Source organism: Chenopodium quinoa, unplaced genomic scaffold (genome assembly GCF_001683475.1).
Source record: "Chenopodium quinoa cultivar QQ74 unplaced genomic scaffold, ASM168347v1, whole genome shotgun sequence".
Taxonomy (NCBI): domain Eukaryota; kingdom Viridiplantae; phylum Streptophyta; class Magnoliopsida; order Caryophyllales; family Amaranthaceae; genus Chenopodium; species Chenopodium quinoa.
The window spans coordinates 5,515,548-5,656,355 of record NW_018742914.1 but is presented as its reverse complement, the minus strand read 5'-3'; the positions used below and the strand labels follow the sequence as shown (position 1 = coordinate 5,656,355).

The 140,808-nt window shown below is 35.6% G+C and overlaps 17 protein-coding genes and 1 pseudogene across 25 annotated transcripts in view; 9 read left to right on the top strand and 9 right to left on the bottom strand.

Moving 5' to 3' along the window:
* Positions 1-4,877, top strand: part of LOC110728002 (pentatricopeptide repeat-containing protein DOT4, chloroplastic-like) — a 6,028-nt gene extending 1,151 nt beyond the window's left edge. Inside the window, exons 2-3 of the mRNA XM_021907604.1 lie at positions 138-2,365; positions 3,266-4,877. Coding sequence (XP_021763296.1) covers positions 253-2,241 — 1,989 coding nt within the window. The 5' untranslated portion in view covers positions 138-252 and the 3' untranslated portion in view covers positions 2,242-2,365; positions 3,266-4,877. The remainder of the gene's footprint in view (positions 1-137; positions 2,366-3,265) is intronic.
* A 17,229-nt stretch (positions 4,878-22,106) lies between these two features.
* LOC110728001 lies at positions 22,107-27,547 on the top strand (annotated as a pseudogene).
* A 539-nt stretch (positions 27,548-28,086) lies between these two features.
* LOC110727677 (MDIS1-interacting receptor like kinase 2-like) lies at positions 28,087-31,979 on the bottom strand. Its single transcript, XM_021907258.1, has 2 exons — positions 28,748-31,979; positions 28,087-28,636 (listed from the first exon to the last, which is right to left on the bottom strand). Exons 1-2 carry the CDS (start codon positions 31,977-31,979, stop codon positions 28,272-28,274), a joined length of 3,597 nt encoding a protein of 1,198 aa, XP_021762950.1. The 3' UTR covers positions 28,087-28,271.
* Positions 31,980-38,324: 6,345 nt separating this feature from the next.
* On the bottom strand, positions 38,325-44,236 carry LOC110727676 (MDIS1-interacting receptor like kinase 2-like). The gene is made up of 5 exons (XM_021907257.1): positions 43,972-44,236; positions 42,839-42,873; positions 39,118-42,046; positions 38,845-38,925; positions 38,325-38,689 (listed from the first exon to the last, which is right to left on the bottom strand). Exons 1-5 carry the CDS (start codon positions 44,234-44,236, stop codon positions 38,325-38,327), a joined length of 3,675 nt encoding a protein of 1,224 aa, XP_021762949.1.
* Positions 43,551-45,942, bottom strand: LOC110728000 (MDIS1-interacting receptor like kinase 2-like). Its single transcript, XM_021907603.1, has 2 exons — positions 44,697-45,942; positions 43,551-44,309 (listed from the first exon to the last, which is right to left on the bottom strand). Exons 1-2 carry the CDS (start codon positions 45,607-45,609, stop codon positions 44,254-44,256), a joined length of 969 nt encoding a protein of 322 aa, XP_021763295.1. The 5' UTR covers positions 45,610-45,942; the 3' UTR covers positions 43,551-44,253.
* Positions 45,942-49,180, bottom strand: LOC110727999 (LRR receptor-like serine/threonine-protein kinase RCH1). 2 transcript variants are annotated; one of them, XM_021907601.1, is made up of 3 exons: positions 48,885-49,180; positions 47,837-47,879; positions 45,942-47,443 (listed from the first exon to the last, which is right to left on the bottom strand). In XM_021907601.1, the coding sequence occupies exons 1-3, from the start codon at positions 48,903-48,905 to the stop codon at positions 46,302-46,304; spliced, it is 1,206 nt and encodes a 401-aa protein (XP_021763293.1). In that variant the 5' UTR covers positions 48,906-49,180; the 3' UTR covers positions 45,942-46,301. The 2 variants fall into 2 exon arrangements, with proteins under 2 accessions (XP_021763293.1, XP_021763294.1); XM_021907602.1 differs by having other exon boundaries at positions 45,942-47,440.
* A 4,038-nt stretch (positions 49,181-53,218) lies between these two features.
* LOC110727998 (MDIS1-interacting receptor like kinase 2-like) lies at positions 53,219-57,612 on the bottom strand. The gene is made up of 2 exons (XM_021907600.1): positions 54,290-57,612; positions 53,219-53,879 (listed from the first exon to the last, which is right to left on the bottom strand). Exons 1-2 carry the CDS (start codon positions 57,555-57,557, stop codon positions 53,515-53,517), a joined length of 3,633 nt encoding a protein of 1,210 aa, XP_021763292.1. The 5' UTR covers positions 57,558-57,612; the 3' UTR covers positions 53,219-53,514.
* A 1,008-nt stretch (positions 57,613-58,620) lies between these two features.
* Positions 58,621-62,445, bottom strand: LOC110727997. 2 transcript variants are annotated; one of them, XM_021907598.1, is made up of 5 exons: positions 61,610-62,445; positions 61,406-61,506; positions 61,030-61,071; positions 59,474-60,899; positions 58,622-59,392 (listed from the first exon to the last, which is right to left on the bottom strand). In XM_021907598.1, the coding sequence occupies exons 1-5, from the start codon at positions 61,703-61,705 to the stop codon at positions 59,288-59,290; spliced, it is 1,770 nt and encodes a 589-aa protein (XP_021763290.1). In that variant the 5' UTR covers positions 61,706-62,445; the 3' UTR covers positions 58,622-59,287. The 2 variants fall into 2 exon arrangements, with proteins under 2 accessions (XP_021763291.1, XP_021763290.1); XM_021907599.1 differs by lacking the exon at positions 61,030-61,071 and having other exon boundaries at positions 58,621-59,392.
* Positions 62,446-64,871: 2,426 nt separating this feature from the next.
* On the top strand, positions 64,872-70,964 carry LOC110727996 (BRCA1-associated RING domain protein 1-like). Its single transcript, XM_021907597.1, has 13 exons — positions 64,872-65,550; positions 65,658-65,711; positions 65,845-65,915; positions 66,161-66,247; positions 66,365-66,585; positions 67,383-67,679; positions 67,818-67,918; positions 68,536-68,725; positions 68,820-68,917; positions 69,270-69,375; positions 69,593-69,758; positions 70,080-70,198; positions 70,461-70,964. The coding sequence occupies exons 1-13, from the start codon at positions 65,459-65,461 to the stop codon at positions 70,782-70,784; spliced, it is 1,926 nt and encodes a 641-aa protein (XP_021763289.1). The 5' UTR covers positions 64,872-65,458; the 3' UTR covers positions 70,785-70,964.
* Positions 70,965-71,783: 819 nt separating this feature from the next.
* Positions 71,784-76,659, top strand: LOC110727995 (mitochondrial amidoxime-reducing component 1-like). Of its 2 annotated transcripts, none has more exons than XM_021907596.1 (8): positions 71,784-72,012; positions 73,686-73,835; positions 74,053-74,196; positions 74,563-74,651; positions 74,734-74,798; positions 75,162-75,264; positions 75,964-76,074; positions 76,266-76,659. In XM_021907596.1, the coding sequence occupies exons 1-8, from the start codon at positions 71,916-71,918 to the stop codon at positions 76,389-76,391; spliced, it is 885 nt and encodes a 294-aa protein (XP_021763288.1). In that variant the 5' UTR covers positions 71,784-71,915; the 3' UTR covers positions 76,392-76,659. The 2 variants fall into 2 exon arrangements, with proteins under 2 accessions (XP_021763288.1, XP_021763287.1); XM_021907595.1 differs by having other exon boundaries at positions 71,786-72,012; positions 74,053-74,229.
* A 3,789-nt stretch (positions 76,660-80,448) lies between these two features.
* LOC110727675 lies at positions 80,449-82,311 on the top strand. The gene is made up of 5 exons (XM_021907256.1): positions 80,449-80,572; positions 80,852-80,988; positions 81,075-81,348; positions 81,425-81,555; positions 81,781-82,311. Exons 1-5 carry the CDS (start codon positions 80,449-80,451, stop codon positions 82,309-82,311), a joined length of 1,197 nt encoding a protein of 398 aa, XP_021762948.1.
* Positions 82,312-97,204: 14,893 nt separating this feature from the next.
* LOC110727775 lies at positions 97,205-98,398 on the top strand. The gene is made up of 3 exons (XM_021907350.1): positions 97,205-97,794; positions 97,958-98,023; positions 98,126-98,398. The coding sequence occupies exons 1-3, from the start codon at positions 97,483-97,485 to the stop codon at positions 98,261-98,263; spliced, it is 516 nt and encodes a 171-aa protein (XP_021763042.1). The 5' UTR covers positions 97,205-97,482; the 3' UTR covers positions 98,264-98,398.
* Positions 98,399-101,798: 3,400 nt separating this feature from the next.
* Positions 101,799-107,654, bottom strand: LOC110727994 (pentatricopeptide repeat-containing protein At4g20090-like). Of its 6 annotated transcripts, none has more exons than XR_002512618.1 (4): positions 105,367-107,654; positions 103,552-104,124; positions 103,022-103,090; positions 101,799-102,518 (listed from the first exon to the last, which is right to left on the bottom strand). XR_002512618.1 is itself a non-coding variant. In XM_021907594.1 (2 exons), the coding sequence occupies exon 1, from the start codon at positions 107,346-107,348 to the stop codon at positions 105,375-105,377; it is 1,974 nt and encodes a 657-aa protein (XP_021763286.1). In that variant the 5' UTR covers positions 107,349-107,654; the 3' UTR covers positions 101,799-104,124; positions 105,367-105,374. The 6 variants fall into 6 exon arrangements, 1 of the variants encoding a protein (XP_021763286.1); XR_002512617.1 differs by having other exon boundaries at positions 101,799-103,090; positions 103,552-103,605; positions 103,909-104,124; XR_002512615.1 differs by having other exon boundaries at positions 103,022-104,124.
* A 1,933-nt stretch (positions 107,655-109,587) lies between these two features.
* On the bottom strand, positions 109,588-112,240 carry LOC110727993 (L-type lectin-domain containing receptor kinase IV.2-like). Its single transcript, XM_021907593.1, has one exon. The coding sequence runs from the start codon at positions 111,776-111,778 to the stop codon at positions 109,781-109,783; it is 1,998 nt and encodes a 665-aa protein (XP_021763285.1). The 5' UTR covers positions 111,779-112,240; the 3' UTR covers positions 109,588-109,780.
* A 665-nt stretch (positions 112,241-112,905) lies between these two features.
* LOC110727992 (DDB1- and CUL4-associated factor 13-like) lies at positions 112,906-123,872 on the bottom strand. The gene is made up of 17 exons (XM_021907592.1): positions 123,643-123,872; positions 123,445-123,534; positions 123,223-123,334; positions 123,071-123,098; positions 119,206-119,304; positions 119,036-119,105; positions 118,908-118,942; positions 118,725-118,799; positions 118,550-118,645; positions 117,457-117,520; positions 115,209-115,262; positions 114,640-114,725; positions 114,484-114,544; positions 114,304-114,368; positions 114,054-114,159; positions 113,716-113,804; positions 112,906-113,375 (listed from the first exon to the last, which is right to left on the bottom strand). Exons 1-17 carry the CDS (start codon positions 123,706-123,708, stop codon positions 113,213-113,215), a joined length of 1,359 nt encoding a protein of 452 aa, XP_021763284.1. The 5' UTR covers positions 123,709-123,872; the 3' UTR covers positions 112,906-113,212.
* A 2,361-nt stretch (positions 123,873-126,233) lies between these two features.
* On the top strand, positions 126,234-128,559 carry LOC110727991 (protein ROOT PRIMORDIUM DEFECTIVE 1-like). The gene has a single exon (XM_021907591.1). The coding sequence runs from the start codon at positions 127,240-127,242 to the stop codon at positions 128,467-128,469; it is 1,230 nt and encodes a 409-aa protein (XP_021763283.1). The 5' UTR covers positions 126,234-127,239; the 3' UTR covers positions 128,470-128,559.
* A 698-nt stretch (positions 128,560-129,257) lies between these two features.
* LOC110727990 (probable N-succinyldiaminopimelate aminotransferase DapC) lies at positions 129,258-134,678 on the top strand. Its single transcript, XM_021907590.1, has 9 exons — positions 129,258-129,905; positions 131,330-131,460; positions 131,627-131,712; positions 131,835-131,929; positions 132,197-132,293; positions 132,504-132,618; positions 132,931-133,085; positions 133,372-133,497; positions 134,194-134,678. Exons 1-9 carry the CDS (start codon positions 129,724-129,726, stop codon positions 134,425-134,427), a joined length of 1,221 nt encoding a protein of 406 aa, XP_021763282.1. The 5' UTR covers positions 129,258-129,723; the 3' UTR covers positions 134,428-134,678.
* A 3,120-nt stretch (positions 134,679-137,798) lies between these two features.
* Positions 137,799-138,815, top strand: LOC110727674. The gene is made up of 2 exons (XM_021907255.1): positions 137,799-138,510; positions 138,613-138,815. The coding sequence occupies exons 1-2, from the start codon at positions 137,799-137,801 to the stop codon at positions 138,813-138,815; spliced, it is 915 nt and encodes a 304-aa protein (XP_021762947.1).
* The last annotated feature ends 1,993 nt before the right edge of the window (positions 138,816-140,808 follow it).

Sequence of the window (140,808 nt, the reverse complement as noted above, 5' to 3'; positions counted from 1 at the left end):
TAAGCTATATACATTTGACCTTCCCCTATAGTGGATTCCACATTCTTGTTGACTTGTTGTTATTGTCAAGAAGATTAGATGTTTCATATTCTATTAGACTTTCAATAATCATATTTTGACTCGTTAGTTTTATCCAGGATTAGAATACAAAAGTCAGCAAGTGCTACTTGCCTCTGAAAGACCATTCTTTCAGATGCAAGTGCCAACAATTATTCAAGTCTTTGATAGATAACTTCCATAGTGCCTCGAGATATGGAAGCACTTGCATCTTCACAGCTACTACCATACTTGAATTCCAAGAGATACTTGCCTCTGAAAGACCATTCTTTGTGTAATTTTCGCCCAAAATTGCATGCTCAAGTAGCCTCAAGATCAGAGGATTTATCACTGAGCCATCATGTGCTTGATAAGATGCCTAGGACGGATACTTTTGCTTGGAACCAGATGATCCGAACCCATCTTGCTACTGGAGAGATAGACAATGTCATGTACATATATCAGCAAATGTTAATACGAGGTGTTTGCCCTGATAAGCACACAATTCCTCGAATTTTGGCTGCTTCTCGTCTTTCAAATTCCTTGTTTCTTGGCAGACAAGTTCATGCACATGCTGTTAAACTAGGTATTTCTTATGAAGACTATGTCATTACTGCATTGATGAAAATGTATGGCCATTTAGATGGTGCCAAAACAGTGAAACAGGTCTTCAATACGTCGAGTGTGGGGAAAAGCTCTGTCTTTGGAACCTTGTTAATCTCCATGTATTTAAAGGAAAATAAACCCAGATTTGCTATAGACCTGTTTTACCAAATGGTGACTCTGGGTGCTGACATTGATGCAGTGGCAATAATGACTGCAGTTGGTGCTTGTGGCATGCTGCAATCCTTGCACGAAGGAAGAAGAGTACATGAGATAGCCAAGTCTTGTGGATTGGAAACTCATGTCTTGGTATGTAATTCCTTGCTGAAAATGTATGTGGATTGTGGAAGCATTGAAAGTGCTCGTGAAATTTTTGATGTAATGTCATCTAGAGACCCCATTTCTTGGACAGAATTGATCCGCGGTTATGTGAAGAATGGGGGATTTAATGAAGCGCTGAAATTATTCAAAAAGATGATGTCTGAGGGCATTCAACCTGATCTACATGCAGTATCAAGCATTTTACCTGCATGTGCAAGAATGACTGCCCATAAGCAGGGCAAAGAAATTCATGGTTACTTGATCAGGAATGGTCTTGAAATGAATGTTACTGTGGAGAATGCTCTTATAGACATGTATGTCAAATCAGGATCCATCGGTTCTGCTTCTAAGATCTTCAGTGGAATGACAACTAAAGATGCCATTTCGTGGACAATAATGATCTATGGCTACAGCCTTCATGGACAAGGAGCACGTGGGGTTAAATTGTTCCATGAAATGAAAAAAACCAATCTTGAAATTGATGAAGTTGCATATTCTTCTGTTCTCTATGCTTGTGTGGTAGCTAAATTAGTTCAGGAAGGGAAGACACTCTTCAATTTTATTAAGAGACCTAATGTCAGGCATTATGCTTTTATGGTTTTGCTTCTGGCCCGTGCTGGATATTTCTATGAGGCAAAGATCTTTATTGAGAAAAATCAACTCGGACAACATACAGAGGTTTTAAGAGCTTTATTAGATGGGTGCAGGAATCATCGAAATGTTAAAACAGGGAAGAAAATTATTGAACAGCTTTGTGATTTGGAACCACTTAATGCTGATAATTACGTTCTATTGTCAAATTGGTATGCTAGCTATTCAAAATGGGACTCGGTGAATAAAATGAGGGAAACAATCAGAGACATGGGCTTGGTACCTAAGAGAGCATATAGTTGGATAGAATTCTGCAATAAAATACATGTATTTGGGACTGGTGATGTATCCCACCCAAGATCTGAAAAATTGTACTGGGAACTCCGATGTTTGATGATGAAGATAAAGGAAAAGGAGTACGCTTTTGACGCAGATTTTAGTCTCCATGATGTTGATGAGGAGAGAGAATGCATTCCAATGGGGCATAGTGAAATGCTTGCCATTTCCTTTGGTTTAGTTAGCACCCAAAGGAGTACAATTCGGATAACTAAAAACAGTCATGTTTGTCACAACTGTCATGAAATGGCAAAAGTCATATCTAGAATAGAAGCTCAAGAAATAATATTGAAGGATCCCAATTGCTTTCACCATTTTAAGGATGGACAATGCTCTTGTGGAGACTCGTGGTGATGTTGCATTGTGAAGGTATATATGTTTACTGTTATGAACCTCAGGCGCATTACTTGAGAAAAAGATGGGGATTTGCACCTTCTTCTGATGATTGCAGCCTGATTTATCAATCTCAGCCTCTCAGGTAAGAGAAATAGAGTTAACTAGGATATTGCGTCTAATTATTTTTCTTAAAATCTGCTTTTATTTAACTGAGTTGCAAACCGAAGAAAGGATGTATGGGTCAGTGTGTGTGACATGCGAAGTATATGCTATAGAAACTGTGATTTTTAATATCATGACATAGAAAAATGACTCATGTTGTCATGTTCATTCCAATTTCAAATTTTAAGCTAACTTCTTGGTGAGCATTGCCACTTTTTACTACAGAGAGTAACATGCACTTATTTTGGTACCTTGGCATATTGAAATTGGTGTGAATGATATCCATGTCATAACCTATGTTACTTGGACTCGGATAAAGTGTCAAATTAGACACGGGTGTCCAAGCATCGGACTCGCTCATTTTCTAGAAAAAAAGTTGTGTTTTTAGTTAAAAATGAAGTGTCCAAGCGTCAGTGTCGGTGTCGGTGTCCGACACGTGTCGTGTCGACACGGACACGTGAGGTTAATGAAAGAGTCCGAGTAACATAGGTCATAACTCATAAGTTTGCGTATGTAGTTACATTCCTTCAGAGCGCCCCTGACATTGGTGGACACTTCTCAGATTGCTAATTTATTGTTTAAAGGCAATGTTAGATTATTGTACCAAAAATGAGATCATTTTTTTTTTTTTGAGGAAAAAAAAAAAAAAGGAGAGATCATTTAAACCTCTAGTTTGGTCTTATTAATGCTCGCACTATCTTTGATGGAGATTTTGCTATCCAATATCAATTTTAAGGGTAGACATCATCAGTAGGTGGTTTTGAATTATGTAAAATTCTGGGATAGTTTCCAGAATTCCCTTAACTCCTGTATTTTAGATGAGTTGCACTGACATCATGTTATAATATCATTTAAACCAAGTCGATTGTATTATGTGCAGGATTGGGAGGATGGCTAAACTGCATAATTAAGTGAGAGTGATTGATGAATCCTAGACTTTTGATTCTTTAATTATCGTGAGTCTCCTTTGTCATGAAGCAGTCACTGTCTCCGAGAACTGAACATCACCAACACACTTGTGATTTTGTGAAGGACTAGTCAAGCCCTGCAGGCTTAGACTTGAATTTCCAAAATCTGTGATTGGTTAAGGTGGTCCATGTGAAATGACGGGGTTGCTTGGTGTGCAAAGCTTCCGATTCAATCTTTTGTCAGAGGGTTATGTTGAACGATTGCAATGCTTAAAGTTTTGGGTCTTGTAGTCAAGGACTCAAGGTCATTGGGAGGCCAGAAGCCGCAGACTACAGTAATGAAGATGTGATTTTCTTTGTTACCGTATCTAATAGTAATTGCCGCTTCAAAAACAATTATTTTGCTAAAGAAGTGAAATTTAAGAGCAGGATGCCAATGAATCTCGAAATTTGGCTCATAAGGTCTGATTCAAGCAACTAAGAACTCTGGCTGAAATCAGATATCCTAAGCTCCAATTTTTCTACAAGGACAACATAATCTGTTATTTCAAAAAGGTATGGTGTTATACTGCCATAAGATTGTTTTGCTACAAATCCTATTCCCAGTGTTTGCTTTTTATTCTTCAGATTACATTTTAGTGCTCAGACTGCTCACGTTACTCACCTCACAGAGTCGATAAATAAACAATGCATTATAGCTAATGACCTTTAAACTCTCATGGTATCAGTACATTTTACTGCTTATATACTGCTTGTAATTGGTATGGGATTCAACGTATTCAAAGGTATGGGATTCAACTTATTCGACTATTAAAATCCTGATCTGTATCTTGTTCAGTTTAACCAATTGTGGACTTTCCAAACTTCTGGTTACATCAGAGTTCATACCTGAAGTAGAGTTGGCAGTTTGCTGTGCAAGCATGCCGTTTGCTTGAATTCTTCCACCACAAGTTAAACTCAATTAGTAATTACATTGCCACCAAAGTCCCCATTTTCTTTTGGAATGCCCACAAATCCTCTACCATGGGATAAAAGTATATTTGAGCAACGCGCAAGACTTGTGTATATATGCTCAAAAGTTATATTGTTTCCTACTTCGTTGTCTGCTTTATGGAACTTTCTGATATATTTCGTACGACTTAAAAAGCTATGTGAAGAGAAGAAGTTGGTAATTCGTTAAGAGGGTCGAATATTGCTTTGTCGAATTGACAAGATTTACAGATATTTGCTTCCTTCAACTTTTTTCGACAACTGAAATGTTCAACACGCCTACAAGAAGCAAATCCAGCAGCATATTGGACAACTAATGTCGATAACAATTGGTATCTACTACCTCTGATAATTTTCAATTGCAACTTTGGGCTATTACTTGTGAGGTATAAAATATTTCAAAGTTGTAACTAAAAGTTAACAGAGGTAGTATATATTCTTCCATGTAATAGTTCTTACGGTATTTATTTTCAATTATTGTTTTTGATGCATTAGTGTTCCCTTTATCAGAAGGATGGTCTCCTAATACTTCTTTCTCCGTATTTATTATTCTTGTAATAAAATTTACAATAAATGAGCTATCAATTTTATCATGTGGTGAATAAAAAAAATGTAAAATTAGCATATTCCAATTCCAAGCCTAATTTTGATATCTTGCAGATCGGTATTTAGTGACTTTAATATGTATAAAAAATAAAGCACGAAATTGGAAGAACATTGGAACAAACAATGATATTAATTTCCACATGTCAACTGGAGTTTATGTCTTTTTATCCAGGTGCAGGAAATCAGAATAATTTCACCAAATTGAATGTGAAAATGACACTAATTCTTGTCTTCTTTTTTACATAATTTATTAATATGTACGTATTTCAAAAATAAAAATAATCTAAAATGGTCGGTATGAAATCCAAGAATTTAAGAGTAAAAAATTTTCACCTTTGTTTGTCGTTGATGATCTTTTCATTGACATCAACCTTTATGTGGAATAGAAGCAAAATTAGACACAATTATGGCTTATAAAACCAATCAATTGTACTAATGGGGCCTCTTTGCATAGTCTACTAGTGTTGACTGATGTTACTGCACTAACACAACACATGGAATCATCTCTCATTTTCCATTCCTTTGAAATAATCATGTCCATCCAATGCACCTCATGTATTGTTCCTACAAGCATTGATTATACTCCCTCCATTCGGAAATAATCGCCGATTGTCAAATGATTCTCAAATTTTATGTTGTATTCAGTTTAGTAAGAATAACCGACCCTCTCCGTTTAGGTTAAACGATGCAATTTGACTGACACATTTGATAATACAAATCTGTAATCATCCGTATTTTTCATTAACTTTGTAAGCTTGATAAATTAAAAATGTAGATTGAGATCAGTCTAAAAACATTTTATAATAACACATTTGTTTTTATATGTTGGTGAAATTGAAGGTTAAATAAATGAAAACAAATTATTGATAGTGAAAAAATTGGCTTATTGCATATATAACTTGAAACAAAAGGGATACATCATAGGGATATCACATAGTATAGTGCACCCGGGTGCACCATACGCATGGTGCACCCGGAAAGAACATTAGACATATTTTAAAGAACATGGGAAAAAAAAAAGAACATGCTAGTGTTAGAAAAAGAACATGTTTGTGTTTGACAAGAATATGACATTACAAAGAACATAAAATCTTTACAAAAAGAACATGTTATTTTTCATGGTTATTTAGGTGTTGAACGTGTTTGAAAAAAGAACATTATATTTGACAAAAAAGAACATGTTCGTGCTTGACAAAGATGTAGGTGATCATTGGGTGGGCCGGGCCAAGGTTAAAAAATCAGCTCACTTCTCGGGTTGGGCCAAATTTTGGGCCGAAGTTTTTGTGCCCAAAATTGTCCGGCCATGCGGGCATTTCGGGTCGAGTAAAAAAATCAACTAAAATGCATAAAACGCATTCCCAAACCCGCCCAATAAATTAAATTTATATAATGTTCTTTTTTTGCCCATATTCTTTTAAATATACCTCATGTTCTTTTCGGATGCACCATGCGCATGGTGCACCCGGGTGCACCAACTATTGCTACCATAGGGATATATGATTGTTATTTTTGACAAATGGTTGATTATGAATTTATAATACCCCTCATCACCAGTGGTTCATTTTGAAGAACTTTAGTAGGAAAATATCCGCAACAAACTTCCCTCTTCAATTACATCAATGTCATATCAATGTAATTTGATTTAGAGTTTTATAACCAAGACCACAACTTAGGTCATGATACAAATTATTTAAGGTATGTTCACGTCCAAATTTAACCATTAATAATTTTAATTATCAATTAATATAGACAATTTAAGTTTGAATAGATTCGATTGAAGATAGACAACAAACAGAGTCGAACAATCTTCTATAATATACTTCCTCCGTTTTCTTTTACTTGCAGCACTTCCCTAAAAAGGAAATGTCACAATACTTGCAACACACTGTAAAAGGAAAGTTACTTTAGGAAAATACTATAATATATCCCTTATTTAAAGCACATGGCCCACTAAATTACACTCATAACAACTTTTCATCCTATTTTAAAGTTTATTATATCATGTAAACCCCACCTTTCTTAATTACCGCGCTAAAGGGTGTGTTGCATCTGAAAGAAAACGGAGGAAGTACTTGTACAAAGTATTATAAAATGGAAGTCAAACTATCATATGGACATTAGAAAAAGTCAAAATAGTGCATTTATTTTTGAAACAGATTTATTAAATTAAAAAGTCGCTTATAATTGTAGAATAGTTGAATATATATATCTGTATGTAGAGGTGTCAAAACCACATCCGACCCGACTCGACTTGACTATATTAGCCCCAATTTAAACATCTGAATTGACATATACGGAGTATACTCGTATGTGACATAATATTTAGTGACAAAGCGAGTATTGGTTAAATATGCCCCCTTATCCTACACTTGAGAAAGCGATGTCCAACAAGAATAATGCTGATGGTCTTATGATATTATAACACATCATGTAAAGTTCCCCGCAACTTGGTTTATTTACAAAGTATATGTAGTACTACAAACACTTCCTAGTGAAAAACAAGCATCTCAAACTCACATAGTACATTACATACCAAAGTTCAAGGTGATCAATCAATTAAGCTATGAAGATATTAGGATGGGATCCAATGGCAAGCATGAAGAAGCGAATCGCGTGTAGTGGTGGAGCTTCATCTGCAACGTCTTACATGAAAATACATAGAAGAGCAACACCACAAGAATGTTGTGAAGGAGGTTCGTTTTTGTTGGTCAAGCAGTTGTTTTGGAAAATTCGCGCTAAATGGAAGCAATATTGCTTGAAACGACAAAGAGGTAACGCGATCAACTATAGCTACGATGCAAAGAGCTACAATCAAAATTTCGATAGTGGTCATCCTCTTGATCGACCTTCACCCTTGGCACCTTGAAATCTTTTAAGAACTCTTTTTCGACTTTTTTTTTTTTTTTTTTTTTTTGGTTTGGCCAAGTTGGTGATGATTTTGGTACTGCTAAATGCCTAAATCTTGTATAGTTAATACTACTTTGCATTTTTCGTGCTTTGAATTTTGGTAATTAAACTCCTTGATTTTGTAGATTCCGTCAAACTTCTTTCTACCAATAATTTGGTAGTTAAACCAAACAGCTTTTTCTTTCTTTCTATCTCTCTTGAACGGCAAATGTATATATGTACTTTCAATTATTAATTTTGAGGTTTTAACAAATTTTTTAATTCCCGTAAAAAACCCTAAATAGGCTCTTAATAAAACGATGGAGGGAGTATAATTTGTTACTTCAAACTGGTAGCGTTATCTACGTGGATCTTTCTAGCTAATATTAATTGTTATGTTTAGTATTAATTAAAACTCAAAAATTGTAGAAAATTAAAAGTGTGAAACGAAAATTAATTTTTTTTTGTTTGCTTTTTTACATTGCGTGTGATGATGTTAGGAAATTACAAGGAAAGAATGAACTGAAAGTTCATCCAAAAAAAAAAAAAAAAACAGCTGGACTTTTGATGAAAAAAATTAGGTTAGCAAGATAAAAATGGGGGATGCCCACTGGGTTTAATTTGGCCCCCTCCACTAAGAATTGTCATCTACTTTATGACAACAAGAATTAACACCGAATCATGTCACATAAATAGCACTTTCTATTAGCTTGATGGAATTTGGGGTATAAACACCATTCATTAATATAATAATATTACCTTCATTTTTTGCACAAAAAAATAAATTAAATATTACCTTCATTTTAAATTATTTGCAACGATTAGACATAAAATATAAATAAAAAAATATTTAATTATTGTAAATAATTTATAATGGAGGTAGTATAAATATATAATACCCTTAAACTATAAAATAATATTTCAATCTGTATTTTTAGTGTATCGGTTTATTTACTCCCTCTGTTTTTTACAAGGTAGAGATAGTTTGCGCGGAGTTTTGGTTTAATAAAATAAGATATTAGCGATGTGGATAAGTTTACTCCCTCCGTCCCTTAATTAAATTTCCAATTCTCTCTAATTAAGGGATAGAGGGAGTACTATTTTATTGCAAAGTAAAGTGGTGTGAAAAAGAGTGAAGACCCTTGGAGATGTGAGAAATGATAAAATAAGAAAGAGTGGGGACATGAGTAGGTAAAAATATAAAGTAGTAGTAAATTGTAAGAGAATTCTAAAAATGAAACTCTAACTTATAAATAAACGGACTAATATATTAAATCTAACTTATAAAAAATAGAGGGAGTATATGGTGATCACACCTAGGATCTCATTATGATATGTGAACTTCTTTAGTTGAGTCGTCAACTCTGTCTCGTGCCACAACCTTCCTAGCCGCGTTGTTTAGTCTAAGAATGTTATTGGGTGACTAATTTGATGGCACATACAAAATGGACTATTTTCGGAAAATTCGAGACTCAATGTTGAAAACTCGTGTAATGGTGGGCCGGGGATATATGTTTAAGCCATATAAGGCTGTTTACAATGTGCCTACTAGCTAGTTGGTCACATAAAACTATAAAAGTCTATAATAGATGACCTTGATTCAATGATAGGAGCATGTTTTTAACTTGCTAAATTAGTGCTTAGAGGCAAAGTGGATGGGTCTAACTAGAGGTAATGAAAAATCGGGCCAGTCTGTACAGTCAGATGTCCAAACCCACAAAATAGTGTTAGTGTATTAGATTAACCTTAGGAAGGGCAACTTTAGAAAATTAGAAGTCTAATAATTTTAGGTTAGTAGTCCTTACTCCTCAGTCTTAATATAAATAGGGGATAGTATATTTAGTAGGATTATGTGAATTGTGAGGAGAAATGTTGACAGCTGTAACCTCAAGTTACTAGGAGTGTGATGATCTAAAGTTATTAAGAGAGTAATAGCCTTAATCTAATATCCTATCACTTTTGTACCCAATTTATGCCATTTTAATCAAAGTCTCTAGCTTTATCTTTATGTATTAACCTTATTAAATAAGACATTCAAGTCAGATTATCAGTCTATAACTAACAGTTAGGCTTATCGGGTCAAATAGGACTTTTTTTAGTCAGACTCGAGTTATAAACTAAAAATATTTTTTTCACATTGTCCAAATGTGTAATTTTTAGGGCTAGCCCGATCAAGCAAATGAGCAATCGAGTCGGCCGTTGTTGATCACCTCTAAGTCTAACCATGTGACACCCCAGTCGAGTAGCAACCCAAATTATTCTCCAATAATAATTATTATAAAATAGGATTTAGAAATTAATTTAGGGATATTACCGCCACGTGATTACGTAAGGCCTTTCAAAATAAAAACTTGCAGCGGAAGAAATACATACGTACTTAACCACTTTTTATTTTTTTGTATTTATAATATGAATAATAATATCCAAAATAATAACTAGTGGAGTATTTCAACAAAATACTACAAAAGTGAAAAGCCTAATCTAGTTGATTACTTCCCGAAGGTCCCCAATGCAGTAACTAGCATCCACACTTGAAAATACCTAACTACTCATCAATGAATGATAAGTAGGGCAAAGCCAAAATAAAAAAGAAGTACGGGTTAGCAAAAATGCTTAAGTACATACCAATGCTAGATATATAAAATCAATTTAGTAGTTAGTTAAACATGTTTTTGTAAGATTAACATTTATACATAATATTTATTCAAAACATTCAATAAATAGAAATTTTACATTTAGAAACGTTTAGAATTATTCCAAAACTTGTCTAACATTTCAAAGTCAACGACTTTCCAAATACAGGTTCCAATAGAAATGGAAAATCAATGTATTCGTAAACCATTTTTCTAACCTAAGTGTGCACACCCCCAAACAAGTGACTCCTTACATAGTGCTATATTTGGGAAAAAGACTAGATCATACATAGTTCATAGCCTTATCATTTATCTCTGCACAGTAGGAGTCATAAAAATTCGATCAATATATGTGATAAATTAACCTTTTAATTCCCGTGTATGGGATGACTAAAATGATAACATTTATTTCCTTGTTAAACAATTTGGTAAACAAAGTAAGTTTACAACACAAGCTTATAATGCGTTGAAATATTTAAGGAGATCCTCAATGGTACTCATAAGGTTTATTTTTTCTCAATGGTAAACACTAAAATATCAAATTATCTTTGGTAATCTATAATTTGTAAAACTAATTCAGTGATAACATTAGTTAAGTATTTTAAGGAAATATTAACCATGGTTAATATTTTAAAATGGGGGAAAAGAGAAATACCTAAAATACCCCTATTAAAAAACCCGCCACCCACTTTTCCTGTAACACCCTAAAAATTCCTTCTTTTTAAAATACTTGCTTTTCCTTGTTTAAAACTTTAAATAGGAATATCTAACATATTACCACCACTGTGAAAACGGCTAAGGCAACTATCAAAGACCACACAGCGGAAGACTAATTTCAAAACCTTTTAAAACAAGTTAACTTGAAAAAAGTCAATCAACAAAAGTAAAGTCAAACGAAGTAAATAAAATCAACCTACAACTTGGAACCATTATGACCCTTATTAAAACCAAACCGAACTCAAAACCTTTTCGTTAGTCATGCATAATAAAAAAATATCATAATAAAATAAAGCAATAAACACATCATATACACATGAAACTAGCACGATTCGCTCTTCACTCATGCCCATTCATGATATGCTTAATCACCTGAAAAACTTCTCTCTACTTGTTCCCACTACTCTCCATTAAAAATGGGTCATCATAGGTCCAAGGTAAAGACAAGGCCAACAAACACACAAAAACACAATCAGCAAAGCTGAGTACATAAGCGTAAATAACACACTAGCATACAATTCCCTATCATTACACAACTTACCTCATTGCACCTGTTTTTCAAGCATACAATACTCAATAAAACTTCTCACTAGACCACTACATAATTTATTTAATGTTGACTATGCATCAAACGGGTTTCCCACTCAACCTCCCCCAAATAAATTGAGGTTACTGACACGGGAGCTAACCGTACGTGCCAGCATCAATAACCACACATAGGTGGCGGAATTCCTGCGCATAATAATAATAAAAGGAATGTACAACGTCCTGTACTTCAGTAAGTTATGATCAAATATAAAGTCACATAACTCCCCCCCATATGTTCATACTCAAGGTATATACGTTGCAAGAGTTTTGGTGCTTAATCTATTTCATTTTACCTTATTTACAGATTATTAAACTCGGTGATGACTCTTAAACCATAATCATTACATTAACAATAATTATTCAAACATAGTAATTTTACATTAAACCATAATCATTACGTCAACAATAATTATTCAAACATAGTAATTTTACATAGTAATTTCTAGTCAACAATTTTCTTCGATTGCTTCTAAATGTTAATGGAGGTTTCGCCGCATATAACATTAATTTGGGGTTCAAGGTTTTCCAACGCCGCTATTGTTGGTGGGCTCCTTCTTGTAATTGAAGAAATTTGGGTGAATTGAGTGAAATGGATTCAATGATCGGCGCTTGATTGGGGATGGTTAGGGTTTTTCAAAGGTTGGGGATGGTTTTTAAAGGGTTTAGAGTTTCTTGGGGGTAGTGAGGAGGGTTGGTGGTTCGTTCGGCGTCGGCGCCGGAGGGTCTGGGCGCGATCGTCATCGGGGGGAGAAGGATCAGCGGGCATGGGTGGTGATTGTCGATAAGCTAATTGTGGTGAATGTAAAGTGTGGTGTCTGGTGGTTGGTGTAAGGAATATTTCAAGCATCCCACACTTGAGCCCCACTGTGATCATACACTTAAGTATGGTGGCGTCCAAAGGGAAGGAAGCTAGAGCAAAAGAATCGCCAACAAGTTTTAGGAGCTTGTAAACCGTTCACATGGTGAAGGTTACACCCCTTCATGATCCATGAGATCGCTAACTCCATAGTAGTCTGGAACCATGACTGGATATTCGGGGATGAAGATACAAGTCCAACCTAAAAGAGATTGAACCTGCCTTAAAATAGGTCTTTACTTTATTCTTCTCATATTCATGTGCTCTTTCTGACTAACATACAATCAATATATTAACCCTAAACCTGTTTATCTATGTTGGTTGAATATTAATGCACAAACAAATCTATTATTGACGATCACTTGAATTATAATCATATTAGCCTAAACAAGATTATTAATTATCTTATTAAGCGTGATTACAAGTACAAATTTCCTTTAAACATGCATAAAAGGCGTGATCAAGCAATAACAATAATAATACATATTAAGCAACATAACAACAATCATCATCATAATAATATTCTCAAAGCATTATAATATTAGCAAGATCCTAGGCATGATACTAACAAGATTAATAACAAATCCTAGCATGTCACTAAACAATAAAGATTAAAGATTTATCCCTAACATGATACTAACATGATATTAGAAAGAATAGAAAGCAACCTAAACATGATACTAACATGATATTAGAAAGAATAGAAAGCAACCTAAACATGATACTAGATAGTAATAAAAGCATCCTAACGTGATACTAGGAATTAAAATAATTAAAGCATGGTTTCTATATCAAAAGAATAACAAAATAATCAAATTACTTACTTGGATGCCTCGTATCTCTTTCTAATAACAAAATACACAGGTCAGTAACTTCAAGGAAAATATTAAATCAAACAATTAAATTAAATAATTGAAATAGAGATTTAGGACCAAACCCTCAGAAATTATCAACCTTTCACGTCTAGGACGAAGGCAACTTCGAGCTTGGCTAGGTGTGTCTAGAACTCGTGAATGCGGAATTTTGTAAGAGGGAAGGTTTAGAAAAAGAATAGAGAGAGAATAAGCTTTAGCTTAGAGAGAGAAGAGAGATGGTGATTGTTGATGATTGTGAATGATTGTTGATGAATAAAAAGAGGGAAATACGACCCTATTTATATAGAAAATAGTCCGAAAATGATAGAAAAGAATTAGAATTCGAATCGAAATAAAATTGGTTAATTCTATCGCAGAGGTGTCGCAAAACGACAGAAATCACGCATGGCGATAGACTCTGTCGTTTGGCGACAAGGCTGTCGTTTCGCGCTGAGACGGTTTTTTGCGGATTTTATTTTTATCATATCTTTTGATCCAGAAATAAGTCATACAATATGTCGTTGGAAATCTCTTGAAGTCTACTTTTCAACTCAATTAGAATAAGATTAAAATCTTTTGTAGAATAAAATATATGGCCAAAATAGTGGGAGGGTGTCAGTTTTGGATAGAGTTTCGTATTCCTTTCATATCTTTTTCGTTATAGCTCGAAATTAATGTTATAATATATCATTGGAAAGATAATTTTAAGATCTATACAAACATATAATATATGGATAAAGATTATGAGGTACGAAAATAATATCTGAACATATTCCATTTCACAACGAACAAGGACTCTCAAAAAGAGAAGTTTTATTCAATTTCAAATTCTTTTATCTTATCTTTTCAAAAAAGGATAATTAATATATTTTAGAAACTTATAGAAGCTTCTAATCAATCCTAATTAGTTTAGGAATGGGATTAAACCTTTGGACCCTCCACATGATCATTGGGTCGTACGTAAAATCCGGTTTGGGCCCAGTTTAGTAATTTGGCCATAACTTCCTCATTATTCGTCATCGGAATTGGGCTTATAATATATCGTTGGAAAGGTCTTTTCAAGCCCCATCCAACTACACTATTATTAAACCCTTATCATGGACCAGACTAAACTGGTATGAACGTTTTTCATAAATAGAGTAAGAAAAGAAATGAAATGTTTTCGAAAACAAAAAGAAGTATTTTATTAAAATGACTGCATCACAAGACTTTTCACACTTTCTCCTCATTCGATAATCAAGCGACGTGAAAAGTATTCATCACTAGGTTTGGTTTTTTGGAAGACACAATCAGGTGTCTACAATTGGTTTTTTTTTTAATAATTTAATTGTTAAAAAATAAAAAATTTCAAGGATATTATAGTCATTTCACCTTTAGTTAACTATAGTTAGACTTATATTTATAGATTGATCTCATGAATGTCACCACTGAATTTATTACACAAAAGTTGATTACCAAATATAATACAAGTATGATTTTATGATATTTACCATTGAGAAAAATAAAAAAGTCAAAAGCACCATTGAAAATTTCCCAAATATTAAAAATTTAACAATCGTGTTTTATTGAAACACATTTATAGAATTTAGTTTATAAAAAAAATTTAAATCCTTGTTCAACATTCTAACATAGTTCATCACCCAAAATACAAAACACTTTTATGTAAAATCACATGTTTAAAGATCTAGTCACGATTACGTACCTTGATCTTTACAACTATTCCACCTATATTTACAACCACGAACTATATCCAGAATAAACATTATATGGATTATTTTAAATAAACATCAAATATGAAACCTTATAAAATCATAAAATGAAAATAGATATTAGTTTTAGAATACTAACCGCAAAATAACCTAAAATAGCAAAGCTCACGGAAAGGTTCACGTTGTGATACGTCTATTTTATATAGTATTTTACCCCCGTCTCTTTTTCATAATTAGTAGTGTTTTTGGCTCTTTAGAGCCACTTTTATTACTGTAGACACCCATTTGTGTCCCCCCAAAACCAAACCGGTGATGAGTACCTTTCACGTCGAATCATAATCGAATGAAGCGAAAGTGTAGAAAGTTTAGTGTTGCGGACAATTTTTAATTTCTTTTCTCTTCTCTCTGTTTTTGAAAAATTATTTTAAGAAAACAGCCAATCCACTTTGGTTGGTCCATGATATGGGTCCAATAGTAGTGTAGTTGGATGGGGCTTGACAAGAGCTTTCCAACGATATATTATAAGCCCAATTCCGATGAATATTGAGGAAGTTATGGCCAATTTACTAAACTGGGCCCGGTTTGAACCTTATATGCGGCCCAATGATCTAGAGGAGGGCCTAATATGATTTATCATTCCTAATGAAATTAGGAATGGTTTTAGTCTTCTAGATTCTTCTAGAAGGTTCTTTTCATTCCTAATTCAATTAGCATTGATAAATTGACTTTTGTTGATTTTTCAAAGTTTTAATTAAAATCAAAGAGCATTTTTGAGGAAAATATACGATTTTATCCTCCTGTACGGTAGAATTTATCTAATTTGAGAAAGCGTGTCAAAAACAGTGCTAGCGCCTGACGCCAGGCATTGGCGCCTGGTGCTAAGGCTGGCGCCTGGCGCCAATAGCCTAATGTTGGCGCCAGCTCTGTTTCACGTGCGCCAATACTCTATTTTGTAAATTTATCTTTTTGGCTGATTTTCTCTATAAATAACGACGTAAAAACTCCGTTTTCAATCACCTACAATCAATTTTCAATTCTCATTCTCTTCTAATTCATTCATCTCTCTCTCTCTTTCTCTTTCTTTTTCAAACCTTGCTTTTCAAATACAAAATTCCGCATTCACAAGATCTAGAAACACCTAGCCATATTCGAAGTTGCCTTCGTCCTAGACGTGAAAGGTTTAATTTCTGAGGGTTTAGTCCCAAATATATCTTTCAATTATTTAATTTAATTGTTTATTTATTATTTTCCTTGAAGTTACTAACGTATGTATTTTGTTATTAGAAAGAGGTACGAGACATCAAAGTAAGTACTTTAATGGTTTTATTGATATTATGATGTAGAAATCATGTTTATATTGTTATTATGATATTCCTAGTATCATGTCTAGGGTAATTTTAATATTAAATATGATTGTTACGATGCCTTTTATTTTCTTCCTAATATTTATGATTGTTAGTATCATGTTAGGGCTAAAGCTTTGATTTTTATTGCTTAGTGACATGCTAGGGTTTGTTATTAATCTTGTTAGTGTCATGCCTAGGATCTTGTTATTTTTATTATTCTTTAACATGATTTATGATTATAATTTTATTATTGCTATAATTATTATTATTATGAACATGATTATTATTATGATTAATATGATTGTTATTATGATGACTATTGTTATGATTATGATTATAATCATTATTATGATTATTGTTATTTTGATTATTTATTATGTTGCTTGATGCTTATTTATTTTTATTGCTTGATCACACCTTTTATGCATGTTTAAAGGGAATCTATACTTGTAATCACGCTTAATAAGATAATTAATAATCTTGTTAGGGTTAATTTGATTATAATTTCAAGTGATCGCCAATAATAGTTTTATTTGTGCATTAAATTCAACCAACTTAGATAAACAGGTTTAGGGTTAATCTTATTGCTTGCATGTTAGTCAGAAAGCGCACATGAATACGATCAGAATAAAGTAGAGGCCTATTATTAGGGCAGGTTCAATCTCTTTTAGATTTGATTTGTACCTTCATCCCCGAACCCTTATTTGGTTCTAGACCTTATGGAGTTGACGATATCTTGATCGTTAAGGGGTGTAACCTTCACCCTGTGAATGGTTTACAAGTTCCTATAACTTGTTGGCGACTCTTTTGCTCTATCTTCTTCCATATTGGACGCCACCGTACTTTAGTGTATGATCACAGTGGGGTTCAAGCTAGGGGTTAACGCTTGAAATTATTCCCTACAATTACTAATTGGTGTTTTCTAGTGTTTTCGTAGATTTGGTTGACTTTTGCAGGGATTTACACTTTTGGAGTATTTTCCCGAGATATTTTGGAGCAATCATGAACATTGGAGAAGCACAACCAGATTTTATAGCCCAGGACCGGTTAGAGCCATCGAACTGGTGATCAAGGGCTCAGTATAGGTGATACCGGGGCATTTGGACCGAGTAATCAAGACCCGAGGAGGAAACCCAGATTGGCCCGAAGAATTGGAGCCCAATCGTAGTCCAATTAGTGGCCCAAGAGAGCCGCTCGGCCAAAAAGGCTGGCGCCCAGAGGCGCGCCCGACCGGGCGGGAGAAGCTAAGGTCGGCGCCTGGTGACGCGCCCGACCGGGCGCGAGATTCAACCTAAAGAGAAAAAAGGTGCGCCCGATCGGGCGCGTGTAATTGTTAGGAGACGATAAGCGTCATTTTAGTTTGTTTTAGTTTAGGATTTGTACGGAGTATAAATACTCCACCATAATACGATTTTAGGATATTTTTCTCTCTATCTCTTTTACTCTCTTTTACTCTTTCTTTACTCCTTAATTGTTTTCTTAGATTCTCTCTCTCTTAAACCTTTGTTCTTAATCCATTCTTAATTCCAAATTTATTTTGGTAATGATTTCTCTTCTCTTAATCTTAGTTGTTTATTTTATTTCTCTAATCATGTCTTGCTTTATTGCTTTGATTAGTTTAGTTCCTATTATGTGTGAGTAGTTCTATTTCTAGGGTTTATGGGGATCCATAAATAATATGAAGGGGTAATTTATTGTTGTTAATTATCAATGCTAGATTAATTTCCTATTGATTGATTTAATGCTCTGTGACTAGATTAGGCCCGATCTTTTATGCATGAGTTTGACAATATTGATTCGAGATTCGACAGATGAGAATTAATGTTTAGGTCTAGTTTCAATAGGCAGGTTAATTTATAAATGGTTAAGTCGAGATTCGAAAGATGAGATTTAATACCGGTAAATTAATTGTGTGATTATAATACGTAGCGAAAGCCCTTTATAATCTGATTAATATATGCATTGATGAATGTTTATTATATTCTACCCTGGAATATTATTTATTGGTGAACCTATGCCCTAGATCCTTTTATATATTATTTTCTCCTTGTTCTTAACCTTCGTAGTTTAGTTTTATATTCAACTTATATATTGGTTACCTAATAATCTAGATTATATTAATTAATTAGGAATAGAAAGACTCGTTTCTCTGTGGATTCGACCCTACTTCCCTATCTACATTAGTTAGAGGATTTAGATATTACTTTTGATTTGGAGATACTACTTTACCCTATCACATTGAAAAGTAAGAATTAGATTTTGCAAAGGTCATATCTCATAGTATATAACTCTAAATTGGGTGATTTTTGAGCCTAACCTTTAGAACTTTTTGAGAGGAACAAATTTGCCTCAAATAGCCAAAGGCTAAAAATGATCAGAAGTGATTAAAAAATAGCTTGAAATATATACGGGCTGAACTAGTACGAAAATGAGAGGCATAAGAAGAAAGAAAGAAGAAAAAAAGGATGGAGCTTTGAAAGCAAGAGAATTTTGGCTTAAAATGGCTGAACTTTGGGCTCTATTTATAGAGTTTGAGAACTCTATTGACATCATGTATGATGTCAACAACTTGAAGGTCAGGTATTCAAGCTTGTAGAGGAAGTTTATGACTTTGGTCATGCTTTAGGAGTAGAGCACCAATGACAATTTGGAAAAATTTCCTCATGGTGGGAGGAAACAAAAGAATGAACAGTACCAAGTGGGCCCCACCACCACTTGCTACCTATTTAATTACTTTTTACTTTGTTGCACCTCCAAATGATGTGATTTAGTGGGTTTTACCTCAAAACACATTGTTAAAGCAAACAAAAATGATAAAGGTAATGATAAAGCAAAATATATATATATATATATATATATATATATATATATATATATATATATATATATATATATATATATATATAATTTGATTTTTTTATGTTTCATAATGGTAATTTATACTAGTAATTTTTAATAAAACATAAGTTAATACAATTTGGTGATTTATACATATTCTCATGCTACAAAATTCTATTGTAGAGCAAGTAAACATCCATGCATCCTGTGATCGTTTATGACAGCAATTGCTGATCACAATCCAACATTAGATTATACAAGAAGATATTGAGCTGTTTTACTGAAATCAACCTAGCCAATAAACAATGCTTGTGAAATTGCAATTAAAAGATGAAATACAGGGATGCTGGGAGAGAGGGAGCAATGGCCGCATTTTATCTATTTGAACTTTTGGTCTCTGAGGAAGACATTGAGGAGAATAAAACAAAAGAATAAGAAATCTATTAAAAAGTTTTTAAAAAATCTTGTGGGGTGTTATAATTTCTTGCTTTATTGTTCTCCGTGCATTGCAGTTGTTGCTAGTATGTAGACCTGTTAAGATGTTACAGTGCAATTTCTCTACAGATTCAAAGAAATTTACAGCTGCGAATAGAAGAGCAAGGAAGATACCTCCAGAAGATGCTTGAAAAGCAGTCCAAGTCTGGGGCTGAAAATCTCAAGATTGATTCTTTGACAGTTGAAGAGCCTTCTTCCCAGGAATTACCAATAACTGGGAAGGATGTAGGTCTTGAGGGTGCATCTGCTCGAGATGAAAATGACACAGGAAAGCCAACTGATGCTCCCTCAACACCTGGGGAGACGTCAGGAAGGAGAGAAGGAAAGGCACCCAGAACTGAAATTGCCGAGCGTCAAAACCCTTGTGATAAAGATTTGTCGGATCTGCAACCATGTAAACGCAGTAAAAAAACTGAGCCAAACTTACCTGCAACTTCAAAACCTCCTGAAGATTGAATGAACCATATCATGAAACCGTTGCTGCTTCCGTTCTTATCTAGTGTGGTAGATGTAGCCAAGGCCGTGTTTCAAACACGAGATATAGTAGTAACTCTTATGGACTTCAGTATTGCTTATAAAGAGTAAGCTTGATATATGTAGATGTTCCTTTCCCTCACCCCCTCTAAATTTCCATCTAGATAAAAGGAAACCTGGGCAGTATTAGTTGATCATGGTACCCAATGGCTCATTTGTTTTTCTTAGCCTGTAATTTATACTGTCCTAGTACATTCTGAGTAATGCAGTTCAGGTCTCACCTAGCTGTATTCTTTCGGTTTGCTAGAGAGATTATAGTAATAAAGCCGTAGCATGATGTCAGCGAATTCTATCCCCTGTACAGTGATGATCCTCCCCATGGAAATGAATGAGATGACTTTTTGATTAGCTTCAGTCTTTAGTATTTTCCTCTCGGATTCGACTTTCTGCCATAACATCATCATCAACAACTAGCTTATTGATGCAGTGATATTTTTCTGGGTATTTGTTTTACTGACACCAGAAAAGGAAACTGATATTTCTTGGGGCAAAGGTCATTTATATCTGTTATAACGTTCATTCAGAGTCTTAACTTTCTATGCTGTTTGCTGTCAACAGTATGGAGTTTTGTTGTATGGTCAATGTCATGAAAGGCACCCCTCAGCCAAGTAATTTCTTCTTTTGTTAAAATTTCTTTTACATCTAAAATTTTAATTTATGGTTAAAAAAATGGTCTAGATCTGTGGATTCTCAAAAGGTAATTCTTGTCTGCTTAGATCAAGTGTTAACTTTAACCCTTGAGCTTAGTGTGGATGACTTGCTTTTGATATGGCATCAGTTTTGGCTTTGAACTGCGTCTGTGAATTGTCAGGCTAGCTCGTTAGCTCTTTAGAAAGATGCAGGGCTTTTAGGGAGCTGGTAAATACCGCCCACAGTTACTTTACATCGTCTGGCCCTCATGTTTCCCAACTCTATCTTTACCTCACTCCGCGGCTCCACCCCCCTAGAGGTGTTAATTTAAGTGTCTGCGCGGCTGTGCCAGGACCGTTGATGTCGGGTCGGGTTAGGTTTATATAAAATGTGAGGCATGCTAAATTATTTGTGTTCGTACAAGTCGAAATCTGAATTTAGTTTTTTCGAATCAGTTTCATATCAGATCGGTCGAGTCAGTTTTTGACACCTCTATCTTTCCCCTTGTATTTCTCTCATTAATCACCACCACTAGAACGCCACTTCCACCACCCCAACCCCAACCACTAGACTCAACACCACCACCACCACATCACTACTCGCTCACCACTACAACCCCATATTGTTAGAAAGTGGTAAGACAACAACACTAGTAGTGGACCAACTAGCTACATCAAACATCTACATAAAGGTACTTTGCTAATAATTTGTACATAAACAAAGATTTCATACACACAAAACTCTACTCTATATATTTGGTGAAAAAGAAAAAGAAATGCCAACAAACCAAGTGTAGAGTTAGAAAATGGCGCCAACCTTGGACATACTTTGAGCCTAAGTTATGAACAGCAACCTTCTTTCTCTCACTAAACTTAAGTTATTTCTCTCTCTTACTGTCCTACCATCCTTTAAGATCACATCTAACGTCTCTTTGAATCAAACCAATGACTTCCCAACTATCAGTTTGGTAGAAAACTACACCACACTCCCCTATCTTATTCTTTTATTGTTCAAATTAATTTCATTAGATATGATCCTTCTCTTCTTTATATCTCACTCCCTCCTCTTCCTTTCCTCCCTCACTACCTCCTCTCCACCCCCTCCTTCGCCTTTGCCGTGGTATACTTTGCCATGGCTGGCCTTATTCCTGGTCCTTTCCCTATTACTGATGAGGTAAACCTCCCTTGTCTCTTTTTTGTTCTTTGAGATGTTCATGTGTTGGAACTTAGATAGTTTCTTTATTTGTCATATATGCTACATCATTTATACTTCTATCTATATGAATATTTAAAAGAAGAATAATTTTGGCCTAGTTTACTAAAATTTGTACTATCTACCTTTGTGGGTCTGTACTTTTTTTGTTGGTTACACTTTTTATTTTTCTTCTGTTCCTTTTTGTTGGTTACACTTTTGTTTTATTTTTCGCTAAATTTTTTCTAACACAAGCCTCACCTATAACACCATTTTGTTACATTTTCTTGTAGATCTTTACTTACAACAGTCTTCATCATACTTTTCATACACATAACCCTCTTTGTGCACTCTTTCTCCAAATGCATTGGTCTATGGATCTATAATAAATGTAACCAACTTTAAGGAACGGAGGAAGTACATACGTTCTTACAATAGTTATATTGTGTTTGTTTTTTTTATTGCAGAATCGTTCACCAACCAGGCAATCAGGAGGAAAGATATGCAGGGTTTGTGGTGATGGTATAGAAGTAAAAGAAGACGGGGAGCCTTTCGCAGCATGTCACGCATGTAGGTTTCCTGTCTGCAGGCCTTGTTATGAGTATGAAAGGAATGAAGGCACTCAGTGCTGTCCTCAGTGCAACACTCGCTATAAGCGTCACAGAGGTTTATTAACCTGTTTTATTAGCATAAACCATTCTTTTGCTTAGCTCATATTTTCTGATTATACTGTTTTTATACTTAGCTTGATCATAAGAAGATTATGTTAAATCGGAATTTGGTTTATTTATATGTATCAGGCTCCCCAGGAGTCGAGGGTGATGAGGAAGAAGCATTTGATGCTAATGACTTAGATGATGAGTTTGAGATTAAGATCAATCAACAACATCCTACCAATCAATCTGTGAGTTGAATCGTGTAACAAATATAGTATCGAGTTCTTTTATGTACGTTATTGATGTTTGTACTAATCATATGAAGTTAATTTTGTAGGAAAATGGGGATTATAATCAACAGCAATGGCATGCTAATGGAAATCAACTATCTTCTTTTGCTGGAAGTGGTAAAGAACTTCAATTCTTTCTGCTTAGTTTAGAACAGAATTCTGATCTGCCAATTTTGTGCTGTTCTGATAATGTGTTATGTTTTCCGTGCTATTTAACAGTTGCTGGTAAGGATTTTGATGGAGAAAAGGAGGTGAACGGAAAGGAATTTGAAGACGAAGGATATATATGGTAACAATGATCAATGGAAAGAAAGAGTAGAGAAATGGAAAAGCAGGCAAGAGAAGAAAGGCTTAGTTAAAACCTATGATAGCGAAAATGACAAGGGTGAAGAAGATGATTTCCTGTAAGCAGTTATTTTAGTACTCTTGGAACTTTTTTTCTTCTGATTTTCCGCTTTATTCATACACATATTCAGCTTAGAAACTCGATGCTGAGTAGAAACCTTTTTCATTATGTTTGACAATGAGCAGCACATTAATATTTAGTAGTATGATAAGGGTGTTAAAGAAAACTTATCATAAGAATACTTTAATAAATTGCTATGATATGGATCAGATAGATTTTTATCAGGGACCATGGTAATTAACTTAGCAATCAGATTTAATATACCGAGAAGTTGTGAATTGGTTTGCAGTAGCTAGAGCTTTTGCCACTTATTTGATCAGAAGAAACAAGCATTTGTCAATTTGCACATCTAAACTTGGCAATTTATCCAAACTTCAAGAGGAACAAAATTCTCTAAATCAATTCTGAAATTGAACCTCTGTATTGATCAGTGTGATGTGTAACATATTACATTCCTAAATCTATAATTTATGACAGTAAATGAGAAACTCGAAAATCTCATCTCTAACTTGCAGTGTTATTATATCTTTACTATCTGTATAACAAGTTTTCATTCCCCAGGATTGCTGAAGCAAGACAACCACTGTGGAGAAAAGTCCCTATATCATCAAGCAAATTCAACCCATACCGGATTATAATTATCTTGCGGCTTGTTGTCCTTGCCTTCTTCCTCAGGTTTCGAATATTAACCCCAGCAGAAGATGCCTATCCATTATGGCTCACCTCTGTTATTTGTGAGACTTGGTTTGCATTTTCTTGGATACTTGATCAGTTCCCCAAATGGTTTCCTATCAACCGAGAAACTTACTTGGACCGCCTTACATTGAGATTTGAACGTGAGGGAGAGCCTAACCGTCTAGCCCCAGTTGACTTCTTTGTCAGTACTGTGGATCCATTAAAAGAGCCACCCATCATTACTGCAAACACTGTGTTATCCATCTTGTCTGTTGATTATCCAGTTGAAAAGGTCAGCTGCTATGTATCAGATGATGGTGCTTCAATGCTTCTGTTTGACACACTGTCTGAAACTTCTGAGTTTGCGAGGAGGTGGGTTCCGTTTTGTAAGAAGTATAACATTGAGCCTAGAGCCCCTGAGTTTTACTTCTCTCAGAAAATGGATTATTTGAAGGATAAGGTCCAAGCTACATTTGTCAAAGATCGACGAGCCATGAAAGTAAGCAAGCAACACTGTTTTTTGTAATTTGCTGCTGTCTAAGCTACTTTTGGTCTTTTGGAAGTGTCCTGACAAACTTAAATTTTTAATTTTGCTGATTATTAGAGAGAATATGAAGAGTTCAAGATCAGAATTAATGCATTGGTGGCGAAAGCAGTGAAGAAACCTGAAGAAGGTTGGGTTATGCAAGATGGAAATCCATGGCCAGGGAATAACACCCGAGATCATCCTGGCATGATTCAGGTTAATTAATATGCTAGTATTTCTGATCGATATTTGAGGAAAACTAAATGAACTCTAATTAAGAATGTTTTGTTGGACAAACGTGTACTAATAATCATATATGTTTCCAGGTTTATCTAGGAAGTGAGGGAGCACTAGATGTGGAAGGTAAGGAGTTGCCAAAGCTAGTTTATGTCTCACGTGAGAAACGACCTGGATACAATCATCACAAGAAAGCCGGTGCCATGAATGCAATGGTAAGAGGCTTCAATTTTCAATTTACTTTGTTTTGCATTTTTATTACAATTTCACAGTAAGTTGCAATCAACTAACTAATTAACATGCTTGCAATATTATCTGCTGGTTGTTTTCAGGTTCGCGTTTCAGCAGTACTTACAAATGCACCATTCATATTGAATCTTGATTGTGATCACTATGTCAACAATAGTAAGGCTGTTAGAGAAGCTATGTGCTTCTTAATGGATCCTCAATTTGGGAAGAAGCTATGCTATGTCCAGTTTCCTCAGAGATTTGATGGTATTGACAGGCATGATAGATATGCTAATCGCAATATTGTCTTTTTCGATGTAAGTTCAACCTCTTTTTTTTTGTTAGCACTGGAAATACAGCCACTATATCCTTAATGCTAGTAAAAGACTTATTCTTTTTCTCGTCTTTTTTCTGGTGTAGATCAACATGAGAGGCTTAGATGGGATTCAAGGGCCAGTTTATGTAGGAACAGGATGTGTATTTAACCGACAGGCTTTATATGGATATGATCCTCCAGCATCAGAAAAGAAGCCGAAGATGACATGTGACTGTTTCCTTCATGGTGCTGCTGTTGCTGTGGTGGTAGGAGGAAAAAGGCCAAGTCAAAGAATAATAATAAGAAAGGAATTAAGAGCTTGATCAGCAAGCTATACAGCAAGAAGAAGAAGACGATTATGGGGAAGAAGTACTCAAGAAAGGCTTCCACACCTGTCTTTGATCTTGAGGACATTGAAGAAGGACTTGAAGGGTATGAAGAGTTAGAGAAGTCATCCCTCATGTCTCAAAAGAACTTTGAGAAAAGGTTTGGTCAGTCACCGGTTTTCATTACTTCTACGCTTATGGAAGATGGAGGTCTTCCTGAGGGGACAAGCCCTACTGCATTAATCAAGGAGGCCATTCATGTTATTAGCTGTGGGTATGAAGAAAAGACTGATTGGGGAAAAGAGGTAAACACAAAGTGGCATCAATTACGAGTATCATTTACTGCATATAGGATGATTTATTTCTAGAATAATTGTTATGTTATCTTCAACTCTGAAATTTCTTGTGAATTATATTCTGTTTGCAGATTGGATGGATATATGGGTCGATTACAGAAGATATTTTGACAGGCTTTAAAATGCACTGCAGAGGATGGAAATCAGTGTACTGCATGCCTAAGAGACCAGCCTTTAAGGGATCTGCCCCGATCAATCTGTCAGATCGGTTGCACCAAGTTCTTAGGTGGGCTCTTGGATCAGTTGAAATATTCCTTAGCCGACATTGTCCTTTATGGTATGCTTGGGGAGGGAAGCTCAAGTTGCTAGAGAGGCTTGCTTATATTAACACCATTGTCTATCCTTTCACCTCTATTCCTCTGCTTGCCTATTGTACTATCCCAGCTGTCTGTCTTCTCACCGGGAAATTCATCATTCCAACTGTAAGTACTCTTGCTACTCATTATTCCACTTGAACTTTCATATATTTGGTTAAATGAGCCTTAGAAGAGGTCCGTTATTCAGCAATGTTTTAACACTTTTGTTCTTCTGATGATTTTCCTGCAGCTGACAAACTTGGCCAGTGTATGGTTCTTGGCTCTATTTCTGTCCATCATAATAACGGGAGTGCTCGAGCTAAGGTGGAGTGAAGTGAGCATTGAGGACTGGTGGAGGAATGAGCAATTTTGGGTCATTGGTGGTGTCTCAGCTCACTTGTTTGCAGTCTTCCAAGGCCTGCTAAAGGTACTTGCAGGGGTGGACACCAACTTTACAGTGACTACAAAAGCAGCTGAAGACGCCGAATTTGGAGAGCTCTACCTCTTCAAATGGACTACCCTTTTAATCCCACCCACCACCTTGATCATACTCAACATGGTTGGAGTTGTAGCTGGAATATCTGATGCCATTAACAACGGGTACAACTCGTGGGGCCCACTGTTGGGAAGCTCTTCTTCGCCTTCTGGGTGATTGTTCACCTGTATCCATTCCTTAAGGGTCTGATGGGAAAACAGAACAGAACACCAACTATTGTTGTGCTATGGTCAGTTCTTCTAGCATCAATCTTCTCTCTCTTGTGGGTTCGGATCGATCCTTTCTTACCTAAGCAAACTGGCCCTGTACTCAAACAATGTGGGGTGGAGTGCTAGTTTGATCATGTACACTCCTTTGCTACCTCTTTATTATACAGCAAGCACATCTGGTTTTTGTATCAAAGTAATAATCTTTGTTTTTTTTTTTATAAAAGAGCTAAGCTAGAAAAATTATCTCCACCTTAATTTACTTTGTATGAAAAAATTAGACAGACAATTAGGTGTATACTGCAAGGATTTGACAACAAATATTGTGGCTTTCATTGTAACAAGAATATTTTCGAAAGTTGTTGCACACAGTGATACCTTTAACAAAAGTAAATTCACTCATCATTCTTTTTGTGCTCTAATTTGAGGATCTAATATGGCTCTAATATCATGTGAAAAACGAAAGATATGTGAGAGAGAGTGAAGAGAATAAATAAGCTGTTATACATCCAAGCTTTGATATTAAACCCAAAAAAAACTAACAAACCTTAGAAAGTACAACATGATCCCACTATATCTTCCACTAATCTACTATCCTAAAGTTATTCTGAATGACTAGATATAACATTGTCTTGAACAAATTTTAGGATTCTAAGAGTTGACCTACTGCTACATTCTAATTATTAGGTAAACAATTGAAACTGACAGTTTGCTTCACTGTTCTTAAAGGAACTCTTAGCAGTTTTATGTTCATTTTGGACTGAACTGTTTCCTTTAATATGTTCTTAGCTACCTTCTGCAGCACTTGGGTGCTGGTAGTAATCACGTACATCCATGTTCCATGCATTATTCACATAGCAGCAAGCATATTGTCCTGTTATGTATATATGAGCGCGGAATAGTATTAGACCAAATACATAGAGCATGAAATTGTGGTATATACATGGGAACATCTTTTAGGAACGGAGGTAGTACTTCACATGCTTTTTTTTTTTTTTTTAATCAAATTATTGCATACTATGGTATTAATTTACACAGTAAATGCATCTACTAAGTTGCAACTTGTACTAGAATATTAATTATGCCAACAATCATGGATTTCTGTATTTTCCTTGATTTTTCGACCTAGAAGGGTCTGAAAATGGAGCTTCTTGAATTTGAGTAAGTTTCTGAGCTACACTGAGCATGGTTGGTCTTGACTCCGGCGAGTGACTGGTGCACACCAATGCTGCAGCAACTACTTCCATCACTATAGCTTCCAATGTAGGAGATGGTGGTTGAAGTCTTTGATCCAACATATCCCTCAGGCTCAAATCCTGGATATTGAAGGATATAGTTCCTGAGAAGTGTGAGGATAATACCTCGCTTGGGCGTTGTCCCATCATAACTTCTAAGGCTACAACTCCAAAGCTATATACATCAGATTTCTGAGTCACCTTCATAGTGAATGCTAGCTCTGCACATTAATGAATTCAGCATGTCAGACACTTGGAAACAACAGAGAAAATCTTGTAATAGATTTAGTATGGAAAAAAAATACGAAGTATAAGGAATTAAGGAGATTCACCTGGAGCCATGTAGCCATAAGACCCGGCAATGTTAGTCCAATTGGATGAACCAGTGAGCAACAGCTTAGCAGTGCCAAAATCTGATAGCCTAGGCTCAAAATCTGCATCAAGCAGAACATTGTTGATTGATATGTCACGGTGCACAATTGGGGGAGAGCAGTCATGGTGCAAGTAAGAAAGCGCATTTGCTAGTCCTTGCACTATTTTCAGTCTTAAACCCCAGTCTAAAAGGGTTCCTTCATCACCATATAGCACTTCTCCTAGGCTACCTTTCTCTGCATAATCGTAAATCAGATACAAGTTTCCACTCTTGGAGCAAGAACCATGTAACTTAATGATGTTCCGGTGCCTGATTTGAGTTAGTGCTGTGATCTCATTGTCAAAGCTCTTGTAATCAGACGATTGGGTGTCGCTGAATTCAGTCTTGTTAAGCCTTTTCACTGCAAGAATCTGTCCTGTTGGCAAGACAGCTTTGTATACAACCCCGAAACCTCCTCTTCCTATACAGTATTTGTCATGGAAGTTCTCGGTTGCTCTAACTATATCTTCGAATTTGAATCTTCTTTTTCCTGATCCCCAAAGCAGCAGCTCAAAGTTGTCATAAATGGAAGGAAATTCCCTGTTCTTGTCCAGTGTTGCTTCCTTTTCTTTCATCCTTCTTCTTCTTTTGTGCCAATTTAGATATAGAATTCCGCCAAGAACACTTGCAAGAATAACGAGGCAACAAAGAACAATGGCTTCAATCAGTAACTTTCTCCTATGCTTAGCTGAATTCTTATTTATACACCTAGGAAATCCTTGTTTTACTCCACACAAACCCGGGTTCCCAATAAATGCTGTTGAAGGTGCTTCCTGGAAGACATTAATATTGGGAATTGGACCGTTCAGTTTGTTGTAGGAGAAATCTACTGACTCTAAGCTGATCATGCCAGAAAAACTGCCAGGAATACCTCCTGAGAGATTATTGTGAGAGAAATTCAGATATTGCAAAGAAGTAAGTGAGCTGAGACTTTCAGGTATGGTTCCTGAAAATGCATTGCCACTTATGTCTAAAAAGTACCGTAACTCTGCTAACTCGCTGAGCTCAAATGGAATCTGCTCTGATAAATGATTGTGACTCAGATTCAAGCTTGACAGGACCTTGCAATTTGCAAGCTCAACAGGAAGTTTTCCTGTTAATCTGTTCTCTGACAAATCAAGATCTTTCAGATTAGCCAAGCTCCCTAAACTTCTTGGAACATTTCCTGTCAAATTATTTTTCCTTAAGCTAAGTTGCTCCAGCTGCTGCAGATTTCCAATATCTGTAGGAATTTTGCCACTCAGGTAATTTGAGTTCAGTTTCAGAACAACCAGTTTAACCAAATTTCCCAGTGAAGCCGGTATTTTCCCAGAAATATTATTTCCTGTCAGCTCTAATCGAGTAAGATTACTGCAGTCTCCCCATTGAGAAGAGAGTGATCCAAAAAACTGATTGTTCGCCAGGTTCAGAAAATCAAGACTTGGGTGAACCCCAAATGTCCGAGAAATATTACCAATAAATCGGTTCCCCTCGAGCCAAACTCTATTTAGTCCCTTGCATTTCCTAAGGCAATCTGGAAGTGATCCTGTGAACTTGTTGAAATGTGCTGTAAACTCTACAAGAGCAAAGCCACTGCATAGATTCCGCGGCAACACTCCTGAGAAGTTGTTGAATGCAATTCGGATAGTAGTCAAGGAAAGGCTTAATTTACCAAAATTCTTTGGAAATTCCTCAGAAAATGTATTGTTGAACAATGAAAGAGTTTGTAGGTTAACAAGATTGGCTAAGGTATCAGGCAACTTTCCTTGCAGATGGTTTGTGTTAAGATCAAGAAGCTGCAACGACTTCATGCTGCCGATATCAGAAGGTAAATTTCCACTGAGACTGTTATTAAAAAGCTGTAAGATTGTAAGGTTTGTTAGATTACCAATAGATGAGGGAATAGGACCTGAAAGCTGATTACTAGAAAAGTCTGTCTGATTCAAAACTTTAAAATTTCCGATTTCTGAAGGAATTGAACCAGAGAAATTGTTGTTATACAAGAAAAATGTGTTGAGTTTTGCTAATAAACCGATCTCAGGAGGTATAATACCACTGAACTGATTGTACTGAAGTTCCAACATGACCAACTCAGTCCAATTGGTGAAGAAACAGGAAGACAGATTTCCTGAAAGTGAATTTTCAGAGACATCTATTTCAGTTAACTGCCTAAGATTGGTCAAGGACAAAGGCAGTTCCCCGGTTAACAAATTCGAAGCTAAGCCCAAGTATGTTAAGTTAGTGCACAGGCCTAACTCAGGAGGAACCTTAGAGTTCAGTTTGTTCCATCGAAGATCGAGTCTTTGAAGCATTTTAAGGTTCCCTAAAGAAGAAGGTACACTCCCTTCAAATGAGTTATTATACAATTCCAACATTTCGAGGCCTAAAACATTACCAACTTCTTCAGGGATCAACCCACTAAACTGGTTATTTCCTACGCGAATATCCTTAAGCAAAGTAAGATTAAAAATACTTAAAGGTAAAGCATCATGGAAATTATTATCTGTAAGATTGAGAAACTCAAGTTTAGTAAGACTACTAAACAATGAACTAGGCAAAGAACCTGTCAAATAATTTTCTGATAAATCAAGGTAAGTGAGATTAGTACAAGTATGTATAAAACTTGGAAACTCAAACTCAAGATTATTATAATCAAGGCTAAGATGGGTGATCATTGGCATAGGAGCAAACCTCGACCAGTCAGGTGACTCTAAGTAATTCGCGCCAAGGTCCAAGTACCTTAACTCCTGAAGATAGCAGAGTTGGTAAGGTACATTCCCTGTAAGGTAATTGTCACTTAAGTCTAAGGAAGTTAACCTCGAAAGGTTGCTAATCGAGGATGGTATCGAGCCATTTAAGGTGTTTTGGCTAAGATTAAGGATGTTTAGAGTAGGAAAACAAGTGAAGTTAAAATGATCAAGTGTTCCAACAATGTTGGAGTTTACAAGATTTACTGCTAAAACAGTATTCTGTTTCTCATCACAGATGATTCCTTCCCATTTGCATAAGTTATGGGCATTTGAGAGGGTCCATGATGAGAGATTTTGTGAAAGAAGGGTGTTTTTCCAAGACAAAAGAGCTTGAATTTCTGGATTTAGTGACAAAATGGTGTTGTTTAGAAGCAAGAAAAAGGTGAAGATAAAGGTTGAAGATTTTGTAAGAAAAAGCTTCATGATTTTGGGTTGACATAAAAGATAAGCAAAGTGGATCATATATACACAATATAATATCTTGTACAGTTACAAAATCTACAATGGAGGTCCTTTCTTTCTACTAGCAATTTAAGTTGAGCAAAGACAATTTTTTTTTTCTTAGAAAATACTTAGTAGATTAATCTTTTGTTTTGTAAATGTTGTCTCATTAGAAAATACTTCGTAGATTAAATTAAGTTAAAATTTTTTGGTCCATGATCCGTCAAAGGTGCACCGTGAGCACTACTATGCACCCAAAGAATACAAAAACTAAAGTCAAAGAATTTGAATAAGAGTTGTTGAACATCAAGGTAAAAACAAAATAACATGAATCATCTTAACATAACTAAAGTGGTAAAACAAAATAACATGCATGACTCCAAATAGAAGCAAATATAATATAGTTTAAACCCAAAAAACATGTACAATATCTGTGCATAAAAAACATGGTCGATAAATTTAAAAAATACAAATTAAGGGTCTGTTCTCATACGATTATTTTCAGTTCAATTAAGCTCTAATAAGTTCAGTTCAGTTCAATTCAACTCCTAATTTCCTTCTCTTATAAAATATTCATTTCAATTCAATTGAGCTCTAATAAGTTTTATTCAGTCAGCTGAGTTCAGTCAATAAAAACAGGCCTTAAGTGAACATAAAATTGCACCTAGTACATATCCAAAATGATGTTTAATTTTTATACAAAAAGTAAAAAAGAATATACAAGTAAGTCGTAGTGAAAACATCACAATCATATACTCCATAGCATAATCTTCAATTCTTCAGCCTTACAAAAAAATATATAAATGAATATACTAGTGTAAATAAATTAATAGTCCCCTTACCCTTACCCTTACATATACTTTGGAGGAAGTATGTCTTTGAGATTTGAATTGGTACAAGTATTTATTTAACGTTGCATAGGACAAGGATAAAAGGCCCAGGTGTTGCTTTTATTCGTATGTTTTTCTAATATGATAAAAGGCAAAAGCGTAATTATTACCTGCATTTGAGAGTATTGAAAATAATATAGATTCTTTTCTTTTTTTTTTTTCTTATTTGTACAACATTTTAAGTAATGAAGTTATTAAAAAAAAGAACAAGTAAAAGATCATTAAACAACCTTGACTAAATTTGATAGGGTATTTTACAAAGATTAGGAAAAACTAAAAAAAAAAAAAAAGCCCTAAGTTATCATCAAAATTCGAAGCTTCTTTAATAAATTAAAAACGCGAGAATTTCAAATTAATTTTCACAAAATAAAGTGTGATTGACTTTAAAAATAATTTTCAAAAGCCTAATAATGAGTTGAGTGATGTGAAGATTATTTAGAAAATGGGTTACTCTGTAACCATTATTGTTTTTGTGGAGCTTATTAATAGACATTACATTTATGAAATCTATAGTGGCTTCCACTAGTATTATCCTTTAACATGATTGGTAATGTTTAACATGGTTGGTAATGTTTAACATGGTTGGTAATGTTTAATAAAGAAACTAGGAGAGAAGATTACTGATACATTGATACTCTCTTCGTCTCACTTTACTTGTCTCATAACCATTTGCACAAAATTTTAAACACGTGAAATGAGTTAATTATAAGTGTGTGGCTTAAGCGGTCAACTCAAGTGAAAAATAAATAGTAAAAAAAAAAACGTATTTTGAAATGAAACATCTATCTCAAATAGAAAAGTGACGCAAGTATATTAAGAAAATAGTAAGCTTATCTAAAAACGGTGAAAGGAAATGGAACGTCAATTATAGACAATATAAGTAGAACTTGTAGAAGATATCATGTTGATTTGTCGTTCTTGTTATTGCTTAGAATTAGTCCCTCAAAAATTAATGACAATTGAAAAGGATTTTAGGCTTTATGCTTTTAATAATGAACATTTTATGTGGTTACATTAATATTAGACTATTATGTACTATCTCCGTTCCTAAAAGTATATTACACTCACTATTTTAACGAACTTTAATGAGATTCTATAACCATTAATATCTCTATAGAGTCTGTCAAGAAAAAAAAAAAAAAAATCTCTATAGAGATATTATTGCATTTGTCACCAGTTCCATATTAGCCATGGAAAGCTCAAATTTCTCACTAAATGCACTTGATATTTTTATTTGTATGCTTGGCCTTATTTATTGTAACTCATCATTGCTATGAGACTATGAGAGTCTTTGCTAATTTTCTATATGATGCTTATTTTACAAAATCTGACCTATTTATATAATTTCAGTTTACTGATAATGCCTTTTAATTTCTGCAGCATGATAGATCAGGAAAATAAAAAAATTAAAAGTAAAGCTCGAATGACTTGAGCTTACTGCCCTTCTTTCCTGCTGCTGCCGACAGTGCAGCCCTGTTGCTGCTATTTTGCTATGCTGGAGCTGCTGCTACTTTTGCTTTACTCGAGCTGCTGCTTGTGCTTTGCTGAGATTAGGGGCAGGTGTGGCTTCAAGCTGGTATAGCTCAATAATGTGGTGTTCAGATGTTGCAGATTGTATTAAAATTGGTGGTGTTTAGAATATAGCCCCTGTTGCATGATGCTCTATGCTACTGCTGTTCTCTACTGCTCTCGCTGCTGCTAATTTGCTCTACACTACTACGTACAATATTAAACTATGTTCTGTAATTTTTTTCTTTTTTGAACTAAAATTGTAATATTATAGCTTTGTATTAATGAAAATTATAAGTTTATATATATTTTAGTGTTTATATATCAATTTAAGCAAAAAAATGCAAAAAAAAATAAAAAAAATTGGGCCATTTTTGGCACCGGTTTTGAACTTGAACCGGTGCCAAAAACCCTTTTTTTGCCACCGGTTCTGAACCGGTGCCAAAAATCCCACTTTTTGGCACCCCCCAAATACTCAACGGTTCAAAATCGGTGCCATAGGGGGGTTTTGAACCGGTGTCATTGTACATTTTTCTACTAGTGCTAATTTTGTTTTACCCAAAAAAAAAACATTGATATAGAAAATAAATTTGGTCGAGATGAACAATAAGTGGTGTGTACACGTTGATTAAAGCGGAATGAACATCGTATATAGTTATAAAGAACATCATGAATTTATAAAATAACATATCACTAAAATATAAAGAACATATTAATTTCTGATAAATGGTATTTAAAAAAGGTAAAAGATATTTACTAATTGAGTTTTACCAAAAAAAAAATTATATATATATAAAGGGGAGTTTTTTTCCCGAGTTTTTAGCGAGTCATATAGGTTTAATTTTCTTAACGCGCCACGTAGGATTATAAATTTTAATTGTAGTCAATAAAATAAGATATTATTAATTTCTGCTCTGCTCGGCTCTGCTATCCTGAAATCTGCTCTGCTGAAATTTAATCTACTCTGCTCTGCCCAGAAACTCAAAAGAACAGGGCCTAAGTAACTCCTATAACCCTAATCAAGTAACATGATTATATGTAATCTCACGTACAAAGTACAAATATGATTCAAGTGGTGTTTGTAAAATAGTGCAATTATCAAAATCAAGGGAGGTTAATCTTAAATGGTAAAGCAATAATTAAACGCTGAATATAACAATCGATTGTAGCTTAGGAATTCCAAGTTAATCTTAAGCGAACAAGGCCCCGTTCTTTAGAGCTGCTCTGCTCTGCTCTGCTTCAATCTGCTCTACTCTGCCCTGCTCTACTTAAAATTAATACCTAATATTGAATTATTATAATAATAATAATTAATATTTAATAATGATACTAAATAATTAATATTTAATAATAATAATTAATATTTAATAAGAATAATAACAAATAATAAATATTTAATAACTATTAATATTTAATAATAATTAATACTCAATAATAATAACAATAATTAATTATTGATATTTAATAAAAATAATAATAATTATTATTATTAATTATTAATATTTAATAATAATAATAATAAATTATTAATAATTATTAATAATAATAATTAATATTTAATAAAAATAATAGTAATAATGATAGTAATTATACTAATAGTAATAATAATACTTATAACAAATAATATTAATTATAATATTAATAATTGATTTTTATAATAACAATTAATATTAAGATAATAACTAATATTTAAAGATAATACTAATTATTAATTTTTAATAATAATAATAATTATAATTAATATTTAACTTTAGAAATTTAATTATTATAATAATAATGCGATAATATTAGTAGTAGTAACAATAATAATAATAATAATAATAATAATAATAATAATAATAAATATTTAATAATAATAATAATAATAATAATAAATATAATGATAATAATAGTACTAGTAGTAGTAGTAGTAGTAGTAGCAGCAGCAGCAGCAGTAGCAGTAGTAGTAGTAATAATGAAATCTGCTCTGCTCTGCTCGGCTCGGCTCTGCGCTGCTGAAATCTGCTCTGCTCTACTTTGATTTGCTGAAATCTGCTCTGCTCTGCCCAGAAGCTCAAAAGAACAGGTAAGTGTTGTTACAATTTTAATGGAGCACATTAAACCTAGTAAAACATAAGATAATCAACCTTAAAAAAAATCATAGTGCCAAATTGTCTATAATTCCAAAGTAGGCATCATATGCTAAGTAATGATACTCCACAAATGAAGCCTACTTTTTCTTTTTATCTAACTATAAAAGAAGAAAACTACTTTCATAGTCTTTATTTATTATTGGAAATCTACCCTACCATATTTCTATACTCCAATAGGCTAATTTGCCTCTATATTAATCAAGACTAAATGTTAATTACATTAGGAAGAACCTTGGACAGTTGAATGGAACTGTCCAACTTATACTCCTAATTAAGTGGGCATAAGAAGTCTAATTGTCTTTTCATCTACCAAGTGAGGGACACATGCGTAATTTGTTACATAAAGTCAAAGGCAAGTTGCATAAAGTCATTGGACAGCCGTAAAAAGTACAAAATTATTGGTCAAGCTTTTGCACATATTTACATAATATGCCACCGGATTAACAAAATTCCGTTAATCTAGCAGATTAACTTGTATTTGCCGGCAGAATACTACACTCCCCCCTCCCCCTCGGCCCCTCCGGTATTCTGGCTGCTACCCTAGCCGAATATCCATAGAATAGTTAATAAAAGAGGCATAACATGAAGTAACTGAAATTGCAAAGTTTTTTTTAAAGTGTCACTTTATAAAACATTATCATCAGCATCAATATACTCAAGTAGAAAATCAATTGCTATAGAGCCAATACTCTGCAGCAAATACTAATATTATATGAAACACTCATACTCAAATAATATAACAGCTCAATTTAAAACCATGATTTTCAGTCGTTGATAAAATGACAGTCCAGTTGCAGGGTCTGGGGCACCGAAAATAACTCCCAAGACTCGAACTTTGTAGACTCAGATGAGTATTTCCATCTGTTACACTTCTGTTATGGTTGCTGCTGATATAAAAGTGATCACAGTTAAAATCTGATGGCAGAACAGAATATGGTGAAGCAGTAGAAATCGGTTTTCCTGCTTTTTCAAGGCTGGGCATCCCAACATTTTTAAGAATTTCCGGCTTTAAGATTCTTCCTCATTCATTTGACTGTTTCTCACATATGATTCAGTCACAGCCACATCAAATAATAGATAGTGGTCTCAAAAATAATAGATTAACATAGTTATGGTCTCAAAACTCCAACAGTTAGTGGTAAAACATAATGTTAATAACATATTCACGTTAAATAATTTGATACCAATTCAATATATAGAAGGGTCATTGCACCAATTAACACAAAGAGTCACCGGTTAATGTCAAATTGGCTATTCAACAAGTTTAAGGTTGAAATTATATATTGTGGAGAGGTAGCAGAATCCCAGGCTACGAAGTTAGCACTTAGCAGAGCCTGAACCAATTTAAACATCAGCAATTTATGGGAACTGGAGAATCGACAGAAGGGTTAAAAAGACAGATAAACAGCAAACAAGTCTCTGCAACTTTTGCCTTTGGCATATTGATAAAACTATAAAAGTGAACAATCAAGGACACTCCAGAAGCATATTTACTAAATCTTGCAAAAGTATCTAGGCAAAACTGTTGAATTCACACAGTAGACAATGCTGCATTGCTGCATCATTGCATAGTTTATGTTCTTTCAGCAGAACACCCTTTAATTCCTAACACTACAAAAGTAAAGCAATTAACATTCATTAATCAGATAGTAAAAACACTGAAACAATAATCCAAATTAATCTATTAACATGATATTTCCAAAGCTATCAGGAAAATCAGCTTAATTGGACCAGGTGTTAATTTTTCTGAGCTACATCAGCAAAGACCAAAGGCCAATTTGTTCATTTCTTTTCAGTCAGTAACTCGGAGGAGAATTCATCTTGCTGAGGGATATTTTTTCAAAAGGCTTGGAGAGGTAATTGTGTTTTTGAGCTGATAGTTCTTGAGCAACATAACGCATAGTAGGCCGTGAGTCTGGTTCTGAACTCGCGCATAACAGAGCTAATGTGAATACAATCACCACTTCCTCTGCTAAACGCGTTGTAGGTGGTGATAGGCGTTGGTCCAAAATGTCTTTAAGTAGCATATCAGGCCTGCTATCTGAAGATGATAAAGAAGACAGCAAGTCTCCTGGATGCTTCCCCATCAAAACTTCCAATGCCACAACTCCATAGCTATAAACATCACACTTTTCAGTCACCCTCATTGTCAGAGCCAGCTCTGCCAATTATGAACAAATAAAAGAAAAATTACATTATTTTGAGTACTGGGAGAGAAAAATTCAAACAAAACACTAATTATGAAGACAGAAAGCATGATGATCTACAACAAATCATGTCTACAACTAGGATTATAAAGACGAGGATCAGACGTACCAGGGGCCATATAGCCATAAGCTCCAGCAATTGCAGTCCAGTAAGATGTATCTGATTTAAGAAGCTTTGCGGTACCAAAATCTGATAGCCGAGGCTCAAATTCATTATCAATTAAGACATTATTTAAGGATATGTCACGGTGAACAATGGAGGGGGTACAATCATGGTGCAAGTAAGCAACTGCATGTGCCAACCCTCGCACAATATTCACTCTTCTTTCTCAGCCTAATTCCATTTTGTCTTGTGCATCATACAACACTTCCCTCAAATTACCCCTTTCAATGTAGTCATATACCAAGTACATGGATCGTCCTTTGGAGCAATACCCGTACAATTTGATGATATTCCGATGCCTGACCTGTGTCAATGCCTTGACCTCGTTCATGAAACTATGTCGACTTGTTGAGGAGATGTCACTACATTCTTCCATGTGGAGCTTCTTAACAGCAACTATGTGACCTGATGGCAAAGATGCCTTATACACATTACCAAAACCTCCTTTCCCAATGCAGCAAAACTCACTGAAATCATCAGTCGCCTTTTGAATATCTGTACATGTAAATCTTTCTTCAGTCTCCCATATCAATGATTCGGATTCATCAACCTCCAAAACTCCACTCTCTGCACCATGCTTGTTATTATTCTGGCAACGCAGTAAATAAGCAATACCTACCCCAAGAAACAAAAGAGAAACAGCTGGTACGACAACTGCAATTATAATCTTTATGTGAGTATCAAGATTACCACAAGGGGATAGTCCTGTTGCATTTCCGCAAAGACCAGGATTTCCCACGTATATTCCTTTTTGAAAAAATTCATCCCTAGGAACTGAACCTGATAAACTGTTGTAGGAAAGATCAAAGGACTTAAGACTATACATGTTTGATAATGAGAGTGGGATACCCCCAGTGAGATAATTGTGAGAGAGATTAAACATTGTCAAAGTTTTGAGCTTGCCGAGGTTTTGAGGAATTTGACCTGAGAAAGAATTACTACTAAGATCCAGAAGGTACTGAAGTTCATTCAAGTTGCCGAGTTCAATTGGTATATTTCCATGCAAGTCATTGTAACTCAGGTTTAAGCTCAGTAACCGTACACAATTTCCAAGCTCAATAGGAAATTCTCCAGAGATATTGTTTGCTGATAAATCAAGATACTGAAGAGACTCCAATTTTCCTAAGGTTCGTGGAATATGCCCTATCAAGTGATTATTGCTCAAGTTAAGGTTATACAGCTTGCTTAAATTACCAAGTTCATCTGGAATTTTCCCACTCAAATGATTTGAGCCAAGAGTTAGAACACCCAAACGTGATAGTTTCCCAAGTTCAGTTGGTATTCCCCCTGAAAGTTTGTTTTCCCCCAACCGAAGATCTGTCAGATTCTTACATTCTCCCCACTTGGGAGAGATCTTGCCAACAAACTGGTTGTCATTCATGCTGATATAATAGAGCTTGGGATGGATACCGAATGCATCAGATATACTACCGTTGAACTCATTTTCTTCCAACCGGACTCTAGTTAATCTTGAGCAGTTCCTCAAGCAATCCGGAATGGCACCAGTAAAACTATTATTATTAGCTGTCAAGTACTCCAGCTTAAAACCATTACATAAGCCAGGAGGAAGACTACCTGAGAAATTATTATTTGTAAAGCTAACAGCAGTAAGGGAAAGAAAATCCTCACCAAATTTTGGAGGGATTTTCCCAACCAAATTATTTTGGGCGACAGAGAAGTCTTTTAGGTTCCGAAGATTAGAGAGGGTATCTGGCAATTCCCCTTTCAGATGATTGTTATTGAGATTAAGAATAGTTAATGAGGTTAGGTTTCCAATTTCTGGTGGGATTGTTCCAGTAAGTTGGTTTTTGAAAAGGCTGAGGGCAGAAAGATTGCCTAAGTTCCCAATGGTTGGAGGGATTGGACCTGAAAGTTTGTTTGTTGAAAAGTCCAGCTTCAGCAAGTCTTTCAGGTTTCCTATCTCTGACGGTATGGAACCGCTAAAACTGTTTTGGTAGAGAAGAAGATACTTAAGCTTTGTCAGTTGGCCTATTTCTGAAGGGATAATCCCACTAAAATTATTTCTATAAAGTTGCAAGGAAGTTAACTTTGTCCAGTTGGTCAAAAAATATGGGGGGACTTCACCATACATGTTATTTACAAATAACTCAATTTTAGATATGTTTTTGAGATTTGTCAAGGACAATGGTATCTCCCCACTAAGTGAATTATTAGAAAGAAGCAGCTCGGTAAGATTAGTACATGACCCAAGTTTGGAAGGAATTGTAGAATTCAATCTATTTGAATTAAGATAAAGGGTTTCAAGGTTATCAAGGTTTCCTATAGAAGATGGAATTCCCCCAGTGAGTAAGTTTTGGTTTAGGTGCAGAACTTTGAGCCTAGCAATGGACCCAATGCTATCAGGAATTGAACCATTAAGCCGGTTAATGCTCAGTTCAATGTGATACAGATTGGAGAGCTCGGAAATCTTAGGTGATATTGGTCCTGTGAATAAGTTATTACTAAGGTTAATGTATTTAAGTTTAGGAAGACTGCTGTAAAACAATGCTGGTATCGATCCACTGAATTTATTATTTGCCAGAGAAAGTTCGGTCAAGTTCCTGCACCTTAAAATAAAGCTTGGGAACTCTCCATCTAATTCATTCAACAACAACTGTAAGGTTGATAACATAGGCATGGTATTGAACATAGACCAATCAGGGCTTGTAAGCTTATTTCTACCCAAGTATAGGAGCCTTAGCTTCCCCGACTTACTGAGTTGGACAGGAATTTTATTTCCTATACTGTTATTATACAGGACAAGAGAGTCAAGTTGAGACAACTGACCTATTTCTGGAGGAATAAACCCATCAAACATGTTGTTTCCCAGGTCCAACTTAGTGAGCTTGGAGAGCTTACCAATGCTTGGTGGGATTTGACCTTTCAGATTGTTTTTCACGAGAACAAATCTTGTAATATTGGGAAATGCACTGAAATTGAAGCTGGTGAGGGTGCCGGCAAGGCCTCTGTTGGATAAGACAATACGGGTGATGGATGTAAGATTGTTGCAAAAAATGCCAGTCCAATTGCATGGGTTTGGATTTTCGGAAACATTCCATGATGTGAGATTAGACGACTCAGACAAGGAATTTTTCCAGCTGAGAAGTGCTTGTGCCTCTGTAAGAGTTGCTGCTGATATCGAAGTGATCTGCATTAAAAGCAGAAGACAGGTGAGAATCCAGCGAAACATAAGAATAAGATAACGCGGAGCAGGAGATTTATCAGAATTTTCCATTGCTGGGTATTAGAACTTTCAGAGGATTTCCTGCCCTAAAATACAGAACTTTGTGCAGCTTTCTTAGAATTCAATCAATTCACTCATACTCATTTGAATGGTTAATACATCTGATTCAGTGGCGGGCACATTAGAAATACTAATTACGCGTTGTCATTTATATTCATGGAATCATGGTAGCCTCAAATGTGCTAGTAAAACATGTAAAATAACAGTAAAATAAACCAACTGCCACAACTTGATCAACTAGTAGCACAAACAATTTGCAATAAATTTGTTATTATAACCCTTTTCTGTTCATATTAGATGAGAACAACTACTTAAAATGTTCTTAAATTTAATCTAGAATAATACAGAATTTATTTGAGATGCATAATGCTAAGAACAATTCAACTTAGAAACATTCTGCACTGATACTGATTCAAGTTCCAAACACTTAAATAATACAAAACTTCAGCATTCCAAGTACTTAAATTACGTCGAAAACGATACCAAGATGTTTAAATGGATGCCAATACATGAAAATCAATACTTGGTACTTAGTTCCATGAACAAGAAGCAAATTCAACCACTACGACGACATCGTGCAATTGCAGTGTAGTCTTGTAAATTTGTGCAATTGTACAAAGCAGTTTATATTATTTCTTGCACATTTATAAAAGACCAAGTAAGGGGAAGATTATTATACATCCATTTGAGGCTTACCTGAGCATTGTTCTGTAGGGCATTTTGACAAGCACCTTATGAGCATGAAGTATTGTTGACTTCAACAGCCCAAATAAAAGGGTGAAGCAGTTTAGTGACTGATTGACTTGTATACTATAATCTAAAGATTTGTATGGTAGTTAAGTTAGTTAATTTATGAGATGACATATGAGATTTGTTATCGCAGTGAGCTAGTGACGTAGTCACCATTTTTACTTGAACACTCATGAGATTTGATTTTAGGTTTTTAGTACCAACCACTAAGACTTATCCAGAGGGTTGATTGGTGTAAATGCCCTCGTGTCACAACGGACAATGGCGGCACAGGTGGAAATACCCCCTTCTTACCCAGTTAACCAATAGTGAAATCTCTTTATTTAAAGTGTGACTTTACGGTAGATCCAAGTTGATCTATTAGATTAATGAATTTCGTTATTCTGGTGGCAAACTTGTAAATATGAAATGCTATTGTTCATTATTTTAATATTATTTTTACCAACTGTTGGTGTTATTATTTTTAAGTTGATCGAAAGCGACATGTTTCTATCGTTTTCTACTATTTGGTTGCATGTAACGTGAAAGCGGGCTTCAGTTTTCATGTTCTCTCTCTTCCTCAATCTTCTCCCCTCCTACCGATTAATAACACCAACAAAGCAACAAATTACGCTTGAAGATGAGTGGGAGGAAGAAGAAGACGAAGGTGGGGTGTGAGGAAGGAGAAAGAAGAAAATGAAGGTGATTGTTTAAAAAAATTTATGAACAACTGTTTAATATATAATCGTTATACTTATTCTTGCTCTTAAAAATAAGCTAACAAATAAAATGAGGACACTTATCCTTATTTTACTGTTGTCTTTCTAATACTCCCCAAATATTGTTGATAATTGAGCTACTTTGATATCAAAATGTTAGTTGAATTGCACACAAGTTGAGTGGTTCTTTCCTTTTGCTCTAAGGATACTTTTAGCTTTCTCAGAGCATTCAAGTTTATGTTAGTTTATTATGCATTGAGTACTTATATCTCTCATGATTCTCCCATTGTATGAACTTTTTATTAATTTGTGGGATATAATTTTATACACCAACTCCTTTTGTAAGATGTATGATTCTTCAACTTTGATGACTTAACATACAATTAAGTGTAATGGCTCCAAAAGGCTCTGACATCTGATTGTTTGTTCGAGCTGACAATTGTTGAGCCACATAGCACATTGTAGGCCTTGAAGCTGGTTCAATACTAACACATAACAAAGCTAATCTGACTGCTGTCACCACTTCCTTTGCTACTCGGCCTGTAGGTGGTGACATACGTTGGTCTAAAATGTCTTTTAACAAAACTTCGTGTTTTGTAGCTGAAAACGATAATGAAGATAGAAGTTCTCCTGGATGTTTTCCCATCATAACTTCTAAAGCCACTATTCATAGCTATAAACATCACACTTCTCTGTCACTTTTATTGTCAGAGCAAGTTCTGCAACCACCAAAAAAATGGAATAAAATGATAGCAGATTAGCAGCATATACCAAATGATCTTCCAACTGTTATGTCTGCAAGAGTATAATCCTTATGCAGATGCATACTGATATCTTATACAGGACAATGACTGAACACTAATGCGGTAAAAGATTTGAGTCTAGTTTGTAAATACCTAGTTACAAGGAGATACTGTAAACAGAACATTGAAATAGTTACTGTAGTTCAGAGAACCAGATTTCATAAACTAATGAAAAGTGATCATATACACAAATGACCAATTTTTACAAGTGTATAATCTTAGCAGCTTGTGTCATATCATTAAGATAAGAATCATGACAGTTTTTGAATAGTCAAGTAATTTCGAGACAGGAATGAGATTTACCTGGGGCCATATATCCATATGTACCAGCTATTGAGGTCCAGTTGGATGCATCTGAGCTGAGAAGTTTTGCAGTGCCAAAATCTGATAGCCAAGGCTCAAAATCATAATCAAGCAAGACATTATTTATGGATATGTCACGATGAACAATGGGAGGAGTACGATCATGGTGCAAGTAAGCAACTGCATGAGCTAACCCTCTTACAATAGCCACTATTTTATCCCACTCTAGTTCCACTGAGCTCATTTCACTGTACAGCACTTTCCCCAAGCTTCCCCTTTCAGCATAATCATAGACCAAGTACATTGAGCCCTTTGTGAAGCAATAACCACATAATTTGACTACATTCCGGTGCCTTATCTCTGTCAATGCTTTTATCTCTTGCTCAAAGCCATGTCTATTTGTCAAGAGAAAGTTGCTAGATCCTGATATATTAAGCTTCTTAACAGCAAAAGTATGACCTGATGACAAAGATGCTCGATATACACTTCCAAACCGGCCTCTCCCAATACAATACGTGTCTTTAAAATCCTCGGTAGCTGTAATGACATCTTCAAATCTGAATCTTCCTTCCATCTTAAATATAAGAGACTCCAGATTACCCATATATGTGCTTCCTGTGTGAGCGTTGTTCTGCTTTTTCATTGGGCAACATAACAGCAGTATCACTACACATGCTGCAATAAGCAAAAGGGAAACAACTGGTACTAAGATTGCAATTAGCACATCCTTGTGCTTTTTGTGAGACCTGTGATCACAGGAGGTTAATCCTAATGCAATTCCACAGAGATCAGGATTTCCTATGAACAACCCACGTTGGAAAAATTTGTCACTAGGGACTGAACTCGAAAGGCTATTATAGGAAATATCGAGGAACTGTAGGCCAATCATCTTAGATAATGAATGTGGGATCATCCCTGTGAGATGATTATGGGAAAGATTCAAGAATAGCAAGGATACAAGCTTGTCAAGCTGTGGAATCGGACCAGAGAAGGAGTTGCTACTAAGGTCCAACAATAACCGAAGCTCTTCCAAGTCTCTGAGTTGTGATGGTATCTTGCCTGATAAAGCATTGTGACTCAAGTTCAAGCTTATTAAATCGTAACAATTTCCAAGCAATTCAGGAATTCCTCCTGACAGATTGTTTGCTGACAGGTCAAGATACTCGAGATCTTGCAGATTGCCTATGCTTTGGGGAATATCCCCAACTAAGTAATTACTGCTCAGATTAAGTGTTTTCAAGGAGCTTTAGTCCCCTAGTTCATCAGGGATTTTCCCACTTAACTCATTTGAGGCAAGATTTAGATCCTGCATATACTGCAACTTCCCAAGCTCGGCTAATATTTTCCCTGAAAGTTTGTTTGAGAAGACTGAGAATGTAGATAGGTTTTTAAGACGAACCAAGGAATCAGGCAACTCCCCATGGAGATGGTTGGAATACAGAACAAGGTCAGTCAAGAATGTGAGATCTCCAATCTCTGACGGTATTGTTCCATTGAGCCTGTTGGAGAAAAGATTAAGGACAGAAAGATTGCCAAGTTTTCCAATACTAGGAGGGATTGGACCGGACAGTTGGTTTGTTGAGAGGTCAAGCTTTTCCAAAGCTTTCATATTCTCAATCTCTTGGGGTATAATCCCACTGAACTTATTGTCTTGAAGTGACAGTAAGTCAATTTAGTCCAATTAGTGAAGAAATATGGGGAGAGCTTCCCAGACAGATGATTTTGAGACACGACAAGCTCTGATAGATTTCCAAGATTCGACAAGGTCAAAGGTAATTCTCCAATGAGAGAATTCCCAGCAAGAGACAGATAAGTAAGGTTCATACACAAACCAAGCTCAGAAGGAATCATAGAATTCAATCCATTCCAACGAAGATCAAGACTATTGAGGTTCTTAAGCTGGCCTATCGAAGAAGGAATCCTCCCAGTTAGTGCATTAGTGAACAACTCGACAACTTTGAGGCTAGAAATTGAGCCAATGCTCTCAGGGATGGAACCATTAATATGATTTGAGCTGAGATGAAGTTTAGTTAGGCTAGAAAGCTTGAATATATTAGCTGAGATATGCCCCCAAAACGAATTATAACTAAGATCAAGGAACTCAAGCTTAGGAAGACTAGTATAAAATGATTCTGGGATCACCCCACTAAATTTATTATTTGAGAGATTGAGGTAAGTCAGGTTCCTACAGCTAGATATGAAACTTGGAAACTCTCCATTAAAATTATTGTATCCAAAATTCAAGTGGGTCAACGAATGCAACGTAGCAAACTTTGACCAATCAGGACTGCTAAACTTATTTGATCCAATATCTAAGTAACTTAACCTCAACAATTTACTAAGTTCAACAGGAACTGCATCAGCTATATCATTATTATACAGGTCAAGATACTCGAGCTGTAATAAGTGACCGATTTCAGCAGGTATAACACCTACAAACAAGTTACTGTTGAGGTCTAAGTGAGTAAGTTGAGAAAGATTACCAATGCTTGGTGGGATTTGACCCTGCAGCTGGTTGATATTCAGGGATAAGCTTGAAAGACTAGGAAATGCACTGAAGTCAAGGCTGCTGAGTGTGCCGCTGAGGCTTTGATCGTTGAGGTCAATGTTGGTGACAGAGTTAAGGTTGTCACAGACAATGCCAGTCCAGTTGCTGCAAAGACTTTGGGCATCGGAAAGTCTCCATGATTTGAGCGAGTAAGGATCAGACAAGGAGTTTTTCCAATAGACTAGTGCCTGCACTTCTGCTATTGTTTTTGCTGATGTTAGAGTTAAAAAATGTGTAAGAAAAAAGAAGCAAAGAAAGAAAAGCTGATGTTTTCGATGTTTTGCCATGACTCGACTTCACAGGAAGTAGAGCTTACTTTCCTTTATGGTGCAGCAACAAAGAGGGTTGAATTCCAAAAGATTATGAGCTTGGTTTTTAAGAACTTGGATTTCTATAACTCCTTATATGGCTAATATACTAGTACAAAAAGTATACTGCTTTCGTTTCTTTATATCTCACAAATAATACCTTTGTTACACATAATAAGTTTAGTAGGCAAGATGTAGCTTTCATAAATTATACTGGGGCATTGTTATTGGTAGGTTTGGAATTATAATGAAAATTGAAAACTAGAAAGTGATATTTCATGTACCTGTACCACCCCTCTTTCCTTGCAATTGTGATTTTGAAATCAGCTGAAATTTCAAAAGGAATTGAATGTCAATTTTTATGAAAAAAACTAAGAACCCCTCTATAACTTTTGGGTAATATCTATGTTATCGTTATTGCCAATTTGCTGTACTGTACTATGTGCTTGGGCATGTTATCTGTGTCGTGTTTAGTTTTCATCTAAGACTCCATTCATTCAGTTTGAAAGACCTTTCAATGAATAAAGATTTTTATGAAAAAATATTCTCAAGGAAAAACACAGTTATAATCTAGTTTTTTACTTGTCTAGCTTTGATCAACTCTTATCCATTCTAATGTATTAATGCTCTTTCAATGTACACTTCTAATCACAGGAAAAGTCTCTAAGCTGTATCAGATCTAAGCATGTCATGGTCTAAAATATTATACTCAAAAGTCTTGTTTTTACATTAAAGATTAGGATAGGCTGATGCGGTGATGCCAAATTAGGGCATGTTCTCATACGTTTATTTTTAGTTCAGTTCAGCTCCTAATTTCCTTCTCTTATAAAATATTCAGTTTAGTTCATCTTAGTTCAATTCAGCTGAGTTCAGCCTATGAGAACATGTCCTAGTCTTCGTTGGAGTAATTAGCTCACCATGAAGTGACATCACTGATTTAAATTTTATTCAGTAGACTTTTCAAACTATTTTTGAGATTTTTTGTTGGAGCAATGCTTTAATACCACAAGTTTTGTGAAGAATAATATGTGAGTCTAAACTACTAAGTAAATATCCAAAGCAAATAAATGCAATACGGAATACAAAATTGAGCAACCAAATACTAATAACACACAAATTGAGACATTTCTTAATAATAAAAGAGGGCACACAAAGTAGAAATCACAATCTTACATGGTAGAGTTTTCCAAATTAATAAAAAGTGTCCAAAAACTTGCATCTAGGTTAATTAGATCCCATTTTTAACGATTAAAAACTGTTGAAACTTAGTAATGCATTCAAATAAGTTAGTTCATGATCCTTGCACTTAGCCATGTTTAATCTTGTTAATACCTTGCTTAATATCACAATCATGAACCTCTACGCATCAAGAAACACGAACCTTGCTGCTTCAGTCCGTTTGTAGGGGTGTGTGGGCTGCTGCGGGCGCGGGCCTAGGCTACTGCGGGTAGGCAGTGGCAGCAACACATCGTGAAGGTCGCAGGTCAGACCCGCGAGTTTGGAGCTGCGGACGCGGGATTTATCGAGTGTGTGAGGCGGTTTGTGTTGTGAGCTTTGACCGTTTCTTTCCTTTAATGCTGACAAATTCTTTTACATATCTTTTTGGTTTTTTTGGGCCCACGTGAAGCTTGTATACACATGTATACTACATCCCTAACATTTTTTTCTCTTTTACCTTATGTCAAATCGTTGCAAATAATATGAAACGGAGGTAGTATATGTCAACCATCAAGAAAGTAGTCCGATTGAATTTCCATTCGTTCACTATTAATATTATTGTTATTCATTCACCATTATTTTTTCATCCGATTATTTTTATTCTTGGTGGAAATATAAAAAATAAAATAAAAACCCTAAACACAAATACACACAAAAAAAAACTTATCCTTTGAGATCTGAACAGTTCTTGAGCAATTCCAACCTTCGAGTTCGGGTACAAGAATTACGGAGGTCATGTGTAAATTTTGGAGGGTGTGCGTCACTAGGATATTTGTACCGGTGGTGGCGTATTTCGCTTTTAAGACAGTGGGTCCTAAACCACGGCACAGAGGACAGGTCATTGATCAGGAAAGTACTTTAATTAATTATAGTCTTTGATTTCAATAGGTAATTTTTCCAACAAAAACACCTTTAATTTGTCTTTTTAACCTTTTATCACTAGTCACTGTTCTTTATAGATTCCAATTGTTCACATGGCCGTAGGTGGGGAGTGTGCAAGTTTTTCTGTTTCCTCTTTCAATTTTCTCTGATTGCTCAAAATTTTCAGGTTTATGTTGCATTTTAATCTTAGTGAATATATGATTGAATAATTTTAAGTTTACAATTATTTTCTTCCAGCAACCCTAGCAAGTCGCCTTACCCTTTATAGCGGGTTACCATTCACGTAGCATTTCTTAATTGGTCAATTTTTTTTAATATAAAAAAATATTTTTAATTAAAAATAAAAACAATAAAAAAAAAATTACTTCTCCTTTCCCCTTCCTAGTTCCTACCCGTTTCTCTCTCCTCTCCCTTCCTCCATCATCACCACCTAAACCACTCACCACCATCTACTGTACCACCACCTACAACCACCTCAACACCACCAATATCACCACTCAACACAACATCCATCCACTACCAACCCACAATTCAACCGTAAACAACACCCACAACATCAACGACCACCCACAACATCAACAATATACGACCACAACCAATTCAATCCCCAAATTAAACTGGAAAACAGAGAGAAGAGAAGGACAATGGTGCGGGTTGGGGTTTCGTTTTCCGGGTAGATGGGCTACTGGGGTTGGGTTTCGGGTTTTGGGTGGGACAGGGTTTAATGGTTTCAGCTAGGTGAGGTTGGTGGTTCGAGTATGGGTAGGAGTGGAGGAAAGGTTTCGGGTCTGGGTTTGGTTGTGGTGGGCTAAGTGGTGGCGGGGGTTGTGGTGGCAGTAAAGGGAGTAGCACGTGGTGGGTTGTTTGATGGAGAGAGGAGAGGGTAGTGGGCGGGCTAGTTGACGCCTTGACGGGGTAGGTTGATTGTGATGTGAGGTGGTGGCGGGAAGGTTCAGGAAGGTGAGGGAGCCATTGTTAAAGGCTGAAAGCTTGAAATGGAGGTGAAGAGGGAAGAAGGAAGAAGAGAGGGAAAAAATTAAGGGAAAAAAAAAATTACCAGGTAACCAGTCAAATAGGATTGCTAGAAGAAAATATATAGTAAACTTAGGATTATTGAAGGTTAATTGAAAGGTTGGATTATTCTGGGAGAACGGTGCAAAGGTTGGATAATTCTCGTGAAATTTTCCTTTTCTGAATTCCTTGACTTTGGTAATGTTGTCTTTGTATTAAGATGGTTCAAGCCCTTATTTGTTCACAAGATTGGTTAAGAGCAAAGGGATTACCAATTATTGATGTGGAGGAAACTTTAAAAGAGTTAGAGGAAATTGAGAAAGGTAATTATGTTATTTAGCACTTTTACTTATTTTTTTTAGGAAATTTTGTGTAAAACTACCCTAAAGATATGTTGACTTGTCAACAACTACCCGTTTTAAAAAATATTATTTAAAACTACCCATAAGATGACAAATGTTTGTCTAGCATTACCCATAAACGGTTTCCGTCCAATTGAGCCGTTGGTGGGATCCACTCCTACATTTTCCCACTCAATTCTCTCCTCCTTCATTACTTTCCCTCTAAATCACTAAATTAGAAGATGTTTTAAGCTATCGTATCAATTCTTGGTATACTTAATTGGTTTAGGGTTCTTAATTTACTTCAATTAACATAATCAGGGATTCAATTCAGGGTTTAGGGCTTCAATTCAGTTTGGGATTTTAACTTCTAGGGTTTATGGTTTGAATTGAATTAGGGGTTTTCTTATTTCGTTAATTAAAAATTTAGGGTTCTAATTTGAGCAATAAAAATTAGGGTTTCCACAAGTTCAACAATTTATAATTCAAAAGCCACGAATTTCACATTAATTACTACATTTTACCTCGTTCATCCTTGTTTTTGTTTAGTATTTTTCAGCATTTACTTTGCCCTTTCCTTTAACCATTGATAGTTTCACCCTCTGACATGTAATTAGCCAAAGAAACAAGAAGATGAAGAGAAAAGAGAAAGGCAACAAAGGAAAAGGGTTATAGGCCTTGTTAATTTTCCAACATGGGGATGAATTTGGAGTTTTACTTAGGTTAGTTTAAGATGGTGAATGGTGGAAGGTAAAAGAAGAGGGGTGAAAATGGAGGGAAAGTATAAAGAAGACAGAGATAGTTGAGGAGGGGAGTTGTTTGGGTGGGAATCCGTAAAGGGGCCCCACAAATGGCTCAATTGAACGGAAACCGTTAATGGGTAGTGTTAGACAAACTTTTGCGATCTTATGGGTAACTCTAAACAATATTTTTGAAAACGGCTAGTTGTTCACAAAATGATCTATATTTAAGGTATTTCTACACAAAATTTCCTTTTTTTATTATTACTTATTAATTATTAATACAATCTATTTTCGTTTTGATTTAGATATGCAATGTGGCGATGTAGACAATGAAGTCATTTTTGTAGACTTGTTGGTTTGAAGCACGTGGTTGAAGGTTTGAAGCGCGTGATTAAAGGGAGATAAGGGATTAAGCATACTAATATAATCAATTTTCGACTTTATATAATTGTTAAGTATGGTTTATACTATGTTTTGACGTATATAATAAGTAGATAACTATGTATTGTAATGAAAAAAAAGGTCAAAAGTTTGTGCAAAAGAAGGTATGAAACAAGTCCAAAAACAGGTGCTGAAACAGGTGCTGAAACAGGTCCAAAAACAAGTTCAAACACAGGTCCAAAGTAGGCCATAAAAGAAAGAAAAGAAAACAGGTCCAAACCTAAACCGGGCCTGAATTTTCAAGTCTGGACCGGAACTGGACCGGTTGAAACAGGTCCATCACAGGTTAATTATAGGTCCAATCCGGTCTAGTTCCAAACCAGTCCCGATCCGGTCCGGGTCTGGACCGGTGTTCACCCCTTACTGGTCATAGGCAATTGCACAGGACCCCAAGAAATAAAAGGCCAAAATTGTAAAGCACTTTTTCTGTTAAAAAAAAATATTTACGCTTATCATATTCGTTAACATACTAAACACTTACTCCCTCCGTTTTTAAAAACTTGCTCCACTTTCCATTTGCGGCCGTTTTTAAATACTTGCTTCATTTCCTTATTTGGAAAACTTTTACAATATTTAATCAATTTCTCTCACCTAGTGGTCCCAACATATATTCTCTCTTTTCCAATTCTCTCCACTACTTTTGTTTTCTTTAATTTTTTTATTCTTCCACCAACCCCATTACCTCCATATTTTAAATGGAGCATGTATTTAAAAACGGAGGGAGTAATACCTATATCACTCGGACTCTTCATTTAGCTTCAAGTACTCGTGTCATATCCTCGATACCTAGAAATGCATATGACACTTAAACATTTCTTTAGAATTTATTTCACAAAATAGCCTGATCAGACACTCGGACACATATCCGTGTCAAACATGGGTACCCGAGTCCGAGTAAGGTAGTTTAACACAATAACTCATTGAGTCATTGATCATTAATACTACCTCCGTTACAGGTTATGTGCAACGATTTGACATAAAGCAGAGAGGGAAAATGTTTAATCGTTGCACATAACCTGTAACGGGGGTAGTACAATAACTCTTTGTCACTTTCTAAAGCCTAGAAAACGGAAAGAAAAAGGTAAAGTATATCAAAAGAAGGAGAGGATCAGCCAGCAAAAATATTCATTATACGTTGTACTTTGTATTGAATAAGAATATATACAAAGAGTAAAAGCATATGTACAATGTAATATGTATGTTGCAAAATATACATAATTTTTCTGTATGCTGTATCTGAAACTGAGTGTTTGTATAACAAGTAATCAACTCAAAAACTCATAAGAGAGATTCAGCAAGTTAAGTTTTCATCACCTCTTTAACTGATCATCTTGGATGATTAGCATTCAATTTGCCTAGTGTTACACTTTCAAAGGGCTCAGAGAGGTAATTGTGTGTCCGAGCAGATAGTTCTTGTGCAACATAACGCATTGTAGGCCGCGAATTTGGCTCTGTACTGGTGCATAATAGAGCTAATGTGACTGCAGTTACCACTTCCTCTGCTGTATGTCCTGTAGGTGGTGAGAGACTTTGGTCTAAAATGTCTTTCAGTAGTGCTTCGCGCTTCTCAGCTACAGAAGATAATGAGGTTAGAAGTTCTCCTGGATGCTTACCCATCATAACTTCTAATGACACCACTCCATAGCTATAAACATCACACTTTTCGGTCACTTTCATTGTTAGAGCCAACTCTGCAAAGGGGAAACAATGATAAGATGATTTATGTCAGATGCAGGAACATGTTCAACCACAAAAAACTAGATTTCCAAGAACAAAATTACCAAACACCGAACATATATGACTAATATGATACATAATCTTTAGAGGCTTATGTTAATAAATGTCAAATGCAGAAATATGACCAAATATGAAATACAAATTCTATAGTGAAGGTTAAAATCTTCATAAGTTTTCGTGTATCAATATCAAGTGCACATAATGATCATGTGTAAACCGATATTACCTAGACTGAACAGATTAATAGATTATGCTAGCTACATATGAAAAAGGTGATCTTAAGAAATTTCACCTAAAGAATCTAATATTAGGATTGATAGAATTTGAAAAATCAATGAATATGGAAGACAAGCTTGAGACTTACCAGGGGCCATATATCCATAAGAACCAGCAACTGTGGTCCAGCTAGATGCATCTGTGCTGAGAATCTTTGCTGTGCCAAAATCTGATAGTCGAGGCTCAAATTCATCATCAAGCAAGACATTGTTTATGGATATGTCACGGTGAACAATAGGTGGGGTGCAATCATGGTGCAAATAAGCGACTGCATGTGCTAACCCTCTTACGGTATTCACTCTTCTTTCCCACCCTAGTCCTTCTTTGGCTTCTTTACTGTACAACACATTCCCCAAACTGCCGCGTTCAACATAGTCATAGACCAAATACATAGAGCCCTTTCTAGAGCAATAACCATATAACTTGATTATATTCCGGTGTCTAACCTCAGTCAATGCCCTTATCTCATTCTCGAAGCTTTTTTTATTTGCCAAGGGGATGTCACTAGAATCTGACATGTTGAGCTTCTTGACAGCAACCAGCTGACCTGACATCAAAGATGCCCTATATACACTGCCAAAACCACCTTTCCCAATGCAGTAAAATTCACTGAAGTCATCAGTGGCCTTGACAATTTCTCGGAAGGTAAACCTTCCTTCTGTCCCCCATATCAAAGACTCTGAATCGCTTGTATCTGAAAAAGTTTTGCTCTCCATATCTCTCTGTTTGATCTTTCTGCAACATAAACATAATGCAACTACACAAACTGCAAGGAGAAGAAGGGAGGCAATTGGTACCACAACAGCAATAACAACTTTTTTGTGGTTGTTGTGAGACTTGATGCGGTCACAGGTGGGTATTCCTGTTGCATTCCCACAAAGGCCAGAATTTCCCATGTACAGCCCATTTTGGAAAAATCTTGCACTGGGGACTGAACCTGACAAGTTGTTGTAGGATAAATCGAGAGATTGTAAGCTAAGCATGTTCGATAGTGATGGTGGGACTGCCCCTGAGAGAGAGTTGTGGGAGAGATTGAGTTTCTCCAAGGAAGTGAGCTTGTCAAGGTCTTGAGGGATTGGGCCAGAAAGAGAGTTGCTGCTCAAATCCAACATAACTTGAATTTCATCCAAGTTGCTGAGCTCTTCTGGTATGTTTCCTGATAAGCGATTCTGATTCAACTTCAAGCTCAGTATACTACCACAATCCCCAAGCTCTAGAGGGATTTCCCCTGACAGATTATTTGCTGATAAATCAAGATACTGAAGATTCTGCAGCTTGCCAATGCTTTTCGGAATATCTCCCTCCAAGTGATTCCCGCTCATATTAAGGTTGATCAACAAACTTAAATTTCCCAATTCAGCAGGTATTGTCCCACTTAGTTCATTTGAATCAAGAGTTAGAACACGCAAATTATGCAGCTTCTGAAGCTCTGCTGGTATTGCCCCTGAAAGATTGTTACTGTCAAACTGGAAGTTTGTCAGATTTCCACATTCTCCCCACTTGGGTGAGATCTCACCAACAAACTGATTTTTGCTTAGGCTGATGAAAGTGAGATTTGGGTATACACCGAATGCTTCTGATATATTCCCATTGAACTGATTTCCATCCATACGGACTCTAGTTAACCCTGTGCAATTCCTCAAACAATCAGGAACCTTGCCAGTGAAGTTGTTGCCGTTAACTGTTAAGAGCTCAAGCTTGAATCCACTGCACAACCTAGAAGGCAATTCCCCAGAGAAACTGTTGTTTGAAAAGCTAACATTGGTAAGAGAAAGGCTATGTTCACCAAAATTTTGTGGGATTTCCCCTGTTAAATTGTTGGTGAACACAGAAAAAATTTGTAAATTTGTGAGGTGTGATAAGGATTCAGGTAACTCGCCATAGAGTTGATTAGAATTAATATCAAGAACAGTCAACGACGTGAGATTCCCCATCTCTGGTGGGATTCTTCCAGTGAGATTGTTAGAGAATAGTTGTAAGGTTGAGAGGTTGCCTAAGTTTCCAATGGTTAAAGGAATTGATCCTGAAAGTTGGTTTGTCGAAAAATCAAGATCTACCAGGTTGTTCAGTTTACCTATCTCTGAGGGTATAGTACCAGTGAAACTGTTATTGTAAAGGAAAAGAACCTGAAGTTTTGACAGTTGACCTAGTTCTGGTGAGACAATCCCACTGAAATTATTGTTCTGAATTTGCAAGGAAACCAACTCGGTCCAATTGCTAAGGAAATAAGGGGAGATTTCACCAGACAGAATGTTTTCAGATAAACCAAGAGCTGATATTTTCCTAAGATTGCTCAAGGATAATGGCAATTCTCCAGCAAGTGAATTCCCAGCAGCAGCAAAAAAAGTAAGGTTTGTACATAAGCCAAGCTCAGAGGGAATACTAGAGTTCAATCTGTTCGAATGAACATCGAATTTCTCTAGGTTCCTAAGTTGGCCAATGGGAGAAGGAATGCTACCAGAAAGAACATTACTATGCAGCTCAATAACTTTGAGTCCAGAGATCAAACCGATATCATCAGGGATTGTACCAGAAAGCTGGTTCGAACCCAAATGAAGCTCAGTTAGACTTGATAACTTGGAAATGTTGGTTGATATTGATCCACTGAATGAGTTATTAGTAAGATCAAGGTACTGAAGATTTGGAAGACTAGTAAAAAGAGAAACTGGGATCAACCCAGTTAAATAGTTAAAGGACATGTCAAGGTAAGTCAAGTTCCTGCTCCTAAAAATGAACCTAGGAAACTCCCCAGTTAACTCATTAAGCCCAAAACTCAAGTGGGTTAACAAAGGCATAGGACTAAACATAGACCAATCAGGAGTTTCAAGATAATTAGCTCCAATATCTAACAACCTTAACCTCCCCAAACTACTAAGTTCAACAGGAATACTATTGTTCAGGTTATTATTAGACAGATTAAGATACACAAGTTCTGACAATCGACCGACATCTTGAGGAATAAACCCATCAAAGTAATTGGTGCTAAGATCCAAGTAAGTAAGCTTAGAAAGATTACCAACAGTTAATGGGATTTGACCTTCAAGATTGTTGCTGTCAAGAACCAAACTTTCTAAATTTGGAAATGCACTGAAATTGAAGCTGCTGAGACTCCCAGAAAGATCTTGACTGCTTAAACTGATGTTTCTGACAGAAGTTACATTGTTACAGACTATGCCAGTCCAATTACAGAGGTTTTGTGCATCTGAAAGTCTCCATGAAAGAAGAGAATCAGGTACAGGAGATAAGGAATTTTTCCACCTAATAAGTGCTTGTGCTTCAGTCAATGTTGCTTCTGAAATTGAACCAAAATTCAGTGCTAAAAATATGAAAGAAATCAGAAATATTTTGTGACCCATTTGAAGAAACAAAAGAAAAAGATATGAGTTGTTTGTTTTCCTTATATTTGGTACAAATAAATTCTGGTTTTGAATTTAAAGATGAATATAGAATAGTATTCAATTATTCATGCATGTTCATTTTGACTGATGTAATCTTTATATATTATAATAGGGAATGGTCAACTATGCATTGTATAATAGATGAATTTATTATGTTCATATGGACCTTGAATTGCTGAAATATCTAGCTGTGTAATAATTTAAATAATGTCAAGTTGCAATTTTCTATGACTATTTCTTCTTTTGGATTATGTTCAGCCCCTTGTATAAAAAGATTAGTATAAACCTGTTTTAATCTAGATCTATAAGATTTTGGAATGTTGGCTTATGCCATTTAAGACTTGTTTTGCTACTTGGTATTTACATTTCGAACCATATCACTTCTTGACACTTCTTAAAGAACCAAAACTTCATCTGGCATAAGCCATCAACGTCTTTCGACTCGTGCTAATAACTTCAACTCTGTTTTTCACGGTCACATCATTTCATAAAGTAATATCCCGTGTTACTTAAACTCTATTTTTCAATAATGGTCACATCTTTTCATAAAATAATATCCCGTGTTACTTTGTATTTTTACTAAAAAAAAAATTCTACATTATATATCTTAAGATTAAATCACTAAATATAATAATGTATAAAAATAAAATAAAATAAAATCTCAAAAGATGTTCTTATTTTACCATACATATTCAAACCGTCAATTCAAGAAGAGAGGATCTTATACTTGATAATTTAATACAACCAAAATTGATTCGTATGAAACTATAAACCATCAACCAAATTTCATGGCATTATAAGTTCAAAATCATGTCTTTTTTCTACTATGATTATTGTTTGACATTTGAGCCGGAATAATTTGAGCCAAGTTGATGTTACACCCAAAAAAAAGTCATTCTTTTTACCAAAAAAGGATTTACAATTTAATTATACTATGAAGAATAGCTGGTTGGATAAGACTTGTGAGGACAAAATAGTCTTCAAAAGTTAACAAGCGGCAGCCATATTAACAACAGAGCACCTCATGTTCATACATAAATAGATCTCAAAGTCAGAGGATATTAAATTGATGAACACTCCTTAGACCCGTATTTAACCACAAGTACTCGTGTTGGACCCTCAACACTTCGAAGTGCATGTTGGAAGGGAAAGCTGCAATCAATTATCATTGTTTACGAGTGTCAAAACATCCCTCACAAGTCACAACTACGTCTAAGTGTTCTAGCTATACCCTCATCTCCAGAAACCTAGAACTTGAAAAGAAAAAGAATTACTCCGTATATAACAACCAATCTAATGCGTAGACCAAATGTATCTGTGTCAACTCTACCCAAGTTCGAATACTATAGAAACAGTCACTACAGATCATTAAAGAGGATTATACAGTTATACAGCAACAGCAAACAAAAAAAAATTGAAGAAAAAAATGATTAAACAAGACTCTACATTATTGACTATATTAACAAACCAATGAAGAATTACAACCAGCTATAGGCCTATTTACCACTCCACACACACACACACACACAGTGGTAAATGACAACCTCAGCAAAATTCACAGTATGATGTATTTGCAGCATATATATATATCACAAAGCAAGAGGAACAAATGAAGAAAATCAACACATTTTCAAGGATATCAGTATTTCACATATACTTTCCCGTCCCAATAGGAAACCATATACGCTCTATAAACACACACGACGGCTAGCATGACTCTCAGCAGCACCTTTGTTCAAAGCTCTCTCCAGCCTAGTTTCGAAAGGAGTAGAATGCCAATTCACCCTGTTATCCTGCAATATTGTAGAATCCATCAGTACCCTGGGAATTTTTTCATGGGCAAAACAGATCCCGTAAGCTCATTACATGTATACCTCTCTATATTTGCTAGTAGTATTTGGTATCCCTTTAAACGAAGAGACAGAACCATAGTCTTCAACAGGGGTTCTATCATTCCAGTGCACCCCAACGGTGCCAAGTAATGGCCTTTCATCTGGGCTTCGACTAGGTGATTTTCTTGGGGAAGAAGTGGCAGATAATTGCTTAAGCTCTTCAATTGTTAAGGCGCCCAAAATGGGCCTTTCCTCCTGACTTCTCACAGAATTAGAACCATGTGAAGATGCACTTGCCCCAGATGATATTGGCTCCATGTTTATGGGTACAGCGTTGCCAGGTGGTGTTTTCTGAGAGGAAACTATCCATGTAGATAGGCTGGCATCAACTGCTACTTCATGTTTAGGCTCATCTGATATTGCTTTAGACTTTAGTGAAGATTGTTGAAAACTTAGATCCACTAGACAATTCTCCTTCTGCTCTTCTATGAGCTGTGGTCCTTTAACTTTTACATATTTCCATTGAGCTGTGTTCTCAACAGGATTTAACACTGAATGAACATAGCCAGCCCTGTCTCGAGCACCACGGTTGAACACTACAGGAGTTACAGCTCCTCTCTCCAGAGAATCATGATCCATATAATCATTGTGCCCATCATCGACAAAGCACGTCCCAGAACTTTTAGTCCTTGATTCCACAGACGAACAAGAAAAGTCTTGGACTTCTCTCAGATGGTACTCATCATCACTGTATTCATCATCATAGACCTCATCATCTTCACCTTCATCTTCATCTTCATCGTCATCCAAATCACTTACTTGACAGTCAAGTTCTTCATCTTCATCATCACTTTCTCTACAATTTTGATACCTGTGATTTGGTGGGAATGACCCCAAACTGGACAAAGTCGAACTACCTTCAGACACTGAAGATGATTTGGTTGGTTTCATACTACATTCATCAACCACATTCTCACCTCCCATTTCACTCTCAACCATATTCTCTGGTGGCTCAGCATAGGGTATATGCTCATATTCTTTAACATTTGAATCAAAGGTGACTCTCTTTCGTGTACCTGAACTCAATTGTTCCTCTGGACTTACATTTGCATCGAACGTGACTTTCTTTCGTATACCAGAACTCAATTGTTCCTCTGGCTTTACACTTAAGTCCAAGCTGACTTTGTTTACTGTCTCCAAACTCAACTGTTCCTCCGGCTTAACATTTGAATCAAAGCTGACTTTCTTTTGTGACCCTGAACTCGACTGTTCCTCTGGCTTAAGATCTGAATCGAAGGTGACTTTCTTTTGCGACCCTGAACTCAACTGTTCCTCTGGCTTAACATCTGAATCGAAGGTGACTTTCTTTCGTGACCCCAAACTCAAATGCTCCTCGGGCTTAACATCTGAATCGAAAGTAACTTTCTTATGTATCCCCAAGCTCAATTGATGATCCTCTAGCTTATTCCTATATACAATAACCCACAAAACCTAATTAAAACACTGCAAACCCAACAATACCAAGGAATAAAACCGAAATCAGTATCATTTCAGAACAAATTGTGGGGGAAAAAACAGAGAACTACCCAAAAACTTACTTATCAGTTAAGCTGATTTGTTCCTTCGCCACTACCTTAACACTACAGAACATCAAAACAGCACACAATCATAATCAAAAAACCATAATTGCAAATTAACAACAAAATCACTAGTAAAATACAGACAGCAACTAGACATAAAATTAGTTAAACCCACAAAAAATGTACTAACACAATTTTTCCCCCTTCCCCAATACAATTTTTTTTAAAAAAAAGTACAATTCAAAAAAACCCTAATATGATACAGAAACCCTTTACAAAATTGAGCCAAAATACTGACAAGAAGGTGAAATTCAAGTAACAAAATTAAGCGAACATGATAAAAAAAAAAAAAAAAAAAAAAAAAAAAAAAAAAAAAAAAGAGGGGAATACTCACCAAGATTTAGGAACTTGAAGATCAATTGGGTTGTCAAAAAATTCTCGATTAGGAAATGAATTGGGAGTAGGATAAACAGGATTATACTGATTTCGAACATCCTACAACAAACAAAGAAAATAAATCAAAAAATCAACAACAAAAATAAATTATAAATAAAGATCAAAAGAAATTCGACAAATTATAAAGAGTGAGCTTACAAACCTGAGTAGGTGGGTTTTGATGAGAAACGAAATGGGTATTTTTCCGACGCTTTGATTCATCCTTGGAAGAACCAAAACACCCAAGAAAACAACCCATTGTAAGAAAACACAGTGAAAAAGATGATCGAAAGAAAAGCGACGAAATTGAGTTTTCAGAGAAAATTTTTTGGGTTAAATGAGAACTTTCATGGTTTGAAAAGATTCAGACAAGAATTGGGGAGGAGAGAGAAAATGGAGGAGCGTTTCATGAACAGAAAAAAGGGGAAAAGGGGGAAAACGGTAAACGAAGATTGGTGGGGAAGAAGGTGTTTGTTTGGTTAGGGTTTATGTGATTGAATTTGGGGAAAAGGAAATGACCGTTGGGAATTGGGTTAGTGGAGGGAGGAAGTGTTTTTGAAAGCGTGTTTGTTATTCTTGGTGGGGTCATCAGAAAGTTGTTTTCTTGCAATGGAGTATTTTGATTGTTAATTAGATTAATCCTAGATTTAGGGATTTTGTTTTAAAAAAAATAAAAATGCAAAATTTTGATTATCTTTAGATAGAGCATTTTGATTATTATCGACACGACAGGTAATATGACCCGAACCGATTCTATACATAATTTATTGAGAGAGAACCCAATTCCTATTAAAAATTGACTTGATTTGTTCCATTTATCATATTTTATAATGACTTAGAGGAATGAGAATGAAGGACAATTAACCTTTTTTTTAAAAAAAAAAAAAAATGAGGCTACAAAACCCTCCAAAAGGAAAAATTGTAGAAGGAACCAGAAAACTCTCTTAATCAATAAAAAAAAAATTAATAATAATAAAAACTAGAGGGAACTCCTCATAAACACTCTGTTAATTTGTTTGTTGTTGATTTATTTTCAACCCTATGGTTATTTTTGTTGCTTAAACATTATGCTATATTGATATGAAATTTCAAGAACACAAAAAAAATCAAGGTGTTTAATTGTTTACAAGTGCACTTAAAATTTGTGAATTTTGATGGGTTTGTCGTCCTAATTATATAAAAAAAAATATCCTGATAACTCAAGTCTTTTTTATAGTAATAAGGAAAGCAAAGGTCGAGGCTACAATAATCGAGGGTTAATTAAGTGGCCTGCCTAATAATATATGAGCCATTGTTTCAAGCTAGGCTTCACTTTTATCCAATAATCAATTGATTGATTGGATACAAACTGGCTTAATAATATAACATAGATATAATAATGAACCATGGCAATCAATCCCCTCTAGACTATTGGTCTCACGAGATTTGGTCAAAGGAGTATGTAAGTGAACATGATATAATGAATAGAGTACTCAGCTCGACCATGCATAAGGATAGCAAATAACAAACTCGTACCATTTATTTAATTTGGTGAGTTTATACGGTTAGTAAGAAAGATAATAATATAATATAGAGAAAAGCAAACATTAGATGTCATATACAGTATAAAGTATTAATGCATCAAATTAATTTTGAAAACGTGAAATTTTGCATTGGGAGTAAGTAAATATTTTTGCCTGAGTCATGAGTGTCGATAGAAAATGAGAATCCTTTGCTATATAAAAGATGAGAGAATAAGAAGAAAAACAGAGTTAAAGGAGTAAGCTAAAACATTTCTCTGAAAACATTAGAGAGTCATCTGGAGAAAAATACTCTCCTTAAGAGACATATATGTTCTCCATTTCTCTTAAAGTAAAGAAATTCTAATTTAGTTCATGTCTGTTTAAGCTTTCAATTTGTGCATTGTAAGATATGAGTGTCGTAATCTTTCCTTATTAAATAAAAAGTTTTCTTTCAAGAGGGAACACTATCCTCTGGAACCTTTATATCTCAAATGAATTACTTTGTTGTTTAAAAGTTCATCATAAACACAAAATAACTTGTTTAAGTAGAAAATACGGTCTAAGGTAGAACACAAATTAGATCCGTGTTGAGCTTGATATAAGGAAGACAGGGTTATGGTTAGCTATCTTGGGAAAGTCGGAAGCTGAAGGACGCTATAGGTTCCATTGCTAACTAAGTTCAAGTATTGGTCAAAACTTTCTTAGTAAACAGTTATTATTGCGAATCATGGTGGACATTAACCTTGAAAAGAGGATTCATTATGGTATATAAGTAGTAAGTAGAGTAAAGATAACTAGTACCATAAAAATGAATTTATGTTGATTAAACGCTAAAAACAATTTTGTCAATACTAGTTCAAATATTGCCTTGATAATATTTATCTTGTCACTGTTAGTATTAGGGTTTGTTCTCATAGACTGAACTCAGGTGAACTGAACTAAGTTGAACTGAACTGAAATAAATATTTTATAAGAGAAGGAAATTAGGATTTGAACTGAAAATAAACGTATGAGAACATGCCCTTAGTATTGTCATCTGCTCACATATAGTATCACAAAAAGACGAAAGGCTATGGACAAAAGTGTGCTCGTCCGTGCACCGTGCTGGGTCGAGCCTGATTTTTTTTTTTGCAACTAACCACTATTCCATGAGCAAAATCTTGAAGGTTAAGGTCTATAAACACATTGAGAGACTAAATCCAAGCCTTTTGTATCTTATCTTATTAATTAAGGGCATGTTTTTTGGCTTAAAAATTGACTTGGCGTTTTAGCTAATGCTCGACTTGGCTAGTTGGCTCCGCTCACAAAAGTTACAATCACCTCAAATACTTTGTATTGAGCAATCAATTTGAAATACGGAGTACTATCCTTCCCCCTTTATATGATCTTCCCATTTCATAATTACAAAGATTAATAGTTCTCATCTAAAAATTATCCCATGGTTAGAAAGTTCCAATCAATTTTCCTCTATTTTCTTAAATGTGTCAAAATTTATTACTTGGCCATTGTCACTATTCCATACAATTTTTTTCCTTTGTTTTATTCCAATTTAAAATCATTATTCTCCTTTTCCCAATCGCAAAATAATTAATTTCTTTGTCCTTCTTTTTTTTGTTTTATAATATTCATTTGTTATGAAAAACAAGATTATTAATGCACTTCGATCCATCCGTTCCCAAAATACATCCGCTCTCAAAAGAAGGTTACGTTTGGTGTTTTTTTTACCCTTAGTAAGGAAAATAAGATAGTGGAAAACAAGCATTGAATTAAATTTAAAAGTTGGAATATTTGTATCGTGAGTAGGTAATTTTTTTTGTAAATAAGAATAGTTGCATTGGGAATATGTAAATATTTTGATAAATGGGGATGATTTGCATGGAAAATAAAATAATTATTTAATTTAAAAAATAATTAAAACGCACTCCGTAACTATTAACCGGTATCATTTTATGAAGTACATGGGTCTGTTATGTTATGTTCACTTATTTTAGGTGTAATAAGTTCAGTTCAAGTTTAATAAGTTTTGATAAGAGTTACCCATGTACAATTATAACTAAAATAAGTTCTGATAAGTTTTAATAAGTTAAGATAAGCTCAGGTAAGTTAAGATCAGTGAAAATAAGGTGAATTAAACACATTTATTGTTTTTTTCTCATGAATATTCATTTTTTTTTTTGTATAAATTTACTTTTGATTCCAATTGCAGTAATAAGAAATTAAGAATAAATAGCCTCACCTAGTGTTTAACGTTAATAGTACCAAGGTTCAAATTACCAAGTTTCAGACCAAAAAATTGGCACCAAACTTTTGAAAATTTCAGATTAATTTGTTCCAAAATTTCCCGGCAAAATTTGCAATCGTTGAAAATAATTGGCGGGATTTTGTATAATCCATGAAATAAAAAACGACCCTAAAATACCATCCTTCTTCATTCACCATTAACCCTCGTTTCTCTCTCTAACTTCCCTTTCTCTCTCTACCTCATTCTCACCTTTTTTTTTTGCTCAACAATGGCGGAATCTCAAGCTCGCAATGCTCATTTTCTCAATCCTTGGGCTCTTCATCTTCAAAAATTAGGGCTTGAATTAAAATGCTCTCTTTGGTATTTTCCCCCTTTCCATTTCTATCTATCTTTTTTTTTTGTATTTTTCTGTATTTTGAATTTGAAAGTTTTCCAGATTTTGATGAGTTTTTTGTTAATTTTGGCAGCTTGAAGGAGTATAATAAACCAATGTTGTTACCTTGTGACCACATTTTCTGCAGGTAATTTGTGCTTTTTTTTAAGAAAAAAAAAATTTCTATTTACCCTTTTTAGTATGATGTTGAATCTATGAAATGTCTTGATTTTTGGTGTTAATTGAAGGTAAATTGATCTGGGTTTTTCAATTAATTGCAGTTCTTGTGTACCCAAATCGAATTTATTTGGTTTAGATTGCCCCCTTTGCAAAGTACCCTATGTTGAACAAGGTAATTTTTATCAACTTTATTTATTCTCCCAAATTTGTTAATTAAATGTATATTTTCTGCTATTGCTCGATGTATTATGATTATTTTGCTAATTAGCAAAAGGGTTTGTTTTATAATTATCTTTTTGTTCGTATGAAAAATATCTTGTATAAATGAACAAGCTTTATCTCTAATACTAGCTTAGATTACCCTTGTTTTGTTGTTCTATCTTTAAACATGGGTGAAAATGTTAACATCAATTGCAGATCTAAGGCGAGCGCCTTTTATTGAAAATGTGGTGAGCATCTACAAGAGTATGGATGCATCTTTCTCTACTCATATGCTTAATTCAGGTATATGTTATACTAACTAAACTTTTATTTTTGATTTTTGTTCGAGGTCTAGTGGTTTAGTCACTTATCCATATATTGTATATTGCTTCTTACAACGCCCTTGTTCTTTGTTTTTAGATTCCAGAAGGGGTAATACAAAATTTTCCAATCAGGTCAAAAGACAGATTGAATCCTCTCCACCGGGGAACTCAAATAGCGGTACATGTGGGAATATGGAGCAATATGAGGCTGTTGATGTGGAAATGAATCAGATGGAGTCGTCTCCGGACAGTCCTCCATCCTCTGATGTTAGCAAGGGCGTCGATGCTAACTGTCGTGAGCCAGGAAGCAGCTATGATGTGAGTTGTGTTGCTATACTAATTCCTTGATTTGTTGCATTTTGTTTATCAATATTGCTTGAAATGGCCTCTTGGTTGGGCCTTAATTGATTACAATGTTTTCAATAAATGATTAGTGTCCTGCATTGACACAATAGCATTTCTGCCTGTACTTTGGTCAACATTATTGCCTAAAATGGCTTATTTTCTGGCATTGATAAAGTACAATGCTTGCAATCAAAATTTTTTCAAGCTGTCCTGCATTGACAAAGTTTACCTGAATTAATAGCATTTCTTCTGCACATAATGGCCTCTTGTTGGGTATTGAAGGATTACAATGCACGCAATTGAATGATTTAAGCTGTGACATAGAATTTTTGTTGGTAGACTAATCATGCTTTCAGATATGTATTTTCTGGACTAAAAAACATATGCTGCATTCAAAATTACCAATTTTGGATAAAAACTAACCCAAATCCAACAGCATAATTGTTGGAAGAATGTAGTGCTTTTTGATAGTTTCTGTTATATTTTCAAATCTGCTGCTTCTCTGAGCTTTTTGAATGGTTAAACACTAATCAATCAGCAAGTGGACCTTCTGGTTTTAGAACCCAGTTATGCTATTATGTTGTCCTAAATTTTTCGTTTAACCCTACTTTAGGTATAGTACGTACATATTTATATGTATCAGTTGGATCCTGGTTCCTGGCCAGTGTCTAGCTGACTAGTTGCATATGTCCTTACAATACGGAGTACTTCATTTTTATTTACTTGTTTTGCAACTTTTTATGGTTGATTCTGAAAAATTATGCTTGCAGTCTGTAGGTAAATGTCCAACAAAGAAATCTGCCAAGAGAACTGCTGATGATTATGGAGTTCAAGAGAAAAGTAGTGATCAATTTGGAAAGAAGCAAAAGCAGCTACTAAGCCAAGGTCAGCCACAGAATTGCCAGGGTAGTATGACACCATCAACTGCCGAACTGCAAATTGCTGCTTCTGCTGGCTCTGACATGACCAACACTGGGAAAGATTCTAGCAACCAAGTAGTCATATATGATACTGCAAATTTAATTAATTATGTATGTGCATTTTGCCATACTTGGAAGACAACAGAGGTAACAATAATTATACTCTATATTATTGTGTCTTTGTTGATCTGATTGGTTCATTTTAGTTTCTATGTACAATGCTGTGTCATTGTGTGCGCAGTTGGAATTATCCACAATTATTTTAAACTCTATTATCTCTTGTAGGGTAGTGGACCAATGCAGCATTTTGATAATGAACGAGAAGTTTTTGGCAGTGAGGCTGGCCAATCTCATATAATGCATGTGCACCAAAGCTGCATAGAATGGTGGGTGATCTTATAAAACCATATGAATATATTTACTCATTACAGTAGTTGATTTATTTTCGACCAGAGGTTTCAAATTTATGTTTAACTGTCTGAACTTTAGCACCAATTCTTGACACATGTCTGCAAACCACTTCATGGGTTCTGAAGACTGAAGCAATAACCCTCAGGATGAATCTTGGCTTGGCATCCTGAGGGTTATTGCTTCAGTCTTCAGAACCCATATATGTTCAAGATGATTATGTGGTCACAATATAGCATTCCACTCATTACATGTTTAGTGGTCAAAACATTCTGATCTTGAAAGCTGAATAATCTCCCTAGATCTATTACTTGCTTAACTTTCCTAGAAGCTTATATTCCCCTCCCCCCTCTTGTAAAACTGTGGTTTGCTGATGCTCGATTTTTCACAGTGGCTTGATAATGATGCTTAGTCAATTAGGCATAAAAAACACGGTGTTTCTTATCACAGCTAAGATATGATCTTGGCTTAAATGTGTTCGAAGGAAAAAAAAAAAAAAACTTCTTAAGCAAGTGCTTTTGTTACTTTGTAGACCAGATTCTGAATCAAAATAATTTTACATAGATTGACATTTCCGTAATATCTGTAATTGCAGGGCACCTCAAATCTATTACGAGAATGACACTACAATGAAAAATTTAGATAAAGAACTTGCTAGAGCTGGAAAACTCAAGTGCACCAGCTGTGGGCTCAAGGGAGCTGCTCTTGGTTGTTTTGCGAAATCCTGTCGGAAAACTTATCATGTCCCTTGTGCATATGAGATTGCTGGATGCAGATGGGATATGGTGAGTTCTCATTGTATATATTACACAAAACCTATTTGTTCTAATTACATTGGCCATAAAGAGGGACTAATTAGTATTTCTGTTGGTTTAACAGGATAAATTTCTGATGCTTTGTCCTGCTCATGCTTCCCAAAAGTTCCCTGGCGAGAGGTTCAAAAAGCCTGTAGTGAAAAAGTGCTCATCAACTCAAATGTATGATATTTGGCCCTGAGCATTATTGATAAATTCTTTGGACTAAAATTAAGTACTTTTAAGATACATGAATTGACTAAGTGCAAGTTCTTGTCTGCACAACTCATGGGCAATGTAGTCTTCCTTGTCTATGGTCCTGAAGCCTACACTCAGCCACACAGTGTATAATATTATGCCGATAATAACAAAAAACATAAAACTTCCAAACTTGTTTGAACAACTATCTTTTAATGATTCTTAGTTTTCTAATTTTTCTCTCAAGATTCAATTTTAGCTTAATAATGAGCTCTTAGTGCTATTTTGTAACTTTTGAGTATTTTCTAATTAGTCATTTTTGACACCTGGTTTTCAGATCTATTGAGCAGAAAAGCGTATGTGACTTAGATTTTTGGGCTACATCACCTACTGGAGCCAAGAATTGGGTTCTATGTGGATCTGCCCTTTCTGCAGATGAAAAGGTTTGTGCTTATTAGTTATTAATGTATACAAACTCTTCTTCTTTCCCTTCATTGTTCCTTAAAGCTAATTGCTAACTGTCTACTGCACGTAAAAATTATTAGAGAGCAAGGAATTAGATGGTCCAAATCTATTGAGCTTCATGTTTTTTTTTGCTCACTTTTAATATTCCTTTGCATTATAATTTTGTAACATATTCTCTTATACCTATTCATGCAGTATAAGTTGGTGAAGTTTGCAAACTTATGTGGAGCAACAGTGACAAAGGCATGGACCCCAGATGTTACTCATGTTGTTGCAGCAACAGATGCAAATGGTGCTTGTAGTAGGACACTGAAAGTTCTCATGGCCATTCTTAATGGGAGATGGGTGCTTAATATTGATTGTAAGCTCTCTATTGCTCTAACATAGTTTATTGTCATAGTAAAACTTTTTCATTATGTATTTATAGCATGGCCAATGAAGCTTAGAGGACAATCTCGAACATGGATTATTGGGGTAATAGAAGTTTGATGCTTGTAATTATAAATGCTCTTAAGGTTTAATACCATACACCGGCAACTCCCATCATATGAAACTCGAAGAACTCTTGGGTCATTAATCTTATGTTAAAACTGTATTTGCATCTCCTAGAGATATGAACCAAAAAGAACACGCTTTAGTTTCTACATATCTCATAACAGTCCTCATTGGATGGTTTGTCTAGGGGTTGAAGCATGCATGCAATCAAAATGTCCTGTAGATGAAGCAACGTATGAAATTATCCTCGACAATCATGGCTGCTGTGATGGTCCCAAAACTGGCAGGCTCAGGGTTTTGAAAAATGTAAGTTCTCTTTGTTCTCAGATACTGTTATAACCTAGAGGATTACATTTCTTTTGAACCATGTACATGTTTGGTTTATTTAACTTGACCTGAAAAATACTATTTTCTTGCATATTACTGAATTTGACTTCAGAATATTACTTGTAAATTTCCAATGATCAAAATATCTAAGATTGTAGCCATAATCTGGTTAATTTCCATTCATACAAACAACAGTTTTACATATTTCAGCTCCACTTAAGCTATACTGTTCTGTTAACAGGCACCACAGCTTTTCAGCAGCTTGAGATTCTTTTTCATTGCCGGCTTTGTGGAAGCATACAAGAATGATCTGCAAAATCTGGTAAAAGCAGCAGGAGGTACTATCCTCAAGAGTGAAGAACAACTGCAACAATTTAACAATGAATCAAGTCATCCATCGACTACAATACTAGTTTATAATGATGATACAACAGGAGAGGTTAATGAGGTCTTGCAACAACAATTAATGGTACAGCAGCTAGCTCTAGAGAATGGTTCTCAGGTGATCGCTCATACATGGATTTTGGATTCGATTGCGTCAGGTGCATTGCAGCCCTTTGTTTAAAAATAAAAACTGAAAAGGAACATCTCTATTAATGTATAGGGTTTAGTATAGTACAAAAATATTTAGACTAAGTAAGTTATGGATGGGTCTTTGAGGTACGAGGGTTCTGTCCTCCCACTTAGAACTACAATAGCTTTGTAACTTGTAAGACAGCTAATAATTATTGATAGGTTATTGTTGTGCTAGTCGTTTTAGATGATCGAGTTTATGCAGATTGTTAATATAATTATATAATTGATCAGTATGGGATCATTCATTATCTTTTCTTCCTTGCTTTGAAATGAACACTTAGTATTACATTTTTAGACATCTGCTTGCCTCATTCTTAACATAAAAATGCTTCAGGTGCATTGCTGCTGCTGCTGCTGCTGCTGCTGCAGTGTACAGTGTAGTGATGTAGTCTGGTCTGGTGTCACCTATTTGTCAAAGCCTGTTAGTATCCAATTTAAAATAAAAAATTCAAGTACAAAATATGTTTTATTTTTGGTCTTGATTTATTAATCCTGTGTTTACTAAAAATAAAACACTATGCTATACAAGAAATAAAAAAAATAGATAGGAGATACTAAGGACCTATTTTAAATTGAACTGAGCTAAACTAAATTGTTTAAGAGAGAAGGAAATTAGGAACGGAACTGAATTGAAATTAAGATGAAGAGAACAACTATTAATTTATCTTTGTTCCCCCCTAAAAAAAAATGATTCATACTTGTTATAAATAAATTTTCGTTACATTTATACTTTTTCGAACCGATTCCATAAAAGAGAAAATATTGAGATAACATAAACATTAATTACATCAAACGATGTCTATCCGAGTGGTCTTGTTGATACCAAAGTTTTTGACTTTTTTGGCAAATTGGTTGAGTCACATGACACACATAATCCATGTCGTATTCAATTAAATGAAATGCTATGAAGATTAATTTTAGTTTTTTTTTTTACCCTTTTTAATATTCAATGCGTACAATTTACGGACTATCAACTTCTTTCTTTGAAAATTCTGTGATATAGAAAAGATAAATAAAGGTAGGATGACAATCAAAATTTTGTGAGCTAAATATTAGAGCAAATGTAAGAGAAAAAATACAATACTCTCAAATAAAAAAAATTAAAAAAAAATAAAAAAGAATGGAAAAAGAAAGTGGGAGAGTAAAATCAATCTTTGTTTATCCAATTAAATCATGTCGAGGAATTTCACTTTCTCAAGCACCCATCACCTCTACTGGTATTTTCTCTCTTTCTAATGTTTTTGATTGTTTATGATTACAATTAGTTTCATGAGTTTATGTTTAAATGTTTAATTATTACCAGAATTTTGTCTATTCTTGGAATTTTCTTTATATTTTGCATAAATTATGGATTGCGTAGATAATAATGTAGACGGGATTTAATCCGAGTTTTTGGATATGGAGTACTACCCTTTAGAGTTTAAGTGATTGTTTGGTTAGTATGAGAATTGGATTCTTTTGGAAGTTTTATATCATGGGAGATAATTTTTGTAATTGGAATTTTCTTTTAAGTTGTTTGGTTGATAATTTGATACGAACGGGGCGTTTGCTAGGTAGGGATGAGAGTATTAGGAGAGATTGTTATATACACACGGGTGAACGTACATCCATAAGCATTTTGTTCTCATCTTGGATTGTTCTTCATTTAATCATCAAATGAAGAGTAAAAACTAATTTGGGTTAGTTGGGTGTACGGTACATCGGGTGTGTATAAAATATTTCAGGGGAATAGAGGTTGGGATAAAGAATGAGGATTTGTTGTTGGGAATCCATGAAATAAGACCAATGTTGTGCTTGGTTGTAAATATTACGGAGTTGGAAGGAATGAGAATTTGTTGTTCGGAATTCATGAAATAAGACCTCTCGACTTCTCGAGGCAATGCATGACTTAATCAAGGTTTGATTAACACTCAAAATCGTACTGAAATTCATGTAAATTGGCTGCAAAATCCCAACAAGGTATTAACACCAGGAAGCAGCTCAACAGAATAAGTTTTGCTAAAAAAACGCTGATTAATTTAAGCCAGTAGCCAAGTATGCAGCCATCATAAACATATATTGTTACTTTACACTGTATTGTCCCTTTTGTCAGTAGGTTTAGGGCCTTAGTCACCTTTAGCGACCAAAAGGTGACCGAGACTTTGTCAATAGGAAGATACAAAGGAAGTGTCTTGGTTTCATGTTCATGTTGCGTTTATACCTTGGGGCTTAGTACCACGAGATGTGACATCTGTAAGTTTGTTCTTGCGAGCAAAAACGCACTGCTTGATGCTCAGGAAGTCAGGGGTGATATGTATCTATGATTTTTCCCTAGAGTGAATTGCTTACTTGCTTTAGTTTTACTCTTCCACGGAAATTGTCAAAATTCTACTACAAACATGTGTTAGAAATTTATCTAAAATGGGATTAACTCAGACTGTATGGAATACTTTGGGAATCAAAGCTACCAGTAGCTACTAACTAACTACCCCATGAGATTATATGAATCTAATTAACACGAGAACATAGAGTATGTAATTGTGCAGATAGGTTGTGTTACAGTAACTCTTTAGGACAAGATGAGGGTAGGAATTAACAATTGTAAGGAAGGGTGGATGTTCTTTAACATTCCAATGATGGAAGAGTAAGAAATCAAATCATCAAAATGTGGGCTAGTTTTGTAGATATCCTAATGAAGAAAATCATTGCACTTAAATAACTGTTATTGTTCAGACTTCACATCCTTGGCATTTTAGTATTATGATTTTTGAATCAGAATCAAGAATCTTGCTCTGAAAAACCTTATGTATGATTTTCATTTATTTAAATGATAATACCACTTTAGGGTAAATTATGGGCAGTCCAATGTTGCAGGTTATGACTTAAATTTTTTTGTGCTCACAATTTTCAGGGTTTCGGTGGGACAGACAATGGATGATTGTCAATGCAAATGGGAGGATGATCACTCAAAGGGTTGAGCCAAAGCTTGCTCTGATTGAAATTGAGTTGCCTTCCGAAGCTTTTTCTGAGAGTTGGGAACCTTCAAGTGATTCATACATGGGTAAAGCTTTGTAATTTCACCCTACAAATTTATCTGTGATGTCGTATGCACCTTACAGTTCCATTGGCCATTGGATTGTGATATTTTTAACATATACGAAGTATATATCATTTGATCTTCATTCCCCAAGATGATGAGGTGACGTAGTGGCCCTCTCATAATTAAATTAAATTGAAGCGATGTTTTGTCTTTGATGTGTGTAATTTTTCTCCTGTAGTAATAAGAGCTCCAGGGATGGATACACTGAAGGTTTCTCTGAGTAAGCCTCGTGATATGGTTGAGCATGTGTCTGTATGGAATTGGAATGGCTCTGCATTAGATGAAGGAGCCACAGCAGCTGAATGGCTTTCAAATTACATTGGTAAGCCAAGTCGGTTGGTGCGATTTGATCCAGGTATTTCCTGCTTGACTTTTATGGCTTTGATTAGTCTTATAAAAGTCATGGAAAGATCTGCCTTAAGAATGGCTGAGTATGTCTAATTTTGTAGTATCTAATTGCATATTAAGAGCTTATCTTCAGCAGAAAATCCTAGTATAGGATTCTATTAGCTCTTCTTAAGGTAAGGCCATGTTTTCGGCTCCCATATAGATATATATTATGTGAAGGTCATTGCAAAATACTCTTGTGAGTTATGATAATTACAAGGGACTATCCTATATAGGGTTTCATTTCCACGCATTTACATAGTAGATGAGAGAACTTATACTGTAGTGTTTTTTACTGCAGCATCGCAAACTAGAGCGACAGACCCTGAGTTTGCTAATGGATATAAAACCATGTTTTCTGACCAGTTTCCTTTCCTGCTGATATCCCAGGTTAATTATACGCAATTATAAAATGAACTTTTTCTCATTTGCCAGTTTTAAATGAAGGATCTCACTAGCATGTCTTGTGCAGGGCTCACTAGATGCACTGAACAAATCTCTCAAGGAGCCAGTACCAATAAACCGTTTTAGACCCAAGTACTAATAAGTTTCCTGATGTCTTCAAAATTTTGTGATGTAGATAATTTCAACATAAGTAATCTGTTTTCCATTCACAGGATATCTCTGTTTCTTTTGTTCTGTATTTCATTCTCTTTTGTACTTGCTCCTTATAAAGTAATACTTCGCAATAGTATGCTTTTAGGCTTTAGCATTGCACCCAAAAAAAAAAAGGCGCAGTTGATTGTGCTGTTAATTTAATGAGTATAGGTGTCTGATCCTAGTTTTGGTAAAGAAGCATACAAAATAAGATGTAGCTCATATACTATACCATCATCTCATTTTGGAATTCTTGGATTTGCTTTTATTTCTGATACCATTATCCTGCTTTTGATGTTGCAGCATTCTTGTTGATGGTTGTGGACCATTTACTGAAGACTTGTGGAAAGAGATCAAAATCAACAAGTCAACTTTTGTTGGCGTAAGGCTTTGTTCACGTTGCAAGGTAAACAACTTTTGCTTTTACATAACCATTTTCTTAATGAAATTTTTATTACATTAATCCTCAATAACAAAATTAGCATGGACTAGAATTTATTAAAGTCTTTACAAAGGAGTTAATTTATTTGGTTAAATAAAGGATGTGTTTCGTATCAAGTCGTAAAATCAATACATTAACAGCAAAATTGTGGTCATGATCAAGATAACAAACTCAAGAAGGTAGTAGTGAACTAATGATTTTGGAGCATTGGGAGTTGCATCATGCAGGTGTTACATTGCATTATTTGCACGTCATAAACTCATGACCATTGCAGCCTGATTGAAAATTAAGGATACTGCCAGTATATTATATTTCAAGTACTTGTTGTTTATTTATTCATTTATTTAATGACTGTAAGATTATTGAAACTATACTTTCCAATACCGTACCTTGTTATTATGTGAAGACATGAGTAAATGTATACATTTGTCATAGGTATAATACGAATTAAGGTGTAAAGACTAAAAGATAAATTATTAACATGATTTTAACTGTTGATGTAATTATACTAGGATTCATACCAGTTGTAGTACTTGGTATGATTTTAAGACACGTTATTCAAATTCAATGTGTACATATATGTAGTTTTAAAATTTTGTCAAATGCTCACCCTCCCTTCTTTTGCCCTATGGTGTTGGGACTGTTGGTTTGACCATACTGCAGATACCTACGATCAATCAAGAAACAGGGATTGCTGGTTCAGAGCCAAATGAAACCCTCAAGGAACTCAGATCAGATAAAGTCTTGCTTCCGAATAAAAAACCTCAAGGGCAGGTATGCTATCAAATCTCAGGCCTTGTTTTGTTCATCTTGCTTCTACTTATTTCTAGGAAATATAAGTTACAATTTCAAATAGAGGGTTAATAAGTTCAGATAAAACATGCCATATATGCGTATGCTTATTTGAATTCGCTTGACTTCATAGCAATAATGTAAGATGATAACTTGGTGAGATCGTGATGCAGATTTATGTAGGACAGCACTTAGTTTGTAAGGACTGCTCTACCAGGGATAGGGGCAACGTTATTCAGGTGGGAGATCCGGTTCACGTTTTGCAGCAAGTTTCTTCAACTGCAGAGGCTGCAGCATAGTATCACCCAACACAAAATTGTATTACAGTACCTTTAAATACGCGTATGTGCCAGAGTATAAGCTAAGGGAGGTACTTTAATATCTAAATACGTGTTGTGGTGTTTTTTTATGTCAAACATTGTCCTGTGATAGACAAACATTACCAGAAGCTCTACCTATTTAGCTCTATGTATCTTGTAAGGTATCATGTTTTTCAGTAAAAACATTGGTGTACATTTGATGCACTGTTTGTCCAAGCTTCTAATAAAAGAGTGGTTTAATAAAAGAGTAATGATATATGTAGCCCTTAGGAATAAATATACTTCCTAAAATGGAATTAAGTTGGAAATTCATAACAAAATCATGCACAAATCAATTACATTATATTAAAGGCGAAGCTTAAGAACACTTGGCAAAATATTATAAAAAGTTTTCCCTCCAAAACCACTTACTAAAAAAAACTTATTGTAATTAAATTATGACTTTTAGTTTGTATAAATAATGTCCTTAAATATCAAATTGTCCATTATAACTATTACATGTGTAATTAATTTCTTTCACAATATTTCATACTTTTTATTACTAAGTCTATCAGTCAATTTACATTATAACACTTGGCAAAATATTATAAAAAGTTTTCCCTCCAAAACCACTTACTAAAAAAAAAACTTATTGTAATTAAATTATGACTTTTAGTTTGTATAAAATCTAAATAAATGTCCTTAAATATCAAATTTTCCATTATAACTATTACATGTGTAATTAATTTCTTTCACAATATTTCATACTTTTTACTACTAATTCTATTTATAATATTTATATCTATTATTTTTGGTAAAATTTATTGTCATTAGAATTATGACTTTTTGGTAAAGTTGGTAAAAATCTATTATTTTTTTGGTAAACTTATTGTAATTAAATTATGACTTTTTGGTAAAGTTTGTATAAATAAACCCCGTGCAATGCATGGTTTAATCTAGTTAGGGCCTGTTCACATTTACTGAACTGAACTGAACTGATTGGAGCTGAACTGAACTGAACTGAACTAAGCTGAAATGAATATTTTATGAGAGAGAGAAATTAGGAGCTGAACTGAACTGAACTGAGCTGATTGGAGTTGAACTGGACTGAAATTAAGTAAATATGAACATGCCCTTAGTGTAATAAATGTTAATTTATCTTCAATACAGAGTATTTTCTTTTTTAGCTTCTTATACATAGTCCTATGTTTATCATTTTTCAATGTTTAAATGCGTGCATTAAAAACTAAGAAAATGAATTTCAACGGTAAAACCAAATAGTAGGAGTATTAGTTATTAAGGGTAATAAAATGGAATTAAGGGTAATAAAATGGAATTAAGGGTAATGTTATATTTTCATGATTTATCATTTAATACAATTTTAAAAATGGTATAAATATAGAAATTCATAATAAAAAAAACACTCGTAAATCAGTGTAATAGTGTTTATATTTTCATGATTTATTAACTTTACACAATTTTTTAGTGTGTATTTAATGCTTATATGTAGTCCTAAAGGATATGTAGATAAAATATATTTATGTAGAGAAGATATGATTTATTGTATTTCATAGGTAAAGATGTAAAAACACGTACACCCGACCCGATCCAAAACCGACCCCGGAAAAATATTCGATTCAGATTTTGATTCGCGTGGACATAATAATTTAATTCACAGTACATAAATTGCCAATTAAACACAATCCAACTAACAAATTTTTTTTTTAATATATATATCTTATTGCAAATGATAATAACAATACAGAGTAATAATAATAAATGTCTTTGTATATAATTAACTGTATTTTTTTTAATTTTAATTTTTAATTTTTTTAATTTTTATTATTACTATATAATATACAAATCGTAAATGTAATAATAATAATAAAATACAAAAACGAAGTCGTGCATCAAGAATATGTTGAATTATTCAAAGAAACGTGAATATTTTCAGCTTGATCTTAATTTTACTTTGAATCTACGTAAAAGTTATAGGATTCTAGATTTGAGAGGTTGACATATATGTGGAGTGTTTGACGTTAGAATTGTTTCGGGGTTTTTGTCCCTCGGGAGAGTTACAACACTGAAACTGGATTCAACCGAGGACGCCTGTACCTGCAAAGCAAACAGACCTCCGGATGGTTGGGGGTCCGCCTCCGAAGATTAAGTCAGCAAACGTTCGGAAATAAAACGTGCGGAAGTAAAGTTATCTGCTTGGATTCCAAGCTCAGGTAAAGTGAGATAAGTGATGTATTGTCTCGTATTGCGTGTCAAAAATTCTCTCTCCCTGTCATAAATGACATAATGTCCTTATTTATAGGGTTCTTTTGAAAAGTGTGCCTTCCTAGGACCTGGTGACCTAGGAATTAGGTCACGTCGTTTTGCGGCGCCTCGGGATTTGGGCCTTAGAAGGCCGCCATCCCAGGGCCAATGCCTGAGTGACACGTGTCACTGTGCCAAAAGGATTTTGAAGCACTTTTTGTGTGACACGTGTCGCCACCTGAATGGTCCCTACTGGACCTTCAGTCCACGTAGGACGGAGAAGAGTCCACCCTCCACGTGTCATCATTCCATAGGTCCAAATGGCACCTATACGGAGGACACGTGACACTTTCTGATTGGGCCACCTGGCCGGATATAAAATACCCAAATCATTTGCTCCTCACAGGGGTCACGTGCATTGCACGTGACTCCTGTGACAGGTGTCAGTACCTGAGTGGTCAGATTCAAAAATTTACTGGAGGGAAAAAATTAGGGTTTTACCCCCCTATAAATAGTGAGGTTTGACCCCCCCTCTTGGATTCACACCTTGGCGAATCTCTGGAGAATCTTGGACTTTTTGACTTAAAGAATCTCAAAATTCCCTAAGCGTTTTTCAAGCATCCGACACTCGGCTACCAGTCCGACCGTTCTTTAGTAAACCAGGCGTCTTTCTCCCTTCTTCTAAAGGTAACGCCTGTATTTTCTTTTTACTCTTCATTTTTTCTTTGTTTTCGAAAAAATGGCTCCCTAATTGCATGCGGCACGGCGTAGGATAGTGATCAGCCGGTCACCGGGGACGGCTGAATCTAGAACTAGCAGTGCCGAATGCTTGGCCAAAGACCCTGATTTGCGAACTTCTCCGAATCCGACCGTTTCCGTGTCTGTGCAGGACACTATGGCAAGAATCAAAAGAACAACAAGGCAGTGTAGCTCCGATGGAGTTTTCTACCATTCGGATGGGTCGACTGTTTTTTCAGACGGCTCAATAAGAGTGCCTCGAAGTGAGCTGTCGGAACACCCTGACAGCCCTTCCTATCTTCCTCCTACCCCCACCTATTACCATTCGCCCACATCTAGTGGAACTCCCAGTGATGGAATCCTGGGGGAGGCGGATGAAGAATATCAACCCGGGCCTTCTGGACAGGCGCTGGAAGAGAGTCTAGGGGAGGACCCCGCTGGCACCAGTCGGCGGTCCCCTAGCTCTGATGAGAGCTCTGATGACGAGTCGGCCTCGTCATCTTCTTCAAAGAATGCCTCCGTAACTTTAGAGGAGGCTAGATCAAACATAGATTCTGCCAGAGAGTCCCTGGCAGTGGATAGGGGGGAAAGCTGGGCCAAGCCGAGTGCTTCCAGGCGCTTGGGGAGAGCCCCCTACTATCAGCATGTTCCGCCAGGCAGGCAGAGCGCCATGGCATCCGGCCTTGCCAATTTTAGGCGCAAGGTCGTCCTAGGCTATGGCTACACTTTGTCGGTCCCTAACGAGGGCGACACCATAACCTGGCCGAGCCTGGCCAGCTATCAAGACAAAGCATTCGGCTGCTATGAAGCGGCCTTCCAGGCTGTCCTCCGCTTCCCTCTCCATCCGGCCGTGTAGAGGATCTTGGACGGATACCAACTGGGTATCTGGCAACTTGTACCCAACTCCTGGATCAATATCTTGGGGTACGTTGCCGCCTGTGAGATGCTGCAGGTGGAGGCGAGCTTTGAAGCGTTCGCCCACATGCACTATCTGAGCAGGGCGCCTGCTAGGGGCGGTGAAGGCTGGTACACCTTGACCACTTGCAAGGGGTACATGATGGCTGTTGGCAAAGAGAACAAGTGGAAAGACTGTAGGACTAAGTTCTACATAGTCAAGTCTGCCGATAGCCGCCTGAACCAAAAGTATAACAGGTGGAATAAGGATCCACCTCTCCTAGCAGGTAGGAGCGCATTGCCGCCTATTCCCAGGCGGGCAAAGGAGGAGATCATGGACGCGGGGTTGTTTACCGTGTCCGTGTGGACGAATGATGAGGGGGACAAGGAGGTCACCCCTTAATGCTATCTCCCTTTGTACAAGTGGTTTGAAGAAGGGACATTCTTAGCCGCCTGTGGGCTAAGTTTTGAGATGCCGAGAGGTAGTCGACCGTCTGTTTTATATGCAATTTACTTTTGCTTTTCAGTACTTGTTTAATGATGCTAACACTTGTTCATTTTTGCAGACAAAGCAATGGAAAAGCTCTCGGCCACAAGGAAGCCGGCTGTATCTGCTGCTCGATACAGGTCGAATGTCCTAAATAGGGCAGAAGTAACCACTCACACCAAAGTGGACGAGCAGAAAACTGGCGGCACCTCCAAGGTAGAAAATTGTTTTACTTTCATTTCTGACCAATATTAAATTTGCCCGAATGATTTCTAACTTGCGTTTATCTTGTGTTGATGTAGGGTGCACCTTCCAAATCTCCTTCAAAACCATCCGACCCTAAAATCCAAAAGACTAGGGCGGGTGATGTGAGCGCATCCGGCAAGGGCGGCCGGAAGCACATTGCTCATAGGCCCAAGAAGGGCCCAGACGCCTCTTCTCTCGAAGCTGAAAAGGAGATCAGCAAACCGGATGCCCAGAGGGCATCGAAGGGTGGCTTTAAGCAACCCACCACTGCTGTCGGCTCAACAGGAGAGAAGAGGAGCCTGGGGAGAGAGGAGGAACAGAAGGACGACGGTAAAATTCATTCGCCTCTATTGTTCTTCCATTTAGATGTACTTGAGTTATTTTTCTAACTTTCTTTCCTTCTCAGTTCCTGTGCAGAGGCCGACTGTAGTCCAGATGGCCAAGTCCATGCTGAGGGCGGTTAATCCTGACGACAAGGCGTCTGTCAGAGGAGTCGGCATCCTTGACTTGGATGGCATCTTGGGGAACCTTTGCGAGGTATGAGTCTTAGCTCAAGAAATTTTTTCAATTTTTTTTTCGCCTGTTTTTAACCATTCGGCTCTTTTGCAAGCCATGCTGCGCGTCCAAGGGCTTAGGCTACCCCTCAAGGAGAAGTCCAAAGAGGTAACAGTTTCCAAAGCTTGGGCCGAGTCCGCCTTGGATCGAGCTCAATTTGATATTGCTCATAATGAGTTTCTGACGCTTGATATGATGTATTCGCAGGCGGAAGCCAATATGCAGGTGAAGAAGGACCTGGACTCGGCTCGCCTGCGCATCACTTCCCTTAAGAAAGAGATTACAACTCTTAAGGAGAAGCTCGAGCCTCTTCAAGATGCCAAAGAAGAGGCCGAGAGAGCCAAGCAGAAGGTGGGCCGCCTGGAGCAGCGCCTCAGCAACCAGGAGCATCAGCTGAAGTCCAAGTTTGAGTCCGTGGCTGATCAAGAGAGAGAGGCTCTTGTTAAGAAAATGATGAGCGATTATGAAGCCATCATGCGGGATACTTGGGCGGCTGTACAGCCGGACTCGGACTATCAGATTTGGAAATCCAAATTTGACGAAGCCAGCAAAGCATTCGACGCTCGCCTTATTGAAGAGGCTGAGAATGCTGAGGCCGAGGAAAGTTCTGGGTCCGACTCTTCTGGGGAGTCGTCCTCTGGTGGCGAGGAGGAGGATCAGGCGGAGGAGCAAGAGAAAAAGGATGAAGAGCAGCCGAAGGACGACAGGCCGGCTGCCACTGAAGAGGCTCTCCCCTGATCACTTAAGCTTTTATGCTTTTCTGCGGCCGAATGGCCATGTACTTTTCTTTTCCGGCCTGCGTGCCGAGTATTTGTATCTTTACCGACCGAGGGGTCGGGTAATTTGACAATCTTTCTGGCTTTGCCTGATGACAATCTTAACCAATCGTCTGGTGGCGATTGGTCTTTTTTAATTTGAATCATTCGGCCATTTGGCTGAAGTTATCCATATTCTGTCCTTTGAACTGCTTGAATTTTTATTTTTCATTGCATGTTTTTGGCTAAGTATTATAACCTGTATACCATGCGAATGTTCTTGCCCCTGGACGGATGTCGAGTGGTTTCGGTTTATTGGATTGATTGATTTAGAAATCATTGATACTTAGAAGGGTATGCATGGTTTCTAAGTCAATCAATCACTTATGGTGATTGCCCCAAACCACTCGGCAGTCGTCCATCTAAAACAGGCAGCTTAAAGCCTTCATTCGGCCATTGGCTCGAACAAAACTCAGATTTCCAACTTAACAGATTTGCTAAGAGAGAACCTCCGTCTGTTTTGCCCCATAAGAAAAAACAGGCGTCTCTGGCCATAGGCCTCTTTGAGATAAATTGGCCAAGTTTATAACTTAGCCAATTTTCTTTTAAAAATGATTGCCCGCCTACCTTGCCCCATAGGCAAGGTTCAGGCGTCATCCGGCCAATGGCCTCAATAAGCGCCAAGTAGTTGACTTAACCCTTTTATTAATCAAATTTTCCGCCTGTTTTGCCCTCGATCAATAACAGACACATCCGGCTTTATGCCTCGTTTAGCTTCTACTTATGAGAACAGTGACCATTTCTGAACTGTACTAGAGCAGTTAGAAAATTCGAGTCTCTTTAGATCTCACTTTCGATTAAAACAAACGGCTGCAAATGCTGCCTTAGCATCCGGTAGGGCCGCTTGGTATATTCGTAGAGCAATGTGCCACCCAAATGGGAGATGCTTCTCCTCGACGAATTCGCCCGAATGGACGTCGCCGGTTATCTGACCTATGTTGGAGCAGACGGTCATACTCATATTGGAGCAGACTGTGACCATTCGGTCTCTTTTTGTTTATTAACATCCGGCCATGGGCCTCATCATGATTTTATCTGGCCTTAGGCTTCTTAAATGGTTACGTAAATATTCGTCAAGTGTTGGTGTAAACTTGATGAATTTCGTAGGAACGACTGTTCTAAAACAATCGGTTCCTTCAGAAGGATTGGAGCGTCTGCTGTTGAGACAAACGCTCTACAAACGTATTGGCCGTCTGTATTGTATACAGGCGACACTAAGAGCTTAAATAAAAAGACAAGTTGGGAAATGAAGGCATATTCTCATTAACAATACGCGAGATTTACAAAATTGAGGTTTTTACATTTGTACTTAGAAGTAGTACTTTTTCAAGTTGTCTACATTCCAAGTTCTGGGCAGCTGCCTGCCGTCTGGGTCTTCCAGGCGGTAGGTGCCGTCTCTTACTTCCTCATAGATTCAGTAGGGGCCTTCCCAATTTGGGGTTAGCTTTCCCTGTTCGTTCGCCCTACCGACTGCCTCCATTTTCCGTAGCACAAAGTCCCCCACTTTGAGAGGACGCTTGTATACTCTTTTGTTGTATGCCCGAGTCATTCTCAGACGGTATATCTCATGACGCAAGGCAGCATCGCCCCTGCGCTCTGGAAGTGAGTCCAATGCTAGGCGCATGGCCTCCCAATTCGCCTCTTCATCATACAACATGATTCGAAGGGTCGGCTCATAGTGCTCAATGGGCAGAACAACTTCTGCACCATACACCATTAGGAATGGAGTTTCTCCCGTTGCCCCTTTAGTAGTCGTTCTGATGGACCAAAGGACGTGTGGTAATTCATCCGCCCAAAGGCCACCAGCCCGCTCAATTTTCTTTTTAATCCCGTCTGAGATTAACTTGTTGAAGGCTTCGACCTGGCCGTTTGCTTGCGGCCGGCCGACTGATGCGAAGAAGCTTGAGACCCCCTGGTCTCCCAGCCAAGTCTTGAGTTGAGGCGTCTCAAATTGAGGACTATTGTCAAAAACCATAGACATGGGCACCCCGAAACGAGTGATTATGTTCCTCCAGATAAAGGAAATGACGTCTTTAGTCTTGATGTTTTTGACTGCCTCAGCCTCTACCCACTTGGTAAAGTAATCCACAGCCACCAATATATAGCGCTTGCCGCCTGGTGCAGTTGTATATGGCCCCAGAATGTCCATGCCCCATTTGGCAAAGGGTATTGGGCTGTGGATGGCCGTCAGGTCTGTAGCCGGACGATGGATGAGATTGCCAAACTTTTGGCACTTGTCACATTTTTTCACCATTTCCATGGCATCTGACTCCAGAGTTGGCCAAAAGTAAAGCCACCTGGCCTTGGCCGCGAGGGGTTTGCCGCCTATATGGGAGGCGCAGAATCCCGAATGAAACTCTTCGAGGACTTCCTTCCCCTTTTCAGGGGTAACACACTTCAACAGGGGTTTCAAAAAGCCAGCCCTAAAGAGCTCTCCTTGTCGCAACTTGAAGTTAGCTGCTCGTTTTTTTAAAACAGTCGCCTCCCGTGGTGAGTCAGGGAGCGTGCCATCTGCAAGATAAGCCCGGATGCTGTCCATCCAGGTTGAGCTTCGGTCAAGAATTCCAATGGGGTCTTCCTCAGATATACTTCTTTTTTCCATGACCTCCCAGAAAACTGACCGAGGCGTTTCACAGGAGGCGGATGATGCCAACTTGGACAGAGCATCCGCCTGATTGTTTGAAGACCTGGGCACCTGAGTTAGATGAAATTCTTCAAGTGACCCAACTTCACTCTTGACCGCCTGCAAATATTTTATCATGGCCGGATGAGTGGCCTCGTACGTTCCATTAACCTGGAGTACGACCAGTTGAGAATCAGAGCAGACGGATATCTTCTTCGCCCCTGCCGCCTTGCAATACCGGATGCCGGCCAGCAGGGCCTCATACTCGGCCTCATTATTAGAGACCTGAAACTTGAACCGTAGTGCGTATTCGTACTTATCTCCTTCAGGAGATTGACAGATAATCCCCGCACCACAGCCGTTCACAGTGGAGCTCCCATCCACATACACTTTCCAAACCTGGTCTGTATTGTCCGGAACAACCGGCCTTGTCATTTCGACAATAAAGTCAGCGAATGCTTGTCCCTTTATTGCCTTCCTTGGTTCGTAATTGATTTCTAATCCTTGCATTTCAATCGCCCATTTGAGCATTCGTCCAGAAGACTCCAAGGTTGTGAGTGACCGTTTGATCGGTTGGTCAGTATAGACCTCTACCGCATGCGCCAAGAAGTAAGGTTTAAGCTTTTTGATGGCCATGTAAAGGGCAAGGCCGAATTTCTCAACCATATGATACCGAAGCTCCGCGTTTCTCAGAACATGGCTTATGAAATACACCGGGAGCTGGGTGCCATTTCTCTCAGCTAAGAGGACGGCACTGAGGGCATGATCAGAGACGGCTAAGTACATGAAGAGCTTCTCTTTAGGCAAAGGGCTGACAAGCCTCGGCAAAGAGTGCAGATGAGTTTTTAGCCTTTGAAAGGCCGCCTCTGCATCATCCCCCCATTCAAAGTTTGTCTTCTTTTGATTTCTTGGAAAAAGTAGAGACACTTGTCGCCTGACCGGCTGAGGAATCTCCCCAGGGCCGCTAGACAACCTGTTAGTTTTTGCACTTCCTTCACAGTACGGGGCGACTGCATGTCGATCACCGCCTGTATTTTCTCAGGGTTGGCCTCTATTCCCCTTTGGTCAATCAAAAATCCGAGAAACTTCCCAGACTCAACACCAAAGACACACTTTTTTGGGTTAAGCATGACCTTGTGCCGCCTGAGTGTGGCGAATGTTTCTCGGAGATCAGCAAGGTGATCCGCCTGCTGTTTGGATTTGACTATCATATCGTCAATGTACGCCTCTACATTCCTTCCGATTTGATTAATGAAGACCGTATTAATCATTCGTTGGAAGGTAGCAGGCGCATTCTTCAAACCAAACGGCATCACCGTATAACAGAACAACCCCTGATCAGTGACGAATGCCGTCTTTTCTTGATCTTTTTTCCACAAGGGGATCTGATGGAAACCTGAATAGGCGTCCATGAAACTCATCAGGGCATGTCCGGCTGTTGAGTCGACCAGACTGTCGATCTTAGGCAGTGGATAGCTATCCTTTGGACATGCCTTGTTGAGGTCTGTGTAATCAACACACATCCGCCAAGTTCCATTCGACTTTTTTACTAACACAACGTTAGCTACCTACTCAGGGAAGTTGCACGGCCAAATGAACTTGGCATCTAACAGCTGTTTTACTTCGGCAGCTGCCGCCTGACTTCTTTCTTCACCGTGGTTTCTTTTCTTTTGCCGGATGGGCTTCTTTTTAGGATCCACGGCGAGTTTGTGGATAGCGAGATCCGGGCTGATGCCTGACATCTCCTCCACTTCAAAGGCAAAGGTGTCTTTGAATTCCTTGAGCAGCTGGTGAAGGTTTTCACCCAACTTTGCAAAGGCAATCGTCCTCACCTTAACAGTCCGCTCTGGACGGCTATCATCCAGAGGGATATCAATGTGCTCACCAGTAGGCTGGGGACGAAGATCATCCGACCTTTCCCCGGTCAGTGATTGCTATTGCTTTTCTTTTTTGACCACCACCAGGTGATCAGTCTTTCTTTTCTTTCTGGCTGGTGGAGCCGACTGTTCTTCCTCGACATCGTCGAGGTCAATCATTTGCTTGCCCCGGCCGGATGCTGCGGCCGCAGACTTGACGTCCGAGAGATAACACTCTCGAGCCGTCTTTTGGTCCCCATTAAGGGAACCAACTGTTCCATCATCCTTCTCATACTTGAGTAGCATGAGAGCAGGGATGATGACGGCCTTACACTCATTAAGAGTGGGTCATCCAAATATGAGGTTGTAAGCCGTGAGCTCTTCAACCACTAGGAAACGGATGGTCATGTGCCGACCGTCTCCCCTGCTTCCCAGGCGGACAGGTAGGTCAATTCGTCCGACTGGGTGCACAAGTCCTCCCCCAAACCCAACTAAGGTGTGGGTGACCTCCATCATGCTATCCGGTTTGTACTTGAGATTGGACAAGCATTTGAGGCTGATGAGGTCAAAGGAACTTCCTGTGTCAATCAGAATTCGGCCAACCAGCTGGTTGGCGACTTTACACTCAATGACAACAGGGTCATCATGCGGCCGACGGACTTTGCCTCTGTCCTGTTCGGTGATGACAACTTTAGGGAAGGTGGATGTGCTAGCTGTATCTCCCTCCTCAACAGAATTGACCATCTTTCTTAGATGGTCCTTGGTACCCCGAATGGTCGGGCCACCACCGGCAAATCCGCCTGCTATGGTGTACATCGGTTCTTCATCAGTTTCGGCACTCACAGCAGGCTGGGGAGTCTTTTTCTTGGACTGCCCCGGATTTGCTTTTGAAGTCACTTTGGACTTCACATAGGACTTCAGCTGTCCTTTGTCGGCCAGACGGTCAAGCTCCCGCTTGAGACTAAAGCAGTCGTTCGTGTCATGGCCAACATCCTTATGGAAATGGCAATGCTTGTTCTCGTTCCGATTTTCAGCGGAACCTTTCATAGCAGTCGGCTTTTCAAGAGTTAGCCGATCCTTAATTTCCAAAAGGATGGAGCAGCAGTCCTTGTGGAATTCGTACCTTGGGACGTACGATTTCCACTCTTTTTTCTTCTTCTGGGCCGGTTGATCAGAGTTATCAATGGCCCAAACTTGCTTTTTCTTTTTGCTCTCTTCTGAGGAGCCGGCTGAGCAGGCCGACTCTCTTTCTGCCGGTCGGACTTCTTATGGTCCGACTGATTATTGGATGAGCAGAGTTCGGTCGCCTGTATGTAGGCTTCCGCCTCTCGCAAGGCTCCTTGTAGGGTAAAGATTTGTTTGCTGACGAGTTCGTACTTAAAAGTAGACCTGTCCTTCAGACCCTTAAAGAAGTCTGTGAAGGCGACCTCATCAGACAACCCATGAATCTGGATTCGGACCAGATTGAACCGCCTGACGTAGGATCGCAAACCTTCTCTATCTCCCTGCTGTACATTGCCCAAGTCAAGTCTTGTCTTTTTGGCAGGGATGTTCATAGAGAAGTTTGATGCAAACAAGAACGCAAGCGTCTTGAAGCTATTTATGCAGCCAGCCGGCAGGTTGCCAAACCACTGCTGGGCTATGCCCTTCAGGGTGGCTGGAAAGCAACGACACCATGCGGCATCATCCAACCCCTGTAAATACATGAGGTGGGTGTATGCCAACAGTGGTCCTCTGGGTTGGAGGTCTCGTCATAGGCTCCAACCAGAACGTTTTTAACTTTAGCCGGCTGCACGGCTTCAGTTATTTCTCTGGAGAAAGTAGAGGGTTGATCTCCAAGGTGTTGCAGCCTAAGCTGCCAGTCCATCGGCTGATAGCCGTATGCCGCTTGTCCTCCATAGAGGGTAGGTTGCATGTAAGGTACAACTGGCGCCTGGTACAATGGATGTGCCATGTACTGGGTGGACTGAATCACATGCGGCCCAGACTGAACCCTTTGGCTGCTTGCTGGGGTCTCATGTACAGACTAGGAACACCTCACAGAGGTATTCCGAAAGCTATCATGATAAGTCGACGTTGAAGCCAACTCTGATTGCTGGGTTCTCCTCTCCTCAATGTATTGCCGAGCGTCAGAGAACGTTTTCTTGCTACCATCTGGCTGTATGTGCCGGATGGGTTTTCTTGCGCCCGTTTCTGGGAAACGGAGCCGATTAGGGTCAAATTGGGGACTGGCCTTCTCCTTAGGAGCAGGATGAGGAGTCGGCTGACGGTCCCTGACCGACTTCTGTTTGCCAGCTTGGGCTGGCTTCTTGGCTGACTGCTCCTTTCTAGGAGTAGGCGACTTCTTTGAGGCGAGCTGCTTGATTTCACCCCTGAGGCTGCTCAGGAGTGACATTAGCTCATCCCGAGTGACGGGAGTTGATCCTGCCGCCTGGGAAGGATTAACCGGCCGCCCCGAGGGCTTCTTTGGCTGACCAGCAGTTTTCTTAGTCCTGCCTGAACATGGGGACGCTCTCGCCGTTCCTTACTGCGGATGCGTTTAGAGATGAGGGATCCATTTGGATCCACATAGGTTTCGACATGAGCGTCGTCACCTGAGTCATGGTCCGTTTGGACCAGCACATCATTTGGAGGCCGAATGGCCTCCGGATTTGGTACAGGTTCTTGTGAAGCCATTTCAGAGGTACTCTCCCCACAGACGTTAGAATTGTTTCGGGGTTTTTGTCCCTCGGGAGAGTTACAACACTGAAACTGGATTCAACTGAGGACGCCTGTACCTGCAAAGCAAACGGACCTCCGGATGGTTGGGGGTCCGCCTCCGAAGATTAAGTCAGCAAACGTTCGGAAATAAAACGTGCGGAAGTAAAGTTATCAACTTGGATTCCAAGCTCAGGTAAAGTGAGATAAGTGACGTATTGTCTCGTATTGCGTGTAAAAAATTCTCTCTCCCTGTCATAAATGACATAATGTCCCTATTTATAGGGTCCTTTTGAAAAGTGTGCCTTCCTAGGACCTGGTGACCTAGGAATTAGGTCACGCCGTTTTGCGGCGCCTCGGGATTTGGGCCTTAAAAGGCCGCCATCCCAGGGCCAATGCCTGAGTGACACGTGTCACTGTGCCCAAAGGATTTTGAAGCACTTTTTGTGTGACACGTGTCGCCACCTGAATGGTCCCTGCTGGACCTTCAGTCCACGTAGGACGGAGAAGAATCCACCCTCCACGTGTCATCATTCCATAGGTCCAAATGGCACCTATACAGAGGACACGTGGCACTTTCTGATTGGGCCACCTGGCCGGGTATAAAATACCCAAATCAAGAATCATTAGAAATACTTGATACCATAAATCAAAGTTCACACAGAACTACGAGTATTAGCATTAAAGGATCGAGTATCTTAATATTGAATATAAAATAACAAATTATAGGGTTGATAATCTAGATTTGCTCACTAAGAAAAATCTTAATTTTTTAGAATAACTTTTGTGGTAAGTTTATACTCTTGCATCTTGTAAAAAAAAATTTATACTCTTTATACTTTTTTTGTCTTATCTATAATGTCTTGATTTCTATCTTATTGGAGTTTATTACTTTTGAATTTATGTTGTCTGAACTTATTAACCCTTACTTTAATTAAAATTTTTAAGACATAAAATAAGTAATTAAGGTGAATGGGTAAAATCTCAATTAATAATGTTTAGCTTATTAGTTGATGAATTGAAATTGATCTTGAGGGTGCAGTGGTACCTAAGAACTAAAGAGTAAGCTTAATTATGTCGATTTCACTAACCTTTACAACTTTCTTCAAATCATTTAGACTCAAACTAACAACCAGAAACATATTTAATAAAAAGTATGTGTATCACCTGAATATGACCTATATATATAGATTAACTGAAATTATGATTGAAACATGTGGCCAATTAGCTTAGTTAGATATTCCTATTTTCTTTTGTAACTATAGAAACATAAAGAAAAAAAAAATCTAATTAATTAGCTAAAAATGACCATCATTCAAATAGAACCCAACTCAGATCAATCCGAACAACTTGCATGTATACCACCTACCATGGTCCAGAGGAAAATTGATATGTGAGGTGGATTAACTGTTTATGTATATATACTATATTATGGATCTTGCTAATGAGCGATCCTGACTCCCAGGGTGCTAGATAATTAGTTTATATATTACTTAATTAGAATAGTACTATGTACGAATTTAGAAATGTATTGTAAAATCTATCACACGTTAATCGATGTAATTAATATTAATTTTATATGACAAAAGCTAACGAACGCCCCGGTGGCATTGGATAAGCTAGTTGAAAGTAGAAAGATTATTAAATTAAAATTAACATTAATTAACCAATCGACGCGTGATTTTGTCATGCTTTCCCAAATTAATACCATTTTAAGTAATATTTTAAATGCTAATCCAACGCCTCGGGGGCGTTCGTGAGCAAGATCCATTTTATATTAATATTTTCATTTTTAGCTCTCTTATCTAACGACCCGAAAACGCTCGTTAGCTTTTGCTAAATACGAGTATTATATACTCCCTCAGTTTCTTTATTAGAATTCACTATTCTTTTTTTGGCAAATCAAAATTAAAATCTCATTGTAAGAATCTTTCCTTTTGTAGTAAGTGATTTTTTACGATTTTAACCCCATTCTCCTAATTTATCCCTAAATTATCCTCAAATTTTTTATGCCAAATGTTCCTGTCATTTATGACACAGTATTTATTCTCTCTCTTACTTTATTTTTTTTTTGAGGGATTTTTCCTCACTAGTTATTTAATACAAGTAATGTAATTTGGTATTCCTATTTGTTTCCCGAAAAAATGAGACGAAATTCTTAATGTATACCCATTTTTTAAAATGTTCAAAGAGGGAGCAAAAAGTCATGAGCAATTACAATCCCTAAGATTTTAATTCATTTGTTGTTTAGTTTCGAGGAATTCCCATTAAGTGTTACTGAAAGAATTAATACCTACCCACCCATTCATCAAGTAAAAATTAATGGCTACTAATTACAAAGTCACCACTGAATTAAATTCATCATAATAAAGATAAACTAACCTTGTACAATTAAGTTCAATACAGGTATATAAAACTGGCATGATGAATTAATTAATTATCTTTTTATATAAAATCCCTAAAAAAGTTGAAAAATACCTCTTCAAATCAATGAAGCATCTACCTCATTCTTTGTTCATTCCATGAAAATTAAACTGAGCAATTCAAATTTAAATTTCTCAACGGGTAGATTATCATTAATGGTTGAATTAAATGATTTTTGTCTGAGTTTGCGGCTTATACATGTGGTGTCATGTGGTACAGATTGTGCTTAATATTACCTACTTCCATGCTAGCTACCTCTAATTGCATGTGCTTTTTTCTTAATTCTTTTTATTTGTGCATGTACTTCATGAAAGATTGTTATATACACCCGACCGGTACACCGTACAATCATAAGTATTTTGTTTTCATTTAATTATCAAATAAAAAACTAACAAAAACTAATCTTGGGTTAATTGGGTGTACAGTGCACTCGGGTGCATAAAACAAATTTAAGTAATCTATCATCCTTTAATACTACGTATACTACCTCTGCTTCGCATTACTCGCAACAAACGAATATTTTATATCTCACAAATAATACCCCTTTGTTACGAGTAATGCGAAGCGGAGGTAGTAAATTTCCAAAAAGGAATGTAATTTAGGGACGGAGGAAGTATCATTTTAGAAATATTTTAAATTCTCATTTAATGTCCTAGATCGATTGAGAGGCGCTCGTTAGCAAATATCCTTTACTCGTCATTTTAAAGGCATGTAGTATGTGATGAAGTCGATTAAATAACAGGTTTTGGATAATGGATAAATCATATAATGAGCGCTGCATTATTTACTTTTTATGAGAATAATCTTCACTCGACATCAACTCTCACGGTTTTTGTTGTCTAGTATTTGCGGTTTAAGGGGGGAAATGTTTCAGCTGTCTATTTGACACCGTGGCGATTCGATCTCTATCTGTATGCAACAACCTTCCATGCCTTGACAGTGTAATTCAGGAGATACATTCAGGAAAAAAAAAAAAAGGTTCAATTTAATGCTATCAGTAGAAAAAATATACTCCATATATATTTGTAATATAATTTTGTATTAGGTTTAATTAAGTTTGGAAATTTATCATCTGATCATTTAAATAAAATGGACTCAGTTTTAAAGAAAGGGAATGAAGATCACATTAGCCCTAATAGGTCAACATATACATGATCTGCACCATAATAATGGAACAATATCTTTTTTATGAGAAAAATATTAGACAAAATCTTCAAGATTAAAAATAAATGTGATTAAGAGATGATTAACAAGGTGATATGAATGACTAAATCATAAAAAGAACAATATAAATAAAATCCTAACAGAAATGAATCCTTTACATTATTATTATGTCACAAATGTCATGGGTATTTTAGACAAGTTTTTTATTTCCTGTATTTCTGTTGCCAAATAACCTACAGTAGTTAAGATAAGAATGAACATTGTTATCACTCTTATTATCAGTATCAGATCATGCATAAGACAGTCCACAGAAGATCTTCAAGATTCCGCCGAACGCGTTCGATTATGCATTAGCTTGTCCTAGAGGATGAGGATGATGATCATCCTTATTTCTGGGATTTAAAATTGCAGATTATCAGAGGATCTGCATGATTTTTGACCTCCTACCTGCCCTAGCTTAGCTTAGCTTGTTATTTTCATCTTTTATTGTCTAATTATGGAGTGAGAGCGAGGGTGTACTTGTATATTCTATATTAAGGGTCTGTTGTGTTCACCTTATTTTTACTTAATTACTCGTATTTCAGTTAAAATAAGTCCAGGTAAGGGAAAAATGAGTCTGGATAAGGGTTGGTTGATAAGGAATGTTTAATTTCGAATTTCAATTAAAATCAGTTTTGTTAAGGTTTAATTAATGAAAATTAGATAATACACCCGGGTGCACCATGCTCATGGTGCACCCGGGTAAACAAAAAAAGGCGGAAAGAACATATAGTGTTTGATAAAGAACATACCTATGTTTGACAAAGAACATACCTTTAATATGTTATTTGAGTGTGATCAGTGTGTTCTTTGAGTAAAATTATATGTTCTTTACATTATAACTTATGTTATTTAACATATGTTGATAAACATATTTTTTTTTGGGTTTAATAATACAAAGTATGTTCTTTGAATTTGGCGTGTATGTTCTTTAAGGTCGTAGTGACGCCCAAATTCTATTTTTTATTATCATGTCATATTTAAATTACTTTTATTATCGCACATTCTTTGAGTTTGATTAGTGTGTTATTTAGGTATTAAGTATATGTACTTTACAATATAAATTATGTTTTTTTAACATTTGGTATTTTGAAATTTGATATTGAAATCTTAAATTATTTTTAATTGAAAATAATGTTAGAGTAAAAAAAACTAAATTATTATGGGAAGTTGATTTTTTTTTTTTGGAGAGATAGAAAACTATTTTTTGGGGAAATGATATCTTTGGTAAGGATTTTTTAAGAGGTGATCAACATTGGCATGACTCACATCCCGACCCGATCCGGCCCGAAATAGGGTGGGTTTGGGCAAACCTAAAAATGCATTTTTAGTTAAAACTCGATCCGGGTTCGAAAAAAGCCCGAAAACCCGCTACTTTTCTACGGGTTTGAGCACGAGAAATTATGATATGGCCCGGCCCTACTCGATTATTTATCACTTCTAAATTTTTCCCGTTAATAATGTGTAATTTTTCAGAAAATTTTATCAAGCTTTTATCTCGTTCTTTTTATTATATCTTTATGTTCTTTGGTAATGCATGTTTTTGTCAAATACAACCATGTTCTTTGTCAAATACATGTATGTTCTTTATGAAACACAAGATGTTCTTGCCGCCTTTTTTTTATTTATACGGGTGTATGATGAGCACTGTACACCCGTGTGTATAAACCACAGATTATTAATTAATGGGTTTATATAAGATAAAATAAGTTTTAATGACTGATAATCAACTAGAGGTAAGTAGAACATTCCTAGCCTATTTAACTGGCGTCTAATTACCAGAGAGAATCACAATCGGTCGAAATTGCAACAATTTATTGATGAGCAGTTTCGTTAACTATGTTGACTATGTAAATGTATACTTCCTTTATTTTATTTTTTTAATTTGACTACAACCCGATTTTGATTTTTAAACTATTCACCAAAGTCTTTTGTCAGTACGTCATATTTAAGGAAAATCATTTTCATGTGAAATCTTGTTAGAATCGTCTCTCATTAAGTATTATCATAATGTATAACTTGTACTTTTGTACTTACGAAGAATCAGAGTTGTTGATGGTTAAAATTTTGCAATAACAAAGCGTGGTAATTAAATAAAACAAGTCAAATAAAAAAAGGAAATATAACGCTTTTGACAGTTTAAAACCCTAATGAGTCAAAATTACTGCTGGTTATTCAATGTGTGTGTTTTTTTAGCCTACTAGTTCAATTATACGTAGAACATGACGTATAAAGATCCTTTTGATAAAGAAAAACACCAAAATGACATCATTTCAAGATTTTTGAAGATAAGTGACAATCTTCTAAAACACATAATTAATCATATAATTAAACGCCATGTATATAAATTATGTCATTAACTAAAAATATTTCACTGTCAGAGAATAGCTAATTCTAATTCCTTGACACTAGAAAGTAGATTTTGATTTTGACACTGCAATCTTTAATGTAGGCCATACTAATCATTTTTTAATTAGATGTTTTTAATGTTAATTAATGCTCATCTTATAAGAATTAAAATCAAACAAATCTCAATTATTGAATAGGAATCAAGTGGCAGCCAATAGCAAATTAATTGTCATTAAATTAATTTTTTTGGTAAGCATCTTGTGACACATATATTAGAAGAAAGGAGAATCTATTAATGTCTATTTCATAAGATATTAATATTATTTTGGTAAATTTAATTCAACCATTAATTATATTTTGATTCCTGCTTTAGTCAATACATTATCTGCTAACTTCATATCATTGGATCATTACTTTTATCATATTTTTCTCTTTTTCTCAAAACTAGTGACTCACAACTAAGTTGATAAATTTGACAATGATGACCAAAATGTATGTCTCCTTTAATTTAATCTAAATTAATTGATAATTTTCCTATTAATTCCTGTTAATATGGTTTTTGCATCATCTGATGCAATACAATGTAAGCAAATACCGTTCTTTGTCTACTCAAATAAGTTGACATATAATAGAAGTCTAAATCATCACCTTATTATATATATGATAAATTAGCTAAATATCTATCTTTAACTTGATGTGTAATAACAAATGATGGCTAATTTTTCACATGAAAATTATTATATACACCCGGATCAATGCAAGGTTATTTTATTTGCTCAAATTATCAAAATGTACAAAAAAATTAACCTTCGGCGCTTCTTACACCATGGTGTACATAATAATATCCGATTTCACATGCATGACTTTATTTGTAATTTATATGTAATTGTACCATATCATATCATCATATCATATTATGCATGCATGTTATAAATTTTAATTTTTTGTTGTATAGAGAGCAACAATGGTTAATTGTGTATGTTAATGATACGTACCATTGAATTTCAATAATCATGCTTCTTTAGGGATAGAGGAATGAAGGGTAATAATAAGAAGACTTCTTCTTCACATATTTGATATATAGTGTATGCCAGCTTATCATGTTGTTTTTTCATGATCATGTATGAATTTGACTCTCCATATTTCTAAGTTTACTAATGAATTAAAAAACTGTATAAAATTCAATATATCTTCCCTTCAATTTTGCAATAATCATGCATAATTTATATATATAATGAATTATTAATGATCCATCCAACACTAATGTACCAAGTCAATTCCTTATATTGATATAACTATCACATTAATTTAAACTTGATCATATTTGCTAAAAGTAAAATATGTTACACCCCATCAACAATGTAATGTTTTATATTGTGATTGATATTGGCCAAAATCACCTCATCATATTCAAAATCTCAACAAGATATTATTTTGACACCTATACTAATTAGTAATTATAAATCAAGCCTACTATTACAACTAATACGAAACGGATGGAGTATAAATACTCCGACTTATATAACATAATTAAGCAATTTATGTATGCAATGCTTTAATGCATCCAAATTCCAAGTCAAATAAAGTGGGGGACCCAAAAGAATTATGACCAATTTAAGTTGGGACATAATATATTCTGAAACTACTGACCAAATTCCTATCCCTTTCCTTTGCATCACCTTATAAATTTAGAAGAACTTTCTTATTCTTAGGGCCCACTTTTTTTCATTCTAATCTCTTTTTACCCTTTCAACTTGCATTATTCCTCCTATATAAGCTCATATACCCTCCTTTCAACTGCTCCAAATTAGTCAAGCAAGCCCTCCTTTTTTTCTCAAACACCAAGAAAAAAATAAGATTTCTAATTATATACCGGCCCTAAACACAAGTTTCCTAATTCATACCCGATATAATTACATATAGATTGAGAATATTGATAAAAATGGCTTACTCTATGATGAGCACAACAAATCACAAGACACGATGTATGTCCTCATCTAAATTTGAGGCGAGTGATTGGATCAAATTAGACCTTGAAGATTTTATTAACGACGAAGATTATGATGACATCGAAGATAGTTCTCTCTTTTCCTCTTTCGAAACCTCCTCAAATTATTCCGGTGCAGCATCTAATTTCCTCTTGCAAGAGAACCGCGAAAATTTGATGTCTAAGAAGAGAAAAACCATGGAACAAGCAACTTTTGTTGATCATGAATTGGAAGATACTGCTAGTTCACCCGTTCAAAGTCCAAAGGTAATGTATACATTTATATAAATTAAACAAATTATTATTTTAGCTAGCTTAGCTAGGTATTTTCATAATAATAATCGTTACATATATATAAATTTCATATATTATTACACGTATTATTACATGTATGTTTAATTTTCTAACCCTTGTTCTTGATTTGTAATAGGTCAACTATTTGAATCTCTTCTACATGAAGTCAAAAGATGAGATAGAAAGTAGAGATATATGCCAGGTAAATAAGAAAATAAATCAAAGAACTTGACTTTTTTTGCTTTTTTTTTTTTTTTTTGGATGTGAAACAAAATTCTAAACAAGTTGTTGTGCATTGATTCAGATGCAAGAAAACGGACATAATAATTCACGGCAAGCCGGAGATAGCACGAACACGGGTTCCCTAGAATCGGAACTACGAAAGAAGGGACTATGCTTGATCCCTACTTCTATGTTGCTTAATTACCTCAGTGCAAATTAATCAACATTTGAAGATCAACTCTAGTTTGTTAATATTTTATGGAGCTCCCCCTTGATGGAATTATAGATGTATATGCATATTATTAAGATTATTATTTGTGACAAAGATAAATAGATCGATTCAGAAGATGTATAAGATGGGGATTTTGTTCATGACTCACGTAATGTAAGAATTGTAGGGGGGATTGAGCTATTGCATATTCTAGATCTAGGTAATTAATTAAGTATTACATGTAAAATTAGGTTAAATGTTGTAGTCAATTGTAAGATATACTAAGGTATTATTATTAATATTAAACATTGTAATAAATATTTTGAATTTTTGCATGAATTAACTAAGTGTAACATATATGGAGTAATAAGGCAAATATTTACAATTTTACTTACTTTATTATTTCTTTTGGAAAAAAAGGAAAAATACTTTTAAACGTGTAATATTACATTCCAGCAAAAATTAAAGCAAACACAAAAACAGAAAAAGATCGAGGAGGGTGTGATTATAACGAGTAGTTTGCTGATTTCTTCAATTTCACTTATGAGGTCAAAGAAATTAAACATTATTATGTCCAATGGGTAAATACTCATATTAATAGGGTTTTGAACGATCATCATGTATCTTTAAACCAGAACACAAACAACATATATAGTACTTTGTATAATAAAAATGTTATTCCTTCCGTCCCTAAATATTACCCTAATTTTTGTTTGGTTTGTCCATTTGAATTTGCTTCATTTTTTGATGGTCCATAAAAATGTCATTTTATATATGTAGTAAACATTATTCGTACCCCACATGATAGATAAAGGATAAAATTACCTACCTACTAACTCAATACAAATATATGTTTTTTATTAAAAAAAAAAAAAAGAGTTGATCGAATTATGTCGTGGCAAATTCTACTAGGGTCTGTTCACTTCATCTTAATTTCAGTTCAGTTCAGCTCCTAATTTCCTTCTCTCATAAAATATTCATTTCAGTTCCGTTCAACTCCAATCAGTTTAGTTCATCTCACTTTAGTAAACGTGAACATGTCCTTATTATAATATGTCCTTATTATTGGAGGAAGTACTCTAGATAGATTTTCATAGGAATCAACTATATAAGTATAAATCTAATTAGAGATGAGAATCAGTATTCATCAGTAGGTGGTTCATCTATAATAACTTGTTTTATTGATTTGGAGACATAAAGCTTTTAAAGTTATTAAGGGTTTTGAGAAGTAAACTAGCTACTTGGTGGATCCATTTAATTTTCCGGAAGTCTTGTTTAATAGACCACGAATTGAAAGTAACTCACTTTAAATGCATGCATGTGATATACACCGATTTGCCTGCTAGGCCATTAAACCACCCAAAACTTATCTAATCAAATGTGATGCTGTTTTGTGTCTTTAATTAATCTCATCGTTTTAACCATTTAAAAAATTAATTTTTTTTTTTTGAAGTTGTTCTCACCTAAAATAATTAAGATGTTCTACTATCATTTTATTAGATTAGTCTAATTTGATTAATTTTGCTTCAATGCATAGGTTTGACTAAAATTTGCTGTATTTTTACAAGGTGAATGATATATATAGCACTTAGGGCTGTGTATAAGCATTAAATATACTTCCTAAAATATAATTAAGTTGAGAATTCAAGATAAAATCACGCGTAAATCGCTGTGATTAATGTAAATTTATTCTTAATATTTCCTTTTAGCTCCTTATACATAGCCCTTAGGGCTATCATTTTCTTTTTTACAAGACATAAAAAAATAAAAAAATAATATAAAAACTATTATCAAGTGATCGAGTTAGTGAAATATAGTTATATTCAATTTGTCTCAAAAATGTTTACATTAAAAATATGTATTTTTCATGATATACATATTATAGGTAATTTAAGATGCTTTGTTATGAGTAAATTAGTGTAAAAGGTTTATTTTTATCCGCTAATTTGGTTTGATTTTTAAATATGTTGAAGAAAATAAGCTCCAGATTGAATAGCTCGAAATTGATTTAAATCAAACTAAGACAAAAGCAAAAACATCTTCTTCCTTTTTTTCCCCTCCATTTGCACCATATACCCTCTTGCAATATAGTTAAGAAATTAAAGAACTTAGAGAACTTAATTTGGTGTAATCTGTATAACAAAAATGCTAAGAAACTGCTTACTACGTATAAGAAATTTATCAACTAAACTAGCTCGCATTCATCCCCTCTTATAAATTATTCACCATATACATGATACAAATTTACTCAAATTTTAAAATAGTTGGGTTGAATTCTCGACACTCTAACATAGTTATAAGCACTTCAACACCTATTTTGAGCTAAAATCATGGAAATTCTTTTGTACAAAATAGTTGAGTCGGACATTTAGTTTCCTGTCTTGATCACTAGCAACGCGTTTTTTCTATTCCTCTTTTCATTTATGTGTCACCACTGAAAAACCAATTATTATTTGGTACGTACCAAATTCAACTTATTAGAAATTGGAGGTAAGATATAGTATAAATCTGCCATTGTTAGGTTAGGTTGCATGCTACGTATGTATAACTTGTGACTCTTTAAAGAGATGATGAATGAATGATAAGGTTTATGATTTTGTCTGGTAGCAACTTAATTAGCTAGGGTTCCCACCACATGTGGAACTAAAACTAGGGATACCACAATTATATTTTATAAAATTATGTACCAATCATTTGGTTGTCCTACTATAAGGAAGCATTAATTTACCCATTAAAGATAATTAGCAACTTGTTTTTATTTTTATACATTTCGCCCATCTTTCAAATTAAGTCAATTCTTCTTTTCTTGTTTCATTATCCAAATAAACTTGGATAAATAATGAAATTTTATTATTATTTTTTTGTAATTGGTTATATTCTATACTAGTTATTGGTTGGTTCTGATTGCTTGTATTAGGATCCAAAGAAAATTGGATGTATAATAATATATAGCGAATTATATATATTTGAATTTTAGATAGATAATCTATATTAGTCTATGTATGTACTTCTTTGCTTAGTTATGTACCCAACCCTCAGTGGTCATCAGCAAGCAACTGGTATTTTTTATAAAATGTTTTTAATCATATACTTCGTATACTATGTTTTATTCTATCTTTTTCTACGGAGTATTTTATTTCGTAATTAGGTTCCTTGATTTAAAATCTTGTACATAATACCTTACCGACATGTTTATTTAGGGGTATATCGTACATGGGAAAGAGAGAGAAATTTGTAATCCGCATTGTCCAAATCACTTGTTTGTTTGGTGATCTATCTATTTTCTTTTGTACGTATAGGGATAAAACACCGGTATCTAACGGTGGAGTTGCCTTTTTACTTTTTTAGTAGTCTCTTCACTAAACCTATCTTCTCTGGCTTTAAGTGCATTACAAATGTTCTTTTGATTAATAATGTCTTCTGATTAATTATGTCTGGTCATTAACAACATACTTTGTATAATTAACCCAAAAAAAAAAAAAAAAAAAAAAAAAAAAAAAAAGAGCCACAAAGCAGCAAAAACTTAAGCAGGAATAACATTAACTTGAAAAAAACCTAAACTTGCTATAAATGTTGCCGTTGACAAGCCTTTGATAACATACAAGATAGTCTCCCAAATTGAGGGCTATTCATGTTCGCGATTTTCTTCTAATGATCTTCTAAAAAACAAAAAAAAAAAAAAAAAAAAAAAAACTTTACGAAATGTATAACATGAATTTACAAACGCATCACAAAAGTAACTCATGAGAATAAATACTACACCAAAAAAAAAAAAAAAAAAACCCTTTTTCTGATCCAGATATTGTCTTTATTGCAACTTCAACATAAGTTACGCTGATTTATGAAGGCTTCAATGTTTACAGCTTTACACTAACCATGTTCATTTGCTGATAAAAGTGATGCCCGGTTGTATCCATGAAATTCAGCTTCCATGCATATATATATATTTAATTAAGAATCTGTAATCTTCACAATTTAAGCTTCCATGCCTGGTTGTATCCGTGATATTCAGCTTTACACCAACCATGTTCATCAGAAGGGTGAACTCTATTTGTTAAGAATCTGTAATATTCACAATCTAAAACCGCATTTCTTTATGACATGTTCTTAAGGCTGTAATGTTGATCATATGCAGCCAGACCTTGTTGAACAGAAACTATTCACAACTTATGTTTCTACGGAGTTGTTTTGAGCAGAGCAGCTCTGCGGTGACCATGTACAGGCCACTGAAGAACTAACAGTCCAGTTTAGAATTATCTGCCACCTGTAGAACAAAAAGTCAAGATCCACACTTCAACATTCCAAAGAAAAAATAGGAAGAGAAAGCAAGAAAAAATCTATGCATTGTTTCCCCTGTTGTGCCAAAGAAATCTTTTAATTACAAGAATAACAGGTGAAAATTGGGGCTCAGAAATATTCTAGGTGTGTATTTTCTTCCATGTTACGACAAGGGAATAAATGAAAATACCGACTGAATATAGAGGACAAAATATACATCATGTTTCTGGTGCACATAGCAACAGAAGTAAGCTCTGGTTTATCAATGCATTGCAGTTTTATTAAACATTTTTCTTGAAGTCATGGGTATAAACAGGGAATAATTTGAAGGATTTGTTGATGATTAGTCAAAAGAAAAATAGAACCAAGAGTTCGATTATAATAGCAAAATACACAATTGCTAAGTATACACATACCATACCATGGAATTTATAAAAGTTAAACCATTCATCAGCCTTTAGAAATCAGAAATATTTAGCACAACCTTACCTGTGAAGCAGGGATAAACACGCATCAACAGTAACACAGGCTGTTCCAACTAGGTGGAAGGCCAGATTTCTGTATTAACATGGAAAAAAAAATAAACATCAAGTATCATATATATAAAAGCAATAAAGAACAAGTCTTTCTGCAACAAGATTCTCTATCATCTTAAGTTTTCAGACCTTCACATGTCCTCACTCCTCAGTCCATATGCAATAATTTGCAGATTCTAAGGTCAGAATAATCTGCATCTTGAAATCTATATAGAATAACAGCAATAGTTGCAACTTGCAAGTTATCACCAGAAATGAAATATAGCGCAGACTGAAAGTTCAGGGTTTGCCAATTTCATCATTTAAAATACAATATACAGTATGTTTTCTATAGTAACCCTAAGGCTCTATTGACAGAATAATACTCAAGATCTGACACCAATCATTCAGCAGGAAATTTCTTGTCATTGTTATTTCTGCAGAATCCCTAGAATGATTGCATAGTTGTGTATAATAAAACTATAAAAGTACACAGACACTCACCAATGGTTGAAAATCAGCCTGAGAAATGAGAGCACCTCAAGCCTTCCAATGAAACTGGAAAGAAAGAACCAATAGGTAAAGGTGGTCAATAATACAATATTCATGGAATCACGGGACTTGGGATAAGTATACTCTGTTTGGTATAAGCAAGAATTGCAAAAAACCAGTGTAATTGATCTATTAAGTGAGTGAGTACATAAATACAGTTGGCATGAGAAATAACATTGAGCAGCTGCTGGCAGCATAATTTATCGCCAGAAAAATGGTCAATATCAGAAATTGATGGAAGCCTCCAGTAGATCAAGTAAATTCAGGATCTTATACTCGATTAAGAAGGGGAAAGAATCCATATAATACCTCTAGATCAATGATCATTGAGGTTAAATATCTCAATCATATGATTACATCAGCGATGCGGTAACCGTCTAATGAGCAGCCACTAATAATCTGTATTTCCAGATGAACCTGAAGCAACATGTTCATGATAGTGTCCAGATTTCCCCTGAACTGATTCAAATAATCTGTCCAAAATCCAGCTGAGGACATTGTAATTAATTGATCAGCTACGAGAACCTACAAAACACAGCATCAAAGCAAGATCAGAATCGTACAGCACAGACCTTTTTGTATTAGAAATTGGAGAGGCTTCTTCTGAATTTACATGTTAGAGAGAAACTTGGCGTGTCATGAGCATGTTGTCCAAAAAAGTTACATTCATCAGCCCACAAGAAGGCAATAGGATCAAATTTTAAAAAGTTCGGAAAGCACTTTGATTAGCTAATTAAAAAAAATAAAAAAGAGAAGATTAACAAACAATAGGCAAAAGAACAACATCCAAGCTAACTCATCTATGATCTAAATCCTAATTATCAAAACAATCAGATTGTGTTTGTATGGTGGGAAAGCCCTGTTCATCAAAAGGTGTTTGAAAAAAATGAACTGCCGCACTTCTCAAACACCTCTACTTATCACAAAAGTGATGAGCCACAACTTATACTTATCCCCACCATATTCCCAAAATCTAATTGACAGCAACCCTGTGACCTCTAAACTCGCCCCTAAACCAAACTTCACATCATCCTGTCCCCAAATGCTGAGAAGAAGCTAATCCTATAGGAATAGACTTCCACCAGACCACCAGAAAACTAACCCAACAATCCCAAGGAAAAGATGTTTTAAACAATAATGCTTTGATAACTGCAAAATTGCTTCAGAAACACTAAATACCAAGGTAAACTCACTTTAATAATGTGATCAATACAGATATTTACAAAGTCTTTTCATGGCAGATGTAAGTCCAAAACAACACATGTCCTGACTGAAGCCTACAAATGATGGCTTGCAAGTGACAAAGATACTACTAAGCACACTAAATCATATTCTCTGAACTAGAGTTCACAATAATCCATAACCTGAGAAACTAATGAAAAGCATGATGCAGCATATTTAGCAGCTTCTTTAAAGGAAAGTAAGTTGCAACTAGTCACATGGAGATAGAATTGTCTACATTCAGAAATCTCACAGCCTCCACGGGACTAATAGACAATGAATCAATGGGAATGCCTTCATGTTAGGCCAACACCAGCATGAGCATTTCTAAAGCAAAAAATTATTTTGCTAAGGACATAGAGCATAGATGTTTTTGTGCCCTTAAAGAAGGTGACGTATAATTTGAATAAGAATTGACCTTTTTTTTTTTTTTTTTTTTTTTTTTTTTGAATCCAAGCAAAAGCATAGATATCTAGAGCAAAATGTAGAATCAAAGAAGCCCCTGAAACAAAAGTAATTATAGTAGAAATCAAATCTAAGTCTCACCATTGCAGTCAGTGGAATAAGTTAATCCTACACTTGTCCAAAGTTGCTATTGTCTTCTTATATTTGCAACAGAACATTAGAACTCCTTTCCAGGTAGAAGCTTCTGGTGACAAATATTTCTGCAACATCAATTGCAGTATATTGGAAGCAGCTAAACCTCTCTGTCGTTGGCATAATCGTAAAACAAGCACATCAAGGAACTCTTTCCCATCTTGTGGTGGGTACATCTTCTCTCTCAAAGCCCTCAAAAAAATGTCACAGGTGTATAGATCGGGATCACATCCTTGATCCAACATACTATTCAGAAGATCAATGGCCATATATATTTGATTGCTGTTGCACAAACCATTAAACAGTATATTGTAAGTTACTACATCTGGCCGACAATCTATGCCTTGAAAAAGCATCTCATTAAAAACCTTCAACCCCTGATCAACCAAGCCAGCCTTGCAGAAGCCATGAATCAATGAACTATAAGCAACGGTGTCGGGCTTCAACCCTCTACCCAACATATGTCTCCAAAATGCCATAGCCTCTGTAAGTTTCCCTTCCTCACACAAACCATTGATAAGCACACTATAACAAACCACATTATAAAAACAATCATTATCTTCCATTTCTTTCCAGACAAGTAGTGCCTCTCGGCTGTTACCTATCTTAAAAAACCCTTTGATCAAGGAGCTATATGTATAAGGATTAGGTTTAAGGCCCTTATGGATCATCTCAGATAATACTTCTTTAGCATCATTAGGTCTTCCAACACGGCACAAACCATCAATCAAGACACTATAAAGGACAATATTTGGACTAATTCCTTTCCCTATCACATCCTTCCAAAGTCTCATTGCCTCTTCTGGCTTTCCTTCCTTAAACAACCCACTGAGAAGAGAGGAATAAACATACACATTAGCTCGAAATCCCCTCTCTTCCATAGAAAGCAATAATTCAGTTCCATCAACAGCTCTTCCTTGCTTAACAAGACCATTAACAAGAGTTCCATAAGTGATATCACTAGGCAGACACTTGTTTGATACCATGTGATTTAAGAGACTCATTGCTTTATCCAATTTTCCTACCGAACAAAGCCCATGAATAAGGGTGTTGTAAGTCACTACATTAGGATTGCAACCTTTCAAGAGCATGTTCTCAACAAGTTTAGCTGCTCGGAGCATGTTACCCTTCTTGCAAAGTCCATTGATCAGTACATTATATGTCATTGGAATGGGATAACAACCCTCTACCTGCATCTCATCCAACAGCGAAACTGCTTCATCAATTCTATCCGTCTTGCACAACCCATCCATCAATGTGTTATAAGTAAAAGCATCAGGAACACATTGTTGAGTAGGCATTTCTCTAAATAATTCTACAGCCTTATCAACCTTTCTCATCTTGCACAAAGCTTTAATAACCAAATTATAAGTTAACACATTTGGTACAACATTCATACTTCCAACAACACTATCATGAAAGTTCAAGGCCTTTTCATACAAACCTACTCCAATAACAACAGTTAGAACAGAGTTAAATGATCGGATCGTCGGCTTACAATCGAATTCATTCACCATTCTTTCAAACAATTCCATGGCTTTTTCAGGCAAATTTGATTTCCCATAAGCCTTAAACACTACAATAAAATCCCTTTCCCTAAAAACCCGACGTTCGCGTTTCATTCTATCAAATATTTCCTCCAATAATCTAAATTTACCTGAATTTGCATAATTTTCAATGAGCAAATAAAAGGTGGAATCACCCAATTGATAAGAACCCATTTTCGGGGCTGAATCAAATATTTCTTTGATAATAACAGGTTCAACATCACTATCATTATCACTATCAATTTCATCTTCAAATTCTGATACATTTTGAGCTGGAATATCAGAAATAAAACAAGAAGAACGCAAAGGGTAAAATACCAACTTACTTGGAATCGAAAATAATCTGGAATTGAGCTTCTTTAAGGCGAAACCAATGATGGGCATTACTCGCAAAAATCCAAATTATTGAAAAACTTATTAGGGTTTATTAAGGATTTAGATTTGAATTCATTCCCCTTAAATTCATAAACCCTAGCTAAAAATGTGACGGAACAAAGGAAAGAGGTGGGTTTGAAGGCGGCGATTATTATCGGCAGCGGTTGGTGGGGCGGCGGCAGTTATGGTGGTGGATGCAAAACAGAGGGTGGCTTCACTTGGTAGGGTGAACTGTGAAGAAGGGAAGAAGAAGGTAAACTAATTTTGAGATTTAAGGGTGATTTTGTAATTGTGCGTTCAAAGGTTGTATACTTTGGATTTCTTTTTATTTGACACGTTTTAAATAGGGATTTGTTAAACATCGCCCACAAATTACTACATAAAGCCCGCATTTTATAATTTTTTGACAAATTTGCCCTTTTTATAATTTTAACCGAAAACAAATTTTTCGCACTAAAAAAATGTGGATCACCGAAGAGACGTCGTCGGCGGCGATATGCACCGGAGAGTCGCCATCGTCGCCGGAAAACGAAGTTCGTAACGTATCGTAAGGACGAAATGGTGGCTGGCGCCTAGCCGAGAAGGCCATGCCGTGGTTGTGGCGCCTAGCCAGGACGCCGCCACCGTGGCATAGGCGCCTGGTGGGGAAGCCTCACCCATGGGAGTGGCGCGTGGCCAGGACGCCGGAGCCACGGCCGAGGCGCCTGGCCAGGACGCCGTCACCATGGCGGCGGCGTCCTGGCCAGGCGCCCCCACCGTGGCTCCGGCGTCCTGGCCAGGCGCCACTAGGGGTGGCTTTAAAAAAATATTTTTTTTTTTTAATTTAATTCTCTTTTTTTTTTTTTTAAACTTTTTTTTAAAGAACATAAAATTAAAAATTAAAAAAAAAAAAGAGGAACATAAAATTTTTTAAAAAAAAAAACAACAAAATTTAAAACAAAATAAAAAAAAAAAAAATCAGAAACATAAAATTTAAAATTAAAAAAAAGAAAAACAAATTTAAAAAAAAAAGAAAAAAAAATTATTTTCGAAAATAAAATTTCAAATTTAAAAACAAAAAAAAATTAAAAAAAAAAATATATTACGAGGCGCCTAGGCCAGACGCCGTGACGGTGGCGGCGGCGCCTAGCCCAGACGCTGGTGCCGTGGTGGTGGCGTCTGGGCTAGGCGCCGCCGCCACCGTCACGGCGTCTGGCCTAGGCGCCTCCGCCGTGGTGGTGGCGTCTGGCCTTGGCGCCGCCACCGCCTCCAAACTTTTTTTTTTATTTTTTAAAAACAAAATTAATAAAAAATACCTCCTCGCCGGCAAACCGCCGTCCACCCGCCGCCGGTGCCGCCACTTCCTTGCCGGCCGCCTCGACATCGCTCGGAAAGTTTTTTAGAGAGAGAAAGTGGAAGTAGAGAATAGAGAGAAGAAATTGTGTTTTTTACTTTGAGGGCAAAAGTGTCATTTCACTCTAATTTTGTGGGCTTTATGTGGAGATTTGCGGGCGATGTTTAGCAATCCACTTTAAGTAGTATGAGTTTCTAGGAGTATTATTTTGATATCATACGAGTACTTTGTGTAAAGTTATATGAAATCTTGTAAGATTTTGAATTCAACTCTAACGTTTATTTTATGACAATTCTGTTTTCTTGTTGACTCTTGTTTCTACTCCGTAGAAAGGTGACTAGGTTTGAGGAAAAAAAAAACGTAAAGTAAGATAGAGAGTTAGAGAGAGGATTAAAAAGGTGAGTGAGGTTAAAAATTTTAAATAGGGAAAATCAAGTTGAGATAGTAGGACCCCCTAAAAAAAATGTTGAGTTAGTAGGAAGTAAAGTTGGCTTACCCAAAATCATACAAAGTATAAAGTAAATTGGATAATAAAATAAAAACACCTAAGAACGAAATATGGGTACATCTTTCGATATGAGCTAGAAGGAACAATCTTTTAAAAGAATACTTGTTGTTTCAATTCTCTTACGAAGTAGTATGTTTTAAAAATTGTTGTTTATGAAGTTGATGATTTTGGAAGGAAATTGATATGAGATTTGTAAAATTGTAAATAGTGAACCCATGATAATTAGAATTTCTATTGTGCCTAGGTATTTTTAACAACTTATTTCCTATAAAGACCCTTGAGGCCTTGAGCAACTGATCTTGTATGTTTTCAGGTATAGATCAGAGCACAAGAAAGACTCACATAGTTACATTGCAAGTTAGGTTTACTTAGAAGGCTATTGAATGCAGGTTTCAATTTCTGAAGAATAGCACAAAATAAAACATGATCCAACAAACTGACATTGCATATTAGAGTTACACAACAATATTGCAAGAACTAACATTGCATGTTATAGTTACTAACCTAACATTTTTGCAATAACTAACGCCAATTCATTAACAAGGTAGACTAAATATCTGAACTAGTACTCTAACAGCTAGTACACTAGAAATACATGATTCAACAGCCACGTTGAAGGACTGAATTCGAGCTAGACATGAACGTGAGAGAGGCAGTTCCAGATGATGATGGATATGAACCTGAATTTCCCCAAACTTCCCCAAAGTAAATTCCGCTTTCAGGGTCGTATTCAGATGGTATGTCAGGCAAAGTTGCACTTCCATCAAGAAACATGACAGCATGTCTCATTGTAGGCCTTTCTGCTGCCTTAGGATGCAAACAGAGAAGGCCTAACTTTAATATTAGTTCCATCTCTTTTTCCTGATAATTTCCTTCCAATGTAGGATCACTTACCATAAGAATTTCCCCCCTTTTCCAACAATCATAAGCCCAATCACTGAGGAAAAAGTCTTCTGCATCATTATCAGACTGCTTGCCTGATGGCCTCCTCCCACAACCGACCTCAAGTAGAAACATTCCGAAAGCAAACACATCAGAACTGGTGGTAGGTTTTTGTGTTCTACTGACTTCAGGTGCAATGTACCCAATGGTTCCTACCACATTAGTGGTTCGAGGATCATTGTTGTGATCATATAGTCTAGCCAGACCAAAGTCACCCAACCTCGCGTTCATATCAGCATCTAACAGGACATTACTTGCCTTCACATCTCGGTGCAGGACAACTTGTTCCCACTCCTCATGAAGGTATAAAAGGGCAGAGGCCACCCCTTTAATGATGTTGAATCTCGAGGACCAACATAAATTTGATTTACCATCCTTGTCAAAGAGGAACTTGTCTAGGCTCCCGTTTGGCATATACTCATACACCAGAAGAAGCTCCCTCTTTCTTCTGCAGTAGCCTAGGAGCTGTACCAAGTTTCTATGCCTTAGCTTTCTCAAACTAGAGATCTCTGCAACAAATTCTTTCATCCCTTGTTTAGAATCATGAGAGACTCGTTTTACAGCAACTTGGCGATTTATTGAAGGTAACACACCCTTGTACACCTTCCCAAAACCGCCAACTCCAAGAAGCTCAGAGTTCTTAAAACCTTTTGTTGCTACATAAAGATCCATGAATGAGTATCTGTGAGGGGCGTATTCCTTTTCCCAAGGTTCAAGCAATTCTTCAAACTTTTTTCTCCAAAGAAACCAAACAGCCGCAATAATCATTACTAAAAACATCAAAAGTACAGCAAGTAGAACTACAAATATAATAAGCTGTTTTTTTTTAATATGATGTTTGATTTTTGGTAGTGATGGAAGTTTGGAAAGGTCTAAATCTTGCGCTTTCCCATTTTGATTCCAGCTCCACCCTTGTATGTAATGACAATTTGATACAAGGCCAGTAGCAGAAGTGAAACCGACATACATGGAATGAAGGAGTATGCTAGAAAGATTGAGGTGCTTTGAAAGTAAATACTTGCTAGGCTTTGGATAACTTAATGGAGAAACTGTTACATTCAACAGCATGTCTACCTCGCCGTACTCTATCCAAACTTGCATTGGTTTGCCACTATTAAGCTGCAGGGTTTTGTTCACCCTTTCTTCGTCAGAGTAGAATGCTGCTGAAGCAGCATCAACAGATTTGAGGCTATTGATATCAATCCCAACATGATTGCCATCGATATCATCAACATCAGCATTTTGGACAGTGTCTAATTCTACTGCAACTATATGATTAGTAAGAAGGCCATCAGTGGAAGGATTAAAGAGTCCTATGTACGCGGATGGGAGTGTGTCGTTGAAGTTAGTGGTTGGACTGATAACGAAAACAATTCCATGGCCGGAATGATTTGGAACTTGAGGAGTCATTGCAAAAACAAAAGTGGTGGAAAATGATATACGATTTGGTCTGAAGGTGACAGGATGCGGGTAGAAAGCATGGGAAGTTTTGTGGATCGAGTAGTTAGTCATTTGGAGAAGACCATTTGGAAGAACAGTCGCGATCCCATCAACATGAAGTTTATTGATGGATCCTTGGAAACCATTGTAAATGAAGTGTGTTTCATTTTGAGCTAAGGTATGCACAGCTAATATAAGAACAACTACAAGGATCATTGTTACTAACTCAAGATTCGAGATCAAATCATTAGATACATGAGATTGAAAGTGTGTTTCTTTACTTAGCACTACAGATTTGAGTGATGAACACAGATGAATACAAATGACTGATGCAAAATGTCTTAGATTGAATAGGATTCAATTGAAAAGTCGTTTGAAAAGTCATATTGATGTCCTATGTTATCAAAGATCTGTTGACATGCATGGCTGTGTAAATTAGTTGTGTAATATTCAACATCCACTTGATAATGATTTTAACCTACTCTTCAGGACAATTTATTGTTTGTCCAACAATCGTAATTGACTAAGAACATGCAAAGAAATAAAGAATGGATCAAACCTTTCATCACAGAATCATGTACATGAATTTTTCACCTTTTTTTTTTCTTTTTTCTATTTCTTATTTTTTTACATTAAGAAACTAAACAAAATTCTTTGATACAAATATTTGAGCCAGTTTTTTTTTTTTAATTTTTTTATTTCAGATATTTGGAATCAAGTATTCCACTTTTTTTTTTTTTTTTTTTTTTTTTTTTTTTTTTTTAGGGCAATTTCTAGGATCCGATTCGAAAATCAAGATTTCCAAAATTTTCAAAACAGATATTGATCCAATATCTGAAAATGCACATCCCTTAACACAAGCATAGATTAAGTTGTTCCAATAAACATTACACATAAACACATAGAGGGTTGAAACATACAGTTTTGTTCAACAAGGGTCTCCACGAAGGCTGGATGAGATGTCGCCTTGCACCAAAATTTGTTCCTACAAAACAAGGGAGTGGTGGCTTTAAAAAGCACCGGCTTATAGTTTTCGAATCCTGGAATGCGTTTGGATAAGTATGTCAATGTTGTTGCACAATGAATAAACGAATGAATACTAAATATGAAGTTGCATTAAAGGCCAGGACTAAGAGAGATCATTTAGAAGCGGCACTAAAGGAGAATAATGTAACTTCTCTAGAAAGATCATACTCATAGAGTCATAGCTATATCTCCGATAACTAACTTCGAAGGGTTCCAGTCGTTGATGATTTTCCTTGCTGCGAAATTCATCAAAAGATCATACTCGTGGCCATACCTTCAACAATAACGACAATACAACAAATGGCCTGCTATTGTGATTCCGAGAGCATAACAACCAAATTAAAATTAATTAAATATTTAATACTAACATACAAGGTATCAAGATTGTGTTTAGGTGCATTGACTAATCTACAGATTGGGATTAAACGATGTCACTCTACACTTGTTCCAAAATTTCTCCTATCTAAGGAAAATATAATAAATTCTGTCCCTATGTTCTGATATAGAGATATCCCACTTTGCTGAATTGATAATCATAGTCTTCTCTGTGCATACATTTTAGTTGCAAGCAAGCTTGTAGATGCTGGGATTGGGTCTAGCTTATAAATTTGAAGCAGATGCAACTCATTCAATTTCTTTGACAATTTTGCTTGTTCGCAGAGGCTTCTTTTGCACGCTGGATGGGCCGCTGTGAGCTCTTCTTCTATCATCTTTCTTACGCTGAGCTGCAATTGTTGTACGTCTTAAATTCTGGGCTTTGAAAATTGATAGAGGCAAGTGTCTGTGCCTGCAGAGCAAACAAGAAGCATTTGGATGTCATTTATATATGCATCTTTCTTACAGACCACAAGAAAAAGCAGAAGTCCAATAGTTTTTGCCATGTTGCAATCTCACTAGAAGTATTGTGTGCTTAGGCCTTGATGTATCGAGAACTGTTAGTAAGTTCAATTTCTTAAAGCCTGATGACAGTTAACTATTCCACAACCATAGAGCGGCCTATATTTTTTGTCAGTCCATACTCCATAGTGTGGCCAATTTTCCATGTTACTTCCATCCCTTATGCATCAATGTTTTCCTTGAGAAGAGGAGGAGGAGGAGGAGGAAGGGGGGGGGGGGGGCAAACTAACCTTACAATACGCTTCACTTCATCGAGGTGCTTATAGCGGTTCTTTACAGCCTCATCATAGTCGTGCTTCTTTCTCTCCCTAGGAAGTAGCTGCGGAAAAAAAAAAAAAAAGATTTTGTTTTCAACATGAAAGAACAAGAACCTATATCAACATATTCAATTCAAAATCAATCGGCATTTACACATCTCTAAATCAGCTATACCTAGAGAAGCTAGGTATTACATTGATTACTCAAGACACCATAATTACTAAATCCCTAAAGCAAATATTTAATAAAAACAGGTAAAGCACAAAATTACTTCAGATGACAACACAACACGAGATCTAGCAGTACTTACAACTCCAAGTTGTTCAGATGCTCTAGCTTTCCACAGCCGCAAGTTAGTGTCATCACTTCCAGAAATAACATATGAAGCATCCCCACTGAACTTGACACAGAATACCCTGCATAAAGACAAAGCTGATTAAAATTCATGATGCAACTAGCGTTCCCATATTATCTTTCAATACAAAGATGAGAGCTTCAGTTTAGTGATTATGGAGTACAAAATATAGTAAACTAGCAAAGCTACAGAATAATAAACAAACCTTTGCATCCTCTTGGTATGATATATTTCCCGACTATGGCCACCATTATAGGAGAAAATTCTTACCTGGAAACAGAATATTTACTAAATAGATACTAGTGATAATTTTTTAAAAAAAAAATAGAAAAAAAAAAGAGCCAAATGGGGGAAGAGAGAAAGAAAGAGGGACCAAATAACATACTGTTCTATCATAAGACCCAGTGACAAATTCTCGACCTGTGGGAGAGTAATCAATGTCCATCCTGCACATATATAGTTGATAGCGAACAAACATTATCATCACAGTTATCCTTACTAGACTATAGTAAAATCTTAAGAGTGCCAAGTAAACCCATACACTGCAGAGACATGATCTTGATGAACACACGTAGCACCATCCAGCTTTCTAAGATCATAGCTATAGCAGTTGGTATCCTCATTTGCCTGCATCATTACATGCATGAGTAACTACGAAGTTGTACAGCTAAACTGAACGGCCTGTTCTTAGGATGGTTAAAACAGTGAAAGACAACTGCCACAACAAATCACATCAAACCACTTTCAACGATCAACTTTTGGAGGTCCCAGCTCCCAACTACTCCATTCCAAATTATCTGTCAGCTTAACTTGCTTCTTTTGTTCAAAAGTAAGTGGTCACTAAAATGTCAATGCACTGATGCTTTTAATTTTACCACAAAAAATAATAAATTGCCAATTCTAATACAGTAAAAAACTTCTGAATTTGCGGGCTTAGCTTAAAGAGACCTTTATTCTAAGATGTACAGAGTATCATGAATGGAGAATTACAATACACAAATCAATATCAACTGCTCAAAGTGTGAGACAAAATCAACAAACACTGACAGAAAGAGTATCATGAAGTGAGAAACATTTTGCATTGAAAAAAATGTATATAGTGATGCTTACAGCAGTGAAGTTCAATGGTTCCATTGGATTCCAAGCAATTGAGTTAGATTTCGTCTGCAAGAGCAAGCAAAAAGCACCTTGTCAAGACAAGAACAGCACATACTCCAAACATGCTTGCCATTAACAACATATTCATTGAAGGGTCATAAATGGAATTATGTATACAATCAACTGAGTAAAATTTACATAAATGTTGAAACAAGCTTAAGAAAAATTAAGAATAGGCCCTCAAAGACCTCAATAAATCATGGGTTGCTTTACAACATAGAAAATAAGGAAACTGCCTGGAGCCACCTTTTACTGTTGCAGTTTGCACATAAGGACCTGTTAGTATCAATTTAAATGATAATGATATGTTGGAGATTAAATGAAGTTTTTAAATTAAAAGGCAGATTCAGCAACTTCATATAAATAGTGGTTTTTGGCAGACTGTTCTTTAAAGCAAGAACAATTACTATAGTGCTGGGTATTGGAATGTTACTCCATGAGATTTGATGTAGCATAGGGCTTACTTCAAATTATTCATTAGGGAATTTGCAGAGGAAATGAGCTAATTTGTAACTATGTTGACTGGTAGAAAGAGTTTGTGACCAGGAAAGAAAGGGGTACAAGTTGTGAGTACAAATTCCATGGGAGTAGAGTCAGTAAACTCCAAAGGTATTGATATAAAGGGTAAGGGAAATCAAAATTTGGGCCCTTGCTCCCTAGCTTTCCATAAGACAAATTATTTTAATTCAGTTTGCAAAATACACCGTAAGAAACATGAGATATTCAACTTGGAAACTTAAAGTTCTATTGCCTTCTTTAGTTCATCAAACATAGCATAAATTATGCAACGGATTTCTATTGTATAAAAAAAAATAAAAAATAAAAAAAAAATAAAAATAAAAAAAAAAAAAACATGAAAAGAAGGAATAAACTTTGGCAGGCAAAAATGGGTAATTCCCAGTTTCTCTTCTTGAGAAACAAAGTTTGTATCTCATGAGGTTAAATTTGGAATTATCCCATGTACAACTAAGGGTAAGAGTGACTTTTTCTAGAATCTGCCAATTTGGATGTTGCTAAGCTTAAAGCCTACCTTTTGACGGAGTTAAAGCTACTGTTAACCAAGTTTCCTCCTTACAACTTACCTCTGTCAGTGCCCAGTTTACCCACCGCGTGAGTTTTCTCCGGTGAATTCCTCAAAAGCCAATTCGATGTTCTGTATACATAGCGAGGTTTTGAAGGCAATTCATAACACGTCCGGCGATGTACGGGTAGCGGTGTATTTGTATGCGGCGAATTTCTCCATCCATTCTCTCACCTCCATCAATAGAATAAAACACGCACTTCTTCAATGGAGGTGGAAGTCAGACCCTACCCTTAAGGGTTAACCAAGCCCTAATTTCTCCATTATTCCTTTGGATTTTTCGTTTGATTTGGCGGCGAAGTCGCCAGAAAGGCTAAGGAGGTTGAAGAAGGTAGGGGGCTACGAGATCTGGAGACAACTACATACAGTGATACGAAGTAAACTTCACTTTCGTTCAAGTTTTCCGACGGAATTCTCCGACTTTGCTACTGGATCGTCCCTTCAAATTACAGTGCTTGGATGGATATTGAGGAATGAGATCTGACGGCAGTTTTTTAAGAAGTTAACACCGTATACTAGGGTCCACATAAGCAAGTTGAGTGGTTTTTACAATCAGCAAGAAATAATATTAGTTTACAATTCCCAAAGCACAAAAATTTCAAAACTGCCATTAGAGAAACACTCCTTGTTTCTCAAGAAGAGAAACTGGGGTGCGGCGCCCTCAATGAGGGGTAACACCCTGCTGTTTGTGGCTACATCAGATTTGGACTATGGAAAATTTTAATCATATGACTTGTACTCAATCTACATTCTGGAATCAATCTAAACACCTTTTCATGAACATGTCAGCTGTCTCAGCACTAATAAAATTCTGATAGCAAAAGATAAACACTTAACAAGGAGCCAAGGAGGTCAGCAGAAGACACCATGAATAGCCAAATAAAGTCCTGTAGATTCTTCCCCCCAGTCTCTTTTACTGTTAAAGAAATTAGAGATAGGACTGCATAGTACATGACAACACTCCCAAGACCATCATCATCGCGTGATTCGAACATAGCATTCTGGCCTAATAAAAGTAACTACCACTGTTCTTACATTTTTTAGAATAGATTGGTAGAATACACCTGGTTAGCCCCATTCAAGATTGCTATTAGCTACATAAATGTGCATTAGCAGTACCTGCATGATAATCTTCCTCACTGGGGTAGACAAACGAAGATCATAGATTGCAATGCTGCGATCGCTGTGGAAAAAAAAAGTAAAAAAATATATTAATCGACTAAACTGGAATCATCACTGACAATCATTGCTAGAAAGCTTAGCCAGAACTTTTACAGCTCCAAAGTCTGCATTAAATTGGAAATCCCATTTTTTTTTTAAAAAAAAAAAAAAAAAAAAAAAAAAAAAAAAAAAAAAAAAAAATCATACTCAATCTATAGAAGCTTGTAATTGTTTCCAGATTATAGCTAAACCATGTAACCAACAATAGGCTAGAACAAAGAAAAGCATATAAGTAAGAAAGGGTGCTTGAGATTCTTCAAAAAAAAAGAAAGGGTGCTTCAGACGATAAAACAACCATAGGTCACTCAACAGACTTATCTCTCCTGATTTTTAAGTAAACATTTCTGCAAACTAAAACATCTTTATGAAACAAATGCAATTGCAGGGATGCTAGTCTACACTCCACAGTCAACTATTGAAAATTAAAAAACATGGTGTATTTCACAATTTTGCTCCAGAAAAGGCTTTTGATCAAGGGAGAGTAGAATCATTTTATCAGCCTAAGTTCATCAGTCATATACTTGTATCTGCTTAATCAGATAAAATTGGCCGTAAGCTATTTACTAAGATGAGAATAAAGTTAAAAAATATATATGTAGAATATTACAGCTTCATTGACCTCCAGGGTCAATTTTATCTAAGAAACTAATTAAGAAGAGAAAAAGAATAGAACAACTTATCAGAACTATATGAAAATATGCCAATGCCAGTCCATGTGAGAGCTACAATACAACCTATGCTTTTGGAATTCTTCTAATATAAAAGGCAAAAGAATATTTTGCTCTGTGCCTAAAGCTTGATTGCATTTTAAAAGATTTTGATTATTTTAAAAGTCATGAAGCAGAGTAAATGAAAATGCATATACATCCTTATATTATAAAAGGCACATCATATATATAGTATGCATGAATGAAACAATAGTTTGCATATCACTTTATGCATAAGTGCACAAATGATAGATTATTATCAAACTATAATTTTTTTTCCTTACCTGCCTGATGTAGCCAGGATATTTGGCTCTCCAGGGTTGAAACGAACAGATACAATAGTGTCAACTCCCCATTCAAAGCTATTTATTGGCTGTGACCTAGTGTAACAAAACACAAAGTTATTTAATCCATTGGTATGGAGAGGTTGGGATATGAAAAACAGGTTTGAAGTAAAACCTGTTCTGATCCCATACATCCAGTCGTGCACCTGCTGTAGCAAAACAATCCCTGCCCCACTGGTGATCAATAGCTCTATAGGATATCAAGCACAAATCATTATTAAATTGGTAAAGAGGATAAAAGATTATACTACCTTGAGAAGGTAAAATTAACTTTCTTAATGCGATCGGGGAGACTTACTTGTATGCGTATTGCCCAGTGTAAACGGCAAAAGGCTGCAAATTTTTTGATGTATTATAATCGAGCCATCAATAAAGATAGAACCCATTCAATACCAATAGAAATGGCCTTAATTAAGGAAGACAAACCGTTGGAGTGATATCAGAAGATTCATTAGTGTCTGTGATAAACGGATCTGGAACATTCCACAGCCTCACACTAAAATAACAACAGGGATTAGATGCCCAAATTACTGATCTGATTCTAATAACATACTCCGTATAAAAGATGATGGCTGCTAATGAATGTCACGACTTACGTGCAATCAAGTCCACATGACACAAGAATTCGTCCATCTGTCGATGTTGCCAAACCTTTTACTGCACCTTGATGACCAAGAAAACGACAAACAGTTCGCCTAAATTTTCAAAGATATTAACTATTAAGCATCAAATATTCAAACTAGAAAAGAAGAACGCATACAAGCAACAAACAGATATTATTCATGAACAGACAAGGAACAGTCATACTATCCCAAATTTGGAAGCAGAATTCAGTGGAACCTAAATATGTTCAATATAAAACTCTAATTACTGTACAAGACAACAACATGGTAGTACAATTGCAATCTTTAAACAGCAGAGGTCGATCCCTTAAAAAGTAAATCTTCCTCTTTGATGCATCATTGTGCTCAAATGTACGAAATATAATGACAGCTACAGATGCAAAAAATAGCAGATATAGTTGAATATAGTTATGTTAAGAGGCAGGTTATCACAAAATCACCAACCATTCAATAGGGGAGAATATTCACTACTTGGGTCAATCTCCGATAGATGTTTAGATGCTATAAACTTAGTAATCAATCCTGATAACTTGCTTTCTTAAGCCCTCTGTCGCAGAATAATAAGCCAAATAACCCATGTTTGGTCTTTCTTAACCAAATTTGACCATGGCAAATAACCCATGTTTTCTTAACCTTTCCATTGGTTAAAAATTTAGAACTTACATAGGTACTTCGGGCAAAAGCTCTAATACTCCATCATATTCACTCATTACAACTCAATACATATTTTAGTAAAATAAAGATCAGAAATCAGACCGAACATATATTGACCACCAAAAGGGAGTGTGGCTGGGTGATAAGTAATTTTCTTATTTATAAGAAAACTTTACTTTGTGCACTACACATATGACTGATACTATCAAAGCTTTCCATTTACTCCACTAATGTTTTCTTTGGGTACTGGATACCTACATGATTTTATTTGCTATTTCAGAATGAAGTTTTACATATAAAATTGTGTTTCAATGTCTTCTAATTTTTACTAATTAGTTTAAAATTTAAGGGTTTTAAACGGTTTAAGCTTGTTAGGTTTTTTTTTAGAGTCACAAGAGCAGGTGATGAGAATCGGTCCCAACGGAAGCGGGAGGTGGGCTTTGGCTCTAACCACTTGAGCTATCACTCTCAGTTTAAAGTTTATGCATTTGGGCTAAACTCGACTAGTAGGCATTGTTACAATTTGGTTAAGAGACTTGCATTAGATGTTAATTAGGCTTAGTGGGCTAATTAAAGTCCAATGGTTTATCTTTAGGTTAGCCCCATGGTTAGCTAGTAGCCTATTACCCTACTCTAGAGACTTAAGCTTTGTTTAATTCAATTTGTTTCTATTACTCATTATTGTCGAGAACATATCAAACAAAATACCAGAAAATAAAATTTAAAACGTATCACCCAAAAAATAGTTAGGAAATTTAGACAAAAACTTAAAGAGATTTTTAACTCGCTGACCTTTTAGGATATATGTAACACTATAACAAAGCCTTAGATTGTTAGGATTAGTTTATGATTTGTTTGGGAAGTTTGTTAAGAGTGGACCTAAGGTAATTAGAAAGTTTAAATGTTTTGCTAATCCTGTATAAAGGCCAATTTTGTTGTAGATGAAATTGAATTGAGTTTGTAGAAATTAAGACCTATAGCTTGAAATTCACAATGAGCTAAATCAAAACACAAAACTGAGGCGTTACTTGTATCTTGAACTGAGACTTCAGAAAATCTTCAAACTAAGACTTTGAGAGAAATTTTTCACATTTTCACCATAAACCACATAATTGATCCACTTATCCACTTTAGTTTTTAATTTGCTAAATTCAAATTAGTTAGACGTATCTCCAATGATACCTATAACAGTATCTGACTCAAGACAGAGTACAAAAATGCATATGTGGAATGCTATATATAATTCTCAAAAGGGATTTAATGAACAGTTTGCATTGGGTACTTGGGTACTGGGTAAAGTAAAAGTTGACCTCTTCCTTTAAAGAGTAGGTAAGGGGAGGAGGTGAAAAGTCTGGCAAAGAAAGAGAACAAGTAAACCATAACACTGCAGATGAGGAATTGATCAAATTTTGTCACAACTAGGTCCAAAAAAGGCAGAGAAGGTGAAGACTTTTTTCCGGACAAATCCAAGTTTTAGTTAAGGTTTTTCCTCAATCATCTTTTAATCTTGGAATCGATATACCTGAGGTTTCTAAAATTTCTTGGCTATAATTAGAATTATTTTCTTTCTACTTAATTAGGTACAGTTTAAAGTTTTTGGTTGTTACAATTATTCTACTTAACAGTTTTTTAGTGTTTTCACTTCGCTTCATAAATTGATCAAATTTGAGATCCAAAAGTTTTGTTGCACTTGGAGATATATTAAAATAGCTACAGGCTATAGTTTGGACCCAAATTCATTGTTATTTATCAGGGACTCAGGGTTTTGCCACTACTGTGTTGTTACCCTAACTTCTTTGCTAGATTAATAATCGCTAGTGTAGAGCTCAATGACACTTTGAAAAATCATCAATGAAAGAATGGCTCGACTTGTTGAAGATAATAAGACTTTGAATTTTCAAATCAGAAATTATGTTTATAAACTCAAAGGCCTTTTCAAGATAAAGAGGATAAGGAAACACGGAACCTTCTGTATGACCTACCCATGATAATGAAAGCAAATTAGTTACTCCCTTTGATTCAATTTGATAGTCCCACTTTGACTTTGCACGGTCTATTGACCATCAATATCTTTAAGTTAACTATATATTAACAAAAACTACATATTGATACAAATCTAACAATATCTCACATGACTATATTTTTAACATGGAGGGAGTGCCTTAATAATAGTTTTCTAGAGTGGGTCAATCCAGTAAAACAAATAGAAAATATGATTATAATGAGGAAAAATTGACAATAATCCCATCTATTGTTGTTCATCTTTAAACTGTCTCAACCATAGATTAACTAGGAGTCTATTAGAAGTCCTTACTTTTGGTAGTCTTCTACAATTGGTCCTATGACCTAAGTTAAATAGGTCCACTAGGCTACATGGTATATAAAACACCTCAATAAACATAAAGATTGGATCTTCCCATTAAGAGCGTTGGGTATCTAAAAAAACTATACCAACATAAAGATCATATTCTCAATCTTATCAGCAACAAATATTTACCAAAGACATTTAAAATAGATAACATCGTAGTTTGTCAAAATTATGATTCAAACCATTCTGCTTGGTAGCACATCAATTCAAAAGATAGTCTACTTTCAGGTCTCAAGTATCAAATTTACTCATTATAGACAAGCAAGAAAAAGTGACATCAAATAATAAGGACTTAGCAACACTGTACTCTAGCAACAATTCATCTTTAAGGGTGAAACCCAGTACAGCAGGAAACAACTATGTCACATGGACTCGGGTACCCATGTCCAACATGGGTATGTGTCCAAGCGTTCGAATCGGCTATTTTGTGTGTGGGGGGGGGGAATCAATGGTTTTGAACCAAAAGTGAAGTGTCCAAGTGTTGCACCCATGTCCGAGTCGAGGGTTTATTATGGGTACTTGAGGTGAAATGAAGAATCCATGTAACACAGGTAGACAAGTTCATCAAAGCAGACCTAAGTCGCAGCATAATAGCATATTCCATTGGTGAAACTCGATTACTAACTTAAAATTATATGAGGAGAATACACACACACATACACAATCAACCTAATGAGCGACACTTTTCTGTAACTTATTTAAAGAATAAAAAGCTAATCAAATAAGGTAAGTCCCAAGTAACAAGAGAAGTTCCGGAGAACAAGCCGAAATTAACAGACTTTCCTCAGTAAGCTGATTCAAAGTTGCACAATTTACCTGGAAGCAATATCCCAAAGACGAATATCTGTCCAAAATAGAGAAGAAACACATAATTTCAAACTTTGCAAGTAAATGCAATCGACAATATCAAACCACAGACGATAAAACAAAAGCATTACAAAATCAAACTCGGGGAGGGAACAAGGTACCTCCATCCATGGAACCCGAAAATATCGATTTCAAATAAGTTGGATTCTTAGCCATACATGAAACAGCATCTATATGCCCATCCATTGCCCCAACAAAGGGCTTTGCAAAAATCTATCAAAATCCCCACAACATTCATCACCAATTCAAACAAACAAACAAAAAACTCATAATTCACAAATCAATATAAAAATTCAATACAAATAGAATAAATACAATAGCACCTTTTCTAATTTAGCTGCATTAAGAGCTCGAACATACTCCGTTGCCTTCTCCTGAGGTCTAAGACTAGGATCATAGTTCCGAAATACTCTCTGATTTCAATTTTCAATCAATATACAAAAAACACAGCTTTTAGCATAAAAATTAATTGCAAAAATTGAAATATTGAGCTAAAATTTATTGAATAGTGAGAATTAAACCTGTAAATCTTGACTTCGTTCACGAGTGAATTCATCTGTAGAACGCGAAATCACTTTGACCTTCATTTCTGCTTGCAATTATGTTGATTTTTTTGCAGCAAGTAAACCCTAAATTTGGATTCAAGAGAAGGTTTGGAATTGTGACGTTTGAAGGAGTATTGGGGATTGTTGACAGATAAACCCTTAATTGGGAACTCTCGTTCTTAAACCCTAGAGATGCGAAAGCAAGCCTAATTTGTTACTTATTCCGTTTTATTTTAGTTAGACACGTTATAAAAACACATATGTTTGTAATTTTAAAATTAAGTACGAGTAATGTCATGTACATCTATCAAATTATTGATAATACGGTTATACTAATGAGGTTTTGGTCTAGTGGTTAAGACTGAAGGTTTGTGTACGATAGGTCACAGGTTCAAAAACCCCATATAATGTAAAAGAGCTAACATAAGCTACACAAAGCAAATCAATTTAACTTATTTTAGATTTTTAGTACAGTCAACGAGTCATATATAACTGTTGCATATGACAAGTGGTTAGAGTATTGTGTCGCCAGCTACCGCAATTATTGTATTAAAAAAAAAATTAATTCATAGAGTAAAATAACTAGTGAGCCGAATTGATCACAACTACATTCATTTAAAGCACCTACATACATTGTCCCTTAAAGAATATCAACAACCTTGACATATGTCTCTTCACTCAAGTGAAGGTTGACCAATGTCTAGTTATACAATTTTGACAAATACCTAATGTTAATTTCGAGTTACTCTTAACATGAGTCACATACTAGAAGGACAAGTTGAAATTATTTTATCCACTATGGCCTTGTTTGAAACCTTATTTTTGCTTGTAAGTGAAATTATAAGAGCCTATTTAAGTAGTGTAACCAAGCTTTATTAGTTTCTAATTTATTTAAAAAAAAATGAGATTGTAAGATCCTATCATATGATCCAATTCAATCGATTAAATCCCGTTTCCTCTAATTGTGACAACCTTAGAAAAACACTTTTGAATAACAAAGCCCCGGGCCCTTGGTTGATCTTGTAGATAAACTTAAGTTATTTATCTAATGACACCTTTGTAAATAAATAAAAATATTTATATGTTGAGTCGTTAGCTAACTCTGTAACTTTAGAGTACTAGTTTTTGACGTTGTTTGAAGCTTTCATTTCCATTGAAGCTTCATCCTCCATGGAAGTGGAACCATTGAAGCTTCCTCCTCCATGAAAGCGTCCTCCCTATGACCCACCGCCATGTGTTCTAGCGCTTTATCGCCGAGTTAAATGAAACCCTAAGAAAATAGAGAAATAAAGGGCATGGTAAAACCCAAATGGTACGACTTTCATCCTCCTCCATTGATATTGTTCGTGAGCTCAGTGGCGGAACCAGAAATCTTATGTTAGGGGGCCAAGATTAAATATGATTTTTTTTTTGTACCACAACATATTTTTCCATTTCTCGTTGGATATGCACCTATTTTTGAGAATTAGCTAAAACTTAGACAATTTTTTTTTTCTAGCTAAAGTAATACAGTAGTACATTCTAATGGGATTTTTCCAAGAAAAAAAAAATACTTCCTCCGTTTTTCTTTTTATTGCACCATGAGGGATTTTACATTTGCCAATACATTACTTTAGCTATAAATATCTTCAATCATACTTTTGTAAAAATTATAAAAATTTGATATTTGAAAAGAAGATTTTGAGACGAATCTAACTAGATCTCACATGACTATATTTTTCCTAATGGATAAATCACAAATGATGGTCAAAGAGGATAAAGTGAATTGTGTAAAAGTCCTAATGGTGCAATAAAATAAAAATGGAGGAAGTAATTAGATCCCCAAAATAAAGCAAGCCCATTAGATATTAGGTGTTGTTGATTCTTGTAAAAAAAAATAATAAAATGAAATTAGAGGATAAAATAATGCAGCAGCAACCTTCGAATTCAAGACCTGCGGTAGACCTTAAATTTCTCATTTGCCATGGCCTACCCCAACCCCCGTTGATTCCGTTCCTGTGTGAGCTCGAATTTTGCGTGGTTTCTCGTTTAAAGCCCGTCCATCACCCAACCTCCATTGAAACCTTTAAGTTGATACATTAAACTTAATTTTTGTCTTGATATTATAAAGTTACCCATTTAACAATATACTAAAAGACACACCAGTAATGACACGTGTCATCTTCTGGTGTGTCCTTAGTATATTTTATTTTAAAAAAATAAAAGTTTTTAAAAATTGACAAAAAATATACGCAAAATATTTACTTCCAAAATTTAGGTAAAAAAATTGTATAATAATATATTTATAAGCTTAAATATCTAACCATATCTTTGTATAAATAAATTCCTATATTAGTGATTACCTTTTTTTTTTTTTTTTGATAAGAATTAGTGATTACTTTTTAATGTATAATGATTATTTATATATAGTTAAAAAAAATCATTAATATATATTTTTCAACTTAATATTTTTTTTTGAAGGGATCAACTTAATATTGTTGGTAATGAAAAATTATCATATTTGAAAAAAATAAAAAAATCATCAAGGTTCAAAATAGAAGAAAACAATATAATATGTATTCAAAAAAGATAAAAAAAAATAAAAAATAAAAAAATAATTAAGTAGCTTGATTTGAGATTAAAAAAAAAAAGATTTTAAATTGAACTCCTTGACAAAGGTTGAAAAATCGTGCATGGCACGGGATCTAACCTAGTTAAACTTAATTTTTGTCTTGATATTATAAAGTTACCCATTATTAAATATAAATATAGACGATTATATCCTTAATTCATCCGATTTTGTTTATGACCTTTTTATGAAAAAAATGAAATTTTGGCTTCCCACTCATGAGCATTAGAAAAAATGTCCATGAGGAAATCCTCAAATGCCCATGGCAATGGCAAAAATTCATTGCCACAGTAGTGTGGGCCATGATACCAAATCCCCAAAAAAAAATAAAAAATAATGTAATGATAGTAATATTTTAGGAGAGAGAGTGGTGTGGGTTTTTTTCTTAGTCCATGAATGTGTGAGAAGTTTTAGAAAAAAAATGCCCATGAAAAAAAAGTGGAAAAGAGGAGTGAGAAAGTGGGTAAAGAGATAATGTCATTTTTTTATTTACCCATGAATGAGAGTGGTCTTATAAACGTGTAGATTTTGAGAGTGAAGATACCTCAAGTGGTTAGACTATTAAAGTTTTCCTCCCAATTTCAAGTTATCCTAAAATCGATTTTCACCCGCCGGTTTTTCTCCTTTTGAATAGACTGGGCTGCTACAATTCTAGCCCTCTCTCACCAGCAACTCTGTTGGTTCACTGCAACCACCAGCAGCTACATATCACCACTATCTCCCACCCACCTTTCTCAGCGATCGTGAATTCACTGCTAATTTCATCAGCGAATTCATGGCTAGCAAGAAAACAGCGCCACCATTGCCTTCTTCTACCATTTTTGTTTTCCCCAGATTTTCAAAGAAGAGAAAAACTTGATCAAATTTGTTTATAATGGGGATCAATATTACAAACTAGTCATAGAATTGCTTTGGTCAATTTACCTATTTAAGCAAATCGTCAGGGTAAGTTGGAGTGGTTTTGAATGCACTTTGCACACCAACTGTTCGACGTAATGCCTCAAAGAACATTTTCAAATATGATTCGCTTAAATGGGGTTTTTGTGCACAATTTTGCTGCATTGAATTCAAACCCATGTCAAAATTTGAGTCATATGTTGGTACAAACCAGGCATAAAACTAGTGGAGGAAGCAAACCCAAGAAGAAAATCTATTACAGGGTTCATGAACTCGACAAAGTCATGGACCTTCAGAAGAAGCCTGCTGTAATCCTGCAGCTTAAAGACACCATTCAATCCCAGAAAACCAAATGTATCTTTCTTAGGGACCTTGAAAAGGAAGTGGGTTTTGTGCAGAAATGGAATTGTATGGCTGCCATTGAAAAGTACCCTACAATCTTTCATGTTAGTGGTGGTGACCGTGCTCCTGTTGCAGTTCGGCTTACTGACAAAGCACAACGAGTTGCAGCAGAAGAAGATGAAGCGCGAATGCTTATGGAGCCTATTCTGGTTAAGAACTTGAGAAAGTTGTTAATGTTGACGATTGATTGTAAGGTGCCAATGGAAAAGATTGAGCTGATTGAAAATGAATTGGGTTTGCCAATGGATTACAAGAAATCATTGATTCCTAAGTATCCTGAGTTCTTTTCAGTGAAAGATATTAATGGAAAGGCTTACTTGCACTTGGAAAATTGGGATTCTTCACTAGGAGTAACTGCTCGAGAGGAGAATTTGGTTCCAGAAGGAGAATTAAAGGACGGAGGGAGAGGAAAGAAAGTTAGGATTTCAAAGGATGGCAATTATCCTGGTCCTTGTGCATTTCGTATATGCTATCCTGCTGGGTTTCGGCCAAATACAGGTTTCCTTGAAGAACTCGAAAGATGGCAGAAAACAGAATTTCCTTCTCCATACTTGAATGCAAGAAGGTTTGATCAGGCGGATCCTAAGGCTCGGAAAAGGATTGTGGCAGTGCTCCATGAGCTTCTAAGCTTGACCATTGAGAAGAGGATGACATCTTTTCAAATGAGTGCCTTTCAGTCCGAGTTGCTCTTACCTGCTAGGCTAATACTTTGTTTAATTAAGCATCATGGTATCTTCTATATCACCAATAAGGGTGTACGAAGTACTGTTTTCCTCAAGGAGGCATATGATGGCTCGAATTTGATCAAAACATGTCCTATATTGAGATTTAAAGCCAAATTTGTAGGACTTAGCGGTAGGAAGGATTCAAGTTTCGCTGATAGAATGAATAATTAATATTGAGACTTTTGTTGAACATGCGAAGTCTGTCTGTCTCGGTTCTCTTTTATATGCTTATGGTTCATAATGAAATCGTCTTTCTGCATTGATTTACTTTGGATATGTTTATTGTTCTTGAGTGCTAGTAACTAGAAGGAATATGTCAATAAACTGCTTATAGTGATTATTTCACCTAAATTGTCTGGCTTGGAATTTCTTGTTAAGCTCTGAATTATTAATCTTGTGGGAAATTATAGAGTAATCTATTGCTATCTTAGCAACACGATTCTTGTGTATAGTGTGTTGGTTGACATCTATAGGAAATGTAATCTCTGCAATCAGTAGCAATGTTTATTCTGCTCAAGGCTCCTAGTAGAGAAACAAGTTTGACCCAAATGAACATCTTTAATTCTTGCTCTTGGCTTTTTATCTTATACTTTGTATTTGTATTTGTATTTGTCACATTATCATTGTACATAATATGTTAGTGTTAGAAAGTGAAACTTGACACGTTAGAAAGTGTAATTTTACTAGTTTTTTCTAATGATTAAGTGCTTATTTGTTTAACGTTGGAGTTAAATTATCATTGTAAACCGTTAATTTATGAGTAGGAATTGCTTAACTTGTTTAGTTAACAACAAGGGAATTTGAAATCTCAATGAATTTTAATTGATCAAGATGTGCTTTTGATGCTTTGTAGGAAATGTAAATTCCTATGAAATTTTACTTTCATTTTTTACTTATGTGAACAAAACAACTACTTAATACAAAGCATATCAATTTTCAATTTTTCATGAATTTTCACTTTCCTTAAGTTGTCAACCAAACTAATCAAACATGCACCAAAAACACTTGACTCAAACTCAAATTATAATTGAAATTACAAAATTCAATTTAGACCCAAATGAAAGTTGACCTAATCTAATCCAAATAATTAAATTATATAAAACTTGACTCGAAAACTAATCACAATCCATAGCAAAGAACAAAAAGAAAAACGAATTACCCGAAACTCAAATCAAATTTTCCCAATTCAAACGACCTATTCACCACTCTTCCACTCAATTTGAATACGGGTACAAGTAGTGGTACAACTGCAGCTGGTGATTATTCTGATTAAGACGTGTTAACAGTAATTCAGATGATATAATTAATACCCACAAAGTTTAATCTATAAACAAAAGCCGCCCTTTTTCATGCACGACCCATTGATTATAAGATAAGGTTTTTATTTGATTTCTTTGAACCCCAGAAGTTAAAAAAAAAAAAAAAATGGAGGAAAAACTATCATCATTTGCAAAATCATCAACACCTTCACCAATTCAACAACTTTCTCATCTTGCTCAACGTTGCAATGCCATTAATCTTGCTGAAGGTTTCCCTGATTTTCCTGCTCCTTCCCATATCAAAAATGCTGCTGTTTCTGCCATTAATTCTGACTTTAATCAATACAGGTTTTACATTATTTTCTCTCTCCTTTGTTTACTTTTTTTCTTCTTTTATATTTGAGTATTTATTTGTATTTGTACCCACCTTCCCCAAAATGTTATTGATCGTTTGACCCATGATTTAAATTAATTTAGTTTCCTATTTATGGTTTATTCTTCATGAATATTCTTGGGATGCTTGGTTATTGCCTTATTGTTATAGAACTAGTAAATTTAATTATTTCTATGGTACAACCGGTTGCACGATACAACTAAGATTATTTTTTTGTGTCGTTTGCTTGTATGGGCGAGGTCCAAATAAGTAGTAAGAGAAACTCCAATGGTTGGGAAAAGGGACTAGCTTGCAAATATTAAAAAGCTTAAGCTAGCAGCTACACCATTGTTTCACATCTTGTTGATTAGCTTTGGCAAGCAAATTAGCTTTGTAGAGCTAATTAGCTTGGCAAATATTTATTAGATTAAAATTATTATTAATTTAAAAATAAATTAATTTACAATTAGCTTAACCATTGGAGCAACACATAGCTTGAATTGTTGTAGCTTAAGAAGATGATTTGGCATGCTAAGCTATTAAATAAATTAGCCAACCATTGTAGTTGCTCTAAGTGGGTAAAAAGAATGAATTTTCCATGGATATGTGGGTAAACTATAATTACGCAACCTGAGAATGTGATAGAGTGTAAAATTATATTCGATGTATAATAGACCCATAACTTAATTTATTTTAGTTTCCTAGGGTTATTCTTGATGGATATTCTTGGGATACTTTGTTATAAAAATTGGAAAATTAGGCAATTTCTATCAAACAACCCAATGCATGATACAACCAAATAAGCAAATTACTAAAAAAAAAAAGTGTTCCGAGGGGACATATAAACATATTGGATAGATTATGATCATGCCATAGGGGAATGTGAGAGGGTGTAAAATTACACCGGGGTTATAATGTACATGCTGATGGTTTGCATTTGTTAGCAGTCTTAGGCTCTTAGCACTAGAAGTAAATATGTTGTATACAGGTATGGAGTTGAAATTTTAATTTCATTTGATGTGGACCAATCTTATAAGGACCGTCTCTGTTTTATCATAGAAGGGGAGTATTGAATGTGCCTAATAGGCAGTTTTGAGCTGGAATTATACTATGGGTGCTCAAAAGATGGTTGAAGTATGTGTAAATAAAATGATTATTTGCATATGTTTTTGCTAGTTGGGACGAGGCCAGGATTAGTTACTAGTTTGGATGTTATAAGGATTTAAATTGTGTTATTTACACAGAAGTCTCTTTTGCTTCCGAGCTGATTAGAATTGTCTATAAAGCAGTGCTGAGGTATAGCTTGTATGAGCAAGTTTGTTAATTAAGCTAGTATAGGATTGTGATCCTTGAGATTTGATTTGGTATATGGAGTCTGAATCTGACTATAGATTTGTAGACATGTGCAGGAAATATGTGATTATGTAGCAAAGAATATGAAAGACATGCACGGTATGGATATTGACCCTGCAACAGATATAGTGATTTGTTGTGGTCAAACTGAGGCGTTTGCTGCAGCAATGTTTGCCTGTAAGTTCATCTTATGCTTGGTACAGTGCAACACAGGGTAATGCAATGGCTAAAAAGGAAGACGTGCACACTATCTGGCAGAAATTGCATTACATTGTGTTTCAGTAAATTTTAAGATAGTAGTTCTAACAAGTTTTCAATGGTATTCTCCGAATGCAATGTGCAGTAATTGATCGAGGTGATGAAGTTATCGTGCTTGACCCGTCATATGAGACATATGAATCTTGCATTAGTATGGCTGGAGGAGTCCCAGTAAGCCCTTTTTTATGGTTTGCCTGAGGCTTAATTCAGCTCACTAATCCCGAATGATTTAATAGAATACGGCTAAAACATGCTCCGTATATCATTTGACTGAACTCTGATTTTTTGGCCAGGTATTTGTGCCCTTAGACCCTCCTTATTGGACTCTGGACCCAGAAAAACTCATGAAGGCTTGTACTTCCAAGACAAAAGCTATAGTATTGAACAGGTTTGGAAATTTTTTGCAGTTCTTTACTCTCCAATATTATTTAGTCATGCACCCTAAATTCTTTGCTATTGAGGAGAAAATAAAGGAGCAATTTTAAATAACTTTGCTATAGGCTTTAAATGCGATTTGTCAAAAGAAGAAAAAGTTTGTTAGCTTGGTATCATCACTTGGTTGGTTTGATGAGTATGATGACTATGTTTCAAATCACAACTATGTAGTATACTGAAACTGCTACATATGATGTAAATTACTGATACAAAATGACAGCCCTCATAATCCTACAGGGAAAGTGTTTGGAGTAGACGAGCTGGACATAATTGCTGAAGCTTGCCAAAAATGGGACTGCCTAGCTGTTACAGATGAAGTACGGGCAGATAATTTTCTTACTTCAAATGGCATCAAAGTTTTTTTTCATTTAAGGCTCAGTGTACTATATGGTGTCCCATGATGTCTTTATTTTTGCATACTAATGCTGTTTTTATGATCAATAGTTGCCATAAGACTTATGACATCTACTAGAGTACTAGGTGACAGTGAAACCCACATCTTATATTGAGATAATCATGTTTTCCAGGTGTATGAATACATAACTTATGATAATGAAAGGCACATATCCCTCGCTTCTCTTCCAGGAATGCAAGAGCGGACCATCATCACTTCTTCTTTGTCTAAAACTTATTGTGTGACAGGTGATCTCAACTGCCTTTCCACACTATGCAACCATTTTCATATTTGGCACTTTCTTATACAGGGATGGATCCTATCTTCTTTAGTGGCACTCTCGCATACAGGGTTGGATCCATGTTATGAGATTTATTACTTGTGGAGTTATGGGGACAATTATCTGCAATTAAATTTGGGAATTTGAAAGTTATGAAATATGAAATTGAGTTTCTTTTTCCTGTTATAAAATTGGCCAGTTGCTTTTGTTAAAATTTTCTAATCTTGGTAAATTGTTTTGCCTGGTAAATAATTTTTTGGATCATCTTCTACTCTTGTAGGTTGGAGGATCGGATGGGCCATTGCCCCTGCATGTATAGCTGATGCTATAAGAAACATACATATAAGACTAACAGATTCTGCTCCTGCACCTTTCCAAGAAGCTGCCTTGGTAGCTTTGCAGAGCCCCCCAGAATATTACGAGTCACTTAGAACAGTAAGATTTATAACAGCTAATTATCTCTGGGAAATTCCCTATTTCTCATGGTGAGAAACGAAATTTGTTTCTCATGAGGGCATTTTCGTGAATAAATCAACAACTTTTTCATTATTATAGGCTCCACAGTTGAATAAAGTTGTTGGTTTATTTACGAAAATGTCATGTGAGAAACAAAATTTGTTTCTCACCATGAGAAACTGGGGCATCCTCAATTATCTCTCCTCCTTATAGTGCAGTGCTGTGGTCTCTAAAAAAATTTACCACTACAACTTCTGTTTCCTAGGATTTTGAATCCAGAAGGGACTTCATAGCAGAATTACTCAGTGGGATTGGTTTTCAGACTGAGTTTAAGCCTCAGGGTTCATTTTTCATGTTCACAGAGCTTCCCAAGGATTACAGTAACTGTGACGTAAGTTGTGTCTTCCCAATACTTTCTATTCACATTATTTTAGTAATGGAATGCATATGCAGTTTATTTGTCACCACTCGCCATCCTCCAAAGAAAAAGATTATGTCTTATAGCAAAATATAAATCAATATGGATTATGAAGGAGGAGGCATTATTCATCAAGTAATCAACTATATAAATATCAAATTATTATGTGATGAGTGTTTATTGATGCATTTTATGTATTGGATTTATATGTCATTATCAGCATCCTGGTTGTCACCGTAATGCCATTCCAAAGTTATAACAGAGATTTACAAATTGCAGAAACTGCATATCACAAATATACAATCCCATTAAACCCAAAAATACAGCCAATAAATCCCCAAAGTCCCCATAGAACAACCGAAGTCCCCCTGAGGGCCCCCCCTGATATCCATTCATAGCTTATGATGGCTATAAACTTGTCAACCCTTGGGGAAATTAGATGTATGTATCGCCTTAACCCTTGTAATATGCAGAGGCTATTATCCTTGGACCCTGGATTAAAATGAAATGACTACCTGTGTGCATAACTACGAATTATAAGCAGCACACAAGCTTAATTAGTCGTTTATAGTTAGTCCATAGCTAACCAAAGCTAAGTTTTTTGTCATAATTGTCAATGCAATGTGTGTTTGTTGAACTTCACTAAATTTCAGGGTCACTTTCTTGCAGATAGATTTTGTTGAAGAACTGATAAAACAGGCAGGCGTAGTTGCAGTTCCAGGATGTGGATTTTTCCATACAAAGCGTCCACCTGATGGTTATCAAAGAAGGTACATCAGATTTGCTTTCTGCAAAAGCAGTCAGACACTAATTGCTGCTCTCCGTAGGATAAGTGCACTTCTAAACTCGTCTGGTCATCTCAAGCTCTTTCACTCTGAAAATGACCCAGAGACAGTTTTGTAATCTGTTGTTGAAATTCATCAATTATGCTGTTCTTTATTAGCAACATAGAGGCATCACATTAAAATGGTAATTCAATTCTTTCACTTATTTTTGTTCTAGATGAAAGCTCGTGTATTTTATGGATTTTTACTATATAAATCTCAAGAAAAGATGTTTTTCTTAGTTAGATAGACTCTAATATTTTATTTTAATTATTTGATTTATTTCTTTTTTCTGAAAGGAAATTATTTGATATATTTCACCATTTAATAGTTTTAGACAAAAAACATATAATAATTTAGGGCCTGTTCATATTTACTTATTTTCAGTTTAGTTCAGCTCCAATCAGTTCAGTTCAGCTCCAATCAGTTCAGTTCAGTTTAACTCTTAATTTCCCTCTCTCATAAAATATTCATTTCAGCTTAGTTCAGTTCAGCTCAGCTCCAATCAGTTCAGTTCAGCTCAGCTCCAATCAGTTCAGTTCAGTTCAACTCAGCTTATTTCAGTAAATATGAACAGGCTGCAATTATATTGCCTATTAGAAAAGTATAATTTTTTTTTTCAATAATGCGAATTTATTCATTATTGTTTCTTATTTTATTTGTTGTTGTTAGTTATGTGACAGTCTATGTTACCAGGACTCGAGTACGGGTGTCGGACACGGACACGCGTCAAGGTGTCCAATTCGACAAAGTCCAAAATTTTGGGATATATATATCAAATATTTTCTAAGTCATATGGAAGCCCAATTTTAAAGTCCACTTGGTTAAAAATACCGCCAACAAATACGTAGTAGTTTGAATTGTGTTTGAAAAAAAAAGCAAAGAAAAAGGATGTCTGATGTGGGCCAGGATAGAAAAAAGAAAAAAGAAATTCCAACAAAGTCAACAGCCTTTATGAAAATAAAAAAGAAAATATAGGCTGTTAAGAAGTAAGAGTCACGTGAATTAAAAGACAGATGTAAGCAAGAGAGAGAAACAAAACAAAAAAAAAGTACTGTAAAACATTTTCTTTTCTTTTGCTTGTCTCTCTCTTCGTATCTTCTTCTTCACCTAAAAAACTCCCTGCACTTCAATGGAGTCTCTTTTCTCCATCACCCTCGATGCAAAATCAGAATGGCGTTTGGCTCGCCAGAAGCCCACAAGTAAAAGCCCTATAGTTTTATTACTTCATTTTTTTTAATTTGGGGATTAGGGATTCTGCTGAATCCGAGGAGAAGTTGATGAATTGGACACGAATTTCGTGTCCGAATCCCATACGCGTCGTGTCGACGCGCGTTCGGCGGCCAAAATGCCGAGTCCAATTAACAAAGGTGACAGTTGAATTTCTTAAACATGAATATATTGTAAATATGGTATTTCATTAGTTAAATATTAGCGAAAGATAATTTTTTATCTTTAAATAATTTAAATCATAAATTATTATTCGCTGATTTTTGCACTTGAAATCAAACTTTAAATTTTATACGAGTATATCATTTTATATATTTCTTATAATATTTTAATCTCTAACAATTTTTTTCTGTTTAAATTTTTGACATAAATTTCAAAGGAAAAATGGAAATTAAAAATTCAACCTTTGCACTTTCTTCTCTAAAAAATTCAACTTTCATTTAATTCCACAAAAATCCAATCTTTATACCCCACCTTCATCTAAAGATCCATTACCTATTGATGATCGATTTTTGTAAGTTATATGCCACGTGCTAGCTATTAACAGATCATTAAAAAAAATTTAGAAAACCCAGCCCCACAACCCAGCCCCACCCTCCTTCCCTGACCACCCCATATCCACCGGCTATTAGAACCCAGCAACTCCACTGGAATTTTTTTTTTTTAAAATTAACAACCACCATTCCACTAACTAAAAGTGTCACAAGACAAACTAAAAATTGTTAGAAGATAAATATGGATGCCTATAATTATTTGATTTGATTTCACAATGTTCACACAAGTCCAAAGACTGGTGAACTTGTGTGGCATTATATGTAAAACTCTTGGCTATATAAGCCATGTTACCGGAGCAATATACATAATCAATTTCTCCATCTTCTCCTACTCCTTTATAAAACTTTCTATCGGTAATACTTTAACACGTTATCAGCACCAGTTTTCAGTCAGGTATATTTATACCTACTTATAAAAATTTATAACAAAATAATATTATCTACTTCTAACTGTTTCGAGGAGTATGCTCTATAATTGCCCATATTTGAGATCCTCTATAACAGAAACTCAAACATTTACTATATATACCTCAAAAAACACAACGGTGAAAGTTCTCTTACTTGTGAATTTACTACTATCATCTTTTGTTTATTCATGTTGATGTTTCTTTGTTTGATCCATGTTGATATTACATACTCATTTTACGTAAATTTTTATCTTAGTTATTATAATTGCTAAGTAGTAGCTTTGCATGCATATTATTATTAACTAGATTAACAAAAAGATGCAGCCTTTTTATACTTATTATTTTTCTTACTTTTACATACTTTTTTGTGTTTCTTTCCGTTTTCGAACCCATGATCTTTTATAGATATTAGGGCTCTCGGACCACTATGGCTTGCATTCCCAGTGTGATAACCTTTTACAATTATAAATATATATATATGGACCATAATTTTATGCCAGTACGTTAGACTATTATATGATATTTTTACAGTTGTACAGAACAGTAACGGATAAACCTACCTCTATAAAAGACGGATTTTTCCCCCAATTTCACCACAAATCCTTTATCTCTTCCCACTTTTTATCCAAAAATCACCTAAATTTTTTTTTTCACCCCCTTCTTCTCCGATATGTTCCCTGACGACGGCAACCAAACACCCACAACTTCACTTTTGAAGAAGATTTAAGGGAGATAAAACAATATTTCCTTCTAATTACGGCACTTGTAGTTCTATTAGTAGCAATATTAATTTTTGTCATTATGTATAAGTAAAACTCACTTATTTTGTCGTTTTAGTATATTAAAAGCTTGTTTTTGTTTTATTATGTTGTTTTTTGTTATTAATCATCATTGTATAATATTACCGTTATCATTATAATTATTGTTACTACTGTCATTGTTGTCGTTTTGCTGTTTTTTTTTGCAACTAACATGATTAATTTTTGTCTAATCATATAATTACTCACAATAATAAACCAAGGGGGAGAAAAGAGTATATTATTTATGGTTTATTATTATTAAATTTAATTATCACGTGTCTTATTAACTTAATTATAAATATGGAAGAACTAAACATGTGAGTTGTACATATAATTTGTTATTATAATCTAATTATCACGAAATTTGTTGTAGCTAAAATGGGAGACCTTATGAAAAGACAGTTCAGCATCTTAGATTTATCTGGAAAGAAATTTCTGGAATGAAAAGTGGATGCAATGATGAATTTGAAAGCTCAAGGTTTGGAGCACACTGTTAAAGAAAATAAAAGTCCCTCTGGTCAAACAACTGATGCTACCTCTTCTGCAATGACGGTTGAAAAACCTATCACTGAACAAGATAAGGCAAAAGCCTTAGTGTTGTTAAGGCATCATTTACATGAAGGCCTTAAAACTGAGTACATGATGGTTGAAGATCCCAAAGAATTATGGGATTGCCTTAATGAAAGATTTGGACACCACAAAAGGGTGCTCCTGCCTAAGACATTATTTGATTGGACAAATTTACGGTTCCAGGATTTCAAATCTGTAATTAATTATAATTCAACCATACATGAGATAGTGTCTATATTGAGATACTGTGATCATCCGGTTAAAGATGAACAGATGATTGAAAAAACACTCACTACCTTTCATGCAAGTTACATACTGTTGCAAGAACAATATCGTGAAAGAGGTTTTAAAAAGTTCAATGAATTAATGAGTATATTGCTTGTTGCGAAACAAAATAGTGAACTTTTGTTGAAAAATCATAACCTGAGACCAACTGGGTCTTTGGCCACTCATCATGAGGCAAATGAAACAAATTCCTATCCACCCGAGTCAAATGCTACAAGAAGAGGTGGACGTGGAAATTACAATGGCCGTGGAAGAGGCCGTGGAAATTATCGCGGACGCGGCCGTGGTCGTGGTAGAAATAATTTTCAAAGAAACAGTAATTTCAAAAATTTTGAAAAACAGAAGGGACAGTCATCTGGAAGCCACAAACAAACTCCTTCGAAAGGAAAAGACACATGTTACAGATGTGGCATGACAGGACATTGGGGATGTACTTGTCGAACGGCCAAACATTTGGTAGACCTTTACCAGGCTTCTGTAAAAGGCAAAGAGAAAAATGCAGAAGCAAATTATGTTAATGAGGAAAATGCTCCTTGTCCTTGCCTTGATGTGTCTGATTATTTCATAGATAATGCTGAAATTGGAAATGATTTCATTCTTGGAGAAAACAACAATACTTAGGTTTCTCATCTACTAATGTAACATATGCTATGTTTTAATGTATTTTCTTAGTTCCCTGTATTTTAAATTTCTAGTCATGTACTTTAAATCTCTATCATCAATAAAAGTTTGTATGATATTATTCTAAACTAATCTCAAATTTATTTTATGAAGATATGGATCTACCTGAAGTTAGTTCCGAATATCAATGCCTTTTGGATAGTGGAACAACACATACTATCTTAAAAGATAGAAAATATTTTTCACAACTAAAGTTGTTTCAAGCAAATGTAAACACCATTTCCGGGTCAGCTAAATTAATTGAAGGATCTGGAAAGGCTTGTATAATGCTTCCAAATGGAACAAAATTAATAATCAATAATGCTTTATATTCGAGTAAATCTCGAAGAAATCTCATAAGCTTTAAAGATGTACGCCAAAATGACTATCATCTAGAAACAATGACAACAGATCAAAAAAAGTATATATGCCTCACGGCAGAAAAACATGGCAAGAAACATATATATGAGAAATTGCCAGCATACTCTTCGGGGTTATATCGTATAAACATACGACCCGTGGAAATCAATATGGTATCTAACCAGAAGTTAGATGACAAACATTTGATTATTTTATGGCATGATCGTTTGGGACATCCAGCAACTGGGATGATGCAAAGAATAATAGCACATTCAGTTGGACATTCAATAAGAAATGTCAAAATTCCCCGATCAGATAAATTAACATGCTTTGCATGTTCACTTGGCAAATTAATAATAAGGCCATCTATGAACAAAATTGCTACTGAATCTCCAAAATTCTTGGAAAGAATTCAGGGAGACATATGTGGGCCAATTAATCCAGCATGTGGACCATTTCGATATTTCATGGTTTTAATTGATACCTCTACACGATGGTCACATGTTAGTCTACTTTCAAGTAGAAATGTTGCCTTAGCAAAATTACTTGCCCAAATCATCAAATTAAGAGCACAATTCCCAGATCATACAATAAAGAAAATAAGACTTGACAATGCTGGGGAATTTACATCCCAAACATTTAATGATTATTGTATGTCAATTGGAATTGATGTTGAACACCCAGTAGCTCATGTTCATACACATAATGGTCTAGCTGAATCACTAATTAAGAGATTACAATTGATTGCAAGACCATTATTAATGAGGTCAAGATTGCCATCATCTGCTTGGGGACATGCTATAATACATGCAGCACCGCTAATTAGATTGAGACCTACAGCTTATCATAAATTCTCACCACTACAACTTGTTTGTGGTCGAGAACCAAGTATCTCACATCTAAAAATCTTTGGTTGTGCTGTATATGTTCCCATTGCTCCACCCCAACGAACAAAAATGGGTCCACAAAGAAGGCTGGGAATTTATGTCGGGTTTGAATCCCCCTCTATAATTAAATACCTTGAACCATTGACTGGTGACTTATTTACGGCTAGATTTGCGGACTGTCACTTTAATGAAACAGTATTCCCAGCCTTAGGGGGAGAGAAAGTGGACCCACATAAGAAAGAAATTGAACTCATTTGGAATGCAACACAACTGTTGATGTTAGACCCACGAACAAATATGTGTGAACAAGAAATTAAGAAAATTGTTCATTTACAAAGTGTTGCAAATCAATTGCCTGATGCATTTGTAGACACAAAGAAGGTGAAAAAATCACATATACCAGCAGAAAATGCCCCTGCACGTATTGAAATCCCAACTGGTAATAAGGCCATAGAAAATGAATCTCAGGCACGCAGAAAGCGTGGAAGACCACTTGGTTCAAAAGATTCTAAGCCAAGAAAATTGAAAAGATTGGATGGAATAGAAAATGAGACTAATGATGTTCCCCCGTCAGAAGGTCAAGAAAAACCAAATGTGGATGAAAGTAAAGAAAATGATGATAATCCAAAAGGGGACGAACAAGAAGACAACCCTACGGGAAATGAACAAGATGTTCAAAACATCGATAACAATGAAATTTCAATGAA

What these genes read in the sequence shown, in the direction of transcription:
- LOC110727677 (XM_021907258.1), bottom strand. Translation starts at nt 31,979, where the DNA reads ATGAAGCTTTTTCTTACAAAATCTTCAACCTTTATCTTCACCTTTTTC. An exon ending in TTATGGCTACATGGCTCCAG is followed by an intron (nt 28,637 to 28,747) that starts GTGAATCTCCTT and finishes ATTAATGTGCAG; the next exon opens with AGCTAGCATTCACTATGAAG.
- LOC110727676 (XM_021907257.1), bottom strand. Translation starts at nt 44,236, where the DNA reads ATGGGAAAACATCCAGGAGAACTTCTATCTTCATTATCGTTTTCAGCT. An exon ending in CCCTACAGAACAATGCTCAG is followed by an intron (nt 42,047 to 42,838) that starts GTAAGCCTCAAA and finishes CTTTTAATGCAG; the next exon opens with ATCACTTCGATATCAGCAGC. An exon ending in ATATGACTACATTGAAAGGG is followed by an intron (nt 38,926 to 39,117) that starts GTAATTTGAGGG and finishes CTCGGCTATCAG; the next exon opens with ATTTTGGTACCGCAAAGCTT.
- LOC110728000 (XM_021907603.1), bottom strand. Translation starts at nt 45,609, where the DNA reads ATGATCCCACATTCATTATCTAAGATGATTGGCCTACAGTTCCTCGAT. An exon ending in ATATGGATATATGGCCCCAG is followed by an intron (nt 44,310 to 44,696) that starts GTAAATCTCATT and finishes TGGTGGTTGCAG; the next exon opens with AACTTGCTCTGACAATAAAA.
- LOC110727999 (XM_021907601.1), bottom strand. Translation starts at nt 48,905, where the DNA reads ATGATTGTGATATTAAGCAAG. An exon ending in TGATTGTGATATTAAGCAAG is followed by an intron (nt 47,880 to 48,884) that starts GTATTAACAAGA and finishes TTGAAATTTCAG; the next exon opens with CTGATTTCAAAATCACAATT. An exon ending in AGGAAAGAGGGGTGGTACAG is followed by an intron (nt 47,444 to 47,836) that starts GTACATGAAATA and finishes CAAAAACAATAG; the next exon opens with CAGAAGTGCAGGCACTAGTC.
- LOC110727998 (XM_021907600.1), bottom strand. Translation starts at nt 57,557, where the DNA reads ATGGGTCACAAAATATTTCTGATTTCTTTCATATTTTTAGCACTGAAT. An exon ending in TTATGGATATATGGCCCCTG is followed by an intron (nt 53,880 to 54,289) that starts GTAAGTCTCAAG and finishes TCCCCTTTGCAG; the next exon opens with AGTTGGCTCTAACAATGAAA.
- LOC110727997 (XM_021907598.1), bottom strand. Translation starts at nt 61,705, where the DNA reads ATGGGTTGTTTTCTTGGGTGTTTTGGTTCTTCCAAGGATGAATCAAAG. An exon ending in CTTCAAGTTCCTAAATCTTG is followed by an intron (nt 61,072 to 61,405) that starts GTGAGTATTCCC and finishes GATGTTCTGTAG; the next exon opens with TGTTAAGGTAGTGGCGAAGG. An exon ending in CAAATCAGCTTAACTGATAA is followed by an intron (nt 60,900 to 61,029) that starts GTAAGTTTTTGG and finishes TATTGTATATAG; the next exon opens with GAATAAGCTAGAGGATCATC.
- LOC110727996 (XM_021907597.1), top strand. Translation starts at nt 65,459, where the DNA reads ATGGCGGAATCTCAAGCTCGCAATGCTCATTTTCTCAATCCTTGGGCT. An exon ending in TACTCATATGCTTAATTCAG is followed by an intron (nt 66,248 to 66,364) that starts GTATATGTTATA and finishes CTTTGTTTTTAG; the next exon opens with ATTCCAGAAGGGGTAATACA. An exon ending in CTGGATGCAGATGGGATATG is followed by an intron (nt 68,726 to 68,819) that starts GTGAGTTCTCAT and finishes TTGGTTTAACAG; the next exon opens with GATAAATTTCTGATGCTTTG.
- LOC110727995 (XM_021907595.1), top strand. Translation starts at nt 71,916, where the DNA reads ATGGAAAAAGAAAGTGGGAGAGTAAAATCAATCTTTGTTTATCCAATT. An exon ending in GTTGGTGCGATTTGATCCAG is followed by an intron (nt 74,230 to 74,562) that starts GTATTTCCTGCT and finishes TTTTTACTGCAG; the next exon opens with CATCGCAAACTAGAGCGACA. An exon ending in ATAAACCGTTTTAGACCCAA is followed by an intron (nt 74,799 to 75,161) that starts GTACTAATAAGT and finishes TTGATGTTGCAG; the next exon opens with CATTCTTGTTGATGGTTGTG.
- LOC110727675 (XM_021907256.1), top strand. Translation starts at nt 80,449, where the DNA reads ATGGCTGTTGGCAAAGAGAACAAGTGGAAAGACTGTAGGACTAAGTTC. An exon ending in GGAGGAACAGAAGGACGACG is followed by an intron (nt 81,349 to 81,424) that starts GTAAAATTCATT and finishes TTTCCTTCTCAG; the next exon opens with TTCCTGTGCAGAGGCCGACT. An exon ending in TCTTGGGGAACCTTTGCGAG is followed by an intron (nt 81,556 to 81,780) that starts GTATGAGTCTTA and finishes ATGTATTCGCAG; the next exon opens with GCGGAAGCCAATATGCAGGT.
- LOC110727775 (XM_021907350.1), top strand. Translation starts at nt 97,483, where the DNA reads ATGGCTTACTCTATGATGAGCACAACAAATCACAAGACACGATGTATG. An exon ending in CACCCGTTCAAAGTCCAAAG is followed by an intron (nt 97,795 to 97,957) that starts GTAATGTATACA and finishes GATTTGTAATAG; the next exon opens with GTCAACTATTTGAATCTCTT. An exon ending in AAAGTAGAGATATATGCCAG is followed by an intron (nt 98,024 to 98,125) that starts GTAAATAAGAAA and finishes GCATTGATTCAG; the next exon opens with ATGCAAGAAAACGGACATAA.
- LOC110727994 (XM_021907594.1), bottom strand. Translation starts at nt 107,348, where the DNA reads ATGCCCATCATTGGTTTCGCCTTAAAGAAGCTCAATTCCAGATTATTT.
- LOC110727993 (XM_021907593.1), bottom strand. Translation starts at nt 111,778, where the DNA reads ATGATCCTTGTAGTTGTTCTTATATTAGCTGTGCATACCTTAGCTCAA.
- LOC110727992 (XM_021907592.1), bottom strand. Translation starts at nt 123,708, where the DNA reads ATGAAGGTCAAAGTGATTTCGCGTTCTACAGATGAATTCACTCGTGAA. An exon ending in AACGAAGTCAAGATTTACAG is followed by an intron (nt 123,535 to 123,642) that starts GTTTAATTCTCA and finishes AATTGAAATCAG; the next exon opens with AGAGTATTTCGGAACTATGA. An exon ending in GATGTATGGGATCAGAACAG is followed by an intron (nt 118,646 to 118,724) that starts GTTTTACTTCAA and finishes TTGTTACACTAG; the next exon opens with GTCACAGCCAATAAATAGCT.
- LOC110727991 (XM_021907591.1), top strand. Translation starts at nt 127,240, where the DNA reads ATGCACTTTGCACACCAACTGTTCGACGTAATGCCTCAAAGAACATTT.
- LOC110727990 (XM_021907590.1), top strand. Translation starts at nt 129,724, where the DNA reads ATGGAGGAAAAACTATCATCATTTGCAAAATCATCAACACCTTCACCA. An exon ending in TAAAACTTATTGTGTGACAG is followed by an intron (nt 132,619 to 132,930) that starts GTGATCTCAACT and finishes CTACTCTTGTAG; the next exon opens with GTTGGAGGATCGGATGGGCC. An exon ending in AGGATTACAGTAACTGTGAC is followed by an intron (nt 133,498 to 134,193) that starts GTAAGTTGTGTC and finishes ACTTTCTTGCAG; the next exon opens with ATAGATTTTGTTGAAGAACT.
- LOC110727674 (XM_021907255.1), top strand. Translation starts at nt 137,799, where the DNA reads ATGAATTTGAAAGCTCAAGGTTTGGAGCACACTGTTAAAGAAAATAAA. An exon ending in AAATAATTTTCAAAGAAACA is followed by an intron (nt 138,511 to 138,612) that starts GTAATTTCAAAA and finishes GTGGCATGACAG; the next exon opens with GACATTGGGGATGTACTTGT.